Source organism: Melozone crissalis, unplaced genomic scaffold, assembly GCF_028551555.1.
Source record: "Melozone crissalis strain CALT ecotype California unplaced genomic scaffold, PUWL_Pcris_2 ptg000027l_1, whole genome shotgun sequence".
Taxonomy (NCBI): domain Eukaryota; kingdom Metazoa; phylum Chordata; class Aves; order Passeriformes; family Passerellidae; genus Melozone; species Melozone crissalis.
Genome location: NW_026535805.1, coordinates 50,709,818 through 50,847,791, shown reverse-complemented (window position 1 = coordinate 50,847,791; position 137,974 = coordinate 50,709,818). Strand labels below are relative to the sequence as shown.

Here is a 137,974-nt window from a genome sequence, read left to right as displayed (position 1 = left end):
GCCCTAGTTTGAGCCTCTTCTGCATGTGTGGAGAATGGCTGACTACAGCAGCTGGCAAATGGCTCTGGAGAGAGTAGTAAAAGGCATTGTTAAAATTAAAAAAAAAGAAAAAAAGTGAGATCAACAGATACATTTGACAGAAAAATCACATCAGAAGCAGGTTATGGGGAAATGCCTGTGGTGAAATTGCAGCTTTGGGCTAAAGAGGCACCTGCTGTGCCCACAGCTAATTAATTGCCAGGGCATCAGAGGCTGCCAGAAACTCCTCACGGTGGCTGTGGCACATGGCCATGTTATGAGATGGGTCTTGCCTGTGAGCAACCACCCCTCAGAGCATCCCTCCAAGCAGCTTGCTGGGGAACAAAACCCCTTTAAGCCATCTGGTGGGATAAACACTCCCTGTTAGCTTGGATCCTGCAGTTCTGGGACAGGTGGAGGTTCAACAGCCTGTGCTCAGGAGTCTTCAACCCTTCATGACCTTAAGCTGGTGGCCCTGAGTCAGCCACAGGAGGAGCTGCTCATAGGAGATGTTTTCCATGTAAAGGTTCCACAAGGTTTTCATATTTTCTGCACCCCTCCTTTACAAGATTTTGTTGTGGGTGGTAGAGCTGGGCCAGCCAGGAGCTGTGGCAGCATCTCCTCCCAGCTCTGTACAAGAGAGGAGGAGAAATGTGAGTCCCCAGACCAGGCACCCAGACCAGCAGCATCCACTTCCCTGGAGGCACAGAGAGGTTGCACCTGCCAGGCAACAGCTCCTGCCTTCCCTTCATGCTGCCTCCCAGCCTGCCATCAGTGGTGGCTCTATCCACCCTTTTTCCCATTGCCCAGGCCAGGTTCCATCCCCCCATCCCATGAGAGAGCTGCAGGGATTCCACTGCCCCCAGCTCCATCCTTGTTTATCCCACTCTGCATCCCACAGGCACCATGTCCTCACTGTCCCTGCCCAGATGGGACCAGCAGTGTGCAAGGGGTGGAAAGCCTGGGCCAGCACTGCTCAAGGATGCTCCGTCCCAGAGCAACATCAGAAGCAGCATCAGGCCTATGAATCCTTTGTCTTTCTCTCTCTCAGCACTAAAGTTTTTCCTTACTTCCATGCCACCCCTCTTATCCCTCAATTTTAGTCATGAGTCTCCTGTCCCCATTTGTAAAATATCCTCAGGAAACTATGTGCCACAAGAACAGCTTCCATTCTGAGCCCCTGCCACATTCCATGGATGCAGACAGCCCTAACTCCGTGGCATTTCAGCATCAGATTTATTATTAATTATTGGTGTCATTATTACACAGCACCTAGGAGCCCTGGCCGCCTAGCAAAACCCTGCACTGAATATTAAAATGCTAATTTCCCTCCGAGATGAGAACTTGCTGGTGTCTCTCTGCTCATTTGTTTGCAAATGCCGTTTTCCTGTCGAGGCTGTATTCCCAGCAGGCATGGCAAGGAAATGCTTGCATAAACAGCCCCTGCTTAAGAAACCTTGTATCTCACACATTCCTGCATTACAGCCCTAATCGGGATTACTATGACACCATAAGAAAAACGTTTCATTTTGTCTGATGCCTTTTAAAGATTTGATGGTGCCTTCAGAGTGCCTCCGTGCAGCAGTGGCATGAGGACAGATGGTGGGAGATGTGATTTCCTCCTGCGGAGCACGGTTTAGCAGGCTGTAAGGGGTTATATCAAGGCACAGCTCATTTTTGTGCCCCTCTGTGAGCCCCCAAATGGTGTGCTGGTGTGTGACTGCTGCAGCTGTCCTGGCTTTGCCCTGGTATCGGGTTCTGCTTGAGGAGCGGGTGGCAGCGCTGGCTCTTGGCAGTGCTGGCTGTCCTGGGCCAGGTGCCAGCACCCACCGAGCCCTCGGGAGCCCCTGCACTGCTGCCAAAGGGCTCAGGCTGACACCCTGCTGGCACAGCACAGAAACCCCCCTATTTTGGATTAGTAGGGTATGGCTAAAACACTAAGGACAGCTTGGTGGTGAGGGGCCTCAGGGAAAAGCAGAGTACAAGGCTGCGGCTCTGCAAGTGAAGCAAGAAATACTGCAACTTCCCCCTGCACTGAGTTTCCTCAGAGAGGTGCATGTGAGGGGCCAATCTCCTGAGCATCACCTTCCATTCTCACTGAGGAAGTATCTCTTGAAAGTGCCTGAATTCCCTTCTCCTCAGCTGTATGTTTTCCAGCAGTTGGTGCAGCATGGGAATTCATGCTACATTTTAAGGTAACTAAGTCAGCATTCAGTTAGATGGCAGAGGGAGCTACAGAATTTGGCAACACCAAATGCAAGTACAGCTGAGTACAGCTCAGCTTAAAACAAACAAACCAATGAAACTGGGATCTCTCCCTGCAGGTATTTTTTGTGAGAGCCTGCCACTATTATCCCTCTGCCATTGAGCAAGCCTGGCAGCCTTATCTCAGGTTGTGCAATACCCTGAAGATTTAGATCTCTTTCAACAGCTCCATACTGGGGGAATACAGACACACAGCCAGAAAGCAGCTTAGAGAGCAAGATGGACAGTTTGTATAGCCTTGCAGTGATAGTCACACACATGCACAGCACTTGCCATTTCATTAAACTTCTTTTTATAATCATGGTACCCATCCCATTTACAAATACCTGCCTTATATTTAGGGCCATGTGTCTGCCTTCAGGTGCTGATACAAAGTGACTGCAGTGGGGCTTGCTGGGAATTTCTACATAATCAGTAATAATCCCCTCCCCAGGTTAGGGATGCAATCATCTTTGCAAGTGTTTAAAGTTTATTACAAAAAAAAGGCATAGCTAGCACACCTGAGTGAGACAAGAGAGTGAAACAGAGTGGGAAAATTTTGTGGGTAAAAAAAAAATCAAAGCTAAGATGTAGCAAAAATCATTGCAGGTATTGGCTCCTGTAACTCTCAAGGCTAAAAGAAGTCACTGTCACAGGAGCCAGAGGTGATTCCTGAGGAGGCCTGTCTCTTGGTACCAGAACTGCTCCAGCTTCATTTCTGAACTGCCCACACATAGCTTTAATTCAGGAATGTTCAAAATGTACAAAAGGGTCTGAGCAGACTTACTGCCTGGTTTTGCACAGATGGATGTGCTGGAATGCCACAATTTCCCAGAAAAAAACCTGCCCAAAGTCTCTGTCTCACACAACTGCCACTGCTCACAACGAGGGTCTGACACTACTCCAGCCTGCCCAGCCAAAAAACTCAGCCCAATCTACTCCTAATGGATACAAAAAGAAAATGAGTAGGGAAATAAAAAAAAGAACCATGCCCACGATGGGCAATGCAGAGCAGTTTATTCCAGCCCAGCTATTCACAGAGGGGAAGGAAGGGCAGAGAGAAGGCAGGCTGAGCCATCAGCACAAAGAGCCCCCCTGGGCAGGTTCCTGCTCTCCTGCAGAAGCCCATCACGTGCTGCCTGGGCTGCCCGGTGTCCTCACTGCCCGTGGGATTCACTGTCTGCAGCCAAGGGGCAGGGAGCAGAGGAGCAAAGCTGGCAGGGAGCTCAGAGCAGGGATCAGCTGTAGCAGCCCTTGGCATGAGGGCCAATCTGCTGCTCCTGCTGATGGTGCTAATGGTGCTTGACCCAGCAGGCTGGGCCCTCACCGTGCCTCTGCTCTGCACACTAACTCAGCCTCCAGCATTATCTGACAGCTCAGACAGAAGAAGGCAAAATACCTGTAGAGTAATCTGGAAAACAGGTTCCCTGTGCAAACAGCAAGGCTCAGGCAAAACATTGCTTATCTCCATGGCAGAGATAGGGGAGGGGAGGCACTTGCTGTAAATCACAGCATTGCCCTTTCTGCCCCAGGAGCATGTACACATCCTCTTTGCCTGCTTGCCTGGGCCCCAGACCACAGGAGCATTCTGGTATGTGAATAGATCCAGGCACTGCTACTCAGAGGCACAAAACTCCCAGCTGGCCACTCTGAACTCACCAATGTCTGCCCCATTGTGTCACTGCAGTGCCCAGCTGCCTGCCCCCCCTTGCCCACACAGACCCCACTGCTCTGCCTGCCCCAGCCGGGCACTTCAGCAGCTCCTCCTTGCCTGCAGGGATCACCCTTGGCTGTGGTGCTGGTCCCAGCCTGGGCAGGTCCTGCTTCTCTGGTGGTCTTGCCCTGCTGACCCCACAGCCAACGCTCCCCTGTGCCATCACCCTCATCTCAGAGAGGCACTGGTGATGCCTGCTTTGGAAAGAGTGTGCCACAGCCCTGAATCCAGCACAGCTCAGGGCTACAAAACTGCAGAGAACAGGCTGAGTCTGGGGTGGGGGTCACTGCAGGCCCTGTGATGGTAGGCAGAAGCTGGCATCACACAGAGACAAGGTGCTGGCATCAGGATGTATGTGAATGCCAGGCAGGGGCAAATCAGGAATTTCAGGGCTCCTTTTTGAAGGTCTTACACCTCTGCAACCTGTCCAGAGCAATGGGGTTATGGAACTGTATTGAACTATAATGCAGTCTTCAGTCTCACCAGCTGGAACAACAGAGTGATGAACCCTCAGCCCCTGATCCTGTCAGAAATATTGTCTCTGGCCAGAGCAGTACTACCTAACACAGCAGCCTTCCCTTTGCAGCGCTCTCCTGGGCTCTGTCCATCCCATGGGATTTGCCAGCAGATGGCAGGCAACCCCTGGCAGAGGTCCTCAGCAGCCAGCCACAGAAGTCTTGGCCAGCTGCTCTTGGCTACTGAACTCCTTGGTCCCACCTGAACAGCAGAAAGGTTCCCAGCTCTCTGGCCCCTTCCCAAGTTCTATATTTAAGGAAGAAGAGACCCATTGTCAAACACTCCATGCCTACACCAAGGAGCAAACAGACACTGCATCACAGACTGCAGACTCGGGGCCCTGTACCTGCCCACCCTGGTCACTGCCCAGGACAAGGGCCAACACAAACCACTTTCACAAACCCCATCATAACACCTGGGAGGGTCTCTGCTGGCACAGACTCTTGCCAAGCACAGCAAGCTGAAAATGGCAACAGCTGGGACAGGCATTTCTTTTTCAAGCCTCAAGAAGCTGTTTGCAAAATCAAAGCCAGGATGCAACAGTTTTGCCCTGAAACCTCCTGGAGAAACCAGGGACAAGCCTGCTGTGAAAGGTTCTAGGAAAGGAGCTGGCTCAGAACTGTGTTCAAATTTTTTGTGGTTTATGTGTTAGAGAGTATTTAGCCAAAGTCTTGTAGAGAAATGTGAATTTCACATTTGACTGTGGGTGTCTTAAGAGGGGAAATCCCACCAAAAACCCCCTAACAAATACACAGCATCCTCTTCCTGACAAGCCACCCCTCCACTGGCAGGCCTGCAAGGCCCAGCTCCCCCAGGCTTATCAGAGCTGTGGCTCTGGTGGGACAGAGCTGGCCCTGCAACCATTCCAGCTCAGTGGAGCAGCCCCAGCTCTGTGGGCTGCTGGGCCGGGCAGCAGGGCCTCATGGCTCTTCTCCTTCCTCCAGCTTGCAGCACACTCTGACCAGCTGCCAAAGGCTGTCACACATTCCCTGTGCCTCATTCCTGCTCTGGCAGCCGGGATGGGCAAGGCCTGGGCACATCCTGAGGTGCTTCTCACTGCAGGTCCCCATTTGCAGGTGCACATGCAGCAGCTCAGAGGCCACATCTCTCAGTGGACACAGCAGACTGCTGGATTTTTGCCCTCCCATTGGCATCACCAGGAGCCCGAAGGAGTATGAGGGGACTGCAGGGCACAGTACCACCGGCCTGGCTGCCTCTGCCCTGTTCACACACACAGTTTGCAGCATGGTGTGCTCCCAGCATGGTTGAAAGGCTGCTCTCCTCTCCAAGAACATCAGGAGCTATGGCACAGCCCTCACAGGGCCAGCTCTGCCCTCACAGGGCCTGTGCTACCCCGTACCTCTCAACTTCCATACATGTTTTTCCGAGGACTGCACCAGCTGCTCCAAGCCAGGACAGCCATCACCCCTATGAGCAAAGCTAGGTTTGGGTTTTGAGACAGTGACAGATCTACTGCCCAGATGCCTGGTTGTTGTCAACTTATCTCAAAAGTTCCATACCTTCTCAGTGATTTCTCACAGTCATCTCCTCACAGCACTGACTCCACCATCTTAACAGCACAGCCAACAAACTCCAACTCCCTCCTCACCCAGCTGACCCACTCTTTTGTGGCACTCAGCTTCTAATTGGACACAGCTGGGGCCTATTAAGGGCAGGCCTTTTCTAATCTTTGGTGATTAGTACAGCTGCAGCTCCTCAGGGGTGAGACTACCTTCTGCACTATTTTCTTACATTCTGTCCCTCCACACCTGGTCCTGCTGCAGCCCCAGCACTGGATAGCCCTACACCTTGTCTGCCTGTGATGGTCCTGTGCCCTCAGGCCAGTGGCTCAGAGAGATATCAGGCCCTTTCAGGGCTCTTATTTTGGGACCAATGCTCTTCAAACTCTTCATCAAGAACATAGAAAATGGGGTGAAATTCATCCTGGGCAAATTTGCAGATGACACAATGTTGAGCACTGCAGTTGGCACAACAGAGGGAAGGGATGCCATCCAGAGGAACCTGGATAAACTGGAGATGTGGGAGCATGAGAACCTCATGAGGTTCAACAAGGCCAGGTGCAAGGCACTGTAGGGTCAGGATAATCCCAGAGGTGAGTACAGACTGGAAGAAGAACAGAGATAAGCCCTTGAAGAAGGATTTGGGGTTCTCATCGATGAAAAGCTGGACATAAGCCAGCTGAGCACTTGCAGCCCAGAAAGCCAAACACATCCTGGGCTGCATCACAAGGTGTTGTCAGCAGGTCAGGGGAGGTGATCCTGCCCCTTTCCTCTGCTTTCTCAGTCCCCACCTGGAGTGCTGCATCCAGCTTGGGTTTCCAGCACAAGATATGAACCTGTTAGAGGGAGCCCAGAGGAGGTCATGAAGATGATCAGAGGGATGGAGCACCTCTCCTGCCCAGACAGGCTGAGTGAGCTGGGATTGCTCAGCCTGGAGAAAAGAAGGCCACAGGGAGACCTCCTTGTGGCCTTCCAGTACTTTAAGAGGGCTTACAAAAAGAAGGCGGAGAGACCTTATGTGGGCAGATAGTGACAGAACAAGGGCCAATAGTTTTAAACTGAAAGAGGCCAGGTCTAGATTAGATATAAGGAAGAACTCTTCAGTGTGAGGGTAGTGAGGCACTGAAATGTTGCCCAGAGATTTGTGGCTGTCCCATCCCTGAAAGTGTTCAAGGTCAGCTTGGACAGGTACCTGAGCAACCTGATCTAGTGGAAGGTGTCCAGGGTGAACTGGATGATCTTTAAGGTCCCTTCCAAAACAAACCATTCTATGATTCTGCAGGTCAGTGGTGACAGTAGCACTACTGAGGTCCAACAGCAGTGACTGCTATAGGCTCATGCTGCCCAGCTACAAAGCAAAGAGAGAAAGCACACTGGTGTTCCAAGAATCCAGTAGAGGAGTCAAAAAAGGGGTCCTGACCCCTCACTGGAGAGCCTTGTGTAAAAAACAAGCAGTGAGAAACTCCTGTGGAATGGCATTTGCTCACACTTCATAATACCACAGTTCACATATCATAAAATCTTAGCTTCATTTAGGTTGAAAGAGACCTTCAAGATCAGCAAGTCCAACTGTAAGGCAAACACAGCCAAGTCCACCAAGCTGAGGCAAAGTCAGCTGAGCCCATTCCCAGCAGGTTGGCTGGGTCTGGCACACACCACAAATACCCACATGCACGTGGCTGTTAAAGCAAGTTCTGGTGACAGAGAAATGTGGGGTGATTCAAGAGAAAATAATGAAGCCACTCCCACCCTCCCGTGTGAATGTGACTCATATGGGCTCAAACCCCAGCCAGATACAAATCAAGGGTTCATAAATGAAATATAAAAGAGCACCCCCTGAGGCCTAGCAGCCTGCCCCACCTCTCTCCCCCTGCTGGGATGTCAGTCTCTCTGATGGATTCTGTCAGGGTTTGTTCAGATCCTCCCTAAATGACCCTGTCCTTGTTCCCTGCCAGCATCTCAAAGGGAAGCAAAACCGGACATTTTCAAGGGTTTTCTGGAAGAGGGTCTAGCTCTCACCCTCTTCTCCCCAAGTGGGAAAGTCATTTGAGTCATTAGCTGGGAAGTCATTAGCTGGGAATCTTGCTCCAAAGCAGCTGCCACCTCGGACCTTGGGGCAAGGTCAGGCTATGGAGGGGGAGAGCAGGATGATGATGCTGGTGGGTGCTCAGGGTCCCCCTCTGCAGAGCACAAGGGGCAGCCAGTCCCCTCCTTGATGTCTGAGGAAATTATCATCCTTAAGCCCTGCAAAAATATGCTGGAGACCTCCTTCTTGCTTCAGACCCTCTGCTACCTCCCTTCTCTCTGCAGAGGCTGACTGCCTGCCCACCAGATGATTTAAGGAGGCAGCAGTTTCCTGCTTGCACAGGGCTTGCACAAACCACACCTTGCCTAGTCCAGGTGGGCCATCTGGAGCCCCACACAAGCATAGTATCTGGAGAATTCCTTTTGCCTGCCATGGCCAAGGAATCCAGGTTTCCATCAGCCCTTGCTGTTTAACTTGCAGGTCAATGAGATGGATTTCCTCAACAAGACTTGTGTTCCCCAAGTACAGGATCCAGCTTCATGGCAGATGATGCCTGCCATACTGCTGAACTGCCTAACTCTGCCCAAGTAGGACTATTGTCTTCTTCACAGCTTCCTCAGTCGTCTCCAATGAGACACACCATGCTTTAATCCACAATGGTATATCATATGTAAGAAAATTTGAAGACTATAATCCCAAGAGGGCTCAGACTGTGCTCTGAAATACATGCTGTCATGTTAGATATCCTGACAGACAATATCCAAGCTGTCAGACAGTTCCCCAGGACAGCAGACAGCACTGACAGCAGATATCCTCCCTGGCAGTAAAGTGAAACAAACCACCCAAGGGCCCTCTGAATACACCTTTTTTTAAAAATTCATCTGCCATTAACCATAAAATGGTCACTTCAGGTACAGATTGCCATGTCTCTGGACAAGAGAGGCTTTGTGTAGCACTGGGCAAAGCTAAGCCATAATATGAAAAAGGGAACTTTTGCCAAAGCTTAGAGCAGCCCTAGCAGATGAGAACAGAGCAGGGAAAAAAGGGATTGGAAGGGATCAAACCTTCCTTAAGTCCACCCAAATCCAGTGAACTGTCAGTTACTGTGAGACCCTCCTGTGGGACAGCACAGCAAAACAAGACCTGTATCTGGGGTTCTGCAGAGTAGCAGAGCATGCTTCCCAAAACTTCCCAAAGTCCTACCCTTACCCACACGTGGGACTCATAAGACTATCCAAAAAATCTCAGGGCCAAAAACATGTTGGAAGATGGGTACCGCAGCCCCACTCCATGGAGGCACGCAACCACGGAGCTGGGCACCCCAGTGCGTCACCCTCCCAGGCAGGAGTGAGCTGCTCTGCACGTGGCACCTTCCCCTCTGTTCTCCCTGGAGGCCCTGGGGAGCGGCGTGCGTGGGGAGAAGCGATGCACAACATGCCCATGGCTGCTGTGCTGGCACCTTGCTGCTGGCACCAGCCTCCTTCACGCTTCCAGCTGCTCATGCCCCACTTTGCAAGGCTTGCATTTGCCATGGGGCTTCAGGAGGCCCAGCGAGTTTCTAGGAGGCACCATGGTGTTTGTAAAGTGTCCATAAGAGAGGAGCCTGGTGCCAGAGCCCCTCTGTCCCAGACAGGAGTGGCACACCAGCAGCACTACCCACTTCCAGGCCGCCCCAGGCGCTGTCAGCACCGTCCCAGGACGCCCACTGCTGCAACGTGTGTGGACAGCTTGCACAAGGTGGGGACTCAGGCTCCTGGGGGCCGGGCAACCTTCCTTCCCATCTCTGCACGTGGGCCCTGCTTTGGAGCCACTCCATGGTGGCACATTGCGTTCACCACCCCTTACATGCACCACCAAGAGGGGACCTCTGCGCCCAGGGCCCAGCGCATCAACCCAACAGCTCACATCCATCAACAGCACCAACCTCCACATGAGGTCTATGCAGGGGCTGAGGGACCTGCCCATGCCACAAACCACCTCCCCTTGCAGAAGGGATGGTTCCAGCTGGGAGGAGGTGGGTCTGGATCAGGGAACTGCACTCCCAGCCAGCAGCTGCCAGGCTGGGAGCTGGACTGGCACCCAAGGAAGCGCTCACGTTACACAGTGGGGACGTCTGGCCCTGAACATGTCAGGCTGCCATACGTGGGGTAAACCTGAACCCTGCTCTGTGAATGCTCAGCACTGTTATATTTAGGATGCATAGCTATGCTGGCTACACAGGGTATCCTGTTTTCTCAGGGCATTTTTGGGAAACCAGTTATTCCTTAGCTCCACATTTGGATATGTGCATGAGAGCAGCAAGGCATAGGAAACTTCCTTAGGCTTTTTGGTTTAAGAAATTATAGCAACTATCAATGTCAACATAGTTTCACTAATCACGCTGATCTAAACAAACTTAGGACATATCCCAATAATTTAAACCTGCATAATCCTGGAATTCACCTGTAGAGTAAGATCCTGAAATTCCAAAGCAAAAATGTGTTTTGTTTTCATATTCACACATAGCATATCCAGAAATCATCCCTAATCTCACAGAAACAGGGTAATTCCCACTCTCTTCCTGTGTCCCCTCTGTAAGCATGCCATATGCATGTACTGGAATTTCAGCCCACACAAGGACAAGACTGAATGCTGCTGTAGTGCTCCTTTGAGTTCATTTCCAAGGTAATGGATAGGCTATCCAGAGTCAGGGCCAGTGCATTGCTGGTCTCCCCACAGCCACACATGAAACATGCCAAAGGGGTGAGGCAGAACACAGATGGATTACCATATCTCTGATGCACGAGAAGCAGCAGTGATAATGCAGTCCTGGAATAGTACAACCACTGTGTATTAATAAAAGCATGACGCACTGCAACTGATTTATGAGCTTGGCACGTTAGGTGGGAAGAGAATATGCCTGGTTCTGATAGAGCTGGCAGGTTCTTCCTTACATCCTCCAGCACACACGATCCACTGACAAGTATTTCATAAGATTTAAGTTAGCAAGTCACAGCTGAGCATGTCTCCACAGACAATATATGTAAATGTTCTCATGCGAGACTGAGTTCTTGGAGTTGGAAGTGTATGGCCACTGTTCAAATGATACATGTCACAATCTCAGATGACTCAAATGCACTTAAAATACCTCTAATATTGCTCTGGATGATAAGAGAAGCTGCTTTCTTCCTACTTTCCAGAACCAACAGTTTCAAAGTCACAGGGGACTTCCAGCTTTCATCTAGCAGCAGCATGATGTAGTAGCAACTCTTGATAATCCCCATTGGGACATACCACCAGGGTGTGTTAGTAGATGTCCCCATTGTTTCTTAAATGAGTAGGGATTTATTTCTGTGCTTGTGGGATACTGCAAGCTACAAGAAAACTTTCAGATGCTTAAAGAAAAGCTCCATTATTACCATTACTCTGAAACCACAAACTATGCAGATTTTCATGCATTTATGGGTAGGTAAGACCAAAGTCTATAAAATTCTTCACATGATCAAGTCAGTCTGCTTGCTATGTGCAGGGAATTTCGTACAGGTGACTCACATCAACTTTGCTGAGTATACTTTCTACAGTTGCGATGCTGCAGTCATAAATATTTCTTTCAAAAGCAAGTGTTGCAGTTCCTACACAATGTCACGGTATGATCTGCCTCCTTGAATGTCCTCAGCTGCAGTGGAAGGACTGACACCAGCAAGGGACATGCCTGATCTCCTTTGGGTCCTCTTCCATAGCAAATTAATGTTCTGAGTTTTACTGCCAAAACCAAATTACTGGAAACTGTCCTTCTTTCTTCTGTACCACTGCAAAAACAAGTAATACAATTACAAAAGGTTGAAAACTGAAAATCATAATTACACTTTCACAAATTACTCATTCCATGTCATACTAGATAATGGCAAGATGTTTTAGAACAATAGATGTTTTAGAACTGCACAGCCTTGCAGCAATTATATGATCTGATAATTTACAATCATCTCATAATACTGTCTGTCAAACTGGGGGGGCCACAGGAGCCTTTTGCATAAGACTTTAAGCCTTTAATTTTGCGGTGCTCTGGCTCACCTTTCAGCCAAGGAAGTGTGTTTTCTGTAAAAGCTGATTGCTTTTCCACAAACCTGTGTTACCTGAACTTACACGTTAAAGTTCAGTGTCCACCTGTGTAAATTGTCTGCAAGACTGAATTGACAACCGTGCCCCTGACCAGGTCAAGAATGCAGAGCTGAGGTTATCTTTTCAGAGCAGGGCTGTGCCACATTGCCCAGACAAAGGCAGAAAACACTTTTAACAAATGTTAAAAATACATACTTAAAGGTATTTAGAATTTCATTATGAACTGGAGAACTTCAGATACCTAAATTTGATAGCATTAAAACTTTTTTATGAAATCTAAAGGCTGCATGCTTCCCACTCCTTTTCCCTCCACAACATCCCAGGGAATTCCTATTTGTGGATACAGGGAAGAATCTTACCAATGTAGGCTTACCTGCAGGACACAGAAAGGATGTCTGGGCCATATCTCACTTGGCATATTTGGTTCATAATTAAAACTTTGTCTGCTGCTGATAGATATGAAGAATTCCTTTCTTCAGTGCTTCACATATTAGGCTTTTTGGTATTTGAGACATTATATTTTGTGGGACGGAGATGGCATAAAATATATTATTGCTGGCTATCACATCATATCCAAGATTCAGTAGCAAAGAACTAATTTTTTAAAAGTAGTATATAAATATTTTCCTTTACTAATTTATTTGTTGTGTTTACTGACAGTGCAAGCAAAAATCCATTCTGGGAATGCACTGGGGCAAAGGTGTCCTTTCTGTAATGATTTCATATACCAGCTTTTTCAAACAACTTCTTACTGAACAACATCATAAGACATTTTAGCTAAGAGAATGTATTGCTGAATACTTCATCCAGCTACATTTTCTGTGCATGCAATGCACATGCAGAAGTTAAATACTCTCAGGCTGTCCTCTTCATAAGGCTTCAAAGAACACAAAATAATCATAGAAATGGCTTGTTACAGACCCTACAATACATATAGCAGTGTGCCAATACACCAAGCTGGAAAAATTGATCCTATTCCAAGGCAAGTATATTATATAAAAAAAATATTAGGTAGGTTAGTATTACTTTCTGACTTGCAATAATAATGATAGTAATACTAACAATAATAATTTTTTAAACACCTATTCTGGATTAACTTGGCAATCTGTTACATAACAGTTGTGGTACTCCCCCAGCAATTTCAGCAGCTCAGTTATGACTGTACACACATCTTTCACAACCTTGTTGGTGATTCTAATCTACCTCAACAACTGCTGTTCTAATAAATATTTCTTGCAAATGAAAAAAATCATTGTAGTAATTATACCATAATAATTTTCTAAATTACTATAAACCCACCAAAATAAGCCAAAGCTTCTGCTTTTTTCTGTGATCATAATCAAGGATATGAAGCTCCCTGGAAAGTAAAAAAATAAGAACCTACTTATTAAAACAACATTAGAAGAACACCATCATTAACTTTTGCTAGCTATTGGAATACTGCTTGCTCAGGTTCTGTGATTAGCCAAATTAAATTGGTGTTTGGCACTAACAGGATGCTTCTTGTGTTGAAAAAGCACATGGAAAGTGGCAACACTACTACTGTGTATTGTCCAGCAGTAAAACACCATGATATTACAGTGATTATTATTCATATTCCAGAGTGCTGCAAGCCCCAGTCATGAAACTACTGTATCAGAACAAAATGACTTTTCTTGTCACAGGGAGCTTGCAAGGGGCATGCAGGGAGGTGATGGATGCAGACAGACTGGAAGGCAGAATGAACACTGGAACAGTTTTCATTTACATAATAGATATGACTCCTTGCACACCAGTAGTGTAAAATACTAAACTTCTGTATACATCAACACCAGGGGGCTTTAATGAGGGATGCAGAAAACACCAAGGAGGGAATTTTTCAGGATTTTATGCAACATCTCTTCAGAAACAATGGGCAATTGGAAACAGAGACTTAAAATGCTTATTTAGAAGTCTGAAAATGAAGGGTGCAGAGGCTGACCTGGTGGGACAATAAGACCCAGAGATAACTTACATAACGTCTTGATTTGAGTAAGAGGGATGGTGCAACAGCAGGCTTTGGCAGTCATGAGCAAGTGAAGAGAGAAGCTTTACAGCTAATGCAACAGAGATGCCAGAGCCAAGGCAATAACACAAGGCAAGAAGCAACAAGTCAAAGCAAAAGACTAATAAACAACCCATTCTGCAACTTTCTCAGTGGCTGTGAAATCAAAGTTGTTTAGCTGTCAAGGACAAAAAAGGGACACCATTAATTCAGATCAGTATGATCAGGCTGGATTAGACTGTAAACCAAATGACCAGGCAGGAAAACCAGAGAGAGATGTGCTGTAAAAGAATGGAGATTGAGACAGAGCTGGCATAGGAAGTTTTAGAAACACACAAGTCAAAACTGTTTACTAAGCACAATCATATCAACAAAAGGACAACAGAAGCAGAAACCCTGAAGTTTACAGAGTTGGGAATATTCAGTTGCAGTGAGGCTGTCTTGAGGTGTCAGAGATGCAGACTGAGCTTTTTGTCAAAAGGCCACTCCTATTCCTACCCTTGTGCAAAAGACACATCAAAAAACAAAGCCTCTTTCTTAACGCAATGGGCAGTGCAAGTAAATCTCAACCGTTCTTACCCATACAACTGTTATCGAAAAGACAAGTAGAATTTTTGGTAGGAGTTCATCCATCCATCCATCCATCCATCCATCAACATGCAGACCAGCAAAGCACACAAAATCTCACTGCGAAAACCCACCAATAATGCTCTAGCTCATACTTTCCATGTTGCCACCTGAAATACTTGAAATGCTCTAAGATCCAGAAGAAGAGAAAGCAGGAAAGCCTTTATTTCCAGAACAGAGTAAACCAGCTTTCTTTTTCAGAAGACGCATCTACAGGATTGTCATGCAAGTAATAATGAATCTCAACGAGTACCATCAGTGTGGCATACCCGCACGCTCACAGGCAGAGAGCAAAACCTAAGAGAACACTATCCCATCCTGCTTTCCATAAGGCTTCATTCTATTTTGATAGACATAGCTGTGAATATCCTCGTGGGCTTTTTAAAAACTGTAATTTCAACTCTGAGGTTTTGCAAGCTTTGTTTTCTGTGGTGCATGATATCATAAACATCCTGAATATAATTACAATCGCAATTTTGTGGGCTGTATTTTCCCTACTGGTAGCCCGAAGTTGACGTTTACAAAAACTTTTCTGCACACTTACTTGATTTGAACTTTTTATTATTATTACAAATGTATATTATTTTATTAAAAAAATTCACACTGAAGCAAAGTCAATTCCATTTCATTACAACCAAGAATATAAAATAAATGCAATGAACTCATAGCTTAGTTTTAACAGTCATTTCAAGAGTGACATCAGGACAACTTAAAAGCAGTAAACTCTCAACTCTAGAATGAGAAACAAGTATTTTGCTTCGTGGTTTTGGTAGCCCATTGGCACGGGCACTACTGAATGCGGCCACCACAGATCTAGAGCGGGAAAGTTTTGTGGCAGCACCAGGCGCATACACAGTAATTTCTAATGGAAACTACAAAAATGAAAGATGCGTGCATGAAATTATTAGGAAAAAAAATAACTGAGTAGAGACAGGCACACTTCCACAAATAGTAAACATGGGAATATACAACAGGAACAATTTGAAAAGTTACTACCTTACATATATAAAAAGTTCTTTAAATTGCTGTTAAAAAGGACACGTTCTGTCCAGATTTTGTGTAATACTTTTTAGTGTCTACACAAGACAAATTTTTAAAAAAATTAAATAGCATTAATTTACTACTAAATATTTAGGAGATAACAGTGCATTAAGGACTTTTTTCATATTGTAATACACATCGCTCCTGTCTGGCGACATTTTTAGAAGATTACGTATGGCCTTATGTACAATACATTTATTTAATCCTAAAACAATTCTTTACTTAATGGTGTTAAAGTACCATTCCTGAAGATTATGAAGGGGAACTAAGCTTATTATGTTTATATAAAATATCATACATATTTGAACACTTCTAGCTTCCCGCCACCCCTCCCGCTACAAATGCACTTCCCTCCCCCTCCCCAGATACAGTGTCACAGATACAGTGCAGGAATCGCAGCTTTCCCTATATTTTTCCTTCATTGTGCAGTTTGTGCTACATAAACTTCACCAATGTGGACCAGGCTGCTCCTCCTATTAATTTCCCACGTGTTTGTTTCCTCTGAACCACAACATGAAAAGCTGTGCTCAGCAGCCTGTTCTCCCACCAGGATGGAGAAGACAGCTCTGTGCCTCTCAGTACAGGTGTGAAACACTTTGCTGAGGGTCTATAGGTTATGGGCAGAGACAGAGCTGAGTAATAAAGAAACTGCACAGGCAAAAAAAAAACCCATAAAAATGACATGGTCCTGGTTTCCCACGACAAACTGCACAATTCACTTCTGAAAGCGGAGAGATTTTACCTCATGGGATAACCCCTAGGCAGCAAGGCTTCTTCCAATATGACTGCTACCAACCCTGGCAGCATGCATCAAGCTCCCAAGAAAAGGCAAATTATTTCACCTCAGTGAAGAAACTACAAGAGTGTGCAGAGCCTACATTTTGCAGCCAGTGCTGTTGCTTTTATTCCCTCTCCTCCCGGCTGTGAATTTTGGAGGAACAGAGGAAGACAGCTCAGTTTCACCTGTGCGCATAAAAGCTAGAGAGAGGAGTGGCATGTGGTCATCTATCAACCCAACCAGGACAAGAAATGCAAGTGCAGCTGAGAGAGGTTGTGGCAGTCACTCTAGAAGCTGGAAGTTCACTCAATTAAAGCACCTTACATTGCTGTGAAGTTTCACACTCTACATACAGATTAATCTACACCATGATTTTGCCTTATTGGCACAAGAGCCCACCTTAATTAACCAATGGTCCCCTGCCACCTCCTGATCTTGTATGAATTTTCATGATTAGCTGCAGGTCACAGCAGGGAAAAGAAATGTTAGATAATTGTAGTAGAAAAGACAAAATAATTTTGAGAGAACAGAAGGATGAAAAGAACACGAGGGGACAAAAATCACTCTGCCATAAGTTAATTTCCAGAAATGTGACATTCAAATCTCAGAAGCATAAAAGAAGCATTGGCCAAATACCCATTTGATCAAAAGTACCTCATCTTAACATCAGTAAGGGGGGAGACAGAAAGAATGTCACCCCACAGTCACTGAAATAAAGGAACAATTAAAACCTGTCCTTTCAGAGCACTACAGTAGGTAAAAAATGTAGCATTTCAAGGGTTATACACTGAAAGTATCCTTTGGGAGATTATTTTTCCCCAGAAAGAATTTTTCCCTTCAATTGCTTCATTTAGTTTTTCACCACCTTCTTATCCATTCGATGACAAAAGCAGGTTTTAGCTGCTTTTCTGGAGCAGCTGGGTGTTGTCAAAATCACATGATGGTAGGTATAGCCAAAGCAAGCCAACTGCTCACACAAAGCAGGAAAAAAGCACGAGTTTGAAGAGGAAGGGGGCACTAAAGACGACTGGGAGATCAAACCAGTAGAACATATATGTGATAAAAGCATTCTCCTCAGAGCAAACAGATTTACTCATCTTGCTACATCTGATCACAACTTCAGCGTGAATGTGCACAGGTACACCTTTTTTGTGTGTGGGCAAAGGACAGGGAAGAGAACACTTTGCAGTGTAAAAACCTGTTACCACTGACCATTTACACCTGAACTCCTGTCACCTCTTCTCTGGACACCAGCTGCAGAAGCTCTCTGATGTTACACTGCCAGTAGCTCTCTAAATGCATTGCTCCAGGTTTTCTGCCACAAGAGCCAGCCTTATTTCTGAAGGCTGAAGCAAAAATGAAGCTGTCCCAAATTACATGTTGTGTCTCTCTGAATAACTGTGGTTCCAGAAGTTGGACAATAATCCTCTGATTATGCTTCTGAACTCTTGCTTAATTACTAGGGATTTTCTGCCAGCTACCCATCCACTTACAGTCCCTTAGGCACAATCAAAACATGTTTGCTCTAGGGAAAAAGAAACATTTCAGTGCAATCAAGCGCATCTGGTGTAACTAATCTGGTTAATCACAGCAATGAGAGGGACACAGAATATGCATTATAAACAAGAAAAAGGAACAATTTTCAACATGCTTTTCAAACTGCACAATAATTTCTCTTAATTATAAATTCCAACATAAAATGATTAAATGCATTTGTTTTTGCAAGTCTTAGTACTTCTGTCACCTTTAAATTTTGAGAACTGACTCAGGAATGTGAAAGAAAGCTAAATTTATAGAACTCTCACACACATTAATAAGATACTTTGCAGAAATACAGAAAAAGCCCATCATCCACATTCCTACTGAGGCTTGAGGGCAGTAAATACATTTTCCTGACTATTTTGGTGTCCAGCCTGGGAAGACATTCCATTCTTCTGTTCCAACAGATCCTGAAAGCATCTCCTTTTCATGTGACTGTCCTGGTTTCATTTAAAGTAATGCTTAATTTAAAACTAGTCAGAGCATGATCACTGCGATTTCAAGAATTCAATGTGAATGAGTTAAGAAATATCAGCAATCTTCTGTTTGGCGTTCAGTCCAGTAGCATGAAGCATATCTGTCGCTGCAGAGACTTGGGTGGGGTTTTTTTTTCTTTTTTCATTTTTCTTTTTACATTTTATTAATTTTAAAATTTTTTATTTTTAATACTTTGCCTGAAAACTAGACTAATAAAAACAGAATAGTAAAATACTCTGGAACAGTAAAATTTTGCTGTTCTTGACATCCATGAGCAAAACAGTAATATCCTGTGAAAATAACATAGTGCTTTAAAAAGGTGCAATATACCTGTATAGCTAAACTGGTTCGCCTAGTATAAAACTAACTATATACAAGCTTGAAAGCCTGGGAGTTCAAGATTTTAAAACTTTAAAATCCCATCAAAGAGATTGAAAAGACAGATTTATGGCAATCACTACAGCATAAGGAAGGTGCACCAGGAATCCTTCAAAATTCCAAAGGTTAAAGAAGTTAAGTGCTGGGTTCAGATCAGAAGGGTTCATTAGAGTAACCACAATGGAGCACATGCAAGGGCAGGAAGGAAGGAAAACTTCACAAGAATCTCCTTTATGGCAATAAAGGGATGGGGAAGGGATGGGGGAAGTCTTCAGTGAGTGAAGTTTTCCTTTTATCATCATGAATTTTAATTCTGCATCATAGTTTGTATTTTTGGTCTTCTCATCATTATGAACTTCATATTGCTGGAGTCTTCTGGCTTCTAGTCCATTCCTTTCTGAGTGCAGCCTGGCAGGCCCTCAGTACCTGTGAGACTGATGAGATTGGTGATACTGAGAGCTCTGCTGAGACGATGTGGAATAGCCCATTGTACTCTGGGACTGAGAAGATCCCTGAATGTTGCTTTGGTAACTCAGGCGCGAGCTGGAGTGCTGCAGGAAAAAAAGAGAGGGATCAAAGGAATGATCATCACAGGTCCAGTCTGCTAGGACCGTGCAGCTCAGGAAATTTTTAACCTCTCTGGTGCTCATTAAAATATGATTGTTGGGGAAACTGACTAAATAGTGCTATTTTTTAGGGTCCCATAAAAGCCTACTCATCATTCTGATCTGCAATCAGCTTTAACACAGGACACAAAATCTACAAGAACCCTTGGAGACACCTAAAAGTACAGCATGTACACACCCATTTTCTAAAGAAAAAATACACAAGAGACAAAGAGAGCAGACTCCCTTTCAAAATTAATCTGTTTCTTAAACCTATATCTATCATTATTGTAAATGCTATTAATTCAAATGCTGTTAATGCTAAGGCTACAAACATCCATCTCAAGATAGGCAATACTAAGTGTTATAAACATTTTATTCTTTTCTGAGAAAAAGGCAACCATGACTACTACTCAATTTATCTAAATTAAGAATTGTCCATTAAGATTAAATAATATAATATTAAGTGAGTCTTTTAACCTGTTACCTAACTACTGCAAACAAGGACAACTGCTTAAAAATGGGTATGGGTATGTACATAACCTAGCATTCAATTTTCTGAGTATTTTTTTTTCCCCTCCACAGTTTGGGACTGTCAGCTTAACAGACTCCAACCTCAGCAAGAAAAATTTGTGGATCTTGCAGTCTACAGCCTGCTGAATTTGCCCTTTCACTATCATAACCATTTCCCATCCAGAATTAATTGTGAGCTGCCCAATAATGTAAGATGCAAAATCACTTGGCATGAGAAGTACTGCTCAATGGACAGGAGACTGTCCAGCAAGGCAAACCCCACCACAATCCCATGATAAGGCTGGTTGTGTTACACAATGTCTGAAACATGCAATTTTTCTCAAAATTCTTGGAAGTTTTTCAAATTCTAATGGAAAAAAAAGAATTGTGATAAATTCTATGATTTTACAGGTGCTCTTTATGGATGAAAAGCACCAGCTCACCATGGCAAGCAAAATACCCAAGGTCACATAAGGAAGGCTCAGTAAAATTCAACAAAGAGCTTTGCACTGTCATTTGTGGAAGCAACAGATACTGAGGTTGGTGAATGACAAAAAAAACTTCAACAGAGACTTCAGACCACAAGCTAAATGAAACTCAAAGCAAAGAGAATCTTCCAAATAAGATAAAATGGAGTAAAATTACTGCCTTAAGACTAGAAGAATGCTTTAACTTGCCCATGCTTATTTTTGTTTCACATAGGAGAACTTGTTTTTAATAAAGTCAGACTTGGACAAATTGCAGACATTCCTTTCTGGAACAGAAGATAGTCAGCTAGAAGTTAAAGGCAGATAGCCAAACACAAGTGTAAAAATGGATAATCAGCCCATACAATTTAGTGCATGACATAAAAGAAACATACAGATGATGATTTTGAAGCCTGTGCTGTTAAAGTTTAGAAGGAAAGCATCACAGAGGGCAAAAAAAAAATCTGAAAAAAAGAATATTTAGACTACTAGCAACTTGTAAGAGGGAAGTTTGCCAACAATTCAGAGAACTGGATAAGAATTCTATGATGGATATCATCAAATGCAGCACACCAGTCCTCAAAGTATAGACCAAACCAGACCAGCCATAAATACTGTGCAGTCAGACAGATGTACTGACCTGTCCAGGCCTCAAGCGTGTCTGGAACTTTTCAAGAAAGAAACCTAGTTGTCTTTCCCCTTAAATTGCCCTCAATGCCTTCATGACAATTTGTAACTAAAGGAGTTAAACAAAAATGGGAGAAATATGTCTGGCACTGAGTAATCAATTGTCTGTGGAGAAGATCTGGAGGGCTAAGTCAAGACAACTGTAGAGCTGGTGTCTTAAACCCTACTTATTTTAACTTTAAAGCAGCCTGAAAAGACCATTCTCCAAAGCAGGACCCTCTTGAAGGCTAGGAGCCAACAGAATCCCCAGCATAATTTAAAATTTACCCTTAATATATAACTTTTTTTTTTTTTCTTTACACTAATTACTGCTCCAGCAAGTATAAACCTTGAAATACTGAAGATCCTGGAAAGTTCAATGCTTTCTATATTTAATGTAAGTAACTTTTTCAGTGGAAAATATAATTCTAGTAATCAAAGACAAGTATGCTAATTCAAAAATATTCAGTGACAGTGCTTTTCCTAATTAATGCTACTGTACCAGAAAACATGAAATCTGTTCTACTTTGGTCACATTATAAACAGTGCATGTCTTTGTGCCCTAGTCTGGCATGAATCAAATGGATGAACTGAACCAAATTGTCATTCCTGTGCTTACATGCATTTTTTTTCTATTTTTTTTTCTTTAACATTAGAAGTAGTCTTAGAAAGATACCAGAATAAACTACAGAACCACTTCATACATGTGACAATAGGAGGAATGAAATGGGAGAGCCTGGTTCAAACTTTGTTCCTTCTTCTCAGGATTGCCTCACATCTGTGCCTCACATGGGATTTAATATTGCCAAGACTCAAGTATACTGAACTTGATGCAATGCAGCATTTACATCCACCGGCTTCAGCAAGATTACTCTAAAATATAAAGTTAAGCAAATGTTTAGGTGATTCCTGGAATGGAGTAGTCCTCAACACTTTACAGGGTGCAGTACAACTCAAACTGGTATTCTATTGAAAATTACTAATCACAGAACAAAACCTCAGCATGCCTCAGGTTACATAAAAAATTCATTAAAACGCGATCTGTTCTTGCAGCAGGGAAGGGGGAAAAATGACATTTTGGCCCTCAGCCCTATAGCATGAGAAGCAGCAACATTTCCAGAGGTACCTGATAATCTGAAGGCATGACAGGCCCGCCTGAGTTAGCGCCTGAAGGCCCTATGCGTGGTTTCTTGTTGGGAGGCACCTGGCTGAGGCCGGAGTCCTGGCTGTGCTGGAGCCCCGCGCCCGCGCCCCCCGCGGCCGCGCCGGCGCCCGCCGCCGTCCCGTTGGTCTGGCTGCTGCTCTGCTGCTGCGGCTGCGGCTGCTGCGGCGCCGCCTGCGCCTGCTGCTGAGGTGCTGCTTGCTGCTGATGCTGATTCTGCTGCTGCTGATTCTGAGGGAAGAAGCCACACAACACGGTCACTTGCTGTGAGCTGGGTTGGTGAGCTTCATGGAGCTGCCAACCCCCTGCCACCGAGGGGGAGGCAGACCCTCATGTGATGGGAAAACACAGCAAGGCTGAGTGCTGGGAGAAGTTCACCCCCAGTACAGACCTGCACACCTGTGTGGTGTCCCACTTGTGATCATTTTGCTTTTTTAATGAAACAAGCTGGACTTAAACTGGAAAGACAGTTGAGTGCCTCCTACAGGTACCCAGGTGTCCTGGGTTGCAAGATGTGGGTGGGGTTGTATATTCTGTTATCTTCTGTTAATTGTGCAGTTTTTCTTTATCTCTTTCTCAACCAATCTTCCCTCTGGGGAGACATCTGCTGTCAATGGGCCATTGAGCCTCACTGATGAAATTACATCATCCCATTGTGTGATGCTCCACACAGGAGGAGGAGCCAAGCATTCCTACCCGGATAGAATCTGTGGTTTGGAACACCACAGGCAGCCTTTTCCACTGGATTCCAAGAGGAGCAACTTTCTTCTCCACTAGATTCCCAGAGGAAGATCAGGCCCATCTACACTACCACTGAATGTTCAGAGGAAAACTACACCCTTCTACAGGATCACTGTTTCAGCAGAGCCACACCTGTCACTGCAAGAGAGCTGCAGCCACCATTTAGTAAGACTGCTACCAACACCCTGACCAACAGGGTGTCAGGTCATATTCTAACTCTGTCAGTGTTGGGGTTTTTTTGTTTGTACTATTGCATTTGTACTTTCATTTTTTCTAGTAAAGAACTGTTATTCCTATTCCCATATCTTTGCCTGAGAGCCTCTTAATTTCAAAAATTTCAATTATAATAATTCAGAGGGAGGGAGTTTACATTTTCCATTTCAAGGAAGGCCCCTGCCTCCATTAGTGGACATCTGTCTTTTTCAAACCAAGACATCAAGTGCTCAAAGAGGATAAAAGGAACCTTTTATAAAGCAGTAATCACCTAATGAAATAAATCAAAGCACCCAGAATTTCACTAGTGCTCAGTGGCAGACATGGGGAACCCAGAATAAGTTGTTCTAAGTGGTTCAATGGCCTTGTTCACACAGAATCAAAACCACATTTCAAACTTTCACTTTTCACCTGAAGAAGGCTGACAGCATTACTGCCAGAAAGGTAAGCACATTGAGACCGAAGGAATTTTATCATATCTTCCTGGTTGCAAGGAAATTCTGTGGCAAAACCAGAAATAGGTTTCATTACCATTTTGGTTTCCCATGCTTTTAAGCACCTTGTAAAGAGTGCTGTACTGGGAAGAGAGCCCAGCACAGTGCACAACATATAGGGTCAGAAAATCTTACTGAAATAGCAGAAAAGTGAAAATAAACAAGAAATTTTGAAGACAAAAGAGGAGGAAACCACTGAAAGAAGAATCTGGCAAGGGAAGGAGGAGACTAGCAAAGGAAGTGAAGCCAGATAATTAAGATGACACTGGTTCCTAGAAGGAAAATAAACAGAGAAAAGTGTCACAGAAGGGAAAAAAAGGTTGAGAGGAAAAAACACAAGAACAAAAGATATTGAGAGCTCTTCTGGCTTCAGAAAGCTACAGACTAAAAGGAGTATTTGAGGAAGTGGAGGGAAGGTCAGAAAATGAACTGAGTGCAACTCTGTCCTCCATGGTTGCCGTTCTGGGAAAGATGTCACTTGCTCATAATGACAAAAACCTTCAACTGACATGGATTGAATTAAAAAACCTTGCTATCTTTCCCCAAACATACTGTAGGGAACATTCCAGGATAGGTTTGGGTTTTTTTTTTTCTGTAGAATATCTGCTTATATAATGACCAAAGTTTTAGTATGGCAGCCTTTTAATTAAAACCTTACTTTATTAGTTTCTCAGAAATTATGACAGCCAGTTGCCACTAGCAGAAAATTCTTAATGTCCCCTTCACCTTGAGGCTTTTAGTTACCTCAGATAAATGACATAAAAGATCTGCATCTATGCCATTCATCACAATAGTCTCCCAAGATACATTCCAACAAAATTTGCAGTGACATGTTCATTTAAGACTATAAAGAAGACTTGCATCTTCAAGGACTTAAGAGATGGCCTGAAATTCCATTTCACATTTAGCAGAACCTATAATGTATCCTCCTGAATGTAGTCTTCAAATCCCACCTCACTCCTATTCTACTTCCTGGGAGATTTAGACCTCAGTAATCTAAAAAGTTAATGAAACTAGCTTGTAAAAAAAAAGCAATTCAAGAAGCAATTTATTTTTAATAATGGTTTTAGCTTCACTTACGCAAACAAAACACCAATAACTAAGGTATATTTGTGTTACAATTCTGAAATTTGTGTATTCATAGGAGTGTTTGGATGCAAGTAAGTTAATTACTATTGGGTGTGGCATTCACATTCTCTGAACAGAGAGAGACAATTTTCCCTCTCAGGGCTTTTTCCTGGAGAAGCACAGAGAGAAGAAGAGAAACAATTCTTATCTCTACTTGCTGCTCCTGTTGTTTTGCACATGTGGAATGTTTTGGGAAGATTGTTTACCTGAAGTGATTTGTCAATTGGATTCTGCTGAGGATTGTTTTGTTTCCTTGGCCAATTGGCTCAAAGCTGCATCCTGGCTGTCCCAAGACAGTCACAAGTTTTCTTTAGTATTCTTTAGTATTCTGTGTAGTATAGTTATAGTATAGTATAATGTAATATAATATAGTTTAATAAAGCAGTTGTTCAGCCTTCTGAATCAATGGAGTCAGATGCCAATAATTCCCTGAGTCAGGGGTGCCCTGTTTTTGATAATTGTATGAGCTAAAAAACTTCAATTTTTTAATGTGTAAACAGATATTGAAGGGACTCTCACAATTAAAGGCAAGAGCTTGTTGTAGGTCCCAGGTTTTGTGCTTCAGATTTTAGCACAAAATTTAGTTGACTAGCTGGAGTTTGCTCTTGTGTGGAACTACTACTGCTACTGCCTGGCTAGAGACTGACCTGCCCTGTCAGTCTCCAGCTGAGGCCTGGCTGCACCACCTAACTGCACAAAAAATGGTTTTTTTGACAAGCAACAACCTCATCCTCAGGTCATTCTGGTTCATGGCAGTTCCTAAATGACTAAACTCATTAAAGGTCTACACTTAGCAACTCATTGCCATATGTCACCTCTCAGGCATAAATTACCAAAATGAAATTTCAGTCCTACCTAGAAACAAACCTAGCAGAAACTTGCCTAACAGAATTTAAATGATAAAAAAAAAATTCACTTTGTTTTACAAACCCTCATTTTAGTCTTGCTAACTAACAATTAACCATTTTGAAGAACGGATGCTTATGCTAAATGTTATTTAATTCAGATGTAAGTTCCAAATAAACAGAGACAACTTCTCCAGATTTCCAAATGGTTGTACAGATATTTTCAGTTTTAAAAACAAACCAGTAACAAACCAGTCTAAAAAACCAAAACCTTTCATTTACAATAACACCATAAAGCAACAAAACATGGAACAGATTCAACTTTCAGAATAGCCTTTACCTCCACATTTTCTACACTGAGTAATCTACATTTCTACATTCAATGAGTAATGTGGGACTTGTATTACCTAAATGGTTTAAGAAAAAGTTTGATTTGGAGTGCATATAAATACCTGACTGTCCTCAACAATCTCAAAGATCATTTATATATTGGCTGTTTTAAATATAAACATGCCATTGTCATCACCCCTGCAACATTCCCAGGGAAAAGACAGATATTTCCTTTCAAGTACACTGACTTAAATATAAAAAAGCCAGAGTAATTTTAATTAATAAGCTTTCTTTTGTTTTTTGAGGCTGTGAGAGTTGAAGCAAAACTAGTAACTAAATTACAATAAAATTAGTATCATGAATTTAATTTCATTTTTGTTCAGGGATCTGTTTCCTCCTCTGGAAAAAACCATCTGGACACAAAAATCATGGATACTAACACTTGTTCCCAGTAAAGAAGAATCTGCAATATCGGTTTTGAAAACAAAATACAGGTTTAAACTCAGCTAGTCACGCTACGCAGAAAATTGAAAACAGAATATTCATGTCCTTAAATGGTTTCTCTGAAAGACAACAGCCCTTCTCACATAGTTCTCAGATAACTACAGTTCAAGACTGTTCTCTTCACATTTGGTTAGCTATACATCACTGTTGGTGCCTCACTGTACCCTGTTCCCTGAAAATAACACGCTGTTTCCTACACTGTGGCACCATTGTCCGGCCTTCCCAGCACTATGGGACAATGGCTGTGGTCACACAGCACAGCTGAGCTACACGCACCAAGCAGAGCAGATAATGTTGCAAACACCCCAGAATTTATTATGCACACAAACAAGTTCTCGCTCATGTCTATGGGGTTATGGAAAAGAGAATATTCAGAGCAGATTGTTGCTACCAGAACAGTTCAGAATCCTTATTACTTCTTTGTGTGAGGGCCCTTAGAACACGATCAGGAAACTGCATGCAGATGGATGAAATGTTCTGATGTAGTGCCAGAAGCAGGCTGCCACTATTTATTTGAGACCCCGACAGCCATCTACATTCAAATGGCTGGATGGATGCCAGTCATACAATGAAAATGCCATTCTTTTCATGTGCTCACAACGTATTTTCTTCATGTGATGCTGCAGGAGGCAGCAAGGTCTTCTTGGAACACAGCAGCTGAGAGCAGGCTGCAGCTGACCAACAGCCCATCCAGCTCATTCCCCACAGGTCAGGGCAAACCGTGCTGGTGATACTACCTGAGACACCCCGAGGCATCTGATACTCTTCAACTGTCTGAGAAGCAGTTTTAATAGAGCTTTTCCTGGGAAACACATTTTTGTTAATTCTTCATGTTTCATTTTTGGTTAACTCTTCATGTTTCATTAGTTTTCATTTGGAACCATGATGCTTTCTTATTGCATACTTGAAAGTAAAAAAGCCCCAACCAAACAAGAAGTTTACTATACCTTATCCCCTTTCTCTTCAGGCTCATCTTCATTGAGGAATTCTCTTTTTGGATATGGAATCTGGCAGCCAGCAAACACACTGAAACACAGTAAACAGTAAACACTCCACAAATATGTACACATGGCATACATTTACTTAATACTGTGTTAAGAACAAGTGCGTACAACACAACTTCATTTCTTGTATTTGACAAATCTTGTTTCCACAAGTGAGTGGCACTGTGAGCACCCAAAATAGGTGTTGATTGTAATGTCAGATCTCTTTGCTGTTGGCACAAGGCTGTCATTTAGAAATCATGGCATGGTTGAACATGTCCAAATGCCAGAACGACCACTTGTTGATCCAGATGGTAAAATGAACAAACACAGGTTTGAACACAGAGGTTCCACAACACCCAGTTGGAACATGCATGGCTCACTGAATGAAGGGACTGATCCAAAGAGTATTAGTGTCTTATGAGCCTGCCTTGGCTTACAACAGGCTTCAATATATTTGCCAATCACAACTGCAGTTACTTTCCCTAAGCTTCTCAGTCTTGTTTAGGAAAAAAAGATCACTTTAAAATTCATCTGACCAATGGAATTTGGAACATTCCTTAATGTTTATGGCAGAGACCTTACCATAATGTTATCCTGTAATCCACGGGGAGCTACAGCTCTCCACAGGATAGCATCAGATAAACACTAAGCAGAAAATTACTAGTTGAGGAAACAGTGAAAGCAAAGGTAGAAGTCTACCTGCATCAAGTTCATACAGATCATAACACCATGCACCACCATGCTTCTGAAAACTGGGAAGAGAAACTGACAAAGTCTGTCAGCTGGAACTGAGTATGTCATCTGAACTTTTCATGACAACAAAATCTCCTCTCAAGCCTTCTGAACAAGGGATTTGTGGGATTTTAGGCAGTCATTTATCTCTTCACTTTTCTCATACTGTTACCCTGTGAAAAGAGGGCATGGGAATGGGCTGTAGGTGAGAGAACTGTCCCACTCCTAGGGAGAGGCACAGTCAACCAGGCAATGGAGACCAGTGCTCTGTGAGGCTGTGTGAGGCAGAGATTGATTCACTGAATGCTGCAGTAATGTTGTAACTCTGGCTTTGGTAGTGTGTTCAGAATTACAACACTACTGTGGTACTGGGTTATTTTTCATGACCACTCAGTTCTGACGTACATACAGACACTTCTGTACTACACTTGTAGTTTTTACTGAGCATGGCTTAGCTGTTACTTCTTGTGTACATAGGTAGGTATATGTGAATTTTTCAGCTGTCATGTCATTCCAGAGATTAGCATATAGCAGAAAGAAGTTACCCTAGATGTTCCCAGAAAAAGGAATACATACTCTGATGTAGGCAGAGGATCCTCTTGAAAGTAGGGGTCCTGCAAAGCCTGCTCTGAGGTAATTCTCTTTGTAGGGTCCATAGTAAGAAGCTTCTGAAGCTGCAAAGCATAACAATAAAAATAGCAAAAAGCTTATCAAACTATCATTTTTCAAACTATGACTTGTATGTCTTGGATTGTGGATTACTAAACTATTTCTGGCTTGTCCAGACAAGCCTAAGTTAGCATTGCTTGTTCAGTGAAGTTCCCAAGAACTGCAATGCACATCCATCAAAGTACTGTGGTTGTGAAGTACTTCTCACATAATAAACAGTTAAGTGTAGCAGTATTAATTGCTCAGGCTGAGCCACTGCACTAAAGCAATGCTAAATTCAGCTATTACAGGTTGATAAAACATTATTTCTAAATAATAGCTTTTTGTTGTGGTACATGTATAGCTTTTATACTGTTCTACACTGCTGACACAAAAGGAAAAAAGTGTTAGAATGGACTGAACACGACTGATAGGTTTAGGGAGGGAAACAATAAATCTTCATTTCTTGCACTGGCAATATTCCAGAATCAGAGCACTCTGCTACTCATGCAGCTCCCAAACCCACTCTAATCGGTACAAAAATGAGAAGGAACAGACCCTTCCTAGTAACCTTTCTTCCTTGCTAGGAGGAAAACAAGCACAAATTTATTAGCTAGAATTCGTTTGACTGCAGCAAGCTATGAAAGAAGATTACAATATATTAGTAGTATAAATAGGAATTATAGACATATCACATAATTTAAAATAGTTACTTATTTATCACATTCTGATAAACTTACAGCAGGAAATTTGGGTGCTCACATTATTCAGCATCCTGCTCTCACACAATACTCTTTCAATTCAAGCCAGTAGTGAAAATAAATTTCCTTCTGTAAAGGACATCTCAGCTCAAACTCTCTTTCAGGTCTCCAACAAAAACTGCCTGGATATTCAACAAAAGAATGTGATTTTGGCATGGGTATTTGGGGCTTTTTATTCCAATAAATTAAAAACCTGACATACAATTCTATATTCTATATATATATATGCAACAGTAAACAGCCTCAGTAAAAGCACTCATCCTCCTCAAGAAAGGAAACACAAGGAATTTTTCAATAGTTGCAGTTAACCCTACTTGATAGATAAGGTCTCAAAACTCTCTGTACTTTTGCCATTTCCTTCCCAACACTTATTCACATACTTCATGGGCCACAAACCTCAAAAGATTCACAGCAAAACACAGCCATTTGGGCTGTCTCTCCACCCACCAGTTCATTTGCAACTAGCTCCTAAATGGGTTTCTGCTGCTTGCCTAGAGATACAGCTCAAGCCATTCCTGCATTGTATACACCTGGAGGGTTTGAATGGGCACTTATTTACTGTATTTTTGTGTGGTCAGATAAATCTTAACCCTACATTTTCTGTGCATCTAATGACACGTTGGCTCTCTACATAGTGACCTCACACAATACAATACAGACAAGAGTTTGGTACTCAGTATCTTTACTTCAAATCACCTTCCCCTACATGAAAAGTTTTTGTCAGCTAGAGCAGCTTCTGGCCCCATTACAGGTTATACAAATTTCCCAGTTCCTCCACAGTGAGTTGTAGAGACAAAAATGCATAATCTGTACAAGGCCACTCCTGGTACCAGATGTCATCGTTGACAGAAGAGCACAGGGCATCAACCTCTGCCCCCTGGAGTCCTTCCCTTAGTATTCCTGCTTCACTCCAGAGGATACAATCAGCTAGCCCATTCCAAGTAATACCACACACAATATCACTCCCAGCAAGATAATCTGCCTATTGCTGATGCTACTGTGAACCAACTTTGAGAAAATCTGATTATCTATAGCTTCTGGGAAAACGAATAAAAAAAAAGTCTGGAGACAATTTGTTTTTAGGGCAGCAGCTGCTAAGACAACACAGGAAACAAAACCAATGAGACTAGATTTCATCAAAATCTCATACTTCCCAGTAGGTCTCAAGCTCTTAGGCTCCACTGGCCTGACATGACAGCTATGAATACTATGCTTGTAACTTTTCCAGGACAGCAAGAACAGATGCATCTTCTTGAATGGAAAACATTCTGCCCTTCATGTAAACATTATCATTCAATGTCAATCAGCAGAATGGCATAATATCATTCTCTTTGTCAAGAGTCACTTGCTATCCTGCACTGATCTACTTGATGCCATCTGTTCCCCATGAACCACACTTCCTGTACTCATTAGCACAGTCACAATCAATGACTGCTACAAAGCAAACATCTTCAGAGGTCACCCTGCAAGATGGAGATCATCTCATAAAAATAACTACCTTGGATATGAACAAGAAGTTTTAAGGAGTCTGCTTCACAATATATGTACCTCCGATGTCCAGCAATGAGATATCAGGAAGGTATCCCATACTAGTGGGCATTCTTATTCAGAGCTTTGGGAGACTAATCTATTTGAGAACAGCTTCTGCCTCTGTAGCTGATCATTAAGCCACCTTTATTCACTCCTTGAGCTGTGAGAAAAATCTAACAAACTACCATACTTAGAGAACTAAGTCTTTGTCATGATGTTCAGAAAGAAGGGCAAAGTATGGTTGGTTTTGTTGTTCTTCAGAGATCTGCTTAATATTTCCCCTGGGAAAAGCAACCAACCCACCCAAGATGATTCTCAACTCAGTGTTCAGCCTTGGAGAATTAGTAAGAGCAAGCAGGTTTTCTGGTGGATTCCACTTTTGGTAGGAAAACATGGAAACTCATGTGCTAACTAATGATGTCTCCTACAATTGTTATTTTTTCAGTTAGACTTTCCTTCCAGGTGATTCCAGTGTGTGCCCAGGAAGTTGAGTTTAAGAAATTTTAATTCATTTTTCTTCAAGTCTCACTCTTCTTATGGAAATTCTTCCCCTCCACCCACTTGGGACCAACCTATTCTGTTTCCACAGCTATTGGTGTCATCATCCAGCAGCAACTAATGAGTCAAAGAGCAAATCTTTGCCAGGATGTAGAGAGATGACTGCTATGCTGAATTTGTAACTGAAAACAGACCACTGAAAGTCAAGCTGCACCAAGAGCCTTATTACAGAGCTCCCTGTACACAGCATTAGCAAAGTCACTTTGAACTTCATTCCTAAATTTAGACAGCACTAAGTCATCACAGAGACATCCAGAAATTGTGCTGTATTAGACAGAGCAACCCTGTGTTGGCCTACAATGCATGACTCAACTAGGCAACCAGCAAATATATGTTTAGGGATTTTGTTTGGAATCATCCCCAGAACAGTGGTGGACTACTGTTAGAAGGAAGAAAAAGAAAACCAAATTACTACAGGAAATAAATTTCTCATTTCCTCTTCCCTTTCTTCACAAAACTCTTTAGATTTTGGGGACTCTTTAGGTCCCTGAAGCCACACAGAATCAAGACACATGTTATACTCACTCTCTTATTTGCGCAGCAGACCTAAAGGTAAGGCTGGGTATACAAGTGTCTTGCAGATCTTAACTAGAGAAGACTCTCAGATCTTCAATTCCAGCAGTTTAAGCAATTTGTGTATGAAGAAAACACATTTCAAAAATGGCCAGATAGTGATAAATAGCTTTCTTTAACATTGGTGTTCATTAGAATGAGATGGGAAAACAGACACAGATATTACCCTCAGGAATGCAATTTCATTCCTGTCATCACAGCAATTTTCAAGTTGCACCTACCAAAAGAAAAACTTTGCTGTCAGGCTTGACTTTGTGTTTCTCCATGTATTTTATGAGGCTACTATTGGCATATCTGAAAAATAGGTTAAAGAAAAACATGTCTGAAATAATAGTGCATCAAAAACATGGAACTCTATCAAGTGACCACAGAAACATCTCCCAACCCTCAGGAAGTAAACTGTAAAAAGAATTGCTATCAGAAGACATGTCAGATATTCATCTAGCAGTTGCACACATAAAGTGTGCTTTTCACCAGCAAGAGTGCTATCAACTGTGTAAACATTATCTCCATGAAACATGCAACTTTTATGTTATATGGATAAGCTGTTGATAAGGACAATGACAGAGATACAACTTGAAGCTCATACTATATTTTTCCTAAGCAAGTCTGCCACAGAAAGCAGTCAGCAGCTCATCACAGCTCAACATTTAAGCCATTGTTTCTGGTTAGAACTTGGCAGAGCAGTTAGATTACCATTCTGTCTCCCCCAGCCTCCAGAAAACCATATAGTCCTTACAGCTCCCAAGCTCAAAACTGCCCTAAATACCTATGACATGTGCCTTGCCTTTAATTCACAGCTCCAGAGCTGTGAATTTTCAAAAAAAAGAAGCTTCATATTTTGTGTAAAGCCAGTGTAATGAATCCATGTCTGAGCTGGAAACAGAATCCAAAACTCCCAAATCTATGTCCTCTACCTTACTTTAAGGAGTCCATGTGACTCATTACCAGCTCTGATCTATTATCACCACTTGACTAACTTAGCCAAAGCACCAGGAAACAGTGAAAGTGGAAAATTCTCAGATCCTGGACAGGCTTTGAATCGCAATCTATCGAACATGTTACCTTCAATAGAAATTTCTGTCCAATACATTGCTGCCCCCACATATCACTTGTCAAAAATACCAGTGCTTCCCTATTATTCTTCACGCAAAATGAACAACATTATCTTTAATATGTAATAGAAATGGGTTAAGGAAGCTCATTTGTCTGTGCCTGCCATAGATTAAATCACACTTATGGCAACCCCTTCTAGAGAAATGAGGAGGCCACTCAGTTCATGTTTTTAACAAGCAGCTGAGGGAGAGAACACCATTCATGTAAACCAGCTAATTCAAACAGGACAGCTGCCACAGTGTTAGAACCCAAATACTTCAAAATCCCCAAGAAGTCAGAGCATAGGAGCTGATCTCTGCCTCCCCCACATTCAATGAACTGTTGTTACATGATCATCACTTACGTTGTTCTTCTAAAATCCTTCTGAAGAGTTGGATATTCTGGCATCTTCCTTATGTCTTCCCAGTCTTTATCTTCGGTAGTGTGGAAAAAAGAGAAATCATTTACAATTCTGAATGTGTTGGTTAAGTAATACTCAGGAAGAAATAACTACAGGAGTTGTTTGTCTTTCTGTTTGTTGGCCAGTGCTATTGTTCTTTAATTGCCAGCATTTCCAAATCCATCAAACTGACAGTTTCTTCATACCTATACAAACAACTAGTAATTTCCTTTAGGAAAAAAAACAACAAACAACTCACTAGCATTATGCCTGCTGCTTTAATGAAAATAAATTACCTGCAGGGAATCCCATTACACTGAAAATGCGGTCTAGCTGATCGTGATGAAAAGGATTACTTGTTTTGATATCCTCCTGGCGACAGTGAAATATAGGTTCTGAAGTCAATAGTTCAGCAAATATGCAGCCAATAGCCCAAATATCTACAAAAGAAGGAGGATAACTAGTGAAAATGTGCTGTACTCAATTGTTCTGTTTTTTGTTTCTGCACGATTTCTCAACCTGTATAACCACATTAAGACAAAATACTTCACATTTAAAAACAATGCATTAACATAACACATTAAAAAGGGTAAAATCTGGAGATATGCTTTCTATAAACCAAAATTAAACTCTCAAAATCCAATTTGCACCCTGGCAGCCCAGCACTTAAAATATTCACGGTTATGTCAGAAACCTACACAATATTTGCTTACAACATAGCTTAAAGGGCATTCAGCTGATCAAAGATACATTGCAATAATACTGCTACCACATATTTCAGAACAATTCCAAACAGATAATTGAGAACCAAATAAATACTAAGGAAAAGACTAATGGCTCATATGTTTAACCAAAAGGTGCAAGCTAGTTAAAATGAGGGGAAAAAGATCCTAATTTTAATCAAGTGTAGAAGAGTGAGTACAAAACTTTGAAATAATTAAAATCCTACTCGACAACTGACTCCCACAGCAACGATACTTTAACTGTATCATCTACATCTCATGTACATAAAGAAAACAACAGCATGATATCTGACAGTTGGACTTGATGATCTTTGAGATCTTTTCTACCATAATGATTCTATATACTGAAAGAAAAAAACCCAAAACTTCTATTTAATAAAACTCTCATTAATATACTTTTTTAGATTAAACCTATCGTGGACCAAAACATTAATTTACCAGAGAATAGTTTTTCAGATTACATGCATGCATCCCAGTTACTGCTCATTACCATTCATCCTAGTGTTCTGTATGACCCAAATATGGATTTACTATGCATCTTAAAATGAAAGTGTGAATTTGACAGTGAGAAGAAGGTTTTTTGTCAAAAAAACAAAGCAAAACAAACAAGCAAACAAAAAAAAAAAGAAAAAAAAAGGATTTAAGGATTTTCTGCACTGATAAATACGTGTCTGGGATACTGGGGGATACAACTTTGGAGAACGTGTTGGGAACAGATTAATAACAAGCATAGTCTGCTGAATACAAGAGTGTGGAGACTTGTGTAGTAAGTGAAATTAGATGACCCTTTTTTATTTTTTATAATTTAATAGAACAAATGCAAAAAGCAATTTAATTTTAATTTATAAGTCTAAGAGATACAAAATTCTTTAAACAGAGTTTAGTTTACTGAATTCAGACTAAAGAAAACACCAAGAAAAGCCTCTTGGTTGTTGCAATAATCTGAGACTCCAAACCCCACTTGCTGTCAATGGTGATGTCTAGCCCACGCTGCCTATGAGACACAGGGTCTCCTTAAGAAAAAGCACTGCTCTCCTTATGTAGGAAATAAAGAAATGAGCCATCGCACTCTATTTGCCAAAATTGGTCAGCTCCATTTCCATGCTGTTACAGGTGTGGAGCTTGAGGTGTCCCAATATATAAACCTTTCTTCCAAGCTCCCTTACAGGAAAAACTGATAACAATTCATTCAGGCTTTATAGTTTTGACAGGGTGTAACTTGCTCTGTGCATTACATCACATTCTCGAGGTTTTATCTTCCTTTGATTTCCCTATTAGCCTTATCTGCATGAAAACAAGATCTTCAGCTGTTGAGATTTTATCTACTCAGGCAACTAATGCAGCATATTAATCACAATTGCTGCCTAGGTAGTAGGCATAAATTATCTACTCCAAAATGGAAATTACTTATTAATTGAAGAATGAAATCTTCATTTAACAGTATCTCTTCACTCATTTTCATATGATAGCAAATCCTTTTGGAGATGGCTTCTCTAGAGCCCAAAAGAATTGCAGCTCTCTTAGTTTTCATGGCTTTCTATAGTGCTCACTGTCCATCACATTGTGAGGGAGAGGCTGGGCCACTGCTCATTATGACATTATTAACTGCTCTATCCAGACTGACCTCTTCCTTTTAATGAAAAAAAAAGGTAAAATCTAGTAATCTAGTATTCTCCCTGACAGCAAAACAGAACTAGGAAATCTCCCTGATGTGACACAGCAAACTTCAAAACAGTTTTTCCTTCATCACGCGCACCGTATGAGAGAAGAGCCACTACAGAGTGTATAGAGAGTGCATTTTAAACCCTCTGAGAATTCAGAAAGACAAACATTGTACCAACTGGATGTTACATCTGTATAAACACTGGAAACTCCTAAGATGGTGTTATAATTTTCTGTGGGATGGCATTACAGGGCAAGTCAAACATGAGACTACTTTAACTTTGACCAATTGTTACATTCTCTAGCAGTTCATATGGTGGGGTTCAACCCTTTATGTTTCCCGCCAGATATTCTTAATCTCTAAAGAATTAATATAAAGTAATCCAAAAGACTTGGTACAGAAAACCTGAAGCTTTAATTTATGCAAGAAAACATTAAATATATGGAAAAGGCCTTACAACCATGCAGCTCAAGCAGGTCAGGGTCTTCTCTTCATGAACCTTTTATGTAACCTGATCTGGAACACATCCTTGGCATATATTGATACCATTCACAGTTAATGATTTTCTGCCAAGATTAGCTAGTCCTTTTGTTTGTTTCTTCTAAAAAACACTCATAATTTGCAACAATAATGTACCACATGTGACACTTTTCCTAGCAGGAATGCTTCAATAATTCTACTAAGTTTAAACACTTCATAGATACAAGCAATCTTAATAGGTATTTATATCCTACATTGTTCACAGTAGTCAACCAAATACAACTTTTAGGTCTGACTACGGGAAAAAAGTCCTTGCCTAGTGCCATCTAAGGTTTTCCATTTATGACTCTTAAAAATTATTGATTATTACATCTACTTCAAATATATTCCAAGTAGCATCCACTACTCCTCAGTAGTGGACACTGACAGAGCAAACCTTAAAGTACACAAGTAATATTTTTCAAGTACGGTGTATTATTATTCTAATGCACATCATCTGTCTCTAGCACTAAAGGAGCTTCTTATAATGTTATATTAAAAAATTAATTATAAATAAAACTTTCTTAAAAAAGCAAGCACCAATATAAGTGGCAAAAATTATCCAACAATTAATTCTCTCCTTTCCCCTCTACTAATGATCAAGATGGTGAGTGGCCTCACTGCTCCTGAGCCAAAGCTAAAACCACTGAAGGTGTCTATTTGTAATGTCCCAGACCCAATGAAAACTGGGACACAAAAGTCCTACAGAATTGCACTGGGTACTGTTTTCTCATCTTGGGAGGAAATGTTTTCCCATCCTGATGTCTTGGGGGGGATGCTAATAAGTTTACCAGAGTAACACAACCATTCCTGTAAAGATGGTTCTGTTTCCTACAGTCTCTTCCATTGTCAATAGGCTTCAGGACTGATCCATGGTAGCAGGTTTTTACTGTCTGTTGGGCTGTGTTGTTTTGCTGATGTTCTCCTCCACCCCCAAGACTTACAAAGTCCTCACTTTCCTCAAGTTTACACTGGAGCCCAGTGCAAGCCAATTTTGTTCTCTTGCTCTGGAAAGAGGGGTAGGAGTGACTCTTAACCACACAACTTCCTCAGGTTTCATTCAAACCTGTTCTCCACTGAAATATCCTTCACTATGACAATACTTCTCAAGTACCATATAATTTTATGAAAAGAAATAAACCGCAGCATTTTATGGATGGACACTTGTGATTGGTTAACAAACTTCCTGTATAAATGGCTGTGTGCACAGATTATTAAAATATTTGTATGGCTGTCTATGTGCCAGTTTTAAAATCTGGGACTCTGACAGCTTTATAGGTCAGCTGAGAAAATCCTGCATGTCCTGCTCTACTTTAGCACTGTAGCCAAGAAGCAAGAACAAAGCGATGCTATTTCAATGATAGGGCTGATTAAGCAGACAAATGCTCGTGTATTCTTTCATTTCTATGGAACAATAATCTCATTTCTGTATTTGTTCCAGTATCTTGGAAACATTCTTTGAGAATAGGATGACCACTTAAAACAATAAGACAATTTATTAAGCAATAGCCTTGACTCATAAAAGGAAACATCTTTTCCCATGCATATTAAGCAAAACTTTTCAGTGAACACAGGACAGAATCCAAGATTAAATACATCATAATTCTTAACTATAACCAAGAAAAGAAATAAACAAATGGTCTCTTAGTCTCATAGAACTTTAATAAAATTCTCTTTTAAAAAAGCAAGTAAAGACTTGGAAAACATCTATTTAGGTGCAATCAATCAGAGGAATTCATCATTAGGTAGGTTTAGCATAATAGCATCAGTACTCAACCAAAGTGCTTTTTTCCTGTTGTTGTTTTGAACGTTTTGAACACAAAGTCTACACTCTTGGCCACAAGTGAATGCTGGTAAAGGCAGTGAAGAGCAGAAGGACAGACAGCAGAATAGAGCTTCCCTGCACCTGCCAAGGGCTAATGCAACAACCAGGCTCCCCAAGAGCTAGGTAGCAAGACCTTAGCCCAAACAGGGCTTTTCAGGCCACCTGTAAGAGCCACAGCATTTACTTAAGACCCACCAAAACTTTCCATTCAAGGCAAGGACATCAAACACACCAACAGACTGGAAACCTAAAATGAGGCTGTACAGGCAAATGTGTCTAAGTTTTTCAAATAGCCATCAATTGGTCTAATGAAAAGATAAAACCTCTTATTAAAAAAAACTCCATCTCATGCTGAGCACAACAGCACATTCTAGACTTACCTGGAATCTTTATACACAAGAGTCTAGGAGCACAGAGACAGTATAAAAAATAGTTTATTAATTTTTATGCTGGTTTTAGCATTAGAAATTAGATTTAAGAAAATAATACACCCTTAAACAGGGATTTCTTTGGTCTGGTAAGGTGTACAGAACATGCCTGTTACATATGTTCTGTTATCATACATATACACAAGGGAAAGACCTTCCCATTCATACATTAAGGTCCCAATTTTGATGTGCTTCATTTAAACTTTAGTCAGCAAAACAGAAGGTTGAGGAAGTAGTTACTAGCTTTTTACACTTGATACCTTCTCTGAAGAACTGAAAATGGGGTCAAACATTTTCATGTGACAGGCTTTTCAAGGGGAAGCAAAAATGTGCCAGTGGTTAAAGGTCAGAAATTTGCTTTCACTCATTGATGTTAGGAAATGTTGACCAATTTTTAACAAACAGCATCTCAACAGACGCTGACTGAAGAATAACTTACACTGTAAAGCCACAAAGATGACTGTGCTGCAGACAGAAGCAACACCTCTCACTAATCCGAGGGATGTTCACAGCCAGCCAACCATGTATCTAAGAACAATGTTTTATTTCAAAAGTGCACCATCTGTGCCATGATGTAATGTCAAGATAATTCAAAACTTTAAACTGCAAAACCATACTAACTTGAATTAATAATGAAATGCACCATCCTTACTTTTCTTTTTACCTCTATGCCTCGATCCTAGCATTTTAAACTAAGCTGCCTTCTCATGTTTGCACTAACAACTTCATTAATTTCAATTAATACAAAAAAAAAATTAAAGCATCTTGACTGAAATTCTGAGTTCACTTAAATCAATTGTTATTTTCTGCAGTGCTTTAATGGGCCAGGCTTCCAACATTCTCTCTTAACAAAAGTAATCAAGGTTATCAAAATACCTTATTTTCCCACTTAAATTTCTACTCCTCAGTATATTATTAAATGAAGATCCTGGATTATATGATTTCAGACTTCTTCTATGCATTAGATACATTATCTAGCTTGGAACATTATACTAAAATTACTGTGCTAAGCTTGACAACACAGGTACAATAGATTTAATACAGGGAGCGGCAACAAATCCAGAGGCCCTAAGTAGTCCTTTCATGCAGCAAAAATATGATTTCAAACAGCAAAATCCTGTAAAAGAACTTAATATTTAGTTTACAGAATTTCATATCCAATAATTTGGAAATTTCGGGTTTACGGTTCTATATGAAACCTTGTATTTAAAATGTGTAGATTCCTGAAGACAGAAATCATCAAGGCTGAAATCTTACCAACAACTGTAACTCCAGAGCCTAAGAATTTGACTTCTGCTACCATCAGTACCTTGAGAACTAAACCCCAACATCATATTGCATTTGCAAGGATTTTCAATAACTGTCTTCTCAAAGACTCCTCTCTCGCCAACTCATGAATCCTCTACACCACATTGTCATCAGCAATTCTTTAATTCCTCACTCGTGTCTCCAAGACTACTACTGCATAAACCAGATGAGCCACTACATTAGGTAAGAGCAGAGCAGCTAACTTCCCCAGGAGCACAGAGTGATGGCTGCATGAATGCAGAATAGAGTGACAGTTCCATCTTCTTTCCCCCCTCAGTTCTTCCAGAACCTGGGGTTGCTCCAGCCTCAGGTGGTGTCATTTCAGGGCAAGGAATTGGGTCAATGGGACAAGCCCTTAGTACTGGCATGGAAAGGGTGTTACAGTCTTGCTTTTTTCCCCCAATCCTAAATCTTTAGATGGTTGGAGATGGCAGAGGAACATTATGACAACTCCATCACCTCCAAGATTTAGTGAAGAACATACTGCTACTTTTGTTTCAGCAACAGCCGTGCTAATACCTCCGAGGGTCCAAGATGTACCCTGACAAGCTTCATGGAAACAAGGGAAAAAAGAAAAATGGCCTTTCAGTGACAACTCTTCAAAAGCCTGAGGAATGTCATGGATGACAAAAGGCAGCTTTGTAGCTTCAGGTCTACTTCCCACTACCAAGTATCAAACTGCAGCAAGTAAAGGAAGTATGAAAACTCATTGCAAAGGTCATGAATCTCTCTTATATTGCAAAGTATTAGGCAGGTCTAATACAGAAACTTTTTACTATTTCCTCCTATAATGATGACAGAATAAAGAACAGGCAAGATTAGCCACTGTTAGGTAAAATAGTATTTACAAAAATTTTCAGGAAATATTCACAGCTCTGTATTTCATAAAATAATGTGAAAAAATTACTGACAATAACAAATAAGAAAGCAGTACATATTCTTTGAAAGGCAAATATACTTTTTTCTAATTAAATGCAAAATATTTTAATAAACCAGCTTTTTTGTAGACAGTGGAACTCTTTGCAGGTAACTCCATGCTAACTAAAGAGGAACAGTGAGTTTGTTATCTGTTGTGTGCTCTCACTTGGCTTGAGTCTTTAACTATTACAACTTTTTAACAGATCCAATGTGTCAGCACCTTCAGAGCTAACATGAGGTGAGCAAAATCCCTGCTATCTGGTAGATGGAGTTATAACAAGGAACAGCTCTGAAGAATACTTTATTTAAAGCCATGACAGTCTTTTCTAGAAGTTATCAAAGCTTTTGATGCCAACTTTATTTCAGTTAATGGTGAGGAATGCGCATGAAGAAACCTTGCTTCCCAGACAGTACCACTGGAGCAGCTTCTTTGTCCTTCCAAACAGTGTGTTTTACTTTACAATATCTTAACATGTCTGTTACTAAGGTTTTCAGCCTTACAACTATTTCTAGTAAGGCACTGCCAGTAACTCCAAAGCATAATAAGCAACTCCATTGGATAATATATGAAACAAACTGGTGTGAAGAGTTATTCTGCTGTCAATCCCAGTTATTGACAAGAAGTCAACATGTGAAGCAATCACACCTGTCCTGAAAACCAGTCATTCCACTCCATCAGTGCTGTAATGTTGAAAGTTTCAGTTGATATTGCTGAAGTAATTATGCTTGATGATCAAACTGAAGGATCAGCTAAAACAACTCCTCTGCACCAGAAGTATGCATCTTGTTAGGATAGCAGGCATTTGGTTTTCAGCCAAAATCAACTTGTAGGAGCCAGCTTTTCAGATTTGGTAGCAAAAAGTGCACATTAAAAGCTACTCATTACTGCATAGTATAGTGAAGGTAACATGTTTATGAAACCAACTTTCAGGAGAAAAACTGTCTTCCTTCCCTAAATAATCTTTCTTTTAAAAAAAATCTAATTTTTTTTTAAACTGAGTTCATGTTGCTCAGGAAGATTAGAGAATCAACATGCAGCTGCAAAGCTCATCTGTCTGGTAAAGGGCAAAGCCAGTGAGATCCTAGGGAAGAAAAAGCTTACCCATGTGAGTTCCCATGGTTATTAACAGTTTGGAAGAACACAAAGCTGATACTTGGAGGGAAAACCAGTTAGAAGGAAAAAAGACATGGAACTAAAACTATGACCAGTATGGGGGATTTTTGGCCTACAAATCATTGATGATTCTTGATGTACATGGGACTAAGTGTAGACAGATTTTTAAAGGCACCTCTTGGTCAAAAGAGAGTTTTAACTCAAAGCTATAGAGGACTAAAGCTATTGCTATAGACAATATTCTGCCTTCTGAGTATTCTTATATGATTTTTCCTGCTCTAAAATAAGCCATATACAGTTAAGTAATCATCATGCAGCAGCAAATGTGTCAAAATAGTAAAAAAAATGGCAAAAGCATCCTGTATGTCCCTTCATAAGTGTTGCAAGGGAAGAAAGTCATAGCAATAGAAAAAGTAGTGGGTGACCACATGTGGAAGTTTACAGGTTAATTTACCAAGCAATCCAAATCAGGACAATTAGCAGATTGTAGCTGTGTTGAAGATTTAGTGGTTTTGTTTTCCTTTTCTTTCCTTTTTGTTTTTAATGTCCAGAATGTCTAAACTTCTCAAGTTAATTGCAGATGCCAAGTGACATCCCAGGTTCTCAGACAAACAATCCATTCATTGAGTTAACAAAAACAATTTACAGCATACTTGTACTGGAGTTCCCTATTATCCTTAACTGACTTTATCTTCAGGACAATACAATACCATGAAGTAGTGTCCTCATTTTATAGATAATGAAACAACACTAGGGATGGAATAAATTAAATGTGGCCAACTACACAGAACCCTTGGGACTGAATCAGTATTTAAAGCCAAGTGTTTTGAGACCCAGCTTACTGTCCTAAGAAATGAAACAGTCTGGCTCACATTACAGTACACGCATTGGTTTTACACCAGCAGAGACAGGTCAGAGCCACAGCACCATTCTCATTCTTTTGACTGTTAAACTACTACACACCTCTCAGACTCTTCAGAGTTGACAATGACCACCAACTAATTTCCAGACTTAACATATAACATATTTGAGAAGCAAGATTAATAGAGGAGTAAGAAGAAGGAAGAACTAAAGCACAAAACAGTTAATGTGTTAAAGTGTGCAACAATCCTGCAGACAGTATTCCTTGAGTTGCTGTCAGCATCCCAAGCTTCCCAAAATACTAATATAGCTTTAAAATGTTCTATTAGGTGATCTAATAATCCTTTACATAACTTCATATTTCTTGGATTATTGTACTAGAAAATGCTGTCAATTCTTTAATAAAAGAAGAAACTTTTAGATTATTTTAGAGCAAGAAGAAAAAACAGCAGTAAATCACCCAGTACCTGCAATAACTAGATAAGAGAGCAACAATTAATCCTTGGTATTGAAATATTTTGCCTCTCAGAAAAAGCATAAGAACAACTTTGATAATCAAAATTAAGAAAGTTTACCACATGCCAAAACAAGTTTACCACAAAACATCATCTGAATCCAATTACCCCTCATGTTGTATAAAAGTTCCCAGGGCATGAACAAGGGTTCCTTCTTGGTGCAGCCTGAGATTTTGTTTTCAGTGCGCATACATGAATATTTTCTCAATCTCTCTAAATTACTTTATTTTTCTAGTTTTTCCACAACTCCTTCCTCAAATCACAACCTCTCACAAACAAGAATGTAGATTCCTATGCAGCAATCAAATGCCGACTGACTATGGATTTCTTCTTCTTAATATTTCTCATGGATGCTTAAAAGCAGTCCCCTGCTCCTGTGGCTCCACAGACGACAGGTGGGAATCTCCCCTTTCCCTTTTTCTGAAGAGTTTTCAGTCTTCCGGCTGATCCCACGTGTAATTTCTGGTTTATCAGATTTTCCAGATAGGTCTTATTTTTTTTCCTTCCAACCCTCCCAGAACATGAGACCAAAAGAGCTTCAGGCATCAGTCCAAGATTTCCAGAGGCCCCACAGGCTGGCCAGCATGCCAACAATCTGTGCATGCACAGCAGGGACATCTGATGCACTCGGAATGTGTGGGACTCACTGCATAGGCAATATGGAACACATATGCACATACTTCCATCCTAAATCCTACATAATACACCCCAGATATTTCCCTCTCTTTTATTCCTGCATGAGATCAAATGGTATTGTTGAAACTCTGACGGATCCCAGCATACATTATAAATTCATTCCTTCTGATACACCAAATATTTTCCTGTGACATTTGCTTCCAAAGGCATTTTGGTATCTGCTTATACCTTTCACACATTTCCAGCTTCCATAACTGTATGGTACTCTGGAAATAGAATGAGGTGACCGTGCACTACCCAGGATTTGAATTACAGTTTCTCTACACCTAAGTCTCATCTGGGCTGGTAAATGCAGTTATCACAGAGCCATTACTGACATTTCTGATGGCCTATAATTTAGACAAGGGCAAAGAGGTACCTAAGAAATGGAGATTTCTCAGGTTTCCAGGTTTATTTTTTCACTATAAACAAGCTCATCCTTTTTTTTTTTTTTTTTTTGGTTCAGGACAGTGTTTTAGCTTTGCTTAATGGGTGGCTGAATGATCACTTTAAAGAATTCTTTTGTCAACAAAATCCAAACCATCTAAAATACTATAAGTCATCTGATGACATTTATCAAACATGCTATTGCTTTAATTAAGGCAAGTGGTAAAGAGAGGTAAGATAACAGGCTTGTTTGATAGCACTGATAACTAAACAAGCTGCAGCTTGATAAAAACAAGTCATAATTATGTTATTACCTTGATATGCTACAAGATGCCCCAGAATGAATCATATTGGAGACTGCCACATGTTTTCCTAAAAACCTATGATGAAAGAGTTCTTACTATTTGCTTTACCTACTAAAACATTCTTTTCTAATCTGATGTTCCCAGAGTGAAAAAATCCACTCTGATTAATGTCTCCTTTCAAGCTCAAAGTCAGCTTAACTTTTCCTTCATTTTACCACAGTCATTTCCTTTAGTTTCCTTAAAATTAAACTGCAGAAGTCTTTGCCCAAACATGAAAGGAGCACTGTATCTTGCCACTTACTTGAACCTTGTTTTTTAAGTATTTTAAAGTATTTTCTGTTGTGCTGGACTTTCTAGTTGTTCAGTAATTTTATTAAAGTTTCCATGTTCGCAAGGAATTACATTTTTGCAGCTACTTGGTTTCACCTGAAGCTTGTTCAAGTTACTTTTGTTTGCAGGTTTTACATTTTTGCTAAAGTATGAAGACCTGATGAACACAGAGAAACATATTCTGGTTTTGAATTTTAATGCAGAAAATGCAGGAAAACTTCACAGGCTATAGTGATTTTAGTACAAATTCATATTGCAGTAATGGAATAAAGAATGAACTTTGGCTTCTACAACACCATTTTCCCAATTTGCATTCATCTGGTAAGTTACTTGTAACTATGGTACCAGGTATTACATGTGTAATATAACTTATTAATATTAATTTTAATACATTTAATTTTAACATTTCAATACATTTACTTTTTAATATTGATATTGCTTTTATTAATAAGTGGGGCTTACATTACAAACATTCACAATTCAGGAAATGAAATATTCCTCTCCATGAAACCCTAACATGGGTTTTTTATTATCCTTTTAACATGCAGAAAGCAAAAGCTTTTTCTGTTGTTCAACAACAATATTTTCCTGATTCCTATATCTCTTTAAAAGATGATGTTATATATAGGATGAACAACTATCTGTTCTGCAAGGAAATAAATTAAAAGTAGAATATTTAATTAGTAGGAAGAGACAAACCGAATAAAGGACAAATATCACTGACAAGTCACCCCCAAAATAATAAAATATGCTTATGTATGGTTTTGTGTAATATATAGCACTTTCTAAACAGATTTATTTAATTTCCCCTCAAAGTTAAAGTATTTACTTTAATTTTCCCTCAAAGTTAAACCCATAAAATGTAACTAAGATCAGGTCCAAAAATCAAAGACAAAAATCCTGAAGAAGTCAAAAGTCAAATTCCAATTTCAGTCCTTGATCTTGTATGAGAATTATTCACATGCAAAGAAGCACACCTAAAGACTTTATTACAAGAATAAAACCAAACTAGACACTATAGTAGACAGTACCCAGGATATTTTGAATACACTGCTAATAATTAAATATATGTGAAACCAAAATAAGGAAGAGAGTATTACATGCAGAATACAAAAAATACATTTAAAATAAAGTAAAATCAAGACAAAGTCAGTAAAAACCTAAGCAAACATCTGAATCACTCTTGGATAATGTTGCAGAAGAGAACTGATGACAATGATTTCCTAGTAAATTCAAACAAAAATATTTCTCACTATGACAAAACTGAAAGAGAAAATTCTACTTTCAGCCTTATGTTATTTGTATTTATTAATCAATAAAAGTTATGTATTAGACACGGGAGAACAGCTATGGAAAACAAGTAGCTATACTAAATAATCTTTTTTTCCCATAATTTGCTATATCTAATCACCTTCCTTCTAAATTATTGTTTCCAACTCCAGAGCAGTTAAATCTTACTTAATTTCTAAGTTATTACTAAAAGCAACACATTAGACTTCCTGAGAATTGCATAATATTAAGAGATCTAAAAATTGTATTTCTTCCACAGAGATTTAAGAGAAAGTTTTAAGAGTTGCATCTTTTGCCAAAAAACATTAGCATTTGAATTAAATTCTCACTAGCATGCTTAGCTCATGAAAATAGCCTTATTTTAAGTGCACATAGTGCTGGAAGCAAAACACAAGTCTGGACTCAATGAACTGCATGAATATCATCACTACTGTCATTTTCTTACTCACTTCTTTGCCTTAAAGCTGCACATAGATCAGCCCCATGTGCCTTTTTGCTTTTCTCTTCTCTTCAATCACACGCTCCTCTAATCCTTCAGTCAGCCTACAAATCTCAACTTGCAACTCTCCTTGTTTTCATTTCCTTATTTTTATTTTACTGCCCAAATAGTTTTGAGTCCCCTCAGCACTCACCTGCACGCCAGGTACTATGTAACCATTCCCACCCCTCCTGGGTGACTCACTGGTGTGATACAAGAAATAAAAGCCTCAGAAATAATAAACTACTAGCAAAACCAGATCTCTCCAAAGTACCATCATCCCCTGAAGTTTCGTAGGAACTTCTTGCCTGTGTTTTAGTATAGGCTAGAGATCCCTCAGGGCAAGAACCAAGTTATTTATGACATAATTAAACAAACAACAGCATTATACTAATTCACCCTTCAAAGAGATACCCTGAGATAGTGGTACATATCACTCACCCAAATCTCCAAACAATATGCCATCTATCAAAAGCAGGTAGCTGTCAGCAGAGGTAACTTCCCTGTACCACACACGCAGGTCACTCAGTAATCTGGTCCCTTCACATCAGTGTTTTCCACTATGAACATAGGGCAATTTAAGCACCTAATTTGCAGGTGTTGGAGGCAATCCTCTTGATATTTTCTTTAAAACACTCCAGCAAACACAGACTTAGTAGTTAGCAGCCCAGTCTGCATAGTGGGAGGTGCAAAGCAGGCCCTAAGAGTTTGCTCCTGTCACCATGGGACTGTGCTGTCTCAGGGTCTCTCGCTGGTCAGAGTGATCCCGAGAAATGTTAGAAAGTCTCTTTTCCCAGCCCAGTGCTTGAAGAAGGAATCAGAGCTCTTCAGTTCTTGGTCTCAAGGTTGTTTATTGTTCCTTATCTATAAAATACTTTCTCCTGTCCAGCTGAGGTACGCTCAGCGGGACAGTCCAGGCACACTGCCTGCCCCCGGGGCGGTGTTATGTCTTTATACTAAAAATCACATATACAATGTTTACAATTACTTTCCAATACCTATCACCTATGTTAGACAGTGAGCTTCTACTCTAAACCAATCACAGTAGAAGATGGAGGCCAACAAGAAGAAGGAGAAAAGCAGGACACACCCAGATCCCTCCATCTTGTCCCCCTGAACCCCCATTCTAAAAAACCCCAAAATCTACTTTTTCACCTCATGATAAATTCACTATTCTACTTAATTTGTCATGGATTGCAGATCTTCATCTAAGGTTGGTAACTTGGGTCATAATCAAAACCACAGGTGTTTTGGACTCTGTGCCAGGGTCTCTGAGCCCCCTGGCAGGGGTCTTGGCTGCTCAGGACATCCAGAGGGATGTCCTGCATTCTGACATTGTGCCAGAGGCATGCAGGGGACAGGGGCATTACAAGGCTCCATCCCCAGCGCCCACTGGAGCAGATGCCCTGGGATGCCTCTGTCTCAGGTGAGGTAGAGCTCCAGAGGGAGTGTGCTGCCATGCAGGAGTCAGTCTGCAAGGTGACACTGGCCTCACACTGGGAGAGACACTCTGGTTGGGGCACTGGGACACCAGCAAAAGGAGCTGTGGGAGGACGTGAAGAGACCATGAGGCATCATGGAGAACAAACAGAACATAAACAGGGTCACTTCAGGGATGCTGAAAAGATTTGTAGTGGACTTGGGGGTAAACTGTATGTGTCATCCCTCAGACCTGCTGCTGAGGAAGAAGAAGAACCTGGTTGGGGATATGATAATCAATGGCAGCCTTGGCTGTAACAACCATAAAACAGTGGAGTAACAAAGGCAAGAAGCAGAGGTACCCAGCATGGTTAGAAGCTGGAAAACCTGCTCCAGGAGAGGATAATGAGGGACATCGCTTGTTCAGACTGAAGAGGAATCTAAGAGCAGCCCCACCAGAACCTACACAAAGGTGACCATGATGATGAAGCTAGACTCTGACAACGCCATTCAACAGGAGAGTGAGAGATTATCAGCATAAACCAAAACAAAAAGTTGTAACTAAGTATAAAGAAAATTTCTTTGCTATGAGGATGATTTTGCAATGGAACAGGTTAACCAGAGAGGGTGTGAAATCTTTGTTGTTAGAGGTTTTCAAGATGTAGCTGGACAAACCCGCCAACAGACCAGGCAGAATTCATAGTGGGCATTTTTTGAACAGGAGGATGAACAAGAAACCTCCCAAGGTCCCTTTTGACTTGACTGAATCTGTCTGCAGTTATTACTTCTCTTTGGACCAGGTTTTTTGTTTTGAAATGGATCAGATTTTCCTCACTTCTGATACTTCAGCTTTTGCTGCAGAGTTCTCCTAGAGTTCACAAATAAATTCCTGCACTGGAGAATTCCAAATGGAAGTTGAAAACCAATAAAGAAATGGCAAATGCAAGTCTAAATCAAAAAGTCAGGTGTCAGTTCATTAATTCTCCAAACCTTTTGCTGTATATGGTAGCTGAATAAACAGGAGTTTAAAAAAAACCACATTGTGAGCCTTAAAAGTGCTGGTCCACCCAAGAGAACACTCAAACTGAGCTGCCAGTACAGCACACTATTTTGTAACTCTCTGAACAAAGGCCCACAAAGCATCTCCAAAAACTTCTGCAACAGAAAAATGCCTGCCAAGAAAGCCACCTGTGTACTCACAGGAATGATTTAACACTATTAACAAAGGGTCATGTTTTCTTTGCAGTTCAATATATAATCCAAGCATGCCTCTCATGCACCTCAATGCTTTAATTCTCCAAACAGCTGGGCACCGAGGCTGATTGTGCTCCTGAAACTTACTAGAGCGGAAAAGAACCTGGCTACCAGCATTTCCTGAACATGGAGCTTTTTAAGTCATCAGGAGGAAATGATTTGCAGATTATGCACAGCACAGGAGTCCAGCCTTCTGCTTATCAAGACATACATTTCATAGAAGCATCTGGACATGAAACACTCTACAAGAATGCCACAGCTCTTTCCCTTTCGAAGTTTTACAACATTACAAGATTTCTAAGTCAATATTAGAAAACATATAAACCAATTCAAAGGATATTTTTGTTTTAAAAACAAAACAAACTAGCTATTTTAAATGCCTAGTTTATATTGAAATATAAAAGCACAGCCCTCAAAAAGTTTTCATCTTGATTAATCCTTTATGAATGGGATCATCAGTGACAAAACCCCACAACTATCTGGTCAGCCGATCATCCCATATATTGTAAGGCTACTTGTCCTTACAGAACTGGCAGGCAAATGTCTTTCTTCAGGACAACTCACCAATGGCCTTTGTGTAATGTCTGGCCCCAAGTAACAGCTCTGGAGCTCTGTACCAGAATGTCACCACAACAGGATCCAAGTCTGCCAATGGCTTCAAAGGTGAGTTAAACAATCTTGCAAAACCCATATCAGCTGGGGAATGGGGAGAAAAAATGAGAAGATTATTTAAATTCTAATACAAATAAATCAAAATTCAATAGTATTGTCAAAAACAATTACAACAACAGCTCAAAATCATTAAAAATTACAAATCAAAGTTTCTAACAAAACAAAAACTACTTACAACAATACTGGACCAAATTTTTCTAAGGCTAAATTCAATTTAGTTCATTCCTAAAATGATGAAGGATAACATCTGATGTGTTTTGATCATGGTATTGTAAAACTTTACATAACACAGATGCCTGTTCATTTTTTTGAACTCTAACAGAAACTTGGTTAACCAAAGTCAACAGGTTAGTAGGGCTCTAATGTACATTTTCTCCTTTATTTTTACATATGCTTACAAAACCGTGAGTCCTTGTGACAGCTATATATTTACCCAAAGTGCAAAATTAAAATGACTGCAGTGTAAATTGTTTTTGCACTATTTTTCAAGGCATGCCTCCTACATGTTTTGGAGGAATGAGCTCCAGAGTCAGTCAGCGTGCACTGCTACAGAGGTGTATTTTAAAACTAAGCATTCATTCTATGGAACTCAAAAATTCTCCTCAGAATGAGCCTGGTAAGTAATAGTAAGAAATGCTAGATGGGAAAGCACAAAATTTGGTATATTGTCAAACCCACACATTTTAAATCCAATTCAAATCTGAAACTTTTGTTTCACACAAACTTCAGTATTGCCACATGATTTATTTAAAAAAGGTAATAGCCACATCACACATCACTGAGAAGGAAATTAGATTTTGGATAAAGACCATCTTTATCCATGTTATGTTACTACATATGTTACTCACCTTGACACCAAATAACTTTTGCATAACAAACCTTTGGATCTCTACAAACATGTGCAGTAATGTTATTTATATAAAAAATAAAAAACCAAACACCATTTATAAGTAACAATGCTAACTTATGCTAACTAATCATAGTAGAAGTCTAAAGAACCCTGGTCATCACCACTGTTCTCTGTGCTTACTACTTTTTTGTTTCATACAGAAAATGCTTTTACGTTTCATGTTATACCCTTGGCAAGTTTAGAAAAAGCCTAACAATATATCTGGAATTTCCTAAGTCTGCAAAGTCAGTGAATGAGATTTAAAACTGAACTAAAAGTTGTAGATACATACACTCAAAGAATACTGAAGATCTGTTTCTATCTTACACAGAAGATGCATTTTTTCTATTATAGTAATGTCTTAGCTGCACAATTAAATTTTCTCAAAAAGTTTACCTATTTTGACTCTTCCTCTTTCAGGACCTTCACCCATTACCAGAATGTTTGCTGGTTTCTGGAAAACAAAAGCAGAATTTTTAGCTGATCAGCCTTTGATGATTATTTTTGAGAATAATATAATTACATACATTTATTTTATAAAGAAAGCATCTCTAGAAACACCCTTAGAAGTCTAAAAGTACTATACCTTTATCTTGCTGACATTTAGTTTTTATCTCTAGTTACCAATTTCACAATTAGAAAACAAAAATATACTTTGACATTTCACAGTAAGAAATGCCATCTTTAAGTAAATGTGCATTTCTATTGTTACTAGAATAATTCTATTCACTGGAGAGATTTTCTTCTGAGGGAAAGTTTTATATTAACCTAACTTTTATGCTACACATCAATAATCTGCCAAGAGTCACTTTTGCTGGTATAACTTATTTAAAGTGATGCCAAATCTTGGTATACAAATGCATAGTTGAGAGCCACTTTTGTTTTCATCCTATATAACTACATTTTAGAGCTGTACTTGTTTTTAGTGTATGAATGATAAAAATCACATGGGTAAAAACACTTTTTTCCCCACAAAGTTGATTTCACGCTATGAGAATTCTCTTGAAACAGGAGTATTCATGCACAGCTACATCCCAAAAGCTTTCATAGTGCAGACAGCAGCTTTACAAGTAGAACAAAACCTTTATAGGCATTTTTTGCAATCTATTTGTTTGCAACCAGCTGTTTGTGAACACCACAGAAAATCTGCACATGACATCACAGCAATTGTTCTGCAATTAGGATCTAGGTTCCCTCAAACATCAACAGTCATTCCTTGGAAGCTTTTGTCCTATTGTGTTAACAGCTGTAAAAAGTAAACAAGATTGAAAACATTAAGTGATTTGAATGAAGAGATGCATAACAAAGCTTCAAAGCAGGATTTTTGGAATATTATTCAAACAATAATTATATCTAAATCCTTAATGCCTGCAGAGGCGTCTGCTCAAGCAGGATTTGTTCAAGAATCTGAAAGAGATGTCCAGAAAATGTTGGAATCTCACTTAAATTCTCAGTTCCTTGCCACTATTTACCTGAAACGAGACACTCAAACTAGGGTTTCTAATTTGACTCAAAATTACACACCTTTAGCTTTTTTGAAAAAGGAAACAAACAAAAAAAGCACTCTACTTCACCTATTCTTTTTCCTTCCCCCAGGAAGCTGTTCTTCCCATCCTACACCCAGTGCTAACTTTGTTTCTTCCCTGGCTCCAACCATTGCCTCTCTTTCCAGATGCCTCTTTTATTCTTCCTTTTTTAATCTGTAATTCTCAACACCATCACTGACTTTTAATTCCCCAACATATACTGGAACCATTCAAGAGGCAAAATGCACTCCCTTCTTGGAAAACACAAGTCATTCCAATTGACCTTGAGCACTCACCAGCAAATCTAGGAAAGAGAAAGATGATGCTCACTCTTAGATAACGTTTAATGACAATAAAATCAACACCTCAAGGCAATTGCTGAACTCTGGTTGTACATTTATGTATTACCCTGAACTGAATATTCCAGAGAACAGAATAATCACTTTCTGCATATTCAGTAACCAGGCAGCAAGAGATGCATGCAAGTTCACACTACATTTTACCTCTGTTTACCCTAGAAATCACATGGATACAATTGTCCTAACCAAGTGAGCAAAACTCGAGTTTTCTTGATTAAATTCTTCCTAAACTTTTGCCTAGCAACTGATTCAGAGTTGAGTATGATGAGTTTGCCGGATTGATGTGCCAAAGCCAAATGTATGAGGTTCAACAAGTCAAAGTGCTGATTCCTGCCTTTGGGTGACAACAATCCCGTGTAGTGCTGCAGGCTGGGGAAAAGTGGCTGGGAAGCTGCAGCTGCAGGCACTAGAACAGGCTGCCCAAGAAACTGGTAGAATCACCATCCCCAGAAGTGTTCAAAAAAATGAGGATTTGCACTTGCAGGCATGGTTTAGTTCTACACATGGTGGTGGTGTGAGGTTAACGTTGGACTCAATCTTAGTGGGATTTTCCAATCTTAATGATTCTATGAATCAAAAATACTTCAACAGACCTTTACACTCAGGATTGGATTTTAAGCACTATAAAAATGCATTTACTTGTCAAGTGAAGCAAGCTGATAAAAATGATTTTACTGCACTGATTTATAGGTGAGGTTGTTTCTAATAAAAGAATTAGGTTGTAAGAAATAAACATTCTAACTTCAGCAGAAAGGACTTTCAGAACAACTCACAAGAGCCATATTTTATCTTTGGCAATATAATAGTCTCCAAATAGCAATTTATTCACAGAAAAAATCTCCTAACTCTTTAATCTGCTGACCTTATCCACAATATTCACAGAACATTTCAGGTTGGAAAGGACCTCTGGAAATAACAAGTCTAAAGCAGGGTTACAAATTACAGCAGATTGCTCAGGCCTGATCCAAGCTGGGTTTTAAACTTCTCCACAGATGGAGACTCTCTCTGAAACTTCCAGTGTCTGACCCCTCTGACAGTAAAAAAGGTTTATCAGTAGAGTATATTTACATCTTCTGCCTCCTGTTCTATCACTGGATAGCACTGCAAGGAGTCTGGCTTAGCTTTCTTTATTCACACTTATCAGGCACATATACACATTGATAAGATTCCACATGAGCCTTCTCTTCAGAGATAGAATAGCATCCTCAGCAAGATTCCCCAAAGCCCTAAGAGACTTAGTGGTCCCATGAGTACAGGAGATACACTAGGTCAGAGTCTATGGAAGCAGAAGACTTGTCCATTTATATATTTTTAAAGCCAGAATGCTTAGAAGAGATGTTGTTCTGATTAAAATTTAAATCTGTTCCAATATATAATCCACTGAGGATCAGAACTCTGCTTAGGCAGTCAGCAGAGAAACAAACTGATTTATGAACTTAGCAGATGTCACGTTCATTAGCTCTTGTGAACCCCTCTGAGAGAGTCAAGGGCAGGGGAAACAGGGAAGGAATAAAATGGGAAACAATTAAAAACTTTAATTGAGCAAAAGAGCAAGTACTTCTCCTGAGGCACCACCCCCAGTGTGAAGACAGCAGGGATTTCATGGATGGCAACCTGATGCCTGCAGGATCCCCGCTGTGTCAGCAACACTTTGCATCGTGGCACCTTCCTGAGAGGTGAGAAGTCTTGGTTCCAGCCTGTTTCTTAAGTAACAAGAAGCCTACATCCCAACTTCTTATTTCCCACATGAGCAAATTAACCACTTGATAATCTACAAATCAGCACTTTCTAAGTTGCTCTTGCTAATCAGAGCTGTTCTGGCTAGGAAGGGCTTTTCAATGTACATATGCTAAACCAGATGGGACCCATCTTCTTGAGATGCAATGTATAATATCCAGTTCCTGTGCCCATGAATTTTTATTTAATAAAAATAAACAGCTTCAGAGGAGCTTAAAATATAGGTCAAATATTTTGTGGTTGTTTTATATAATAATGGCTTGAATATCGTAAAACTCTTCCCAGAGCCTTCACATTGCACATACCATGGTGAGAGAAACACAACCCTTTGGCTAAAAAAGAGGCACCAAGGCAGAGCAGCAGAATTTCAGGTACTCAGGTATGGAAGAAAGATTTTGGTTTACTTCAGAGGGAATAATTTGGCACCAGAGATCCTCAGGAAACTATGTTAGGAAGGTTTCCATCATGAGGTAAGAGAAAGGACTACTGAAGGAGAATTCAAATGACCTCTGCTTCTTGGAGAAGGTAGAACATGTTAGCTCTACCGTAGTTCTTAGTAATCTCTGAAAATGGAAAATGTAGCATTTAAATTATCAAAACATTTTACTCCAAGATCATCACTTAGATGACAATAAAACTACAGCCTAGTATACTATAGTTACTGGACAGCTGCAAAAATCAGACTAAAAAGCAGGAATGAAAAAGCCCCACATTTCATTTATGTTCAGGCTATTTATGAGTCATAAGCACCAGTCTGGTTCCTGACACAAATCCTACTGTCAGCCATTTGATGAAGAAAACAGCGTTTTAGCTGGAAGGAACCATCAAGAACCAAGCAGCAGCTAAAAGACCAAAAGCTGGCACATATTTAAGAGTAAATTGTGTCTGTATACAAGAGGACAAAATTTTAATAAAGAAAGTTTGAGAAGCCCTGCTTAAAATCATTATCTAATTCCTCTAGAGTAATAGCTGGGTGAGACAACCCAATGAGGAGTACATTTTTCAAGCAGTTACATTCTAATTGATCCTCTATTTTCCTCATACTCTTCCCCCCTCACTGAGAACACAAACACCAGCTGGGAAGCAAAGTGATGCTGCTGCATCTCCCCCTATCTAGTTGCTATAGGAACAACAGAAACAGTAAGAATTAGGAGTCTCACATTTAATATAAGCTATAAAAATGAACAAGCAAATCCCTGCTGAGAAATTCAGTTGAGGTTTGACTGTCTAAAAAAACATTTGCAAAAAGAGCAAGGTTAACAGTAACAAACAACTGAAGCAAAAATCTGAAATATTTGCAAAAAGGGATGAAGATGACGATTCTTTACAAGTCTTTACAATAGGTTCAATAAGCATTGATAATAACATTTACTTTTCTACATTAGTGGGGGAGAGGGAATAAAGGAATTTTTAAAATCTTGATGGGAGAGAAATTAAAATGTTGGATTAACAAGTGTGTTTTCACAAATACAAGAAGAGTCACAACTGGGACTCATACAGACATTTATGTGAAGATACACTTCTAATTTTAATATTTAGACAGTAAAACAGAAGAAAGGTTGAAAGAAAAGAAACCATCTATGTTATTAAAAGATTATAATAGTTCAAAACAGGAACAACAACCTAACAATAGATGGCAATACTTCAGTTTTAATGGTTGTTGTGATCTCCTTAAGTACAGCAGTGACACAATTCATAAGAGATTTGGTGCAGAATTACAGTCCTATGAAAAAATGTCCATAGGGATACACCAGTTTCCATACACAATTCTTTATTGTTTATATCCAAACAAATGTGTTTCCCTTTTGGAATGTGCCACTGGAAAAAGAATAATATCAAATTAGGAGGCTTCTATTGTAAAAGACTGCAAGCCTTACAGATAAAGGCTCTCCCCACAGTTACTGACACTGCCTTGCAATGAGGTCTTTTCAAGTCTCCATTATTTAAAAAAACAATTGTAAACATCCCAGTGTTGATACATAAAGACACTTTCATTTCACAAGCAAGAGGAGAGCAATAATATTTTTGTCTCAGCTTTCAGCATGCTGCTCCCCAAATAACAAAGGTCCTGAGCGAGATGGCCGTGTTCCACTCTGCAGGCACTACTCCAAATACAACTGAGCCTCTCAGTTCAAGAGTAAGAGGGAGACGCTGATTGTTCACTGAAATTTGCAAACAAAGCTTTTGATCTTCTCATCTGTAAGGAAATGTAGGCATTTCCCTGCCTTAAACCAACACTGTTCAAAATCAGACTTTGCTCAGATCAATAAATTCCCACATAGGTACTAACATTGCTGCTAACAATTGAGCTAATTAAATTTAATTTTAAAAATGAAAGGTTCTTAAAATATTTTGTTATGCACTGCAAACCTCCAAATCATTACCACTTCCATTTAAAATATTTCCATATATTGAAATGCAGGTAGGAAAATTGTTATCCCCACTTCTCTTTTTTCAGAAAGCTGTTTGATGAACATTTTTCTGATACTGAAGCACTAGACAGAAGTATACCATGTAGAGTAAAATATCTTCACGTCTGTTTCTCTTTAACCTGCAAACTCATATGAGAGCCACTACTCTGATTACATAACATCACTTTCAACTTGGTTTTTAGCAGTTGTTATCCTTAATGTTACAAAAACCCAACCATATTTCATTACATCTTTGGCCTAGGTTTGTAATCCATACAATTTTCTTCCACTATTTCTCTATTCTGTTGAAAGACTGACTTTGCAAAGTAGTATCTTTAGCAAATTACTTTAACAAAATAATATCTTTAACATCAAGATAATTATAATTTCGTTTGAATCAATAATGTAATAACACATATTATCAAATTACCAAAAGGCCAAACATAAAGCTGATTACAACAGCACATGATCTAAAGAGTTAGAAAAATCTCAAGGCATACAAAATGCTTTGAAATGGTAGATTATTCAACTGAACTCAAAACTTATTTAAATCTGAAAAGGAGGAAAAAAAAAATAAGAGGTAAATACATTAAGTAAATAAAAAGAACACAGGAAACAAAGAGTACTACAGAATGCTTTCATCCCATCAAGCAGAGGGCTTGTGCCTCTGGGATAACAGATTTTAAAAGGAAAAAAAATGTTACTGCAGAGAAGTAATTGAGGTCGGTCTAGAGAAGAGTGGGAATATATGAGAGAAATTCTGCAGACACCAAGATCAGTGAAGAAGGAGGAGCAGGAGGTGATCCAGTCTCTGGAGCCAAAATTCTCCTGCAGCCTGTGGTGCAGACCATGAGATCCATCTGTAGCCTGTGGAGAAGCCCACACTGGAGCAGGTGGATGCCCAAAAGACAATTGTGACCCAGGACTTGTGATCCCATGGGGCACCCATGCTGGAGCAGCCTGTTCCTGGAGTGCTGCACTTCATGGAAAGAAAAAAAGGAAGGACTCATGCTGGAGCAGGCTGTGAAGAACTGAAATCTGTGGGAAAGACTCCTCAGAGAAGTTCATGGAAGAGTGCCTCCCATGGGAGGGACACGGCAGTGGAGCAGGGGAAGGACTCCTGCCCTGAGGAGGAAGCAGTGGCAGAACCAACATGGGATTTAACTCGCTGCTAACCCCATTCCCTAGCTCCCTGTGCCACTGAGTGTGGGGAGGAGGTAGAGAACCGGGAACAAAGTTAATCCCAAGCAGGAGTGCAGGGGATGTGCTTTTAGGATTTGTTTTACTTCTCATCATCCAGCTCTGATTTTGATTGGGAATGAATTCAACTAATTTCCTTAAGTCTGGTTTGCCTGTGATGGCAACTGGTGAGTGATCTCTCCCTGTCCTTCTCTCACCCCATCAGCCTTTTTTTTCCTCTTTTCTCTCTCCTGTCCAGTTGAGAGGGCTTTGGTGGGTACCAGGCATCCAACCCAGGTCCAATCACCATAAAATGGTACACAAAATTTTACAGCTAAGTGTCATCAGACTGTGTCTTTAAAAAGTTCCCAAAATTAATTTTATTGCCATTAGAGAAATATTAGTGACAACAGATACAGATTTAAAAATGCATGGTAACTTTTTATCTCCACTCTTAGTCCTTCTAAAATAATTTTAAAATTAAATGTGTTCAGAACTGATAAGGAAAAAATGCTCTTGTGGGATTCTGAGATACAAAACTGCATATTCAGGCACAAACCATTCTGTCAGATTATGGTAGTAACTTATATATTTCATAGCAGCTGAACAGATGCGGTCAAAATAGTCATTTAACTCCAGATACCATGAATTCTATAGCAACTACATTTGCAGAATTTACCTGAGACTGATGGCAAAACATATTACTAACTAGGAGTAGGAACAAAATGTACAGACGATACCTGAAATATTTCTTTGGAATACCTTAGGTAAAGATTTTGGTTAAACATATTCCTTGCTTGTACTCATTATATGTTGAAAGGGGAAATGTGCTGTTTTCATATAGAAGCTAGTTATCAAAGAAACCTTTTCATGTTTATATACTCTTATAAAACCTGGCATAAAAAACAAATATAAAGGAAAGCAGAAAAAAGCAAACTTTGGCCACAGTGCAACCATAGATCTGCATTTTATTTTTTTTTCCGAAGTCCATGAATTAAGCTTAAGGTGATGTATCCTTCAACAAAAGCAAAGATGTCACTACACAGGCTTCATTACAGACTGATTTCAACAGCCCAAGAATTTGGATATTCATCTGGAGGATCAGCCAAAATCATAGAATGCTTTGAGCTGGATAGGACCTCTAGAGATCATCTGGACATTTTGCAATTCAAAACTAATCCAAATTTGAAGCTGCATCAGATTGCTCAGTATCATGACCAAGGGAGCTGCAAGTCTCCAACTGTGGAGGTTACCAAGCCCTTCTTGTGGGGAACACATGGCACTGTCTGACAAAAAAAAATTGTTTCCCATCACCTAATCAAAATGTCTTGTTAAAACATGGATCTGTTCCCTCTCCTCCTTCTGCATATTCCCCTTAAGAAAGCTTCACCATTTCTACAGCCCTCACAGCTCAAGTCTCCTCAAACCACTCATGCTGCCGAGCTGCATGGTAGGACAGCTGAGACTCAGAGAGCCATCTCTGTTACCCTGCTGTAACCAAGCCTACTGCACCTTTGGCTGAACAGCTCCAGAACCACACGTTTAGCCACAGAAAAACATATCTGAGATGACAGTGTCAGCCTGGAAGTCCAGTCTCTAGAACACACTCACTGCTGAAGTATCTCACCAAAGGGAAAGACAGACTTTTCCACTCTGCCTGCATTTTAACCAAATCACACACAGACATACATTCTAATTAAGTTGCTGCTTCTTCAGTTACTCTCATATATACACAATTAAATCAGTGGTCAGGTAGAATATTCATGTCTCTGTTTGACTTGATTTTTTGTAGGTCAGATGTTCTCTTGAGATGCAACTAAGCATATACCTGAAGGGACATTAATTCTTTAAATTTACTCCCCTCATTTCTATCTAGGCCTTCCCCAGAAATGGCCAAAATGTCCATGCTCTTTATAAGAATACTCTGGTTCAAAATCCATTTGGAACAATGGTTTCTTAGGCAATTTCCAGAAAAAATATTTGATTTATAAACTCAACATGCTTTGCTGAAGCAGGAAAAGACTACTCACCAACTCTATTCCCTGGTTAACCAATGGATAATATAGTTGCACTTATGTCATTGGAAAATTGACTGTACACACAAGGGGAATATGAAATAAGAGTAATCACAAGAAGAGAATATAATTTTGGGCTGCATAAAAGTTCAGAAATGAAACAATCTTCCTTTCATACACCATTTCAGGTTTCTTATGGCTGACAGGGCGTTAAACTAATGCACGACAAAAATGAAAACTCCAGACAATTTTGGATGCTGGGCATTGCTTTGATTAAAACAATCTTCACAATGTTCCAGTATACCAAGTTTCACCCCAATCGATGGCAATGCAGTTTAAGTGAAAAAGAAAAGGATGAAAAAAGTCACATTTGGAGAATGCCAAAACATTTGACACAAATTAAATTTTATGTTGCTATGCAACATTATCCAAAGCATTTTGCTGTTACCAGCGCTGCAATAGCATACTTGAACTTAAAATGTTACATGTAACCTTGAGAAGGACAAAGAAGGGGGAAGTCAGAAACAAAGAGACAAATATGATCATAAATTTTCAATGAAAAATAAAAGGTCATAAAGCAAATGTTCAAATAATATGCTGAATTCACATTGTCCCTGGGATTTTCAACACATTGCAGTACACACTCCAGCAAAATTCCCATGAAGATACCCAGCAACCATCTAGGCCTTGTTTTTAGACCTTGCCTGGGCTCTTTGGGAGCACCAAGCATAGCACAGGACAAGACAGATTGTCCAACCTCTGCTACCCCATTTCTGAACAGGAAGACATGCAGGCCCAGCATGCCTGAGAACAGAAGAAAGACTCACCTCAGGAATACTTTGGAAGAATGTTCTGCTTTTAATGCATTACAAAAAAAACCCCAAAAAACAGAGGGGATAAATTTTGTTCTATAAAAGCACAGTCAAACTCTTCCTCTGCTGGGCCTTTAAAATACATCCTAAACGCCCCAAGATACTGTGGTCAAGCCAAGTCTTTGCATCTCTGCTATCAAGTTCTCATAACACATTCTTCACACATAATCTTTACTCAGAATAATCACCCAAAGGCAAATAAACTGAGAAGATACGCGCACACGTGAAACATTACCAACACTACTATTTTCTTCACCTTTTAAAAGGCAAAAGCCAGGAGATGGTAAGTCTGACAGAACACTAACATAAGAAAGCCTATGCCTGTATTGAGATTAGGACTAGAATTTAAGAGAAGAGGGAAATGACATGATGCAATTCTCATCTTGCATTACTTTGTTTCTGTTACAGCAGCATGAAAATTAGATACCATAACTGCTAATTCTTTCAGTTCAGGCACTAAATTTCACCACAGCCAAAATCTGATATTTGTTTTTTATTCTGACAACTCCTCTTAATTTAGTAGGGTTATTAAGACAGGAGCATGAAGCCTCTATCCAATCAAACAATAAATGACTGAAAGTGAGACTGGTGACACCATCATAAAACATTTTCTTAATTGCCTCTCACAAAGTATTTTTGGCAGTAAAACTCCAATACTTCCATTCCCCCAAGAGTGCGGTAGAGTCAAATACTTAACAAAGCCTTTCTGACTGCAATAAATAATATAGTACCAAATGAATAGATATAAATGCAATCCATTTTCATTACAAACAAGCTTCTGCTTGGATAGCTTAGATTGACTGAATTAGGTTGAAATATTAAAAGCCCTTTAATGGAAATTTCAAAAGAGGAAAAGAATAGGGTAGCATGATTACCTGAAGTGGTTACTTCCATGCTGAGTGGGTCTTAACAAGTCCCTTTTTGTCTGCATTTGGACATGAAAATTTAGCTGAAGGGACTCAGAACTATGGAATACTTTTTTATTATTATTAGAGTATAAACTTGGCAAGATTTAGAAAAGCAATAAAAACATTTTACAGAACTTTAACAATCAAAGGTTTAGGTCTAATAATATTTAATATATTTTCATTAGCTCTTGTCAGTTTCTTACGTGTGAAATTTTGCAGCATCAAGCTACCTTTTAAAATCCATTTTCACATATGCTGTTTTTCTATACTCATTATCTCAAGAATAAAAAAGTGAAATGCCATCTCTTCTCTCCTCCTTCCTTGATGCTGAGTCTAAAGACTAAAACTAACCCTTACCTACATGAGCAATTCAAATGCCTGTTATACTGTAGCATCAACCTTCTTCTCTGTGTGAAAACAATCTAGATCAGTGATTCATAATGTAAGCCAAATCCTTACACATAGTCTTTATTACAGCATCTTAAAGCAAGTTCCCAGATTCCACTATTTGCAGGGCTAGGTTAAGTGTCCCTTTTTCCTCATGATTTGTCCAGCAGATCAGTTTTCCGGTTTCAAGAAGAAATTTTGTCACCTAAATACAAGCCTTGTTCCTACAGCAATACTGACTGGGACTTAACAGTCCTCTGGACCTTAAGGTCTCAAACTCACCACCCAGTTACCATGTTTAGGCAATTAATTCATGTATCACTTGAGGCAGCACAACCCCAGCTGTCTGGCAGTAGAATAAAAGCAAATGCAGACCCCAAAGCAAGCAGATAGTACCACTGTTCAGCTGACACGTGCATTACAAACAAAGCTAAATAAAACATAACCTTTGAAACCCATCCTAACAGAAACTTTTTTGCTATTTTATCACCATCAGCCTGTTCACCTCAGGACTCGGATTAAATCTCTCTTTATATCTCAGTCAGTTCTCAGCTTCCTGACTTCTGGGAGACCTTCAGGCTCATGAAGACTGATTTTTAAGAAGACAAGCATCAATGGCCAGCTTCTTCAACAAAAGTTCAGACCTAGTCTTGCAACATTAAGTTAGAGAAGTTTTGTGCTCCTAGTTTTCTCTTGGAGGTTTTCCAAAAGTGTCTCCACATGAACAAGCAGCTATGAAGTCTTTTAAGTAACCAGTAAATGCAGCCAGCCAATGGCATGCTAAAACAAGGTCACAGATAGTCATTTCCACTGTTCTTCAAAAGAGCACTTGTTTCACAGCATTAACCAGATTACAGGAGAGCAGAATCCCCATTCCATCTCAAGAGTTGTTCTGACTCTGCAGCCCACATCTCCATTACTGTACTCCTCAAGGCAGGGTCCCTGGGTAGCTGCAGTGCTCACCCCTGAGCCAACAACCTGCTCATGTGCTCAAGGTGCTCTGTCATGGACGGGTCTGCAACAATTTCCTTGGATGAAATGACACTGATGAGATTTTATGAGGCAGTGAACCTCACAGGAGACACAGGAAAACATCTCTGGATATACTGCTATAGCAGCATTCAGTATTAGACTTCAATTTTACAAAGTTAGTAAACAAGATAGGATGATTATCTGAAATCTTTTTAGGGTCTTTTCTTGTAGAAGAAAAAGTCAGAAAGAGGTAACAGGCTATGTTTGCAGATAGATTCATAAGTTATAGTATTGTTTTTTCTGAAGTCTGGGATGGATTCATTACCTGCCATTACTCCCACACACAGACGAGACTAAGAGATACTAAGTAGCACATCGGCATGTGTTTACACTCACGATATCTTGGTAATGTTTCTCAATACAAATGCACCCTAAACTTTGGAATAATACTGCATTCCCCTTTTTCTCATTTTATCAGGAAATGGTAGGGAAAGGAGCTTAATGTTCAGCTGGAATTCAAATTTGTATGGTGTTCCTTTTGTGGCATAAGCTTCAATCATTATAAATTCAGTGTAACAATAAAGGTCTAGATGGTCTAGATGTGAGCAACTGAAGACCTAACCCTTAAATCAGCACTAATTCAGAACTATCAGCATCTCAAAACAATTTAAAAGAATCTCATCACAACAATTATTCACATAAATTAAAGGTCATCTGTGTTTGGAAGGTTTTCCACCGATTAAAATAATTTTCTAACAGGCCAGGCAGGAACAAGCACGAACCTTTTCAATACAGAATGTACTTCCCAAAATTACCATAAACAACTGAAAGGCATAGATCTGGAATACTGCTATTCCAAACATGAGTGAACACTGCCTACACAACAACCCAATTCAAGTGTTTGTTTGTTTGTTAATGCAGCCTTTCTTGCACAAAGGGCACAATATCTAAAGTACTGAAAAACAGCTCCTGCTTTGGAAAGCTCGAGGCTGGGAAAGGCCGGCACTGGAGTGAACAGAGAGCAGCGCACGCTGTGTAAGGAAGACACAGCTGCACCTACACAGCTCAGGGCTTCGGCTTCAGGGAGGGACAGAACTTGAACAGCAACCAGAGAGGTGCTTTCAAGCAAAGACTAACACATAAAACATTGAAACTGGGAGGAGCAAGGGACAGAGACCAAGGGAGGCTTCTCCAGCCACAGGCATAGCTGGTGAAGGCTGTGAAAGGTGTATAAGAACAAAGGAGAAAAAAGGCTCTGAATACAGAGACTGAAAACCTGAAATTGGTTGAAGAAAAGGAAAACTATTTAAAGTTAAGATTTAATATGCCAATTAAAAAATTATGGAGACCACAAATTATCTTTTAAGACTCTTGAGCACTTATCCCAGCTATTTAGCTACTGTAGGTATAGTCCAAGATTGATAAGTTTTCTTGCTTTGGAAAAGAAAAATATATTCCTTTCCCAAATACCATATTATTTACGCAGCTTGATAAACATTTATATTTTAAAAGCTATTCTTGAAAATCACACAATTTCACTTTAAAGAATGACATTTGTAATTTGTGGTTTTGTATCAACTAAACAGTCACAGCCTCAAAGCAAAGGCTTTAAGTAGTTATGTACCCTGCCACCTTGGGCATTTTTGCCTGTTAATCCAGTTTCCAGGTTTTCACACAGAAAAACATCACTAATTCAGAAGAGTCTTTCCACAGAATACTTGCAGCCATTCATTTCAAACCAGCACCTCCAAAATTTCAAAATAAAGATGCTGCAGATGCTGAGGCAAAGTATGGTGGACACATGCAAGGAAGGTTCCTAACTCCACACCACCATGACTTCAGAGCTGGTATCACTGCTCCCTCCTTTCAGTCTATGCATCTCTTACTAGCAATGAGATGGCATTTGAGGGCCAAAAAACTTGACAAGAGCTTAGAACACCTGTTTTTGAACCTAAAAACTCTGGCCACAAAGAGCTCACACTGCACTTCTGTGCTAGTAGAAAGCTGCCAGGACCCCTCATATATTTGCGTGAATAACAAAAAGCAGTAGGTTGGCAAACTTCTCCATAGCATAAATGAGTGAGATCCCACTTAAAAATTGTTCATAGACACATTGATTAAACATATAAATACAATACATTAAACAGTTTTGTTACATTCTTTGTATTTGTAATAGGCATTTTCACGTGCAGAGTAACACATTTGGAGTAGCCTTAGATATTCATGCAGCTGGATGAACAAATCAGGCTAAATGAAAGCAGGAGCTGTCAGCAGCTCCACCAACATGCAGGTAACTGCCATGGGCATGCTATTATCATGTGGCATCTTGCATTAAGCACTAAGCAACCTACTCCTTTTCATGGAGGCATAAACATTTCTTGTATTTACCACACAATACCACTGGTAAAAAAACTGTGCTCACAGGCAAGTAGAGCAACTGAAGGGCTTTGAGTTCATATTCCCCATCTCACATAATAACATCTCCTTCAAGAAAACATGCTTATACTCTAAACTGCAAGTCTCAGAGAAAGATGTTCCTCAGGTTAGAGACTACATTAATAGCTGAAATGAAAACTGAAGTGCAGCAGATCAGTGATGAAATCTTTCCAGATTAATAATGAGTTTATCCACCTGACCCAATATCTTACAGTGTTTATGAAGCCAACACAGGATTGAGGTGATGACACTGTCAGATGCATGAGTATTCCATTTAGGCTTCCATAATACATATGGAAGCTTTTCAGCCCTTAAATTTAAAATAACCTAGGTAAATAAAGAAGAATGTTTGTATTGAACATACCTGATACAGTGACTTGAAGTGTTAATGGAAATTACTACCGTTTATTAAAAGCTGCACAGTATCTAAAGCAAAATGCTAATCTTCTGTCCTAAAAACATCTTGATTTATGAATGCAAACAGAAGAACAAAAAAAATATATTTGAGGAAGCAGTGATGGCAACTAAGCTGGAATAAGTTATACAAGAAGCAAGTTGTTTCTTTATCTCCTTTCTTCAGAAGTGTAGAAGAGCTTTTTTGGGGAAAAGAAAATACAATAAATATATTTACATAGGGTAACATACAAATGCTACAACACGGCATTTCAGATTCTTAAAATTTTGTTTCTGTAGTATATTGCCAGAATCTTCATTTTTTATTTTACTACCTAACAAAAATGCATCAGAAGACAATTATGTTAAGAGATGCTTTCATGAACAAATGCATCAGATGTTAGTATTACTTGTCCTCATTAATGCAAACCAAAAAGCATTTCTTGGCAGGATATTAATGCGTGATGCCTAAATATTTTAGATGAACCAGCTTAAGACAAGACGTGAGAGTCTGTTAACCACTTTTGAAGATTAGGCTCTTTCCAAATGACACATATAGCACAAAACAAAGAAATCATTAAGTCACCTCAGAAAAATTTAACCTAGCACATTATCATTTAAATAAAGCCTCTTTAATGTCTCTGGAGTTATTTGCAGCAGTTTTACAATAGTTTTGTAGTGAGCATCAAGACGCCTTTTACACACTGAAGTAGCTGTGCTGTATCTAACACCACGTGGAATGGCTGATTAATTATTGACTTGGAATGCCTGCAGACAGGTTTACAGCACCAACTACTAAAAGTTTTTTCAATCAATTGTCAATCAAGGCTGATTCTAGATTGAAGTCTGTGGTTGAAGATTCTCAACTTTCATGCAAAAACCCTGCAGTCAGTAATACATATACTTTTGATAACATAAATATCACAAACATTTCTGGGAAGTTTGATTTTTTTTTTTAAGTGTACTGACAAGAAAGTTATTTGCTGTTTAAAAAAATAAAGTCTGCCAAATCCAAAATGGATAAACCCCCTTTTATTTTGTATACTATTTTCCCAATGATTTCCAAATGTTTTAGTTTAGAAGAATTGCATAAAGACTAAGACATATCAGAACTATAGATTGTAGCAGTTTAAACATACATGACTATTTTCACACATAATGGAAGCTAAAAGCTAGAAGAGATAGGGATAGAAGATTTAGTACATATAATTTTGAGTGGGGAAACACAGAAAGCTGTTTTGGGAAACAAAAGCCTTAGAAAAGTCAGTCTCAACATCTTTTCTGAGACAGAACCACCAGAGGAAGAAGTGTCATCAGAATCTAGAGGCTAAGTTTTAATGAGTGGGTAAAGTTTTTGTATGAGCATGGTACTTTTAATGAGAGCCTAAAACAAAGGAGAGTCACTCCACCTGGAATGTGTGAGCTTTTCCTGCCTGGGGGTCAAGTTATGAAACACAGCATTCTACCTGTACCAGCCACAGGACTCAAAGTTACAGAGGCCAAAGGGAAGAGCGATAATTAAGATTGCGAAGGTGAGATAGAGGAGTATTTCAGGAAAGTCAAAGCTGAGTCAAGGTTATATGAGTAATGTTAAAGAAGTGGCAAAAGGCAGATCAACAGATATGGAACGTGGGCAGAGGAGAAGGAAGTTGGAAGCAAATGAAAGATTTTTGTCAAGAAAAAAAAACAGAAGAATAGTTGTGAAGGTTCTACGTGCCGAAAACAAAATCTGAAGTAGTTCAGAACTAATTATAATATTTTTCCATTCAATAATTATGCCCTTTTAAAAAAATGAAAAACAACCTGCATAGACATGCAATGGCTGTGAGATTCCTGAGAAACATTGTGATTCATGTCAAAAACACGAGCATGTTAAAGAGTGGCAGGTCAAGCTGCCCTAATTTTTTTAATTTAAATTTTTTTAAAATTAAACAACTCCAAACACATACCACACTTTTAAAGTAAGACACAACTGTACTTGCTACAGCAAATTTGCCTCAGCTTACTAGATAAAATATCTATGTTTTCAGTGCTCAAGTCTTAAGATTTACCTCACTGTTGATGTTGCCAATAAGACTTTAGATATTCTCACAAAAATCAAGTGCTTAGAACGCAAACAAACTCCCTGTGGAAATTTTTATTTTCTTTTTTCAAACTGCATAAGCAGGCTAGATACTCAAGTCCTGTAACTCAAAACCAGATTATGACTTTTCAAAAGTTTACTGTGTAACAAAATGCCTTTGAGAAAATCCCTGGCTTCCAGAACACAACATCAGAGCACTTTCTACTTCCTGTTACTCTTTCCCATGTTTCGTATTGTCTATGGTCATCAACTGAAATTCTTCTCTATAAATTGCAACATCAATTTTGAGAAGAGACACAAACTTAGGACCAGGATTAAAGTTTATGGAAGCTTTATTGGAGGCAATAATAATTTTGATAAAGATTTAATGGCTGCAATGTTCCTACAATTAAAAATCCCAAAGCTATCAATACATTTAACAACTTGAAATCTAACATTAATAAGATGAAAAGAGACACTCACACCTTCAATTCTGAACAAAATTTTTTCTGAGTTGCTTCTTGCACACTGAAGCCTAAACTAGACACACACTGTAGGAGAACTGTGCCCAAAAGGCGGCATTGTTCTACAAGCTCAGCATATGGGTACCAGTCAGAAAAACTCAATATCATACTGTCATTATTACTGCACTGACATTTGAGTCACTTGCATTTAATAAAATCACTCTCAGAAACAATGTAAAGCACTTGGAAATTAATGAAATAGCTGTCCAGTTTTAATGACAGTAAATAGGACAATTTTATCTCACCCTATAAAGGAGTGAAATATCAAAGAACTATGCACCTTCTGCAGAATAAAAACATGCAGGTGAGCAGATACTACAGAGCACTTAATGCAGAGTAAATCCACACCCTAGACTACCTTGCTGTAACTTGTTCATGTAGTCATACCCTCTGCATTAGTTTCAGGTTTTCAACTACATTAAAACTACAAAAATCCTAAAAACGGTTCCACATCATGTGCACCAAGAAAAACAGCTGTATAGTTTAAAATGTTGCTGCCTCTAACAGCCCGTGCTGTCTTGCTGGAAATAATCACCCAGGCAGCAGATGGCTGGAGTGGATGAGCTCCTCTGCTGCAGCACTCCAGTCCACTTTTAGCACCTCAAAGGCAGCACTGGGACCATGGGCTGGGTCACACACAGTGGAGAAGCACCCTCACCTCACTGAGCACCCAGCATTGCCCCCAGTGCCACAGAGAGCTGGGCAGGGACACTGCTGCCATGCACTGGTACAGCTGGACTGGGCACAGACCCCTTTCCGAACAGCCAAACGGGTACTTTCCACACCACTCAGAAGAGCCACACGACAAGTTTAATTAGTTTGGCTGATCTAGTTCAAGACTTTATGCAGACTTTCTTGAGTGTCCCCATGAACACCACCCATGAGAGTGAAGGAGCAAGATTAGCATCTAGTATTTTTCCAATGAAGCAAAAAGAGAAGTCCTGAAGTGAGCAGAACTGTGGGGAACAGCACTTCAGTAAGCTACAAGTTATAAAGGAATTTAAAAAGGAGTGTAAAGGAATAGGAACACATATCCCTATAGAGAGGGGAAAAAATAAGAATCAAAACTTCACATTGCAGAAGGAAAAAAAGATCTTTAAATGAGATAAACAAGAAAACAGCTTGACCTCACATTTTTTCAAACATATCAAACCACTTGCAATATACACTCAGGCACTCTTCTGGTAGATAGAAGAGATTACTTTTAGGTCCCCTAAAAGGCTTACTGTTACTGCAAGCTCTTCCCAATGCACTACGGAAACTGGCACCAAAGAAGAGCTCCCCACCAGAGCAAGGAGATGTGCACAGAGAAAAAAACTTCAAGTAAATCCTGCATCCTAGAAAAGAGCAGCAGCCAAACAGCAAATACATTTGCTGACTGCAAAATTACTAAGAAGCTACTGAAAATGTATTATATTATCCAGCTATAACCAGAATTTCAAGCACATGCCTTACCCAAAACCTAAATAGGTCTGCAATTCTATTTGGTTTCACTATCAAGAATTCAAATGAATATTTACTTGATAAACAGTTTTAGGGCTGAGACTATGATTCACACTCAATGTCAAGAAACAAACCAAACTTTAAACATCTTATTTAAGAAATTGTATTTCATCTGAGCTGGCAAATAGCTAATCATTAACTCACAGTTAAACAGCCAAAAAAACCCAGTTTTTACAGCATTAAAAATCAGCATCAGTTCATTAAAATGTGTCCTACTGGAGTTGCATTTATTTAATAATTCTAACAGTCATCATCCACAACTCTTACCTCAAAAGTAACTACTTGAAAAGTAAATCAAAGTAAAAATGTACAAGTGCATTTCACGGATTAGAGAAGAATGCAGAACAGAAGACACACTTCTGAAAAATCTTCTCTTTGGCAACAACTACAGTGTAAGACAAAATGGCTTGAGTAGCTGAAATGCCTCATTCCTAGAGGATTTTCAGGAATGCAAAATATTGGCTATGGAATTTTATTTTTCATTAGTTATGTTTGAGAACACCAGCTACACAGAATATCACCATGCTAAATTTTGGGATTTGGGCTCAATATTTAAACTAGCAAAACAAGCAGGCATAAAATCCTAGTACAATCTGACTTCATTTTTATGACTTTTTTATTTGGTTAGGTAAAATACTTCAACCAAAAAAACCCCACAAACACTACCCTCAACACACCAGAATTGGTTAAGTAGAAATAAACTAATAGAAAAATAACCTCAACTTATGTTCAAAATTATTACAGCAGTAGAAGCCCAAATGTCACAGATGGAGGGCTAGCTTAGGGGTGGGAGGTAGGGGTTGCAGGAAAATGCAATTAAGTCCATTATAAAGAACATTTTTCAGATGCCACCAGCTAACTTAGATAGAATAAAACAATTTCCACACAGTTTTCAAGTACTTTACATAGTAGCACAGAAAGGTTACTGAACTGCTTGGAAGTGTTTCTACAAGCCACTCGGAGGAAACCAGAAGGTGACCTGTGCTCTAACACCACTGAGATGCTGAACAAAGTGGAATGGGGTCTGTCAAAACAACTGTCATATTCACATGGGCTTTAGCTTCCAGAGGGAAGGAAGACAACAGAGATTAGCAGTTTAAAAAGTTCTGTTAGTACTGAGGTTTGGTATTCAGAAAATTGTGTGTGTTTGACTACTTGCCCTATGAGAAGCCTTTTTTGTCTTGAAAGCTTTGCTGCTTCACTGTTAAAAGAAGTGACAGAATAATATAAGTAGTTTACCAGTGGTCCAGATATCTTGAAGGAACTGTTCCTGTATTAAATAAAATGTCTTGAAATTTTAATTCTGAGATGGCTTTATGTGAAATTCAGAATCCTCCCTAAAGATGAATCTGAAGGCCTAATGCCCAGTTTCTGAGAGGATCACTTCACACAGTAGGGTCACTTGACAGATTATGCAAAGTATTTCCTTTGTTTTAAGTGACATAACTGCGGTATTCGGTCTTAAGAGCTACTATAAAGTCAGTGATTTCTGAAGCATTTCCAGGCAGCATGGAGGCTGGAGAAGACAGAGGTCCTGAGAGAAGCCATCTGGGAAACACCAGCTGATCAGTCATTTTCTGCAGCAGAGCCAGTTTCTTTGACAAAGTTCACACGTAGTAATATAAGAAATAAGCTAACATCCTTTGCTAGTCACTGCAGCTTCCTGGATCACTAATCAAAGATGCTTAATTTAAATGCAAGACAATCTGCAATGGTACTGCAACTGCTTAGTAGAGTAGCAGTAACTACAGCATATTCGCAAATGAAGAGAAATGCACATGAGAAAGCACAAGATGGCAAGCAACATGGAGAAAAAAAAATGCCTTTTTTTTCTTTTTTTCTTGATTATAAGTTGCTACATGAGTTGTATTCACTGATTGTAACATACTTTTCTTAAGTGTCACTAATTTCTATTACTATAAAACAACATGATGCCAACCTCTGTAGCCTTATTCAGAACAGGTAATGAGTCCAAACAGAAATAATTCCATAAATGCACTTGCAGCCAATCCCATTATCCCAAGGGTACTTTCTTCAACAGAGAAAAAAAAAAGTAGTAATTCTTTTATAAAAGAAAAACTTCTAAAAGCAGCTTCTAACATTTGCGTTTTTATTTAGAAGGCAAAACTCACTTTGCTCACTCTAAACAGTCTGCTGCAACAGTAAGCTAAAATACATCACGTATTTACTAGAAACCTCCTTATGGCAGATGGTAAGCTAAACTGGGACTATTAGAAAAGATGATGTTTTCAATCTGTTTATTCTGTATCAGGAAAAGAAAACCAAATAAATTCTAAAATTATTTTAATACTTTCACTTCCTTGTCACCCTTTTTCCATCTCAGGAAAAGAGATAAGTTCACAGGCCATATGTCATCGGTTGACTTTAGCAGCAAAACGCAGCCAAAAGAACATTAAATCAGTCCCTTTGTCTCTTCTGACTCATCTGAATTTATACCCAGTCAGAGTTTTATGAGCATAAGCTTGTTTCAGAACCTGAGGTAAAGCATTTCTCTTCAACCATAATTATTTTTATTAGTAAAAATTAATCTACAAACATCTTAATACTCTTGCCACAAACCAAAAGGTATGCATTAGTCAGCCATGGAAAAATTGCTGTTTCCATGTACACAACACAGGTAACGATCTGCACATCTTCACATACTCTTTTTAATCATGTAAAGATTAGTTTTTATGACTGAAGGACAACAGCAAAGTTCCAAGTAATGAGAAATGCACCATTTTTAAAAGGTGCCCTCAATATACGCTTAAGATTAAAAAAAAGATAAAAGGATATGCTGATAAAACTCAGTTTGTTAATCAGCATGTAAAATTTCTGGTTGATTTACCTATCTAGAAGCATGTAGAGATACATGTATAGGCACCTACATACCGCCTTTCCTCACTAATAAATAAAAGAGTTTATCTTCTCTGTAACCAGATATGAAAGAAGAAAAATGTGTTGACCTTTCAGTTAGTAAATTCAAGTCACTTTCTAAAGACATCAATGGAGTCTTATTTCTTGAAATATGTGGGTTTAGCCTGCATTTTCTTTCTTTTGGAAACCTGCAAGTTGAGTATGATCATTCATATGGTTCTCTGATACTGTTGAAAGTGTCCTCCATCCCAAAGAGATCATGCAGATGGAAAAATAAATGATTAGGAGTCCTGAACCCAAACACAGCTTGGGAAGGATACGAGTCAGGAGTGCATGTCTGGACATATTCCTGCACCCTTCCCATGCATGCACACACACGATGACACAGAATGGTGGGATTACAATTACAGTGGGTTTGAAAAGTTTAAAGAAGCTGGTAGACAGGTTGACTCGATATTTATTTATAGGAGTCATGTGCATGCTCAAATGGGTGCAACAGGGCCAAGAAGCTTTTCAAGCCAGTACAAAATTACAGGCAGAAGGCAGGACCCAGCAGTTCTACATTCCAACACAGCAGCTGCCTGTCAAGAGAGGGATGCATGAACCTGGACCTAAATTTACTTTTGATATCAGCACATAAAAATCCCATTTTGAATTGCTAGTAAAAGGGGAGTTTCCCACACTCATCCATTTACATTTTATTTTTCAAACCCACAGTTTGCTTGCATAGCAAAATGCAAGTGAGAAATTTAAAAGCCACTTCAGTGCTGCTTTTTGCATAACTTTTCTAATCATTTACTGGAAAATCTTGGGAGCGCACAGGGAGGAAGTGGGGGAAATATTTAGGTGACATTAACTAGTAATAATGAGCATTTATTTATCAAAGGCTTTGTAAAGAAAGCATAAAAGCAGAAGCAAAAAGCAAATATCTATATAACAGTTTTAAGTCTTATGGTGCCTTCAAACAACATGCAATTATTTTTATTTTTAGAAGAAGAGCAACACACAGCAAAAATAAGTCACCTATATAAGCCATACCATACTAAATCAATTCCATAACACATTAAGCAGTGAGCTATGAAATAGACCCATAAATAGGTAACAGATTGGGAAACAGAGGCAAAGACAGGTCAAGTGAGTTGTGTAATGTGGGAGCAAAGTTTTAGAGCAGAGTCCAGGTATAGGTCCATGGTAAGAGACTCCATATGTGCATGCTGACTAGAAAAGGAGTACTATGAGAAAATGACATGGGTTTTTTCCTAAACTAAAAGTCAATCAACTAAAAACCTGAAAACTGTTAGAGCTTTATTGAACTTAATATAATTGAATTACTGAAAATATACTAAAATGTTGCTATTCTATAGAAACATTGTGATGGGTCATTTAAAATACTTACTTCGAATAAACAAAAATATTTTTTTAAAATCCCATAAATTATCAGTGTTAGAGGATGAAAACCCATTTAGTTCAATAATTTCTGAATAAGCTGTGCTTGTATGGAGACAGAAGCTGCAGATTGCTACAGAAAATTATTTGTTTGACCACTTCATTTTGGGCTTTCCCTTTGTGCTTTACTTCTGACAGAGAAAACCCAGGTTCCAGATGGCTACAGTTTCCAGAAAACCCAGAGAGACAGTAAGACTGCACTGTCCACTCTGCACAGTTCCACAAGAGATGTGGAGCAGGACCATGGAGAAGACAGCCTGCCCTAAGTGCAATCACAGCCAGCTGGAGCCACATCACCACACTGGCATCTCTTGGCTCTGCTCAAAATTCACCCTTGGAAAGATACCCTTGGCTTCCTGTTCCTACACCAGCTGGGTATCCAGGGTATTGTTAAGATGCCAGAATCCAAGAGCTCACATATCTGAGCACCCTAAAGGCTGCATATAGATATTTACTATACAGACAGACATGCAGAGTCAAAATTACGTCAGCCTCAATTTTCTGCTATGTCCTTTCACCAAAACTGCCCAGATTAGCTCTCCATAAATTCGGAAGGTGGGAGAAGCACACAGATCCTTCTTAATCCACTCCATAAAGAAACAGAAACCACTTAGCTTAAGCACACAATGAAAATAACTTCTCCCAATACAGATGACATAGTGAAACAAACTACAGAACACAGATATTATTTCATCCTTCTTTAAGAGACAAGGAGATGGTAATAAAAAAGCTGAATATAGGAAATCAGTAGCAAAGTCTTTACCATAACTTGATTCCTCCTCCCTCTCCTTAGTGAATTAGTGAAATTAGAGTGAAAAGATTGGAGAGAATGGGTTACACTGAGAAAACCCCACACAGGCATAGATGTGCCCAGATTAATGTTTATATTATATAAATACTTAAACAACTGCTCATTTTACAAAGTTACTTTATATGACCATCACAAGCAAGTTTTCTATTTCAGAATCCTTAGAGCAACCACTTAACTCCCTGGGGAGGGGAAGAAGAAATCTGCATTTCTCTGCTGAGTTTGATTTCCAACATTCATTTTTTAACCAGTCATTTTAATATTAAGCAACAGTCTAAAGACATGCCCAAGGTATGTAACTTTAATCTTAAATTAATTTCTCCATTTGGATTCTGTGCACTTCAAACATCCCATAGATAACACCTCCCTTCAGGAAAATACATTCTGTTACAAATAGAAATTGCTTTTATCAGGTTATAAAGGATATGGTCTCTATCTGCTTTTGACCTTAAGCAACTAATCTACAGAAGAATTGCTAGAACAAGAAAGTGCTCAAATCCTTTCGGTTGCTAACATGAACAGACATTGCAAACACTATATGGAAGATCTCCATTTTTTGACATCTTGGCAAGCTAAGACCTTTGCTGAAAATCCTGTATAATCTAAATATTTCCCTTCTAGGAGAGGAGGGGACAAAGACCTCAGAACACTCTGAAATAGTGTACTTCAAGTGCTTGCTCTTACCTCAAGGTATGGAGGAGCACTGGTTAGACCCCCTTTAAGCAGACAGCCCACAGTGTATATAGAGTATTTTAAAAAGCCAAAAGCATAATACTCAAAGGTTTTTTTTCTCCAATATCTATCTCTATTAACCTCTTGTTCATAATGAAACACTCCAGCAGCTAGCAAAGCCAGCAAATCCTCCCTCCTCTTGCACACAGCTATCAGGAGCACTGCTATGCTGAAAAGGTAAAATTATCATTGCCCAATGACATGCAATTCAACAGCAAAATCCCACTCAAATGGGCTCACAGGAAAACAAATGTATGGATTTTCACAGATTTAAGGCAATTCCAAGGCGTATAAACTGACACAAGGCTATTCAAAGAAATCAGTAACCCAGTGTTTCTGTCCCATAGTCTATACTTGTTTGAATCTTGCCAAAAAGGCTGAATGGTTTTTAACTGAAATTAAGAGCTTAGCTTAAAAAAAATACCTAGAAAGTAACTTAGCACCTTACAGCTACTCTCAGGATACAAAAGCCAGAGTCAAAATAACCCAAATACTACAAACAATTGAAAGATAAACACCAAATTAGTTTCCAATTTCTTGAAGCATGAGTACAAGTCTATTTGGTGTTTGCCTTAATTTGAGCACTTTCCTTAAACTGAACTTGCATTGGCTGTCTTAAACTGCTGTCTTGCATTACAAAGTTTCACCAATTTAATCTTATAAGAACACTTGTACTCCCTCCTAAGAATCAAAATAGTGCATTTTAACAATAAAATAACCAGATCTAATGACAGGTGATGCTGAATGGCCTCTGTTGAGCTTTCTGCCACCACCTCCTGCCTCACGCTGCCTCTGCACCAGCTCCTGCACACCCCGCTAAGCGCCCAGTGTGGTTCCTCTGCGACCTAACCCTGCAGAAAACAAGCTCTGCAGGTGAAAAGCTTTCTGTGACACTTGGTGTGGGTTTAACTCCCTGAATGAGCTCACTAGGAGCCAGGTGAGTGTCCCCTGCCAGGCAGAGAAGAGGGGAAGGAGACTCTGTCCTTGCAGTAACAGCCATCCATGAGCTCAGCCCAAGGAAAGGACACATGGCAAGTTCACATTGTTCACCACTTTTATCACCCTGTCATGCACTTGCTGGCTACAGCTGAGCTTAAAAATGATTTAACTAAAAAATATCTTAGTAATTCTAAGGTTTTTAAGCAATGAATTTGGTATTACAGCTTCTTCAAAAATCTCTTTGATTTAAGGCAGTAGTAAATTAAGATTTAAACAATGTTCTTCAAATACCTCTAAGCAAATACTTAACCTCCCAGGTTTCTGATTTTTCACAACAACATTTGTTAAGTAAATTACAGAGGTAATTTCCATGGCTCAGGAGAATTTGACTAATATTATGATAAATTTTCTCGGAGAATCTAATTTTATTGAGCAATGAAATAAACATAACATGACTTTTATGGATGTCACCACTTTTGGTCTTCATCCAAATAGGGGTTAAAAATAGTAAGAACAGAGTTATATTAAACCAAGAAAGTACAAGGTGTTTTGATGCAAAACTTGGTTTCCATAACATACAAAAATATTTTTTCCAGCAGCTGTAAATTCAAACAGCTAAGAGAAAACCACCAGAAAAGCTGTTCCATATCTTAAGAAGACACTGAGGACCTGGTATTTATGTATTATGCAAGGAACTGATGCCAGTGAAACTGTATCTGAGTATCATTCTTAGTAGCAAAAATTACAAGCACGAGCATACAAATAAAAATTAAAGATAAAAAAAAAAAATCTTGGTTAATCCAGGATTTAAACTGGTTGCTAGTTATATTAACCTCTAATTTCAAGTGCAGACACAAGGACACATCCAGAATAACGTTTTTTTCTTACCATGGTCAAGATATAACTATTTGATGTACCTGAATTCTTCAGAAATCCAGAAAAAAAATTTAAAAGGCAAAGGATTCTGATTATACTTTTAAATCATTAACTTATCAAAGCAATTTTTGAAATGGTTTCCTTTGTCTTACTGAGGCATACTAGAATCCATCAGCTTACATTTATTTGCAGACCAAGAACACACTAAGACTTCACAAATTAGTATTCTTCTCCCTTCTCAATAATGCTAACATCATTCAAGCACTATCATTTCAGAACAAAAAAACATAGTCTTTTTCACAGTGGAAACCATCATCTCCCAACATTCCAAAAGAAAAGACATTAGACAACAGCTTTGCTGCAAGTCATCAGCAACAGGTAAGAACTGCAAAGCAGCAGCACCAGTCACACAAAACACCTGGTGCTGCAGGCTGAAAATAACAACACCAGCAAGAAAGTTCTCAAGGCTATTTGTTGTTATTAGCTTAAATACCGTCTCGTATTTCCTATCAAAATAACGAGTTCATGTATGGCATTTAAGTGTATATGTAATTAACAGTTCCACGAAGAGGTGTGTCGCCCTTAGAGCTGGATATAGACTTCCCAGGTGTTACTTCTCAAGCTGGAGCTAATCACAGCTGAGCACTCTGCCAAAGCAGCACCTGACTCTTTAGCAAAGTAGTAATTGTAACATGAAAATCAGAGTTGTACATGCTTCCTGTTTTTTGGTCCTGGCTACTATTCCAAAGGCAAACCACACTCCCTATCCCTCCCCAAATATACTAACATCTGGAATTTAACAGAAAAACCAACGATAAACAACCAAGGAACAGAGTAAAAAAAAATTCCATAATGAAAACTGAAACCCACTCGGGCCACTGTTGTTAGGTATTACAAAAAAATTAAATAAAATTCAGTTCAGAAAATATTTGTGACTTGTATTGCAGGCCTGCCTTACTTTTTACTTATTATTAAAAAAAAATTTGGTCTACAACCAAAGATTAATCAAAGTCCCTACTTACTATCAAAAACTCAAGAACAATTAGTGACTAAGTTTCTGGACACACAGCCCTATTTTGACATGCTGGGGCAATTATGAAAAACCAAAAATAACCAAAATAAAAGCAGTGACTTTATAGACAGGTTACCATACCTAACAGCGTTGTTTGGCATATTAACCATCACATTGCTTTATGCCAAACATTCTAGTTAGAATGCAAGTGGAAGCACACCTGTACTAGTATTCTTTTCATAAACCACGGTAGCACTTCACGTAATTATGACGAGCAATGGAAAACTTTTAAGGGGAAAAGGGGAACTAAGACAAGGCAACTGGCTGCCCTTGTAATCTGTAATCAACTTCAAGAGCTACTCCAGGTCATGAGAAACTTCAAGATGATAACTCTTTTATAGTTCTCTTCCCACGGTCAGAAAAAATACCACATGGAAAAGAAATACTCCATGAAAAAACTACTCTTTCACTAGCTTTTATGCTAAGTTGCACGTAAGCCAAACAATGTAAAAGGGTATCAGTCACTCTCCTATTTAGATGCCTTTTCAAAGTCATGTGAAAAGTTGTAAGAATGTTCACCCAACATGTATCAGCTGTCTCACATACTGGTTTTGGATATTGATATCTGCAATCCCTTTACCGGATCTGGCATCATTGTCTGAGCTCAGATGACTCAGATAAAAACAATGTGAAAGTATAGTTTGTTTTCATGTTTAAAGTCACAACTGAGCTCCTGCAACAATAACAGGAAGAGCTGTAGGGATCGATACGCCAGATTACGAACAGGGTTTTTCTTGTCCTCCCCAACGACACACACGTGGAGCGCTCTGGGACAGGTGTCACATGCCACACTTACCAGGTCTCTGTGAAGCACCCAGTTTGCATGGAGGTAATGGATTCCATCGAGGATCTGGTAGAGGAGGGATTTAACCATAGATCTTGGCAACTGCATGGGCTTTTTATTTGCTTTTGAGGCACGGTGAAACTTGATAATATGCTAGAAATAAAACAAGTAGAAACATGAAGAAAGTTAGGTGATAGGTGAGAAGATTGGGTGTTTTGGGATATTTTAACTACTAACACTAAATAATGGAATGAGATACAAAGTTGAACTTTGGAATTAAAGTAATAGTGATGCACTCACAATTCTCTTAAAATTGTTTTTATTCTCCGAGTTGCTTCAAAGAACAGCCGTGAAGTTTTTGTGAATATCTAAATACTGGCTACTTACCTCCAGTAAAGGGTCTTAGACATTATCCTTCCTCCCTTCTCCCTATATGGCATCCTCTTACCCTTGGCAGCTAGACCAGAACCTTTCAAACCAGAAGGACCATATTCTTTGCTTTCATAGACTTCCCCTCCTCCTCTTCAAAAACACCCAGGCTAGCATAGTTGCAACTACTATTCCTCCCAAAATCAGGATCCCAGTAGACAGATTAAATAAATATCTTAATAAATATTTCAAGGGGGAGAGTATAACTTCAAAAACCCCATATCACGACATTTGAGTGAAATCATGTTCAAACATCTAAAAATGGTCATCTTCTTGCTCCCAATTTATGGTTGCATACTTCACTGATGATAACAAGCTGGTGGCTCTTGCATTACAGAAGTCAGTCTGCCCACTAGAGGACAAACACCACTTGAAAACAGAGAATGCAGTAAACGACCCCAGCATTAGTTGAAGGAATGAAAAAAAAAATTTGAAAGATTGCTGAGAGATCATTAAATAGTCATAAACTATTAATTCTAAGATCAATGTGGAGATGATGGGTTAGGTCTGGTTTTGCTACAAGAAATAAACTAGAGTCAAGCCATTCTGCCTTTTCAATCCTTGGAAAGATAGGACTATGCAGGGCACAAATCCAATCTTAATATATGGTCATTCAGCAAACAACTATGTTCGTTCAGATGGGGGGGAAAAAAAAAAATCTCCTTTTTGAAGGCAATTCAATGAAGCACCTCAAGTAACAAAATAGTTCTCAATTATGTGTCTTTTGAAAGGTGGAAATGATAAAGGCACTTTGCATTTTTACTGAAAACAATACAAAATGCTAGAGTAGGACTATTAATTACCCAATTTTTAAAATAGGATTTGTCTAGTTGAAGATCTTCTCCCTTCCCAGGTTAAAAAGGTAACCAAAGGCTGGGTTTTAATTAGACCACTGCTCCCTCCTCCACCATCCCCACTCCCCACCCAGTTTGTCACTACTGCCCCCAATGACAATGATAATGAGTTAATGTTTACCCATGGTAAATGCTAACTCTGGCTGTCACCAGTATTTTAGCCACTGTCAAACTGTACTTAGCAAAAGTGTAAACAGTAGTGTTTAAAGAGAAGTAAGAAAGGCAGAAAACACCAAATGAATCAAAACAGCCTGCTTACTCCCGACCAACAATGTTCCCACAGAGCCTTCCACTAGTAAATGTACAGTATTTATGGCTTTGTACTAAAAAGCAGTAGAAATTTACAGGATTGTCAGTTTTTAATATACTCATGAGGATCAATAAACAAGATAAGCTCTTAGTACCTGATCCTTAGTTGTGCAATCACTCTGGAAACTACATTGAAATGCTTTAAGGGATTATTTCCTTAGAAAATTTTTTCTTGTGATGTCACAAGAAGATACAGTCTCTTAGCTTCAACTAGGAGTCCCTAGTACTACAAAATGCTCACCAGATAGCAACCTTCATGTGTAATTACAATATGATTTATAAAGCAGTAATGATAAACTCACAAATTAGTACATTTATTCATGCAGGAAATGAAAAAGGAAAAATACAGAGGAACCAACAGGCAAAGGTCATACTCAGAGGCCTATAAATCCAGTCCTGCCCTTTTTCAAGGTGCATGTAATCACTAGAAGGGATTTCTACACCCATCTAAAAATCATCTACTACCCACATAAAACATTAGTCCTTAGGCACAGAGAAAATGAAGGAGTCTCATGAGACAGAATAGGACACAATTAGCCCCAGATATGTTGCCAAGGAACAACACAACTGCCTCTGGCTCTGCCTCAGATGCTAGGGTAAGTGGGGAGTGAGACAGTACCAGGTTGATGCCATTGGATTTCTGTCCCTGCCCCTCCCATATGGCTCCCAGTTAGAAAGGCTAAGGAAACAAGCTCCTTTCTTGAAAGGGTTATTGAATTGCAGAAGTGAATAAAAATGGATAGTTTTGCTCGAAGCAAGCAATATCATCACTAGGTGAAATCCAATTTCCAGCAAAAGCAAATAAAACCTGTTGTTGCCAGCTTACTCTATGGAAGTTTATATCCAAAAGACCACAACCATCACAGTTTAGAGAACTGAACAAAAGCTAAAAATATACTGCAGGACCAAGTAGTGTAGGGAACTGAAAAGCTAGATTTGCCCCATGACATTGGAATGAGTCCACAGCATTTGTGACCAAGCCCTACACTGAAAAAATGCCTAAAAATAGTTCATCCAATTTCTTGTAAGCAACTAGCCATACGAAGAAAGAACAATGCACCTAAAAAACACTAAACAGCAATTTTAATGGCAGTGTCCATCTAAGAAATAGAAGAGCAAACAGATGCTGCTTCAAGTACAGCACGTAACAGCCAGAACCTGAGACCTAATAAAGGCAAGGAATAATTTACAGGAATTACAGCCTGCATTTCCCATTTCCCAGAAAAATGGATTAACTACTAGACTTCAAAACTACACTTCTCTCATTCAATAAATCTTTTTGCTGAATAGCACAAAATTAAGACTGTCCTGTGAGTTGAGTATAAATCTGAACCACCACAGGTATGAAGCACGTTTTGCCTCTCTCTCTAGGAAGCATGAGACACACTTGGACACTGCAGTTTGTAACCTTTAGGTATGCTCAAGTTCTTTGGCCATTAAGGACAAAACATGAGGACTTCCACAATCCAGGCAAGTCAGAGACATGTTTGTAACAAGACAATAAGCAGAGCTTCAAAAAGCTTCAGTATTCCCCGTGTCTTTTTTCAGTGCACCTCCTTAAAGATAACTCACATATCCTGACAGATCACCTGGCCAAAAAAGCTGGAAAACATCCAGCAACATTCGGCAAAATTAATGAGGAAAGTTATTGTCAGTCCACACTATACCAGTTGCACGCTACAGAACAGAAACCCATCCATAATGCCATGCAGACATAAATTCATTTTAATTACTTCATTAGAACACTGCAAGTGCTCTTCTAATATACTAAAAATCTTTCAAAACAAAAGAAAAACATAAGTCATAAGAGATAAACATAATTCCAAGCAATATTGAAATCTATTCAGCAAAAGCAGCAATTTTCCCTTTCTGTGCATCCATATTTCTGATTCCTAAATCTTAAAAACATGCTGCCACTGACTGGATTCCAAAAATGGTGCGAGCCAATTAGGTATTCACTATTAAATATAATGTAAAAAATTTTCTATTGCTTGTACAAATTTTGGTTTTAATTTAAACAAGACAGCAACTTTGTAGAAGTGATTTTAAGTCTTTATTCTAAATTAAATTAATACTTCACTGACCAACATTAAAGTACACATTCAACAGAAGCCCAGGAAAGCAAGGAAGGTATAATTTGCTGCTTGCAATATCTGGGACTATTCGTTTTACTTACTAACTGCTTATTCCCAATATTCAGCTTTAAAAAATGTAATAAAATTGCAAGGAAAACTGGATGAATCACATTATTTCATTAAGATGATTTTAGTTCTTGCAAAAGCAAGACCATGTAAGTGGTAAAAAATGAAGAGGAGAAACAGAGCTAGACATTTGGAAATAAACAATATTCAACCTAGGAGTTTGACTGCCTTCTTCTATGTTACCTAGTGCATTGAAATTGCTTTGAAAGCTGGCTGGTGAAGAACTATGTGCATTTTCTAAATTCTCCATCACAAACAAAGCAAACATAATGCATAACAAGACAGAGGAAATTAAAATCCCTAGGATTTACCCAACAGTTAAGTGAGCATTCAATAAGATCCTAATTTTAGTCTGCTTCCAAGTCTGTCTTTGTGTCATCCCATTTCCAATTCCAAGAACTGCTGTTCAGTGTGACAGAGGTTAAAACAAGCAAACAAACAAGCTGGACCTAGAAACTTTTCCCAAAACTAGGAAGCCAGCTAACAGAGGGATTTCATGCATGTCTGACTAAATGAAGTTACAGTGAATTCCCACCTCAACACACATGAGATAATCAACAGACACAAGCCTCTAGAAAACCTGACTGCTTGAGTTCTACTGCTTAAGGCAAAGCTTGCTGAAAATTACATGCATCTCCTTCAAACTGAAAAGCAATCATGCCAATGCAGATGCCTCTCCCTGCTGAAGCAAACTGCTTGTGCTCCCACGCTTCAGCAAAAACTCTGCATTCTATCCAATCCCTAATCCAGCCTTTGAGAGCAAAACAGAATTATGTCAATATGCCAATAAAAAGTAAAGTTACATTTTAATATTGAGGAGAGGGAAGCTTGGATACATGTAAAATCTGTACTAAGGCCAAGAGGATTTATTTTATACTGCTTCCAGTCTCATTTTTAACACAAAACCACCTCAAAATACTACACTTACTGTAAATGTAAAGCATTCAAAAAGGGTATGAAAGAACAAATCAAAATCTTAAGGTGGCATAAAAACTAACCATGCATTGTTTCCATGATTTTCAAAAAGAGAAAGCAAACACCCAATGTTCCAAAAATAAATCATAGTTTGAGATGCCTACACTTACGATTCATTTCAGATATCATAGTTTTAGAAACTAAAAAAATTTTGTCAGTGTACTTATCACAAGTGAAATAAAATAAAATCAAAACAGAAGTGGATAGAACTACCTCTAGAGCTACCACTTTAGTTTCCAATTTTGGAAACATTACAGCAATTAACATAAACTGTCCTTCAAAAGAGAAGGGGAAAAAAGCATGCTTGTTCCCTCTAAATGCTGCCAGTGCATGGCCATCATCAGGATCTCCTTTAAAATGTCATTAATCAAACTGCCTAATGAAAGACCCTATTCCAAGTGACAAGAGGTGAACATTTTTAGTAACAGGGAAAGGAACTTTAATACATCAACTTTTGCTAATGCCAGCTTGCTTTAAATATCTAAACTTTGAAACACAGATCAAACACATCCCATATAGCACATCTCCTCAAACAGATCCCAAATAGTTTTTCTAGGTTCTGCCTGCATCCTTCTAGGTCTTATAGTATCTTTCAGCCCAAATTATTGCAAAATAACTTTATACAATGTAAACAAAAATCATCAGAATTCAGCTACCCTTTCAGTACACATAAAAGCGAAATACACCACTCTGTTCACTTTAGTTTTTCACACACTTCTGCTTTTGAACCTTGCCTTTGTTTTGAGGCCTGCTCCTACCTGTAGTTTCCTCCACTTCTCACGCTTTGTGGTGCAGAAAATGAGTCCATATAAACTACCCTCAAATTCATACATGTCTGGCAGAAAAAGCAAGTGTATGTTTTGAGAATATGACAAAGATCTGCGGTCAAGGAATGGCACTGCCCTCTGTAAGAAATCCAACCATGACTTTGACGGTCATAAAACCCCATCCATTTCACTTGGAAGGAATCAATCATGACATAAAGACCTATGCCAGCCCATTCCCTTGGGTCTCCACAAACCTTATATTCTTCTTCCAGCTCTACTCATACATACATATACAAGAGAGAAGACTGCATGAAAAACCACCTGGCAAAATCACCTGAATTACACCAGAAGTGTATACATGGCTTAGAAAATCAAAATGTTAAAAAACACATTACACTGAGAAAAGTATTTTTATGTATATAAAGATATTTGTCATCAACTAGCATCTGAATTATACTTATGATTAAGAGCTAAACTGAAGCCTGTTGAAGAAAGAATTCTAACTGATTATACCATATTTAAGGAATATGTTAAAACTCAGCTGTTAGACAAAATTCATGTGATTAAACAAATGTGCAAGTTTATTGTACGCATCGGTATGCAACACTCTCCCAATTTCATTTATAATGAAAGATGATTCAAAATGTTGTTAGCTGAAATTAGGTATATTTATTTGTAGATTGAGAGCATCAAGTTGTACTATGAAATTCACACATAGGAAGAATAGTTTCTCCTTTCCATTATCTGATGATTATTTTTAGGTACTCATGACTGTATTAATAATCTCTACCCTACGTTTTTTAAAAGCAGAACATATACATAACAAGTAATTCATATAAAACAAAGCCAGTCTTGCTTATATGTTTTTATTATTATCAACAAGAAATCCAAGATTAATTTTACTCCATTTCTCAGTAGCATTTACTCATTTACTCAGTTTCTCAGTAGCATTTGTTGCCAAGGATTTAGTTGTTAGAGATCACTGGAATATAATAGTAATAGAGAAACAACCAAACCTAAAAAATTCAAAGATCATGGTTTAACTGGTCTTGGATACTGAATGTATCATCACATACAATATTACCAAATCATAGTTAATTATTTATGTACCTATTAAGAACCAGAAGTGGTTTTTGTTGCTATAAAACACATTTAACACATTTTTACTATGATAAAAATGTCACCCTTTTTCAGAATGAGATCAAACCCATCCAGAAGCTTCTCATTTAAATTACAACATATATTTCCAGAAAAGGGGATTGTAAAAATTTGACTTTATACAGACATACAAAATGAGTCTGGGAATTAACTCTGTACCATAACTAGGAAAAGGTATATAGATAACCTGTGAATGCAAAAAGATTTTTTAAAATTATAATAAAAATGTTGGTTATAATCAAAATCCTGCTTATAGAGACTATGAAATTGAAGTCATCAAATGTGTGTTTATCTGTGGTACTAAAAACATGTGCTTTAGGAAATACTTTCAATATTACAAATCTGCTTTTAAAGGGAACAAAAGAAAAGTTTAAATATTGTAACCTCTACAGTGGCTAAAAGCAAATAGATTGACAAAAAAACTTCATCTCCAGGACATTAGTATCAAACTTTTCCTGAAGTCCATTTTAGTAATCATCATGCATTTAAAACATTTTATATAAATTTGAATAATGTCTTAAATGCACTAGTTTTATGCAGAAAGTTCTGGACAGCAGTATACTGTCTAGAAGTATAAAACTATAGCGATAAAGAATATTCATGAAAGTTCAATTAAAAAAGAAGTTATTCTTTTGCTGATAAGACAGCAGGAACTCTGGCATCGAAAACAAATTTCTGACCTTTAAAAATAAAAAGTTAACATCCTACAGCCTGAGACCTTTACCAGTTCTCTTTGGCAGAGACAAATAGCCAAGAAAAATCATAACACTGTGTATGACACTAAGAATTCTGGTAATCAAAGGAAACTAGCTATAAATCAATTTGTCAAAAGAATTCCTATATTCTTAGATATTCTCCATGGTAATCTCATGGTTTTGTGTTGTTTTGTATAATGTAACTTGAGAGATAAGAAAAGAAAGTATCTTTGATAGGATTAGTTATTAAAACTGATTACTATCTTTGTAGTTAAGAACAGCATAATCAGTGTTCACCAATACTTGCCTAAAGCAGTTCAAATTAGCAAAGTGTCTACATTCCTTGGTAATGGTATCAGCAGAAGTTACAGACCATTATTAATATAAAATTTCAGATCTGAGCAGTTTCATTCTTGGGACTTAAATGAGAAGTAGAAAAAAATGTTCTTGCTCACCATGGAAGAACTTATTAAAAAGTTTAATTAGCACCAACCCTTTAGAACAGGACTTTTTTTTCAGTACTAGAAAATTAACAGAATAGCATAGCATCTGATATAGTTGATTCATCTCTTGCCAAATGTTTCCAGTACAGAAGCTGAAAAATATAATGATTTTAATTAATCTAATGATGGAATGTGATGAGCATTTATTCTTCTTACTGAAGCCAATAGGTGTTACTAAAACCTGGACAGCTTTGAACAGAAACAGTTTCCATACTTACTGATTTTGGTAAGTAAATCTAAGCTACCTACATTTGAAAACATTTGTCTCTGGAAATCTACATGTCTCTAGTGACAGCACACCTTCCATTCCAAAACTTAAGTCTTCATATATCCATGATAAATAGGCTTACTTTGTCTTTATGTAGTGCTGGCAAAGCACATGGTGCTAAGCAATTAAAAAAAAAAAGTGCTAAACCCCTACTAAAATTTCTACCCCAGAGAGTTGAAAGGGCACAAGCTGTAAAGCACAGGAAATGCAAAACACAACACAACACAGACAGAATGACAAGTGGTTGGTATCACTGAAATGCTTTACAAAATAAGTGGATTTTCAGGAGGTTTTTGAAGGAGGATAGTGAAGGATCTTTACGTACGTTAATTGGGAGGCTGTTCCATGTGTAGGAGGCAGCGTGGAAAAAGACACAAAGTTGGGAGTGAGCAAAACAGACAAAAGGGGAATTAAGAGCGATGCTTGGGAAGTGCTGACAGTAAAGGAAATGAGGACCAAGGTTAAGCCAGAACCAAGAGTGCCTTGAACATGGCAAACTTTATGCAAGGGAGGAAAAAATTCCTGGCAAAGGCTTAAGAAGCGAGGAAATATGGGCAATTATACAGGAAAGGAGAAATGACTTGTGCAGCATGTCCCATAGAAAAAAAATAAAAACAGAAGAGAGTTAGAAAGTGGGAGACCAGTTCACATCAAGTACCTCATTGTAACAAACATTTCAGTCTTTAATAATAGAAAATAATTAACTTCACTGAGATTATATCCAATACCCAGCCATATGGGAGGGGTGGCAAGAACATCAAACTGCAATGGTTCTTCTTCTAAAGCTGTTAAATCATGTGAAAAATGACTATGTAGTGTAAAAACCACACAACTAAAGTAAAATCAAATGGAAAAGGTTAGGAAAAAAGATGTTTAAAACACATGGCAATAAATGCAGCAGTAAAATGTGTTTGTTATGACTGTTCCATAAAATGAGTAAACTCATTTAATGCAGAAATCAAGTCTGTCATACAGAGATTTAGCTGATGCACTTCTCTTCATCATCACTACCACCAGTTATGTGAAATACACAAACTCAAAATGTCCACTGAACTTTGATGAACGAAACTTGCAAAATACAAACCTGCTAGCCCATAAGAGAAATAAATTAAATACTTTTCAAACTTTTGAAGGGGAACAAATTACCATGATTTTACACATTCTGAGACAGAAGTGTCTTTTTGAAAGGTCTAAGTTTACTATCTGTCCAATTAAAATCTTGGGTCATTTACAAGCTCAAGAGCCAAGAATGAAGAAATTGAGCAATTTGTCACTAACATTTGTAATAGCAACACCTGTATTACTGAAGCCTTCAAAAGTAATACTGGAATTCATATTACCACTTCCTATCCTTGCCAATATTTCAAAGGAATCATAAACATATTGGTTACACTTCATGTTTGATATCTTTCAGATTTAAACATAAATCCAGGTTCAAGTAACTCACATGTTATCAACAGACGTGGAGCTTGAATATTTTGCAGTTCAAGTCACAATATCATTGATGTCCACCTCTAAAACAGACTAAGCCAAATCCTATCATACTTTGCTAGAAACTTAAAAACAAACATCTAAGTCTCCACTCCTCTTCCATGTAATGAGTGTCCATCAGTAAGCCCAATTAGCTCACTTGTTATTTTATTTCCACTCATACTGTCACAAATTATCTGTTTAAAATATAGATGATGGAATGTTAGTTGCTTGCAGTCACTCTCAGTGAGAGGACTCAAAGCAGTCCTTTTTTTCTTGTGTGTGTACGTGCAAAATGCCAGGGAAAAAAGTATTAAATACATTTCCAAACACAGTTTTAGAAGATCTCAATTTAGGAATGCTTCCTTTAACTCCAATTAAAGCTTGCAGAAGAATCCTTTTCACTTCAAAACCCAATCTGACTCAAAAAAAAAAAATCTATGTGGTCTTTGGCAAGCTTTAAAGTGTAAAAGTAACAGGATTATCAGTTAGACCCTTAATTAGAGAGTAAGAAATTAATGCATCTCTGCCTATATGAAGGCACATCACATATACATCAGTTTGAACAAATTCTTATTACACAATCTCAAATACTCAGGGAAATCTGTACTTACCCACAAATCATGCTCAGCATAATCAAACAGCAGCCAAACCTTTCTGTCACTGTGAGAAAGGAAAACCTTCTGCAATGCAATCACATTTGGGTGCTTCAACTCTCGTAAAAGCTGCAGAGAAACAGAGAAGCTCTTGTTACTTCTGTGCTTGTTAAGAAAAGCAAACACAGCAACAAAATCACCAAACAGGTCAAATAACAAACAAGTAACCCTAAAACAGGCCCTAGAAGGAAAGACACCACAGATTCACCACATTATCTTCCAAACATCAAAATCAGGATATACACAGCCTCTGTGGCATGGGCTGCTGTTCTAACAGCACAGCTGCCCATCACTATCTACCCTTCTCTGTCCCACAACCAGCACAAAGCTGCCCATCCCACCTATTCATCCTGCTTGCCATCAGTACCCTTCTTTAAAGAAGTTATTACACACAAGTATAACTGTTTTCTTATCAAAGGTGAACATCAGTATTTGAGGATGCCAGAATGAAGCTTGGTCCAGTTCTTTGTCAGGACAACACAGGTCTTGATCACCACATAGTTATTTTATAATCAATAATTTTCTTTTGCTTTGGATCCCTACCTCACTTGCCCTAAGGTTCATAGGTTGTTGCTCTCAGAAAACAGGGTGTTTTCAAAGAAAAGTCTGCCAAAATGGGTTTACTACTGGCTGTTTAAACTATTATTCTGTAATCTGGAAATAATCTCATATTTATTTATTGCGTGAAAGAAATTATTGATAGTTATTGAACTTATTGATAGTTATTGCTTGAAAGAAATTATTAATAGTTTTCTTATTGAAAGAAAACTAGGTCTCATCACTAATTAGCATACTAAAGCAGGCACTGCTGCTGAAGTCATCATCCTCTGCCAGATTAAACCAGGTTCAGGAGGAGTTGTGAAGCTGTACTCCCAAAAACAATTTCTATGGAATCACTTTCCCCCTCTCCACACTGTAGTCACCAGAATGATTGATCATTCCTATTTTATCTGGAAATTGCTCACATCTGCAACACTAGTATATACATTGCCAAGAATCAATTCCTAATGGTAAATTGTAAATGGAATATGTTCCAAGGCACATTTGGGAGAAATGAGTCTTCTATCATTTCACCCTACAGAAAAAGTCTCAAGATTATTTTATTTCCCCTAAAATCAATATTTTTAGGAGAAATAAAATACTGATTTAAAATTATATTATCTTTTGACTACACAGATATCTGTCAAGACAAGAAATCTAAAGAATATCATAGCTTAAATGTATTCCAATTTCCCAGCAAATGAAATAATTTTTTTACCATGCAGGAAGTGTTTTCTTATTTTTCTTTCTTTCCCTAACCCTGAGCCTCCTTTTCTGCATGCCAAACAAGCCCAGTTCCCTCAGCAGCTTCTTGTGAGACTTGCTCTTTGTTAATTCTGGCTGTCAAGGCTGCATGCCACAGCAGTCAATGCTTCAGCAGCACAAGAGAAACCAAGGAAATGTTGGCTCTAGGAGTCCAACACACCACATCAAGAATGAGAGCTCTATTCTAGCTATGCTAGAGTTGCAGTGGTGCTCCACCACAACTACAGCAGGCCAAAAATGATAACATAAGGTACAAGGGATGGGCATGAGCCACAAACACAAGCCGTTGGTCAGATTTATGTTAAAAATCATCTCGTCTAGAAATATGCTACTGCAGGAGAGAGGGTGACCACAGGGACTGAAGAGATGAAACTCTTAGGGACATAAAGAGTGGAGATAAGGGAAGTCATTCTAAAAGCGCTGGAAAGATGTGATGAGAAAGGAATATTGGGCAGAACCAAATCCACAGCTGTGGAAATCAAAAGACAGCAAGTTTGAGACAAGTGTTTCAAAGACAAGCATCGATCTAAGGCTGAGACAAAAAGAAACAAGGTACCTCAGAAACTGTATTTTCATTACTGCGGACAGGTGGAAGACAACAATGTGAAAATTTGGGTGACACAGTGAAGCTACTTCTTGGCATCTACCACCTACCCTAACAACTTCTATTAGTGATGCACCTTTATGTGATATGATTGCTATGTCCATGCATCACCATAAACACCTTTGACAAACTTGCATTTCAGCCCTACCTAGAACCACATGGACAACTTCAGGGATGTGGTAAATCATTGTCTGCAGTTTTCCTGCTTTATAAACTTTAAACAAACAGAACAGATCAATGAAACAATACCAATATTACTTTCTTAGGTCTTCTGCAGAAGTAAATCGGTTTGAAGATTTGGCTGGCTAAGTTTGAATTTAGAAGGAAGAAATTACTATATTGTCCTAGTACTTGAAAGACTCCAGTGTACTTGACATCTTCTATTACAAGATAGCAACCGGAACATAAAAGGGCTCTGCAACTACTATAATTTCTTAGTAAATGAACAAAGCATTGTATTGAATAGTACTTTAACCTAATGTTCCTCCAAAATTTAAGTTCCATCATACACAACTTGAGGTAAAATGCTACTAAAAACCTGTGTCTCAGTTATGATACATTCCCTTCTTGTAACAGCGCACAATGCAGTTTAGACAGAAAGACACTCAGAAGGACTTCATAATGAATTATCAACATCTGTGCAACTTTGACTGGCCTGTACAATGGCTTTAATCTAAACAGATTATGATGATTATTATTGAAAGTGTTAACAAGAGAATTGTACATTGTTTATCACCATTCTTAGCTGATTGCACAGCTTAAAGTTTAAAATTATGCTTTTGGATAGCCCAAATAGCATGGAACAGCTTCTAGGATTTCCAAATGGTATCTGCTATATGCAGAATTGCTAGTAACTTCTTCAACTGTCTGATGAATAATAAGTTCTCCATGAGAGAATTTCTGTGAGAACTTCCCTCACAAGTCAATGTCTCTTATAGCAGGGGAAGGTCATAATGTGAAAGTCTCTGATGACTGAAAAAAAGTTAAGTTGGCAACAGTATTGGTATAGAAGCTTGAAGCCTTGGAAATGTAAAATGTCAGTAGTCATGCTGAGGTAGACTTTGCATAGAAAATCCAAGTAAAGAGTAAAGGCTGTCTGGCCAGAGAAGGAGCACAAGAGAGTATACAAGATTAAGCAAGTAAAAGTGGGATATCATAAAACAAACAAAAAAATCTGTTATTTTAACCTACATTTTCAATAATAGTTATGATAACTGACCATGGAATGAACACACTGATAAAAGAAATGCCTTACCCATAAGAAAGTAAAAACTAGCACAAGTCATTTACAAGCAAAACTCAGAGGTGGTATCAGATGATTAGCAAATAGATCACATACATCCAAAAAAGGGGCACAAAGGAGACATTTGGAGACTTGCGAATCCAAAGCATGCCAAAAAAACAATTTTCAAACAATGAACATAAAGAAAAATGTGTGAAAAACAAACTATCCTTTCTTCTCTGATAATTGATTTTCTACTCAAGCAGAAGATCTGAGTTCAAATTTCAACCTTATAATAGTTTCAAGCACTTCATCAGATGGGAAAGATGACAACTGGAATACATCCAAGGTGAGAAAAAAAATACCCTAAAGGGGCAGATCTCAAGGTAAAGTAGCTCTGTGTATTAACTATTTGAAGAGTTACCAAAGAACAAGTATTGTGTTTATTAATAAAACCCATCTCAATATCAACATCATGAGTGTGAATGATCTGAATAAATAAAGGCAGCATTTCCAAGGAAGAAAAGGAATGTGATAATGCATCATCTTTTATGCTACTTTATTCTGTGACTGAGTAAACAAAGAGTAACAGAAACAAGATTAAATCAAAAGCACAAAATCTGAATTCACACACTTAAAAACCAGACTGAAAAGTCATCAGGTGCAAGTAATAAATTGTAGAACTGGATTGCCATAAAACAATGAAGAAAATTGAGATGGCAAATCTGATATTAGATATCCTAGTTGAGGTCCTTACAGGAGAGAATGGAATGTATTTATATCAATACATAAAAGGCTTCTGTGATTTTTTTAAATACTATATGCGGTTTTCTCTGCTCAAACACCTCTCCCTCCACACCCACACAAAAGATGAACTCTCCCAGAAAGAGATAAGGGGGGTCAAAGGAGCAAAACAATCCATCTCTCAATGGGTAATTCTCAATTACTCCAACTTTCTCAACTACTGTAACTGATCAAATATTGAACGAAATAAGATGGATACCCACTAAAACACAAAGATATGAGCATCAATGGTGAAAGAAATCATTACACTAATAAATATGGCTGAAGAACAGAAAGACAGCTAATAAGAGCTAAAATCATCCTGCAAGTTAGCATGTCATTAAGAGGAAGTTTCAGGAATAGCTTCTCAATAGCAGGGAAAACCATATTTCATTTACTTCTTTAGCAACATTGGACAACAAATTTAGTTGATGAATTTGATATAACTCACCAGTAAGATTTCCTAGACAGCATGTGCTCTTGTAGAAGCCTTCATGAAAAATGGGTTTACTGAGGTTTTACTGATCATCTCCAGCACATGGAAAAGATGATTGACAGACAGCAAGCCCTACAGCAATTTGGTTTAAATGCTTGAACTGTGCCTGAAAATCGTCTATCACCATAAAATGCAAATTCCTTTTACAAGAAGTAGACAAGCAACTAGAAAGTCTCTTGATCTTTTGAGCGAGGTAAAATTCTCCCTTTTTCCTCCCAAAGAGACAGACAACTTCTGTGAATGGGAGAAGAGCTGCAGTGTAACCAATATAAACAAAGTGATCAATTTTGAGAGCACTTAGCACATTTAAACACAAGTCAAAAAGTATATTCCTCAAGGAAATCTTGCCCAGAAAAACTTTTATGCCACTGGATGAATAATGCTTTCTAGCTACCACTTGAAAAACGCAGGGTGAGGACAGACACTTCCATCTTGCTGTGAAGGAAACCTAAGAAAAATTAGAGAAAACACAAAGACAAACCAGTGCTGTCACAACTGACACCAGTAAATCTTGCAGCAAACATGCATTTCTGTGTCAGTGATGACAAAACCCATAACCTTAAAAAATTTACTCAGGGGGCAATCTCATCTAAGAGGCGTACCCACCTCTCACATCGTTTACTTCAGTCTTTTGATCTATGTACTTCAACTGATCTGGAACAGCACTGGTAGTTTCTGTGATGGAAATGCACACTGTACTGCACTGAACCATTTTCAAGGTTAGAACAAAAACATCTAACAGGCAGAAATGTGGATCATAAGAAATCACAGGAAAGGCCAAAGCATGAGGCTGATTGCTCATAAAAGCATTTGCACATTACAGAATTTTAAAGCTGCCTCCTCTGTGATGAATCTATTTGAAGCCCCTAGGGTCACTGAAGGGTTTTTTTTTAATTGAAGCTGGGCTTTTCAAAGGAACATAAAGATCATAATTTTATTTCTTTTAAAATTCCAACTGGTTTTGAGGCTATTAATCAATACTAGATCCTGTCCTCAGTGTTGTCAATATTACCCTTTCTATAGACCCTCTACTGCCTTTTATCATATCAAGCTCATGCTGCAGCTTTTCTCTCAGGGAGGTATATATGGGCCTCTCTCAAAAAAAAAAAAAAAAAAAAACCAAAAAAAAACCCCAAAACAAAACAGAACAAACAAACAAAAAAAAAAAAACCCACACAAAAATAAATAGGCAGCTATTTATTTTATCTAACATGTAAGAACAAACCTTTGCTAACTGTGCTACAGATCTTGAAGTTATCAAGAAAAGAGAAGGGAATTGAAATTCAAACAGGGTAGCACATTAGAAAACTACTCAAAATTCAGCTTTTTCTAGTGGTGCAGTTGATTCTGAAGTTAGGGATTTTCCAGTTTGGATTCCCATTTCTCCTTGGCGAAATTACAATTACAGAGTTACTGCATAACTGAAGAACCAAAAGACTTTATATTAATACCTTCAAACTGAGCAGGTATAGAGGGTTTGTTTCCAGCTTTAAGTTCTCCATGGCTGACCCTTTTATAAGAGGTCTCAGGAAGATGCAGGCAACATAAAAACAGACATGGAGAAATATAGACATATACACACACACAAAAAAACCAAACAAACAAAACAAAAAAAAAAACCAACACACCAAAAATCCCAAAATCGAAAACAAAACAAAAAAAACCACCCAAACAAACAATAAAAACAACCTAAAAAAATACATCCAAACAATCTAAAGAGAAAGGTAAAAGTTTAAGCATTAGCTTAGGCCTCTACCTACTTTAGAAAGGACATATTCCTCATACTCTGGTCTGGTAAGTCCTTGGACTGCCTTTGGCATGCAAAACCAAGTAGGGGAGGTAGAGTAAAATGCCAAAAATTAACAACTGCCATTCTTACACAAACTGCTAGGAGAGCTGCCTGAGTTTACTCCAGGGCACACTGCAAATTAAAATTAACAAGCTAAAGTAATTCAAAACAGACTCTAAGTAGAGCCCATGCAGATTCTCTTCTTCCCTCTAATTCTTCCTATACATGTATCTGATTTTGACCAGTTTGATCCCAAGCAGTCCTTTAAATTAAAAGCTCCCTCCAAGTATGCCTTACATATTCTTCAACCTTTTTTCACATTTGCATCTCTTCAAAGCATACAGTCTCCAAGCTGTGAGGGCTTCAGACTACCAGAAGTGAAAGATCAAGTATTTAAAAAAAAAAAAAAAAAGATGACAATGAACAGAATCTAACCAGTCGACTGCCAAATGTCAGGACAGGAAAAAGGCAAAAATGTGCCCCACCCTCCTCCTATGAGAAGGATTAAGAAAGTATTTATTCTATAAATATTTTCATTTCAGGAGCTGAAAATGATCTGGCATTGCTAAATAACATTTTTATTCTGAAACAAAAGCTTGGCAAAAGACATCTTGAAAGTATTACATTTTAACTCCACTAAAGAAATAGAAACTAGGATAGCTGCATTTTTAATTCTTAAGGTCTCCAGCAAAAAAAAATTATCTTTGGCATTTATCTTGAAACACACAAGCAGAAATACAAGTATAAAAATTCTTTCAATTACTTACTTACCAATATCATAGACCAGAGCACAGACTTCTTAATAATAGAGACAAAGGACAACTGTAAAATTACTTCCAGTGCAAGAAATGTCTCAATTTTTAATACACCTATATAAGGAAATGCTGACATTAAAAACACACAATTTGCTCCAGTGCATATATTATATATCTAATTTATTTTCATATTTTTCAACAAAATAAATCTGAATTAAAATTGAACTTGCACATCTCCCTAAAGGAAACTTAGGAAGCTGTGTATTTAATTTTGGTCAGTCTGGCTCAGATTTAGCAATAACCATTTTCCTCCCAACTGAAAGGCATAGATAAGTTAAAGCTCTGTCTCTCTCTACAGAGATTTTTCTCCTTATTTGGCCTACAATAAAAGAACATCCAACCACTCAGATAACACCAACAACTAAACTGAAAGTAACTTGCTGAAAAAGTAATAGTGAATTTTGGTCCTTTCTGAAGGTTTTAAGACACCCTGAATTTGCTTTTAGGCTGAACAGAAATTTTTTCTGTTACTGAAAGGATAAAGGAATTTCCCATCAAACTAACAAAGACTCTTAAACCTAAAGCTATATTAAAATGTGAAAATTGGAGAGAGGGAATACAACACATTACAAGTAGCATCACATAATTCCTAAACCCACACATTCACTCTGGAGTTTTAAACTGCAACTAGTTTTCTCTTACAGGTTTTATTCTAACATTTCCACACTTCTGAATTCCTGACAACTAGTTATCACCTTGCTCTAGCACTGTATCTCATAGTGAATAAACAGTGATGGCAACTGAGGTGCTCTAAAACTCTTGCAGAAGGGCAAATAGGATGAGGAGACATCAATGCTGATAATCCATTTCTCAAAGGTTTTCCACTCAAGAAGATTTCAGAAAGTTAAATGGTATACGAAGCAGAGCAAGACAAACAATTCTATAGCAAAGAACAGCCAAAAAGCATGTTTTTCCAACCTCAATTAACTATGGCACCATATTGATGCATCTCTCAAAAGGTAATAAATTTCTAATCTATACAAAATATTGGGCAGGGATTGCAATACTATCCTGCAAAGATAATATTTTTACAGTCCATTTCCCCCCTAAAGTTTACTTATCTCCTCTACTTAACTGATTCTTTGATTAATTGACTTGATTAATTGACTTGATTGACTACTTCCATTATTAAAGCAATTTTTTCATTTTTGTGATTATTTGCCATTTTCCACATTTTATACAATATAAACACAAATTGTGAAACAAGTTATTTGAAATTACCACTAAAAAAAACCCAAAAACCACAGATCTTGAAAAAACATCCACATGGTGGTGTTCACAGGGATGCTAGGATGAGGGAAGAGACAAGAATCTTGACTCTTATGTTTCAGAAGGCTGATTTATTTTTTTATGAGATATATATATATATATATATAAAAATACACTAAAATAATTTTAAAAAGGATTTCATCAGAAGGCTTGAAAGGAAAGAAGTGGAATGATAACATAAGCTCGTGACTGTCAGAGAGTCCAAGCCAGCTGACTGTGATTGGCCATTAATTAGAAACAACCAACATGGACCAACCAAAGATGCACCTGTTGCATTCCACAGCAACAGATGATTATTGTTTTTCTTTTCCTCTGAGGCTTCTCAGGAGAAAAATCCTAGCAAAGGGATTTTTCAGAAAATATCATATCTGCACTTCCACCTAACAACTTCTTGCATCTGAACAGTGATAATAACCAGCCTCTCAACTTAGCGAATGTGTTTGTTGGGCTCAGAGAAAAGTGCAATTCTGAGCCTCTACTTCTTATCCTGAAGTTCTCTATCCTATGGCATGAAAATTGCCCACATTTGCTAGAACCAGTGTGCATCAAGTGTGACAATGCTGAGCTGATCCAGCATCTATATCCAAGACCCAAAGTTTCTGCCAAAACCACCTGTAAAATTCAGTGTGTGAGGGGCTTTCTCAGATGATGCTTAACAGATTTGGCTCCATAATAAATTGGTTGTGAGACTGCCAGCATCTCCTCTTTCAACAACCACCAAGTGGCAAACATGGCTTCAGTCCTCTCCACTGCCCTGACCTGCTGAACACAAGGGGTTCAGTGCCTGGAGAGACACCTCAGGACAATATTCCAGGTAAAAAATGTTCCAGAGAGGTGACTCTCTGCAGCCTAAAGGAAGGAAGGAAAGGGCCAAAAAATGCAGCTTCTCAAGTATGCAAGCTGCAAGTTACAAATCCAACTTTACAATTTAAATCTACCCCTGCTTTGTAAAAGGACTTGGTGTATTATTCAAGGTCAGGTGTGCTGCTACTCAGTACTCTCACATCCACGTTCTCAACTTGCAGACAATTATTTCTCCAATACAGAAGTATACAGGAATATAAATCAACAGTTATAATGACACAACAGTCTAACAATAATTTATCATGTCCAATAGCATTTTAATAAGGCACTCTTCTGATAAGACAAAGCACTAACAAAACACACTTTTGGAATTCAAAAACTGTTGGGGAAAAAATAACTAGCTTAGCTTAATTTTGTATCCAGGGGCTGTATGCCAGATCAGGTATCTTGTGTCATGGTTAAGGAATGGTATTCTCCAATGTAGTGTTCCCACCAAAACCACTTCAAACCATGTCAGTTGCTCATTCCTCGCTCTTCCCCAACCCATCTGGAAGGCTGGAGAGAACTGATGGCACAAAAGGCAAAGTTCAGGCTTGAGACAAGAACAATTTACTGGAAATAGCAACAATATTAATAACAAAAGTGCATACAAGAGAGGTGAATTATTCATATGCAAATGCTCACCACCACATCACAGGGGATCTGATAAGACAGACCCAAAAGGGAGCCCTTCCTCCATTCCTGGAAAATGGCATGAGGTGGTCCTTGTGCAAAAATTAACCCCATCATGGCCAGAATGAGGACACCTGTCTGCCTATAGCCAGCATAAAGTCTGTGCTCTGAGATACTCAGAAGAAACTCAATTAAGTGCCTATGCCCCAATCTGGACCAAAGAAGAAGGTTGATCCACCAACAAACAGCAACCTCCAGCTGGGATACAATTCTGTTATATACCATTTCCATGATGCTGAATCACAGAAAGCAGATTTTTCATGGAGGAATAACACAGCCTTGTAAATCCCATTAAGTTCCCCATGACACTGTTATGTGACAACTCATATGTACTTTAGCATTTAGGGTTTAAAAGAAAATAGTACTTTTTTATAATTAATGTGGGAAAAGAAAAAAAAAAAAAGGGGGGAAAACCCAGCTAAGTAACCAACTAAACACAACCCTAATGGTTATGCTCATATCCTTCATATGCTTCATTCTACTCACTCAAGACTGGGATACAGGCTTTTAGATACATGATTTATACTTATGCTCTTCTTTAAATAGAAAATTAAATCAAATCAGAGGTATGAATTCAAAACATATTAAGCATATTAAATCTCTGCTCCTTACGGGAATCAAGTTAAAACTGCTTTAGTTCTGAATGACAGCATCCATTAAACTTTGATGTACTTCAACTGATGTGCTTTAATGTCTTAGATGTCTTACCTCTACTTAAACAAGCTAATACACAAGCCTGCAGTTGCAAGTGTAAATTGAGTCTAATAGTACACTCCAAACAAGAAACGTGCCTGCAGACAGCAGGAGATAATGTATTATTTAGGGGTTTTAACTTCCTTTTATTAACTTGGGTTTGTTTAAAATAGTAAAAGTTGTGCACATAGATCAGGTTTCTTATATATTGTTTCCAAATAAGATTAATTTAGAAATATTACTCTTTCAGAGTTTTTACTCAAAAATTCTTTCTATAATTACTCTGTTGACAGTTATTTACAATAAATTCAGCATTTCACTCTGGAAGCACAACACTAGAACGTTCTTAGAGTTCATTAACACAATCACCCGTTAAATTTGTTCTGCTTTTGCTCACAGGTTTCTACTTTTTTACCCAAATCTTCTGCAATCTTCAGCCACACATTAGACAAATCTAATGTGTGAAGCAAGCTAAAACAAGATGTTCACTGGCAGTCTCCCAAGTCATTAAACGCCTACCACAAGATTCTTCTCATACTCTCAGGATCAGACTGCAACTGGATAAAAAATTCAGTCTGTAATCTATAGCCTGCTATTTCCTCATTCTTCTATTAAATATAAAGAAATCCTTTAATGAGACAACGAATGCAGCAAAATCACATTTTCCTCAGTAAGTACCAATACAGGTCAGAAAGGCTCAAAAGGGTGACTTAAAGCAAGTTACAGAATTTGGTAAGAGGGACAGAAATATAAACAAGGTATGGTAAATATGCTCTTACAGCAACCCCTAAGAGACCAGATCAATTTTGTAAGAAAACTTTGGAAACAACATTAGGTTGTTATCAGATGAAGAAATTAGTAACTGGTTAATATTTACCAACATAGGAAGTTAAGCATGTGGCACTATGCATTTATCCTCCAATGAATATAATCCTTCTCTAAACAGACTTTGACTCCAAGCAAATGCATAGTGAGCTGACTTTTTGCCCAAAGCAGCAAAAGCCATGTGGCCCTGAAAACAACCTTCTACAAACACTCACATTAGACTTTCTTCCTGAGAACTGACTGCTGACACTGCCCCAGATGTTATGAAGAAAGGACTAATTGGAAGTCTCTTAAGACCTCCAACAGAACTCTTCCAGTATCTCATTAAGCATGCAATTAGCAGCAGCAAATAACATTTTCCTAATCCCAGCAAAAACTACAGCACTCGTTTACATGCATCCTCCTTCTGAAACAACAACTTCGGACTGCCTGAAGAAAAAGAACTTCATCTTTTAGAAGTAAATTTCTTACACAATGATGCCATGACCCACTAAGAACACAGCAAGCCTCCTGCATGTTTACTGCTTCTAATTTTCTGGTCTGGGCACTAGTGGACACCTGATTATTCACATAAACCATTTAGCCATTTTATAAGAACACCACTGCAATAAAACCACAAAATACATGTGTGTCCCTAGTCAAAGAAGTAAGAGCTGCTGTATGTGATTCAGACTCAAGACTCATTTAAAGTCTGCTTATTATCCTATCCCAACATAGCTGAGGCAAACACCAAGGAAAAGAACAGGTTGAGCAGTACACAGACAGTACAAGCCTCTTATGATATGAGCAGTCAGCTTCCAGCAACCCACCAGATCAGGGATTTAAGAACCAGAGACTGCTATCTTCCTTCAGTTGCCTTAATTCTTCTGTTCTGATAAACACTGAATAACAATCCCATAATTAACTTTCCTATCTAAGTCTGTGAATTTAGACTTCCCACATCTTCCTTCAGCTTCCCTCCCTTCCACCCCACAGCCTCCCAGTCTACTTTGCTTCTGCTCATACAGAAATAATTTTCTGTTGTTACCTTATTGCAAAAGTTCCATACCTTCTTGGTGATTTCTCATAGGCACTGACTCCTCCTTCTTCTTCACATCACAACCAAAAAACTCCAACCCCTCCTCACCCAGCTGACCCTCTTCTTTATAGCACTCATTCTCACTGGACACAGCTGTGGCCAGTTAAGGGCAGGCCTTCTCCTAATCTCTGGTAATTAGCACAGCTGCAACTCCTCAGAGGCGAGATTACCTGCTAGGCTTATTTTCTCACATTCTCTCCCCCCCTTCCCTCTACCTTTACTAGTGCTATTGAATCCTTTCTAAAGTGGAAAGAGACTGAGATAGCACAAAGACACTCATCATCTGAACATAGGGATTTATGGAGCTGACCAAGTGTGATTTGCTCTCAGGTCTTGACTTAAGAAACTCACTGGAAAATCATTTTAGTGACTTTGAATTTGCTTTTTTGACTGCTCGTAATCTTGGAGCTCTTTACAGAAGATGAGTGACAAAGATTCTCCCCCTACCCTCAACTTGCACTGAAATAATGGTCATTCAAGAAGCCACTGCTGTCTGTAAATAGGTAGGATAGTTTCTCTCCCATTTCCACTACATTAAAATTCAAAGATGACAGACATAAATGTAATTTTATTTCACAAGCTGCACAGTATTATGAGATCTTTTGCACTTCTGCACAGGTTAGCAAAGAAATAAAATCAGGCTAAGCAAATTTTGACCATCAAACTGCCACCTGGTGCTTCTTTTTCCCTTGGGAAAAAAAAAAAAGCTATTTGAGCACACTCTGTAGAAAAACCTCTAGAGCTATTAAATGATGCAGGTCAGAGACAGCTCTGGCACTAAAGCAAAGGAGAAAGCATCCCTCATTTTTTCCCTGCTTAATTCAGTCCCTGAGAAGAAGGCTGACTTCTTATGGGGCAGTGGACATGAAACTCACTCCAGAAAGAGAGGCAGGAAGAAGGTGAAGGAAAAGCTTGTCAGGAGACCCATTCCAGGGAGAAGGAAATCAGCATGGCAGCCACAGGAGGAGAGGAACACAGGTGCATGTTACCAGCTGCTCTGCTCAGCAACACTGAGCAGGAGAAATGGCAGAGCTGGAACGAGAGTGAGTTATCCTCAGTGAGTTATCCTCACTGCAAGACCTTGGAGAAAGATGCTAGACCATGTGAAAAGGATTCATGGACTACAGTGGTATATCAGTGGCGAGGAATTCAACTGGCTGCGGAAACAGAAGGGAAGGAGGGGAGGAGAGAAAAAAAGCAGGGGACACTAGCAAAGCTGAAGACAGAAAAAAATATGTTAGTGAGGTGAGGAGTGGGATATGGAAGTGTAAAAAGGAATGAACTGTGTGGGAGGAACATAGAGAAAGAGTAGTGGAGGGGAAAGCAAAGGGCAAATATAAAAATGTCAAGGAAGGAGAGATGCACAGAAATGTGCCCAACATAACAAATGCTCCTCCTAACCTGGGCACAAAGTCCAGAGGCACACCAACCCTCTGGCAAAACTGTCCTCTTGCTCTCCTCTTTTAAGCATTAGCTCCCATGACAGTGAGGTTACTTATGATGGCAGGCTGTGCTGTGAGCGGAAGGTCAGAAAAAAGAAAAAACGAGGCATAAGGGAAATGAACCAGTGCTGGGAAAAGAAGGAGCATAAGGAAGAAACTTCTATTTCCAATGACAGAAAATGGAAAAATAAATATTCCTCGTCAAATTCTTTTATTCTTTGAGCACAACCTTCAGGAATAAAACCAGTTGAAATAATTTGTACAGAAAGGGGTGGCAGAAGAAGAGAAGGGCTCAAAGTTTATGTCAAGGGTGATGAGAAGAACCTGGCACTGGCAATATGTGATATAATTAAGCTGCAAAAATGGAGGAAATTGTCATAAAAGCAGGTGAAAAATCTGGAGAAGGTGATTAAGATTTATTATAAGTAGTCTAGAATACAAAAGAAGCAGCAAAAGTAGTAAATATTGCTGCTGACAGAGCCTGTGAGAAAATAAGGAAATGCAAGGAGAATCAAAAACTGTATCAACAGAAGAAAAGCAAGCAGGAATGAAGTCACAAATGAGAAGTTGTGAATACTTACACACCAGATATCATAAAGAGGTCTAAGCAACAGACTGTGAAGGATACTATTGAAAGAATAAACTGCACAATAAAGAAAAGGTTTGGAATAAAAATTAGAGATAACATTTGAAAAGCCAAGAGCCAGAGCTGGAGGAAGGACAAGTAAAAGATTACAAGTTACATGCAAGGAGTCTGGTAAAAAAGATTAAAAAACCCTAGAATTAATATTTTTTTCCTATTCAAGACTGCAAATATTTTACAATGGTTATTGAAATAACTGAATGTTGTAAGACGTTTTGTCCCAATCAACATGTCACTACTATAAAATAGGATAACTCAGCCAAATAATCTAAGAAGAGCAACATGCACTTTGTTTCCACCCATTATGACATTTTCCACCATTAGATAAAAATCAAAACAGCAAGTCCTTTATCAGAGGAAAAACAAAAGCGAGAGCAAGACAAGGATTCTTCCCTTATCCTATTACTGCCAAGACAAAAAACATGTTTTTGCAATGTCCTACCTAAAAAATAGAATATTTGCCCTTTTATTTGGCAAGAAGCATGGAAAATTCAGGCAATGGGCCAGATCTTTTGTCTAAAATGCATAACATTATAGCTTAGCTTTGCTAAGGACTCACAAACAGTGCCCTGAGAATCTGGTCCCAATGCCCTCTCTCCTTTTTTAATACCCAACATCAGATTTTTATCCCAAAGGTATAAAAGATTTACACACAAACCTCCCCCTAAATCTCTTATAAAAGACAGGAGCATATCTTATGCTGTGAGGACTACAATAACATCCCAGATTAACAAAGCCAGATCCATAAAGAAAACAAACACTTGAATCCATACAAGAAGTTTCTTTAGCACAACTTTTCACACAAACAAGGCACACTGCTGGGAAATGCTGTAGTGAAAGAGCTTGGGCACTCCTTGCTCCTCACTGTCACCTTTAGCTCTTCTCTTTCTTGCCACTGTCACCACCTGCTTATCTCAGCACACACAATCTGTGTCCCCATTTAAGGAGCCCATGGTGGGGTTTCATGTATACATCATTCTATATGGCTTCCTTTTGCCCCAGCTTTTAATAGCGCAGTCCCTAGCTGACTTGCTGTGCTTGGATTTTGCCACCAAAAAGAAAAAAAAATTAAATCTAAGAAAACACATCTCTTAGAAAAGTCCTTCCATCTCTAACTCCACTGCAAGCATCCTGCTACCCCACTGCCTTCAGATTTTTAGGTATTTTAAATAAACAAAATAAATTAATGTGATCTGACACAAATGTGATGGAGCAATGGGATTCAGTGGATCATGAAAGAGACACTACAAATATCAAATAGAAGAGACTGGATGATATAGAGAAAAAAGGAATGATAAACGGAAGTCTCAAAAGGCACATGGATGAGTGCAATTTTATAAACCGCAAAAATTTTTAAAACCCTCATTCAGGAAAATCCATGCAAGGAAGAGTCCTTCCTTTACATTTTCTTCACTATTCACAGCCTATGAATTGAACTGTATGTAACAACAAAGCAATTAGTTTAAATACTGCCAGTGCTCTCACTAGTGATAATTGGTTGCTTCTTGTAGGAACATCTGTTCCATCTTTCTTAAGAAATGAAGTACAGACCCTGTTACCTAGACAACAGAATCCTTCTGAGCATCATGCACTGTAAAAGGGCAATATCAGCCTAAGTCACTCTGCACACTCGCTCTCCCCACTGCTCCCTCATCGCCACTAATGCAGCCAAATGCTGTGACTTTTTAACATTAAGCCCATATTTATTAGACTGCATACACTCAAGCCCACTTTCACATGCACTAAAAGCAACAGCTGTGTCACTGTCCTTTGGCCAAGCAACAGTCACTTTGAGGCTCTGTATTCAGCCAGTTTCCACCACCGTGACTGCCAAGCTGTCAAGCTGAAAATGCTGCAGCTTATGAGTAGTCTGAGAGCAGGTCTTATCAAATCTAGAATTGTCAGCTCAGTCCCCCTGAATGTGGTGCAGAAACAGTCACTTTCACTGCTACCCCTCTGGGTTACTGGAGCTACTCTAGCACTAAAGGGACTCATCCCTTACAGACACTCACTAGTGTCCTCTAGCCAAATTCAGGAGAGAAGCAGCAGACTAAACTTTGAAGACGCCTTTTGTTGCCTTAAACTCACCACAATTCTACAAATATTGAAAAAATTTTAACAACAACAATGAAGTGCACTGGATGACCAAATTCCTTTGCTTTAGCAAGATGGATGGATTTCTTTTTTTCCCATCTGCACGTGATGGAAGACCAACAAACACAGAAACTTAAATTGCAGGATCATTAAGGTTGGAGAGGGGCTTTTCACAAGAGCATGTAGTGACAGGACAAGGGTCAATGGCTTTATACTGAAAAAGGGTGAGGTTAGATTAGATATTAGGAAGATAATCTCCATTGTGCGAGGAGTGAGACACTGGCACAAGTTGCCCAGAGAATCTGTGGATGCCCCAACCCTGGCAGTGTTCAAGGCCAGGCTGGATGGGGCTTGAAGCAACCCGATATAGTGGAAGGCGTCCCCACCCATGGCAGGGGGATTGGAACTGGATGATCCCTCCCAACCCAAACCATTCTATAATTTTATAAAAATTATCCCAGTGAGAAAGCACCATAGATCTGTTTTGCAGGCTCATCTCCGTTGGGGAAAAAAAAACCCCAAAAATGCATGAGCTCCAAAAGTACTGAGGATAAAAAAGAAAAGCTTGAAAATGGTCTGGATTTGAGATGCCCAGAAAAAGCAAAAATTAAATCATCCATCTGGCCTTAGACTGAAAATCTGAACAATGGAGATAGCTGAAAATTATTAAACATAAAATCACAGTAGAATTCCTTATTTTGACTGCACGGCTTTGAGCAAAGTTCAGAGAATTTAAAATGTGAAACAGTACAAAAGACAATTTCGCAACAGCAAAGTATTTTTTAGGCCACAAGTATAATATTTAGAGACAGAATGTAAAGCAGCAAGGATCACCCATGCTGAGAAAAATTAAACAGACTAGGTAAAACCTAGGCAAGCAGAAAATCACTAATATGCAACAAATACAACATGTCAAAAAAGAAGAAACAATTATAAGTCTGAAGTGCAAAGATATGAAGGCAAATGAGGATACTGAACAAACCTTGGAGTTTGGTCAGAAAGAGAGATCATTAATCACAGTAATAAGAAGCTTTTTTAGGGTAGGAGCTTAGAGAAACCAAACCCAAATGAATCCAAGATAGAACTAGCAGACACAAAACCACTATATTGCCTGTAAATATTAAAGACATCTGGAAATAAAGGAAAGCAAGGGAAATAGTACAAAAGGCAACTGAGGTAAAAATGAAACTGAAGTAATCTAATAAGCAAGTGAAAATATGGAAAGACAATGACAGTTGGGAAATAAACTTTGCAGGGGCCATGGGATGGACTAAGTTCAATAGCACAGAAAGAAAAGGCAGGGACTCAATGTCTTCAAGAACTGGCAGTAGATCTCCCATTTCATAACTGCCACCAATCAAAATCATTCTACTGATAGCTTTTTTCAATATTCCACATATTCAAAAACTAATAATTTTTTCCAGAAGTATAGCCTGCCTGGACTACATTAACTTCAGTATGCTCAAGTGGTGGCACATGAAAAAGCTCAAGACCAAGTACACTTGTGGTATAGTCACATACCCACAGCTTGGTACATCCACAATGTGCAGGCAACAGGCAGGCTCCAGGAAGCATCCTGACACTGCAGTGACAGAGGAAGCATGAGTGTGATGCTCTTTCTACAAGCCAGAAGCATTTTGCCAATTTGATGGCCAAATGGAGCAGAGAACAAGACTATGATGCTCATATAGTCTTTATCAAATTGCATGTATCAAAATGCAAATACTGTAAGATGCATCACAGAACTAAAGACACCAGGCTATCCACTTTGTGCTCTACTCTTAACTATAGTGTCAAGACACGAAAGGCTTCCTGTATCTTAAAACCCCCCAACATTTACATCTCAAGTCATCATAAAGACAAGAAAAATCTCAGTAGGATACAGTAGAAGCTGTATTTAAGAAGACCTACTGTTCAGTTTGCCACAGAAATAAGACATAGAGGTTCACAAGAAAACAAACACCACACTGAAACTGTTCACATAATGGAATTCAATTAAGTCAATAAAGTTTTAGTAGAAGGTGACATTTTGCCTTCAATAATAAAGCTGACTACAATTTGCACACAAAAACTTGCAGAGTAAAATATGACTGCAGACTAAAAACACTATTCACTTAGGCACACACAGGGCTGAAGACAATACCAGGTAATTTATTGGGGAAAAGAAGCAACATTTGATTAAATTCCTAGAATTTTTTTCTTCTAGTGATGATCCATTTGCAATCTAGCCATCTCTGTTCTGTATTAAATTTATCCAGTTTAAGCACTACCAATGGTATTTCATTTCTGCCTCACAGACTTCATGGGAAGCATCAAGTCTCAGGCAGTTTATGGATCTGGGACACTAGAGAGACCAGCAAGGAGGACATTGTGTTGGGAGTACATTACAGAACCATCTGATAAGATGGGGGAAAGAGTGAAGTCTCTGATCCACAAGCCATCATTCTTATGAGAAGACATCTACCTCCTTGACATCCACTGGAATTAACTCAGTTAATTTTGGCAAGCTATCAGGAACAGCTTCTTGATATACATTTTGGAAGGGCCAATAAAGGTAGCACACAGCTGTTCTCCAACAAGGAAGAACTGGTTGGAGATTTGACAAGGTAGCTTTGGCTGTTGCAAGCATCAACTACACCTGAGGTTATTCAGCACAGAGAAGAGAAGGCTGCAGGGAGATCATCTGCATCTTTCTAGTACTTTTTACAAGGGGGCTTATAAAAAGGAGAGGGACTGTTTACATGGGCAGACAGTGATAGGACAAGGGAGAAGAATTTTAAATTTAAAAAGAGAGGAAAGATTTTTTTAGAAGTTAGGAAGAAATTCTTTACTAAGAGTGTAGTGAGGAACTAGAACAGGATGCCCAGAGAAGCTGTGGATGCCCCATCTCTCCCAGTGTTCATGGTCAGGTTGGATGGAGCCATGAACAAACTGATCTAGTGGTGGCTGATCTCTGGCCCAAGGCAGGAAGGATGGAACTAGATGATCTTTAAGACCCCCTCCAACCCAAACCATTCCACTATCTTATGATTCTAAGACCCTGAGTGAAGAAGGCAGAGCACAGACCTGCAGCTTCAGAACAGCAGACTACAGCTTACGGAAGAAACTGGTAGGTAGCCACAGGAAGCAGTTCTGAAGAGCAAAATTGCTCAGGCAAACTGGCAGGTCTGTTAAGAAATACAAGTAGACCTGTCTGGCCTAGCAGACTGTCAGAGCTCAAATGCCAGTGTACAGAGAGGTGCAAACAGGGACAGGCTACATGGGAGGAGTTTACAGACCTTGCCCAGGCATGTAGGAATGGTGTCAGGAGAGCTGAAGCTCACCTTGATTTGACACTTACAAGGGACATCAAGTGCAACAAGAGCTTCTGCTACTACACTGATTATGAAAGGCTGAATAGGAAAATGTGAGCTTGTTTCTAAATGAAGTGGACGATTCAATAATAGGAGTTCCAAGTTAAATGTAATCCATCATCTGATAACCCATGCCATCACCTCTCAGCCTGAGGCATAAAAGTAGCTACATGTAATGTTAAATTAGAGACATTCTAGTTATGCAAAGTCAATATATTAATTCAAACAATTTTACAACTCCACGCAGAATAAACTGAAAACAGGTACAAACTAATTTTACTTTACTGGGAAAGCACAAATGGAGGAGCATAAGGAATGCAATGTGAAAGAAAGAATGAGAAACAGGAAACTGAAAGTTTATGGCAAATTCAGAAAAGAACATGATTTACAAAACATTCCAGCTGAAGCTTTAAAATGTGTAAGTATATATGTTGTGTAAATATATACGTTCACTTGCGAACACATACACAGTCTTGCAGGGCGCATCCAAGTTTGGCAAGTAAGTATTTAAAAATCTCTTCTTTGCATTATTGGCAACTCTGGTTTTCTTTATCTGAGTGATAAAGCAGCTATTTGCTTTCAGTGCATTGCTGCCTAAAGCTTAATCTGAAGCAATTTGGTTTTGGGTTTTTGTTCATTTACGCTGAAGGCACCATTTTTGTGTTCTGAGAATATTCAGAATCTGAACAAAACAGCAAATACAAAGTGAAAATAACTGAGCCTAAATAGCACTGAAGTCATTCACCCTAGTCAGCTGCACTGGGAATGTGGATTATATCCTAACTAATGGCAAGTTTCAAACTCAAAGATGTTTCCTTGGCTCATACCATGTTAGAATGGGGTAAAAGCTTTCTTTTTCTTCTTTTTAATGTACTTTCCATAGATGTACTGATATTGCTCACCTGTTTGAGCAGAAACACAACTTCAAGAAAAGAAAAGGAACTTATGCATGAAAATAAGTTGCAAATTTTGCATTTAGAAATCAAAAAGCAGCATCTTCCTTTTCCTCTCTCCTCTGCATACTCTTTGTTATTAAATTGCTGAAGGACATAGCTATAGTCAAGACAATGGAGCCGACTAGCTTCAGATGATGCTCTACTTTTGTCCAATTTCTTGATATAAAATTGTACTACAAGCTGTGAAACTTTATTTTCATAAACACTACAGTGTATTTATGGTCTGATAGAAACATCAACTTAATTGATTAAACAAAAATAGCTTTATTCCACATATTTACTACTTGTGCACTTTTTTATTTAATGAAGTTAATTGTTCTTTCAGAAGCAATAAAGAAGACAAAAAATATCCACAGAAACCTTTTGAAGAATAACTGAAGCAGCAATTTAAGTACTCCCTTACACAAAAAGCATTTAAATTACACAGATTATACAAGATTAGATCATTTAATACAGAGAGCTCTTATTCTTCCTATGGCATGCAAAACACGAGTTGTCACGTAGCTGAACCAAAAAAACTTTTTCCAGCTGATTCACAATGCATAGAAACTTCTAGCCAACACATGCCTTAGCTCTCTAATAAAAATCCCTTAAAAAAAAAAGTTTTTTCAGTTATTTCACTACCTCCAGCTATTGAAAGAGGGAGTGGAGTTTCAAAGTTTCCATAAACAATCTTTTCTAATTAGGTAGTAGAGAATTTATGGGGAGATTTTACATTGCCAAATGTTCTACTCATTTATTCTGTCTTGGCATGGGAAAAGAAATCCTGACATTCAAAAGGAATCTCCTACAGCAAATGTACTCAGGTACGCAGACTTTTTAAAAGCCTTTTTTTTACTCAACCTTGCCTCCAACAAAGCCAGGGACCAAAGTCTACATAAGTCTACACAGCAGCAAATACTATAAGCTGCTGTGATAGTCATGGACAAAGAAAGGGTCGACATAGCTGAAGCACAGAATTTGTACCTATTATGAAATTTTATGCAACTTCACCTGAAGAGAGCCAATGGCATTACAAATCTTCTAAGTGTTTTATAAAAGCTGAAAAGTTACCATTATTCCTGTACAGCTGACTTTTTCCATGTTACTAAGAGATGCAGAGATAGGTCAAAGAGGTTTAAGGCCAGCCTGGTCCACAGTCTCAAATTAAGTAACTTCATGTTGAGTTCATTTGACTAAGCAGTTTCCAACCAGGGAGGTGAGAGCAGCTTGTAAATGATGTGCAGCATCTGACAGAGGTAAAAGCAAGTAAGTTTTACCAGCTCTACCAGCAAAGCACAACATGTCCCCTTGAGTCCTGTGCCACGCTGCCAATGGCAGCAGAGGAAACGTGTCTCTTCAACATGGAGATGGTAAGTCTGGCTGATTTCCTTGGCTCAGCTTCAGCAGCACAACATCACAGCATAGCCAAACCCAAGAAGAGGAGGACACAACCCCAGAAGAACTGCCCACACAGAAAGGAAGGCTATGGACAGCAGGGAGGCAGAAAAGAATGTAAATATAGTGAGAAAGTGTCACCTTCAAGAGAGCTGACAAACACAAAAAGGTTACAAAGATATATTATTAAATGTAAGGCTTCTAAAACTTTGCCCACCCTCAGGAACCAAAATATTTGTATGCTGTACTACTTTGGAACATATACTGCATAAGTAGGTAAAAGGACTGAGAACGATTTGTGCATGCTAAATTGTTCAACTGAGCTTTCAGTAATTCATTTAACATTACAGTCTGAATTTATTTTAGCCTGAACCCATAAATGCAAGTTTGAACAACAAAGGCCAACTGATGCTCCCACTAGTGTGCCACAGCATACTGGCACCATATCAAGGCCTCCCAGAAGGAGTAGCCTCCCCTAAAAACCAGCACACACAGGCACAGGATGTGGCAACTAAAATGGTTACAGGACCCAGACCCAACATTCACACAGGGCAAAGCAGCACCAATTTAGGGCACTCAAAAAACACTAGGCTAGCAATGCTGGTTTGCGGCTCTGCTTCTCCCATTTAAATCATCTGCAACAGCCTGGTCTCTTTTTCCCCTACAGGAAAAAAAGAATGAGCTATAAAACCACCCTGATATAGAAAAATTGAATTAAGTTCAGAATTAAGGTCACTATTTACAGAGAAGAAGGCTAGAGTTCATAATTTATCCTCAGAAGAAGGGAAATTCTTACTGGTGAGGATGCAAAAAAAGCTAGAAAGGACCAGAAGTTGAACAAAGAACATCTAAGTCTTGACTCAAGTCTCTGGTTCATGTGAAACCTTTCATAAAGTCATTTTTGTCTGTAGACTGTGTTAGCTGTTCTGTGAGAATATTATGGAAGATACCATTAAAAACCTTACTAAAATCAAGATAAACAGAATTTACAGCATTCACCCCATTTACCAAGCCAGACATCTTATTATACAGGACAAATAGTTTGGTTAAGGATTATTTTCCCTTTGAAAATCCATGCTGACTACTTCCAATCACCATCTTGTCCTGCATGTGTTTGGAAATGGTTTCCATGAGGATGTGCTTCATCATCCTCCCAGAGACTAAAGTGGAGCTGACCAACTTGAAGGTCCCCTGATCCTCCTTGGAAACAGGAGTGACACTTGTTCTAAGAAGAGATAATTCATAATAATTATTCCATAATAAGAGATAAAGATAATTCACCATTATCATTCTAAGATAACTGAGAGTAGTCTCATAACAAAATCCAAGCAGCTCCCAGCACTTGTGGGTGCAACCCACCAGGTACCACAGACTTGGGAATGTCCAGTTTAAGTTTTCCCTAACCTGGACTTCCTCCAGCAAGGTAAAGCTTCCTTCCTCAGCTTCCTCTCTGGTCTCAAGAGCATGAGACTCCTGAAGGCTGGACTGACTGTTAAACACTAAGACAAAGAACAAATTGAGTACCTTGGCCTTTTTCATGCCATTTATTCCCATACAGCTGCAGGCTCATATTTTCTTTAGTCTTCTTTTTGACATTCATGTACTTGTAGAATCCTTTCTTGTTGCCCTTCTGGTCCCTTGCAAGATCCAACTCCATGTCAGCCTTGGCTTTTCTAAGCCCTGTTCTTGCAAGATCAAACAGCAACTCTATACTTCTCTTGTTCTGCCTATCCTTGCTTCCAATTCACATATAATTCCATTTCATGTCCAGGTTCAATAAGGAGCTCCTTTCTCATCCACACAGGCCTCCTGTTGCCCTCATTTGCTTTCTCCCTTGCTGGGGTGGAACTTCGTTAAGTTTGGATGGGCTGATCCTTGAACATCAACAAGTTTTTCTGAACCCCTCTTCTCTCCAGGGCTGTGTCTCACAGAATACTTCCAAGCAGATACCTGAAGAGGCTCAAGTCTGCTGTCCTAAATTCCAGGGTCATGATCCTGCTTTTTGACATGCTCCATTCACTTAGTGAATCCATCTTCAACCCCATCATATCAGCTAAATAAGCCAATAACAATTGCACTGAAGTTCTTCCATGCTCAGGGACAGGATACATATCCATATATTTACAATTTACATTATTGGTGAGTGACTAAGGAAAGGCGTATTAGTATTCTTTTTTTCTGAATTAAGTTTTCCCAAAATCCACAGTTAAAAGTTTATAGTCTCTTTACTGTGAAAAACAAAGTCCTTGAATTAACTTGAATGTATTCTCACAGGAAGTGCAGCCTTTGGGACAAGAACTCTGAGATAAAGCTGTATTACCCTCCTGCTTTTTGATACAGAAACATCAAATTCCATTACCACTACCTGTTTGCAGATTTTAAAAGTCTTAGCTTGTGGTTCTTAACAGATGACAGCCAAGACATTCAACAGGAAAACACAGCCTTAACAAATAATACTCCTCTGGTCTGTTTCTTGTGTCTCCACTTCTTGTTTTAAAGAACCTACTTAGATAAGGTAAGGAAAAATGTAAAACACAAAAGCAACAGAATTAAAGTTTTCATTTCAACCCACCTCAGGTTCCAAAATAAGCTAATGCAAGCCTGGAGCTGAAAGAAATGTCACATTCATTAACTAAATAATCATCTAAAAATAGAAACAGTCTATTTCATTACTCCCATTCACATTTTACAGCTCTGCTCTTCAGAAAATGCTGTTGCTTAAGCCAAGCAATAATCTGCCTCATAACAAGAACACAGAAATAGTTAGCATTTCAGTTGTCTTCAGACCACACTTGAGTTACAGGGAACTAATTCAATTTTTACACACTCACAGAATTCTTTGAGGTATAAAGAGTCCTTTCTAATATTTTGGTACTCAATACAGCAGAACTGGCTGAAATAAGGATTCTTTAAGCAGGAATCACCCTACAGCTGAAATAAAGCAACAATCACTTGCCACAGGAACCACTGACTATATGATGTTTCTACTGATATAAACTTTCTTCCAGAAAAAGCTCCTACAATTGAATACCAGTAAGAGAAACTTTATGGGTTTTGAAGTCCTAAGCAAAGACAGACCAACTTGATTTGTAATGTCAGAAGAGAAGTCATCTGCCTTTTCCTCTAGGGAAAGCCAGCCAGCAGATCCTATTATAGGTATCTATGCAATAAGACACACAAAATGGTCTTGGACTGTAAAACTGAATGTCTTTCAGTTCAGCAATATATTTCTTGAGTGCAATGTCAAGTGTCCAAAGTTTACAGAACCATTAAAATATTCTGAACATACACACACAGAACCAGGTACACTGGTGTCTCTGTCATTCTCTCATCTTTCAAAGCATGATTTGGGTTTGTTTTGCTGCTGGAGCAAAGGGGAAGGCTTAAGTGCCAAAAAAACTACTCATGACATTTTTTAAATGGCCTCTGTCCAGGCTGATCATCTTTATTTAATCAGTAAACATTACCCTCCTTGTCACCTATCTAAGCCTTTAAATATAAGATAAGCTATTGATGCATTATTTAAAGTCTGTTTCTTTTTATGGAAAATGCACTTGGTTTTGGCCATATGACAAAAACTTAGTAATTTTTTTTCAACTATTTCACAATTCTAATATTTGCCCTGAAATTTCACTGAGGCAAATGCTGATGTGCTGCATTAGCTCAGGTTACAGAGTTTTACAATAAGGTTTGAAGAAGAAATATTAAATCTAACTCATGGAAAAATTACCAGAAGAACCACTGAAAGCAGCCAAGTAACTTACACAGTAGATGCCAAAATTCATAAGCTGTACTGACCTTTGTATAAAGCTTTATTAATTTTTTTTTAAAGTGATGTATCATGGGAGTTAAAACATAATTTGACACTCTCTCCTTCCTTACATTGTTTTGTCCAGGTAGACAGAACCAGCTCCATATCACAGTGCTATCATGCCCACAAGAAAGTCTCCTTCAAACTAATCCACACATCTCCACAGAAGTAGAATTTAAAACAAAGAACAAGAATCCAAGAAACAAAAACCCCTCAATATTGTCCAAAATGACTTTGTAGTACCAAGAATATAACCTAGTACTGATGTTAAAAGGATTTCCTATTTCCTCCAAAGGCAGAAATATTAGCAAAAAAAGGTCACTGGGTAAATCCTGTGTAAAGTGACTGACAGCAATGCAACTACCTCTCAAATCCAGGAGTGACCTTGACTTCATAGCGATAAGCACTTTAAAAGGACAGCAGTTTCATCTGTTAAGTCTCTTCATACAGAATCACCATGGACACTACACTAAACACAACCCAGTGGTTTGTTCAGTTCATGGACACCATGAGTTTCTAATGCCTCACATTGCATTGCACATCTGAATGCTGTATTTCACTGCAACACTACCAGATTATAAAAAGCTTTAGGCACAATCCTAAGATACATTCAACAGCTGACTGCATACTGACAGCAGTAAGTCAAGGTAAACATTGAATCAAGCAAGTGGACTCCTTTTGCAATGCAAGAAATACTTGCATTACAAAATTCTACTCAGTATCCAGCATTTTGTCAGTAATGCACATTTTCAGACATAAAAAACATTTAAAGATCAAATTCTACCTTTATTTACAAACACTTAATTTTTACCCAATTTGAAGGAATAATAGGTATGTAATAAAAGACACATGTAAAAAAAAAATATAATTAGAGCTACTTTTCATTTTGTTATGAAATTTCCCTGTACTTGGCAAAACAAATTAAAAATGAGGAGAACAAAATGTTCTCAGATACCAAAGAACCACCAGTCACCATTAGTCTAAAATAAAATACATTATTAGTAAGTGGACTTCAGATGGTAGTTGTAATCCTTCAGAACCTTTTTCTTTCAAGTCATTTTAAAAACACTCCTTTTTAAAGTAAGTCTTCATTTAGAAGTTGGTATTTATTTCCCTCTCGACACATAAAAGAAGATGAAACAAAATTATATCAGAAAGAGGCATTACTATTACCTGAAAAGAACTAAAAGAAAACTATTATTTTAAAAGCTTCTTTTAAAGGCTCAGATCTGAATAAACTTCTATGCTTGCATACTTTAAAGAAAACATTTGGATAATCTCCACATTACTTAATTCTAGGAAAATAAAATACCTGTTGAGTAATAATGTCAGTAAAATGACTTTCATTTATGTACACTTACTGCAATCTCTCTACAGGCCGACATGGATATCCCTGTACCTTCAATTTGCTTCAGTGCATACTCCTTTTCATCTTTTCTGTACACACAAAAAAAAAAAAAGGAGAAAGAAAAATATATTTAGGTCTGACTTACATTACACCAATCAATATCAGTATAATGATGAAACACTAATTTGGTCTGGATCAAGAAGCTGAAAAGCCAATCTGCTTTTATGCATAAATTACATTTTGATATGGAAAGCAAGTTTTCTTTTAACAAAAACCTTACAGTTCCCAAACAAAAACTTCTTTATAAAAAAACTCGGTAATATACATTTCTCTCTGAAAACAGACATAATATCTGTAGATAAGTGCAAACACAGAATTTTAGAGGACACTTTCTCTGAAACTCCAAGATACTGTCTACTACTGTGAAAGCACCACAGTCGTATCCCATACCTGGAAAATTCTCCTAGAAATATCTGGGAATGGCAAGCTTTTTTCTTGATTTTATGAGCTACTCTCAATCCACTTTTATTTCTGAAATACTACTATTTTAAAATATTTATATAATAAGCACTGGCTACTGACAGATCCCTAAAAAACACGTGAAATGTTGTGCTCTGATGTACAAAGCCAGATTATGAAAAAAAGTTCAGCCCAAACACTGTACTATCCTTTTAAATAATCATAGCTTGAAATTATTTAGAGGGACCACCAAAAGAAGAAGAGGTAGAATCTTGAAGTTTTCATGACATAACAGAAGCAGCCTACAATATGGTTTTGCAGGATTCATCTGTCAGTGACAGATGTTGGTAGGCACCAATGCCCACAGTGTTGATGCCCCTTTGCAGACTCACCAGTCACAATTCAACAACCCACAAGCCCCTATCCAAATTCCCTGTGGCATTTCTGGTAGACCTCAGTTAGCCCTTCTTCCAGTCCCAAACCATTTTGTTTTGCCACACAGAAAGATTCTGAACTTGCACTTGATTCAGTCTCTCTGGCTTTGAACTCCAAGCCTGTGCCCTGCCAGTTTCAGCCTGTTTCCCACCTTCCACCAGACCCTCTCCCTCCAAAAATCATGGGATAAGAAGTGACTGAGTGGCAAAATGTGGGGACAAGACAAGATAACTTGAAAATAGCTGTCTACACATATTGTAAGTAACACAGGCAAGCATTATTCTCAGTAATTTTCAGTAGTGGCTAAACCCTCAATGCATGTCTATAATTAACACTGAGCTATACTTTTTGAAATAAAATTTTAACAAGAAAAATTCCAGATGCTTTCCAACTACACATGAAAACGTGTAATGACACAGGTAATAAGATCACACCTTATCTCTCAGGAATTGTTTCTGATTTCATTAATTAGTCCAAATTTTAAACAGTAAATAATAAATGCCCATCCTCTCTTATACATGGTCCTGCTGTCTATGCAGAGCATTTCCATACACTGCAAAGTATCAACTCCATCAACTCAGGTTGTTTACAGAGACTGTGAAGACAAAATTATATTGCCTGCAGAACCAAAACCAACTCTGGACATACAAAATTGATCATGGCATTCGAACTATGATCATGTTTAAACTATGCAGCACAAACAATCCTGTGCACAACTATCAGCTGGAATGCCAAAGCAATGTAGTCACTACAGCACTGCATCACATCCTTCTTTTGGCACATCTACTGAACCAGGCACAGGACCACAGCGATATGGCTGTCCTTGAACTAGTTCTACATGCAAAGCATTGCATGTAGTTACTCAGACGGTCGCAGAGTGAAGGTCACTGCAGAGACCAGGCGTGACACTTGGCACCCGCTGCCTTCAGCAGCACTGCTGAGCGCCACTGCCACAGCGAGGCTGTCAGCACTCAGCAGACACTGCATGCAGGACTTCAGCACACAAATGAGAAATTATGAAAGGTGCTTTAAAAGAAAAAACTAACCAATCCAACAACCTAAGGTATTACAGCATGTGGGAAAAGGAGGCAGTCTTACTGAGCTGCAACTCAGATAGTTCTAAAACACTAGGTTTTGTAAAAAATGAGCAAAAATAGGAATAATGAAATGCTTATTTATAATAAATGGGTGGCAAGGATAAAGAACTCCAAAGAGATCGTATTCTTGACCTGACGATTTTTTTTATGATTTTTTTTTTTTTTTTACCAACAGCTTTGGAATTATAAACACAGCCTCCTTTAGATACTATTTACTTGCTTTGGCAGAGATGCAAGTCTATACAAATACTTTTCCAAAGTTAGCTGTCCTTATTATGGAAATATAATAGCTAATTAAAGCACTTTTCAAAGATGTCCACCAAGTGGTATTTTAGTTAATAATATTTTCCATTCAAAATAATTTGAAAGAGAAAGAAGTATATTCAAAACTTCAAAAGCAAGTCAGCCAGTGCAATCTGATGAAACAAACAATTCTGGTTATTCAGTGAAGTGTCCAAAGAAAAGAACACATAGGTACTTTATTAGCTATTTCCCCACTTGTAAGAATTCAATAAATAATATCAAATGGTGTGTGTGATACGTGAGTACACTGTTCAACTCTCTAAAGACCAATGCTCTCACAAAACACTTGAGACAGGAGGAAGTACTTATATTTCATTTCAGAACAACTCTGCTGAACTCTAAACACATTTCAGTAAATTGTATGGAATTACATAGCAGGAAAATTTTTATAAATCCTTTTCTGACAGATCCTCCATCAGCACATTTTTTACTAGAGCGAAGCAAGCATGGTTAACACCAAATCCAAACAACAACCACAAACCACACAGCTCTGGTATGAGGCAAAAGACACCCATGCCAGGGATAGCCAAGCAGAAAGCAGGGTCTCTGCCCACAACCATTTTTATCTGGTCTGCAGAAACACTGTCCCAGGAACAGGTCAACTAACTTGAAGGTCTTAACCTGCAACTGTAAGGGAATTGGTCTGAGGGCAGGAAGCAAGTGGCACAGACCAAGGTTTAATCAAGCAGGTTGTATCAAAAAGCCACCCCAGGCTGATGGTGGTGATGTGTTCACTAATCTGAGCAAAAAACAGAGCAAAGCAGAACTCAAAGGGAAATCATACTTTAGGAAGGTGTGAGTTAACATTTCTATTAATGCTTTTCAAAATTGATGCAGAAGAATTTGCCTGATAAAATAAGCACCACATCACACACCTTACAAGGCTTCTCTATGCTTCAAGCTCCCTTACCCAAAACCAGGGGTTAAAGATTAAAATCAGCATTGCTTCCAGTTTCAGAAGTATTACAACTCATGCTATTCTAAGAGGGATTAATTTTTACCAAAATGACACTGCCAATATGAGATACTGCCCTCCTGAAAACTTTCCAACAGGTATTTCAGACTGCCATAGGCAGCACTCAAACACAAAGGTCCCCATGTTATCAGTACTTGCATGCCAGCATGTATTGAGAACATTCCTCCTCTATAAAAACCTGGTCTTCAAGTTTTTCTCCCTCACATTAAATATCCCATTCTGCAATCCTTGAGGTTACTGTCAACATTTTAATTGGCACTATGTAAAGGAACACTCTGTCCTTTTGCCCCAAAAAATTGTACTTGGTGGTTGATGTCCAGCTGTAGTACTTAATACAGAAAACAAAAATACGACTACTACTTCTTCTGGGTAACACTTTCAGTTTCCACTTTCCAAATGCTTTGGAAAGAACAAAGTACCAAATTCACTTTTTTTAAAAAATGTAGCTCAGAAGATTTAGAATAATTACAAGATTTCAAAGGAGCTAAGCTCTCTTAACTATTGCAACTTCAGAGACCTCCCATCATACGAGAAACTACTTTACAAACAAGTGAATGGAAAACTAGAAACAACTTGCCTAAGACCATAAAAAAACCAGGAGGATTTGAAAATAGTGCATGGTTCAAACAATTGTTTTATCCCAATTATTCAAATTTGAAGGCTTTCAATGAGAGTCTCTCTTGAATTCACAGATAATTTAACACACATCCCAACTTCAGAATTAATAATCCACATCAAGGAACTGGCTTGAAAGCCTGCAATCACTCTGAAGCAAGAACTTTGATCACATCAGTTAATACAGATATTATCCTTACTGTATATACTAATAATAGCTGCCTTAAATTAAGTGCACAATACCATAAATAAATAATAATTAAAGTGCACATTTTCTTAAGGAAAAAAAAGTGTACCATCAAACCATTTCAAGACTTAGCTAGAAAAAAAGGTAATAGAAAAGAACAACAATTCACCCCTGTAACAACACTAATGGAATTTAAATATTTGACACTCTGTAGGACAAAGCCTGGGAACACTATGGAGCTCAGTGTCCTTCACAGTACAGCCTGGAACACAATGTCCATAGGGGTATCTGGTTACATTCTGATCACTTTGTTTAATTGCTGCCAGACAGCAGTAAGTTAATCACTCAGCAGGAGATCACAAAGAGTTGCAAACCTTTTCCCCCCTGAGAAAAGGCAAACCATGACACTGAAGTGCAACTAGAAGCTATCTGAAAACCTCATCTGGAACACGGCAGCCAAGCCACTAAATAGATCATGCTCAGCACTGGTTACCCTAGGCAAGCTTCTCATGGATTTAATTCTGTACTCAGCACATGGCCCTAGCCCCTTACAAAGGTAACAGTACCAGAAAAGAAGGCTATGACTGACTGGAAAAAGGGACATAATCCTTTCCAAAAAGTAGTGAGTTCTTGTGTTTTAGTGTTTTTATGGATATAGAAGCAGTCACTAAGCCAAAAGAATTACTAGATGAAAAAATCTACACATGGTGTCTCTAGGGTGCATTTTCTATACCACACACAGGAAAATAATGTTCTTTTACTACTATCCTCCAAAGCTATCAAACCTTATCCAGTCAGCAGCTCAGCCAGCTCATTTTCATTCATGTGACAACCAGTCACAAATGACAGAGGCTGTGAATCTACAGATTGATCTTAATTTATTTCTAGCCAGCAGTATACACTGTATTTCAATGTACTTCATTAGTTCATTTTTTTGAGACCTATAAAAGAAACTCAAAATGTGAAACAGTAAGGATGGTAAGCAGAAATTTGAAAAGCCCTTTAAAAGGTTTGTCTTTCTTCACCTTCACAGGCAGCGGCTAAAACTTCATAGCAGCTACAGGCTGCTCCTCCAACCCATACAAGTTCACTTCGACCTGAACTACAACTGGCTGCTTTTGGCCACGAAAAGAATGGATGAAACCAGCAGGTGTGTACCTCATCCTGCTGCTGTGAAGAGTTTCAGTAATGTCTGTGGACTGCATAGCTGGCCTCTGTGCTGATGCATCCCCCAGAGGTTTGATGGGAACTTTCCTGGTGTTGCAAACAGAATATCACATGTGTCAGTCACAGAAAACGACTTCTCATACAGAAAGAGCAGACATGTATGTCACCTGGGCCTGGGCTTTCCTCTCTGTGGCAATGTTGCAAAATATGGAATATGTAAAATTTTCTTAAGACAGGATGCTCTTTAATGTTTGCTTTTTGTATACTTTCAAGCCTAATCAACAAGATGGGAGATTTAGTCTGTGAAACAGACAGCAGCCCACAAGCTCTAAGTGATGTGCAGGTGTTGGAAGGAAAAATCACTGGTTGGTAGAATTGTCTTGCTAAGCTTTAGGGCCTGGCAGGTTTCAGTGATCTCACACCCAGAGGGAGGTTAACAAAGCTGGGGAGAAGGATGTACCATTCACAGCAGACACAAAGAATGCAGAATTTATGGGCCACAAGGACATTGGGCAGAACTTCTTCCCAAGATAAGGAAGAAACAAATAAACCTTACCCAGCAACTGTGCTGAGTCAGCTGTGAGTGGGTAAAAGGGAATTCTGCAGGGGGAGATCCCAACCACCACTCACAGATCACTGACCCAAAAACCCATCAGCCCAAGAGAAAAGAAACACCATGGGACTGATTAGCATGAGAAGAGAGAGAATCATTAACCAATAGAAGATAGAACACTAATTAATACAAGGATTATGTATCATGTAGCCAATAAACATTAATTCCTTTGTTTGCTGACATGTCTAAATAGCAAAAAGGTTTTGATAGTTACTGTGCTTGATTTGTGGAATTCCACTGGGCACCCAGACTTGCAGAACTCTGGGGAAAAAAAAAAATCAATGTCTCTCTCAAGTGTGTAGTTATTGGCTTGTTGCCCACTGGGTTACAAAAACCAATTCTTGTGGACAACAGCAGGGTGGTAAACCAACCTCCCCATCAGGCAGTAAACATTCAATCTTTAAAAGCTGAGCTCGTATCTTATCTGAAACATCTACAAGTAAACTTGAGGAGTGGGAACAATGCAACAAACTTGTATCAAACAGGACAGTCTCTACTACACAATACTAAAAAGATCTAGAGTGAAAATAGAATGTCCAAGGCTGATCCAGGTAAACAAAAGGAAAAAGCTTTTTGGAATGGAGACAGTATGCTACAGCAAATACTGCATTTTGGTTTTTGGTTGGTTTTTTGGGGTTTTTTTTGGGTTTTTTTGTCTCAAGTACTTACAATCTCCATTTTCAAAAAGGTGCTTAAATGCTTCTCAGCTTCACTGGCATCACTGCCTGATGATACCTACTGAACTCCTCTAGGTCTCACTCCAAACATCAGATGACACCAGATAGCTCCGTATATACACAGAATAACACAAGGCAGCAGCACTTTTCTCTGTCTTCTGCTACCTCCCAGACCTAAAGTCTACCCATGAAACCCTTTAGAACAACCTAAGGATACATCCAAAAGGCAGAAGTCTGTGTGTCATTTTAGATGTTACTCTTCTCAAAATGCAATACCAAATTCCTGAATGCTGTATGGTTTACTACTCCATTTTTCAATAATTGCCAATGTCACTGACTTGCCAATATCAGGCATAAATGCATGCCAAAACACGGCTAACTCGGGAATCACAATGCAATCTGTGAATTTTTTGAATAATTAGCTTTTTTTCTTGGTTGGTTAAAGAAAAACCTTTCAAGAAAATAGATTCTTTTTGTTGAAATTAGCATTCTAAGCTTAAGTCTACTATATTTTGGCAGAGACATTCAAATACAGAGCAACTGATTACTACAATTAGGCTTTTTGAAAAGATACCTGACTTTCATCACATACACTAAGAGAAATAGGCAGAAGAACCATTACATGCAGCTTCACCTGCTGGAAAATCTGCCATGTTCCAGTCAGACTAAAAGAGCTCATATTAAAAGTACCAACTGCACCATATTATTAATAGACTCTGTGCTATCACAGCCCCCCCTGAGAAATTGAAATGGATTTTGTTTTATAATCTGTAGAACAGCCCCAAACATATCTCTAAATCATACTAGTAATATGGCTATCCTTCCCCTTCTTTACTTCTCTGTAAACCAGTCTATGAACTCAGGGGGAAATGTGCATGTTAAAGAACAAAGTTCTTAAAGTGATGCTAAGCTACTTGTCATTAAACACAATGCCCTTGACATTGCCTGCTTCCACAGAGCCTCACAAAAGATGCTGAATACCTATAAATCCCCACAAACATAAATGATGCATTCTTCATGCATGAGGAGACAGCTGATTAAAAGGAAAAAAAGTGAATCTGAGCACTGATAAGGTTTTCTGTCATTAAAAAAAATGCCTTTTCCCAGCTATGATTTCACTAGACTTGGAGGGAGGAGTAGAGGTCTCTCAGTATCAATGCGAGGAGAAAAAGTAATCCACTAGCACCATTACACATAGCTTAACCATATGCTCTTCTCTTTCTTCCAGTAGTTTCTAATTCAGAAATTTAAAAGCAAATCTTTGTAGCATAGATACCTTCTAACTGTTAATAACAATTTCAGATTAATTCACATCACAGTCAGTCTAAGGTCTGTGTAATACCAGACCACTGGAAATCTTACTAACCTAATCTATTAAAATTTATCCTTTACACTATAATAATAAAACTTTGTATTTGCAAGGAAAGAGAGCACAACTGCAGTCATTGCCACCCTCACTCCAATTTACTGATGAAAATTCAGAGACCTCAACCAGCTACAGTGTTGTTGCCATTGCTAAAATTAGACTGATTCCTAAGTATCTGGAGTGACTGAGAACTGTGAATTTCATACAAGTACATTCATAGCAGATTGGAGTAAGCAGACTTGACAGCCTGTTTGTAAGGGTAAAAACTAAAGTGTTCGCATTAAACCCTGAAAGCTGTAAAATTATTCTGCTGCTCCAGGTAGCTTCTTCCAGAATTTGCTATATTTAAGCAGAAGAGAGAGCTGCACCTGATTTTATTTCTTTACAGACAGGCTTGATTACAGATAATGAATAGATTTAGGAAATATCTCCCTGCCTGAAAAGATACTGCATGTGAGGATTTGCTACCTTAAAACAAGGAACAGCAGCAGCAAGGAGAAAAAAAACTCTGAAATAAAGAGGAAACAAATTTTTATTTGTCAGCAAATTATGTACCAAGATCATAGAAACAGAGTCCTAACACTATGCCAAAAAGAAGAATCTGCCACTTGCTTCATAAACTCACTTAAGAAAAATGCTTGCAACTAACTGTAAATGTAAAGAAATGAGCTGTCTGGTTTGGGAATTTTTTAAGTCCTAAAGTCATACTGTAACTACACTGTCCAGCTTAACGTGCATCACAGCTCTTCCTATGTAGGGCTAAATCTGGCTAAATACTGCAACTTTGATAGGTGGGAAATTACTATCAAATCACCAAACAGTAGGAAGCCTGTACTTTGGGGTCTTTTTTTAGCAAGAACATGTTTCAAATACCAGGTGCAGATTTTTTTCCTAAATCCCTATAATGCATTAGGTTAGCCTATAGGAGAATAAGCAGAATTATTGACTCAATGTAAAAGGGGGGAGGGCAATGGCCTAAAAACTGCAGTTACACAGTTTTTCTTTTCTGACTCATGTCATAATCAAATACTTCCCCTAAAGCACATGAAAGCATAGATTTATCAGAGATCTATCATAAATTTTCTGTTCTTTTCCTTCAGACTCCCTAACTCAAACCATCAACAATGAAATTATCAATTCTCCAAGCCAGACCTACACAAAAGCTTGCTAACACAATGTGGGTGTAATTCTTGGGTGGTAAATCAGCCTTTAGGTACTAAAGCTGCACCCAGATCATGAATAAGACGCAAGACCCAAATTCCATATGGGCAGAGTGAGACAGAGCACATTTATTACAGCTGAAAAGTTGCAAAGTTGAAACAACTCCCTCACAATAAAGTAGGACTGGAATGAATCGCCATAAAGTCACCCCAAGGTCTAATTTAATTCAGTCTGAAATGTAAATTTTTTTTAAATTTTTTTTTTAATGGAGCATCTCAAGTTTTTTTCCTCACTTCACTGTCAGGACATGAGGATTTCTCAAAGATAGAGGTCATAATTCCAGCCACTAAGACAACTTTGCTACGTCTCAAAAACAAAGTCTTTAGTCAGCTATCATATCTGTTCCTGGGGAAAGGGAGGGGCATTCTGCTTCCTCTGAATTTTAGAACTCCATGTCCCATAGTCAGAACAGGCTTCTGTCACAATCTGAGGTTTAAGAACGTCACTTGATGAAGTTTTATGCTGGTTTTTCCCCATCACTGAAGTGACACTAGAAGCAGAATAAATGACATTCTACTCAGAACAAGTCTTTCGGTTGTTCTGAAGGTCAAGCCAAATTCGGCAATTTGTCTACCTCTGTTTCTCATTTGAAGCATGACAGAATTGGGCAAAGGAACAAGTGGCTATCCAGTACAATAGCTGGTTTTAATCTAAAGATATGAACATAAGCTAACTTTTGAAGTCTACAACACCCTTGAGAACAAGGCAACAACTGATACAGAAACTCTGTTTTAGGAACAGACACATTCAAAGACATGAGCTGACACCCACTCTCAGCTGCACTGACGATAATTAACGCAAGCAACAAACACAGCATTTTTGAATGTGCAAGGTGTTAAATCTTAGCATGGCAATTCATTATTAACACAGGTGAGAATTTTCTCTAAACACCACTGAATTTGCAGAATTCATTATTTAGAAGTATCTCTCTCCAAACAACCAGCTTCAGAGCCAAACATGCTGCCAGAAATGTCACACCTGAGTGGTCCTTGTATCTCCTCAGGCTCTCAGGCCCCACAACATCACCAATGAGGTGGGAAAGTCACAATCAGAGGCAGAGCTGAATCCCAGCATAACCTGTGTGAATGCTTCCAAGGGCTCTAATAAAGACAGCAAAACAAAGGAGGGACAAAAAAGGAAGAAAACCTTCTGGCCACACAAAAAGGATTGATTCTGCCTTCAACTAATGCATGAGGAAAGCAGATATGCTGCTTCAAAATAGTGAAGCATACCTCCAGATGCAGTTTCCATTCCAGCAGATTTAGCTTCTGCCTCTAAGTCAATGGCCTATAACTCTTATTTTCACTTGACTGCAAAAAGAAATCAATAGCATTTTCTACTTAAGTCAGCACAGAGTGAACAAAAAAATAATCATACTGCACACAAGGCTCACTTCATGGGAACACATGTTTATAGTCACATTGCCCCAGCCTGCCCCTATGTTGTATCTGTGCTTTTATTCAGCCCAGAACCCTGATACTTAACTGAGCAACCTGACAATCCCAGCACACACAAAAGCTATGCCATTGCTCTGCCTACTGGAAAGACTATCTTCAGTGTGGTTTCACCTACAAAATAAACAACTGTAGAATATTTCAGGATCCTGAATTTTGTAGAAAACAGATAACAACTGAGGAGAAACAAGCAGTTATACAGTGGCCTCATTTGAAAATATTGTTTTAAAGATTGCTAAGCCCAGAAAAGACAGAAGCAAACATGGACATGAATGATGCCCTTCAGGGATCCACTTTTTCAGTAATCTCAGCTTCTTCAATCTTTCTCACAACCAGAAAAAAATCAGTTGTGCTTTCCAATAAGGTAAAATAAAATAATTAAATAATAAAGGATAAAAAAACCCAATCACAACACACCAACCAACAAACCCAACCCACACTTACAGATACCCATTTTGTAAAGGTCAGTTGACACTATCTCCACAGCATTGCTTCCCTCTGGTCTTATTAGACACAGTAGTATTCCATAAGCTCTCTCAAACAAACTCCCACCAATAAATGAAAGGATTGTACTCCCACAGAAAAGCCTAAAAACTGTTAATAAAAAATTCAGATATAGAAGTTAAGTTTCAATTGAGTTAAAGACTTTCCCTGGACTTTGTCAACAATAAATTTTGGTTTAAAATATCTCTGCACTTTTTTCTTCTTGAATCTGTTGAGATAATGAACTTCACAAGAGGTTTAATGATTTCTAATGTGCTCACAACTAGTGTTGTTATCTGTCAGTCATCTAACTTGCAGTCAAGCAAACCATGTAAACCAAGCTCCCAGAGCTGGGAGGTCTTTTCAAACCTATATTGTTTAGAAAACATGAAACTCAAGTCAAGTTAAAACAATAAACTTCTTGTGTTTGCTACACAAGTAGAAACTGTTCTTCATTTCCTGAAGTCGCATACTAAGTTAGCCAATTTATTCTAAATGCAGTTGTCCTGGACCAGTTTCAGCATTCCTTCAAGCAAATGCACTGTTATTGCAACAAATAAATCTTTTTTAAGTTCTAACACTTTGTTGCAGTAAAAAAACAATAAATAAGACAAAACTGCAGTGTATGTCAGTTCTCAAATGGCAGCAAAGGAGCTCAAAGAATGACACATCTTTGGAAGCAGAACGTTAGAGCTGCCTGTCCCTGCTGCTAACAATCCCTTCCCAATGACACACGTAGACCTCAGCTCCTCCTGGACCCAACACTGAGCAGCAGCAAGCACATGCAAACAGAGGCACTGCTCAACACACAACTCTGCTGCTACTACCAGAGGACAAAGGCACCTTCTGACCCAAGTCTATGCAAACCATGACCTGATTAGGGCTGCAGAAGAGGCAAACGGCATTTCAGAAGGTATTTTCAAAACAGGTGTAAATTTAATGTTACTGTAAATCTCTAGTGCAATTTGGTTAGGACATTCCACAGAAACTTTGGTTACTTGTACAAACACATCTGCAGCATTATGAACCACAGCAATTTCTGGGGCTTTGGGGGTTTTGCTGATTTTTTTTGGTTTCTTTTCAAATCATACATGATGTGAAAATACTCATGTTGAAAATAAATTTATGAAAAACACCTCTACATGCTTACTCACAATATAACACGTTAGACTGGACGACCCAGAAATACAACATATTAAATTGTTATATCAAGTAGTTCACACAAAGAAGCTTTCATTTTCTGACGTAGTCCAGGGTCTGTCTTGCTTTGCCCCCTGTTACTAGATGGGGGGCAGAAACGAAACTCTTCTTCCCCTTCAACCTCTCACTTCCTTTTCCTGCAGCTCTACTGGAAAACTCTTAACCCCCTCACTCAGAAACAGGAACCTTCTTGCCCTCTTCATTTCTTTAAAAAAAAAAAAAAAACAACACCACTAAACTTTGAAAGTTTTTCCTTCCCATCTTATGGGCTAATTTATGTACATTTCTTTCTTTACAGGCTTGGAAAAAACTCATCTGTTTCTCTCAAACACAACCCCTTCTACATCTTACTGACCCCCTTTCTTCCTCAAGCTCCTACCAACATCACACCACTGAAAGGTGATGATGCACTTTACAGCTCATTTCTGTACCTAGTTTCAGGGAGAGTAACAGAAGAAACAACAAAATAGCCATGAGAGAAACCAGATGCAAGAGTCTGTGGGAAGCACTAAAAATTACTCATCACCACTTGCACTATCCTCTTGAGCAGGAAGCAAAGCCATGGTGTAGTTGCAACAGCAGCTCTCATTAAGGCACAGATATGAAGTACTCATTATCTCTTCCTAGATGAGGACTTTTCTGCTAGAATGCATGGCAGGCAACTAGTTAGACAGGTTTGGTTTAGTTCTGCTGCTCCTTCTCACACATATTGGGAGTATTCAGTGGTTAAGTGGTATTTTCAGGATTTGCGGGTAAATCCAGTATTTAGGTTTTCTTTGCTTTTGAGAGATTTTGGCAAGGCACAAACACCTTCAACCATTCTACCTTCTTCAAGATAAGTTTCATCAGGAAAAGAAAAAATATGAAAGTGGAAAGCAAACCACAGGTTTTCAGATACTGATAAGAGATTTTCCTGCAGAGAGAAGTAATTGTTTAAGATCTAATACATTGCATTCTGACTTTGGTCAATAATTCTGTGATTTAGCCTGTCACAGGTTTATATTAGTACAAAGCAACTACAGCACAACACTAAACTTATGTTCAAGGCAATGTCAAATAGAGGAAGTAAGAAAATGTAAATATATAAATTATTATAGACTCTCGAATGTCTTACAAGTATCAACTTGCATTGGTAAATAATATTCCAGTTTCACATTCAAGAGAGTATAATCCTTGCCACATCAGTGAGTTGCCTCTCTTTTAAGAGCAAATGCAACTGCAGTACACATGTACTCATTCCCCAGGCATTTTGCCACCAACATTGCTCATTTGCAGCATTTAGCTAACTTGAGTGCAAGTTTCCTCTCCTGACAAACCCCTGCTATATAACTTGAGTAATTTAAGTTTTACTAAATAGGAATATGGGGAGAACAATACACAAATTAATTGCTATACAAATACTGATGTAAGAGATCAAGCAGATTACCTTTACCTCTTCCACACTTTCCGTTTTCTACTACCACAGTGACCTGAGCCACCACCTTGAGCCACCAGATGCAACCTCTGAAAATGTAATATTAGCAGAAATACCAAATACACTAAGCCGCTCCAGCAGAAATCCGGTTTTTCCCATGGAGCCATGCTTCATAGCAGATTATTGTTTTCTCTCTCTCAATCAGTATTTTTTTACTTCTGCTTCAAACAAAAAATATTCATCAAATAAAAAAACTAAAACAAAGGAAAGCTGACATGGCCACTATCACAAGCAGCATTCCTATGTTAAGGTTATATACTTGCCTTTGCTAGGTACTTCATCCTTTTTTCTCTCCCCATATCCTGCTTTTCATAGAACCATACAATGGTTTGGGTTGGAAGGAATTTTAAATATCACCTAGTTCCACCCTCCTGCCCTGTGCAAGGAAACCTTTCCTTAGACCAGGTTGCTCAGAGCACCATCCAACCTGGCCTTGAACACTGCCAGGAAAGGGGCACTGAACTCTTATGTGGGTTTGGAAGCTGTGAGTTAAGAACCTTACATTAATGATTCTGCACACCAGTGTAAGTCCAAGGAGGAAAACAGACTCCTCTTCAGTTACAAACTTATAGTACTGAAAAATAGGGGTAAGAAGGAGGAAAGAATATTTCATTTTTCTTCCCCTTCCTATGCCTGTGTTCCACAGTGATGTTTCTGGACTTGCATCGCTGTTGTCCAGTTTTCAAAAGGGAATTCCATATTTGGCGACTAAGACGAAACCTGGTTTATACCGAGTCTCTTTTGAAAAGTTACAGGTACAGTAACAACAAAGTAATCTGACAAGCTACAAAAGTATACTACTTCAGCAGCATATAAATCTACATCCTTGTTTTAGCTGATACATTGTAAGTACAGAGCCAAACCTTTTATGGCAGGAGGGTCCGCCAGGGCAGCGCCCGCTCCTGAGCTGGCAGGGAGCCTGGCAGCTGCCCAGGGTACAAATCCTGGCCCTTACTGCCACCCATTTGAAAGCTGATCACTTCATATCTCTGGCATTCCTTCAGTAACAAGATTAAAAAGCGCATACTTGCTTTTTGAAAGGTGTTCTAAAACATACAGATTAAACTAAAATTACAAACTTATTTTTTCTTTCCGAGTAGCTATATAGGTAATATTTATGAGAACCTTTGTTTCCCAAATGCAGAGAGTGAGTCAAATGAAAATTAAAATAGCCCCAGTTTGAGAAAAAGCAGCCACCTCGAGTGTTTGTTTACAGGTAAGCAGAAGCAGCAATAAATAGAAAGGTTGTATTTACATGAAGATACAGCTTTTGCAAGTGTTGCATCTGCTGTTGCTGCTACAGGGTGAAGAACAGAGTGGCCTATTTTCTACTTGACTCAAGCATCCCACTATTCCTTGCGCTCCTGACTAACCAGCAGTGGTGCCTTTTCAGCTGACTCATGCAAACCTCCACCTGCAGCTGGACTGACATCCTGGTGAAGAAATACTCTGTAGTGGCCTGGATTCAAAGATTGATTATTTCGAAAAAGTAAAGGAAAATAATTCAGGCATATACAACAAACAATTTCCAAACCTCACTCATCCTAAAATTTGCCTTTCATATGAGGAGGGGATACAAGAAGTGAAACAACTAAGCACAACATCGTAGCTTAAAATACCATCAAAGAGAACGTAAGGAACGTAATGAGGAGAGGTAAGGCATGAAACAAAACTATATTTTCCTAACCATGACTGGAAAAATTGCATTCTTTACTTACTAGACAGATGTGAATGTGCCAAAAAAAAAACACTTAGAAAAAGTCAACATGATGCTTTGAAGCAGTACACAAACAAAAAACCTGTAACAGATTTTCCAGCTACATAAAGAGCTAAAAACCTAATATTGGTGACTGAATTGCAATCATGATGCTTTTATCATGATTTCCTCCATCAAAGTCACTGGTCCAGTTTTACTGTACATGAAAATAACGGACTGGACAGCTTATATAAATACTTGTTTTCTACACCTACTGGACCACAGAGGTATTAATGAAAGTTCTGTAAACCCAGGTGCCTAATTTAGCTAAATATATAACACAAGTAGTACCTCCAAACCTCATCAGACCATACAAACACTACTGAATTAAATAGAAGCTGCAGCTGCTCAAAATCTCTAAAAACAACGATGCAGTGCATTCAAATGTAACACCAACATTGCTAAAATCTGACTATTTAAAAAAGAAAAAATTCTTTTAACTTTCATAGAAACCAGTCAGCTCACTAGAAACATGCCCAAATCTTATTCTACTCTAGGCTGAAAAAGCCAAACTAAGCTGTTACTTTGTCAAGAAACTGCTTTTATGCACAAGCCATTCACAGAGATCTAAGCAACAAAACCACTTTTTCTACAAGCATTTTATCGAACAGCTTGCCAAGCTCCATATAAACACATTTTACTATTTCAAAAAATTCATATGCCAACTTTTTGAAACATGAAGTGACAAGTTCTCAATGGAATTTCTGGAGAGCTACAAGATTCTTACTGCTCTCAGACTCCTGAGACTGTAAATTAACTATACGAAGCAAGAAGCCAGAAACTTTCTCTTTCACACAGGAATGCCTTGCAAAATACTGAAACAGTCTCTGCAGTCACCTAAAGAAGAATTCCTTTACATGAGGCTCAAAAGCCCCCAGTGATCAGCACACAATAAATATGCACCACTGCTAGATTTCTTTTACTAATTTCTTTCATTAGGGACCCCTTAAAGTTCATAACTAATGCTAAATATCCTCCAACCTGCAGCTATACTTTAGCTAGGTGTTTACATAAGGAAATCATCTCATATTAATGGTTTTAGTTGTTTTGTAATTTTTTCCTAAATTGTTCACATCTTCCTTTCACCCAAGGATCTAAAGTTACATAAAAGCAACTAACAGTGAACTTACCAATGCCATAAAATGCAGACCAAGAAAAAAAGAAAAAAACAGGCCACTTTCTAAGCTTCATGAAGTAAAGTCTCTGAGCATATAGCACGGTTGAATTTGTGCCATGTTATATTACATGTCAATCTATCTGACAGCACTGAAACTTTGCACTTCCTTTTACCAGTTACTTGTCTTACGGCTCAAGGTCTCCCTTTGATTATTCCCAGCTCTGACACATTAGCTATCTTGTTATCATATTTACTTTTGCTTTACTACCCATTGGCATTTGTCATATTATTGTAGGGATTTTGAAGACATGTTCTTTATGGGGCTTTGTAGCAGCAATGTAATTCCTGTGACAGATTTCCTTTGCAGATGATGGAAATTAAAAATGCCTGGTTTTTACTTACATCAAATTTCTTTCTTTCTTTCTTTCATAAAACAGTAAACCCAAAGCTCTGCCTTTTTTATGCTGTTCTTACAATCAACAGTTTTAGGTTTACTGTATCAAAGAACAGCAACAAACATTTAACTAGCATTTTGGTGGTTTTATTACCACTTCCTTTCCTTATTACTGCTTTCTTGCTATCCCATGTATGTTTTACTATATATATATATATATATATATATATATATTAACACTTAGGAAAAAGAAGCAACCATGATCACTTAACACAAAAATATTGGAAGAGCTCAGTGGCAGCTGTGATACCTGGAAAAGCTTTGATATTTCAAAGTTAGCTATGCTCTAGTATTCCTAAGGCTGCAGAGCAAGCTAGTCAGAATCAGAGCTCATTTCCTGGTATTTAATCCTTCACTGGAATTAGTGTCTACCTTTCAGTTATTAATCACTTTTATACTACAGCCTCCTAATTCAGAGTTCAAATTTTCAAGACACACATGAATGCCATTTATTCCTACAGCCTAAACTTCTCTACTAATCTAAAGCAGCAGCCTGTCATTAACCACTTCCGAAAATTTATTTAAGAGTTGTCATTTTTCCACATTCGGTCTCTTCTTTTCCAAAGTTTCAGTTGGCTATAATAGAAGGCTATTACAGAAAGGAATCACCTCCAATTCACAGGCATATTTTAGCCAACCTTACAGTATGTTTAGAACACTCTGCAAACACCGCCTGTGTTTGTGCACCAGGCACACACCACAGTGAAAAAGTGCTCAATGGCCCTTCTGAAAGCAAAGGATTCTATTTGGAACCCACACCTGCACAAGACCGTTCCTCAGGCCTCAGGACCGCTCCCCTTCAACAACTGCATGCCAGCCAAACAATCCCAAATTGCAATCCCAGCTCCTCACTGCTCTCTTAACTACAATACCGTGAAAACGGCATCCATGAAATAAATACCTATTCCATGGTACCGGATTTCCTCAGAGAAGAGAAGAAACCTTGCTTAGCCAACATACATGGGCTTAACGCCTAAAGGACCTCTCTGGATCAAGCCACCAGCCAAGCGTTCGGGGACAGTGACTTATATCCTGCTCTCTCACGGGACACTGATGGAGACACGCCTGTGCATAGGTACCAGACAGAAGCCACCAGCTCTGCCTACAAGGAGGGTCCCGGACAGGCCATGGAGCCGAGCGTGCCCGGCACTGGCATCAGCGGGTGCCTGGGGCTGGGACACACCAGGGACCACCGCACACCCCGGGAGCTGCTCGGGAGGGAGCAGCCGGGGAGGGGCCGTCGGGAGCCAGGTACTCCTCCCTTCTCAATCCCCTGCAAGTAATCGGAACAGAACGTCAAATTACGAACGCGGTCACACAAAAGACGAAAGCGGCGACCTGGAACACGGCGTGCAAAGCAAAGGCGACCCCAGGGCACAGCCTGCTAACACCGCACCACCAGGGATGGCGGGGGGGAGCGGGGCAGAGCGGGACGAGCTTTAGGCTGAACATTAGGCAGGACTGCTTGCATAAAGGGCGATTAGACATTAGAAAGGGCTGCTCAGGGAGGTGGTGGAGTCCCCGTCCCTGGAGGTGTTTAAGAAAAGACTGGAAGTGGCACTTAGTGCCACGGTCTAGTTGAACACGGTGATGTTCGGTCACAGGGTGAACTCGATGATCTCAGAGGCTTTTTCCACCCTAACTGGTTCCGTCGCTCCGAGCAGCCGGACAGCGATGCGCGGGGCCGGGGCACCGGGGCCCGCTCCCGGCGCGGGGCGGGGATCCCCGGGCGGGCTCCGCGCTCCGGCCCCCGCTGCCAGAAACTTTCCGAGGAGGGAGGGGAAGGAAGGAGGGGAGGGAAGGAGGGGAGGGCGCTGGTGCGGGGGGAGGGGGGGAGTTGGAAGGGGGTTCTCGGCGCGGCCCTTACCCGTCCTTGCGGCGGGCCTTGTAGACGTGCCCGTAGGTGCCTCTGCCCACCTTGCATCCCTCGTACTCGAACAGGTCCTCCACCCGCTCGCGCTCGGCCGCCAGCTTCGACTTGAACTCGTAGTCCATGTCTCGCCCATGGGCGGGGAGGGACGGGCGGGCAGGGGGACGCGGCGGCCGGATCAGCACCCGCAGCTGGCGGAGCCCCCTCCCGGCGCCGCCATGTCCGGGGCTCGGTGGGGGCGGCGGGCGAGGGGAACGGGGCGGGGGGGGCGGTTTGTTTTTGTTTTGGTTTGGGGCTTTTCGGCGGGGGGGAGGGGGCGCGCTCCGCCGCCGCCACCCGCTTCAACTGGGCTCCTCGCGGCGCGGCGCGCGAGGTGCCGGGAGTCGTAGTGCGGCTGCGGGAGCCGGCCCCGCCGCCGCAGGCGGGACGCCGTAGCGGCAGAACTACAACTCCCGGCATGCCCCGGGTCGCCCCGGCCGGGCGGCGTCGGCGCACTGCCCTCTCCGGAGACCGGAGCGTTTCAGCGGCCGCTGGGAACTTGCTGACTCTTCACATTGCGCGCACAGGCGGGAGCAACGAATGCGGCCGGACGCGGCGCCTCTGGTTGGCAGGGAGCGAGGGAGGGAGGACCAGAGGAATAGACTGTGGACACGCAAACCATGCTGTGGGGAGCCGAACAGTGCAGAGACTTGTTTATCTCGCTAGCCGCCATTCACGGTCCGGCCCCGCCCCCCTGCGGGATGCTGCCCCGTGATTGGTCAGTGCTGCCCCGCCGTGCGGCGGGCGGGGCAGGGCGGGGCCAGGCCGGCCCCGGCGCTGTGGCGCTGCGGGTCCATGTTGGAAGCGGGAGGTGTTGGAGGGTTCGTGCAGTGGTGTGCTGCTAAATAAACCGATCGCTTACAGAAACACAGGGGCTCATACTGTGCGCTCACATACAAACCAGGTGGATTGCTGCATCTTTAGGA

General features: G+C 39.2%; 1 protein-coding gene across 2 annotated transcripts; it reads right to left on the bottom strand.

The window, feature by feature from the left end:
* Positions 1-18,262: 18,262 nt before the first annotated feature.
* CDK19 (cyclin dependent kinase 19) lies at positions 18,263-137,236 on the bottom strand. 2 transcript variants are annotated; one of them, XM_054279991.1, is made up of 13 exons: positions 137,057-137,236; positions 118,099-118,174; positions 90,605-90,715; positions 80,374-80,514; positions 51,940-51,997; positions 50,547-50,678; positions 34,247-34,390; positions 33,915-33,984; positions 32,677-32,749; positions 28,962-29,059; positions 27,615-27,693; positions 22,377-22,643; positions 18,263-19,550 (listed from the first exon to the last, which is right to left on the bottom strand). In XM_054279991.1, exons 1-13 carry the CDS (start codon positions 137,143-137,145, stop codon positions 19,419-19,421), a joined length of 1,470 nt encoding a protein of 489 aa, XP_054135966.1. In that variant the 5' UTR covers positions 137,146-137,236; the 3' UTR covers positions 18,263-19,418. The 2 variants fall into 2 exon arrangements, with proteins under 2 accessions (XP_054135966.1, XP_054135965.1); XM_054279990.1 differs by having other exon boundaries at positions 137,007-137,210.
* Positions 137,237-137,974: the final 738 nt, after the last annotated feature.

Bases quoted from the DNA above. Each gene is read 5' to 3' on its own strand.
- CDK19 (XM_054279990.1), bottom strand. From the start codon at position 137,134: ATGGACTACGAGTTCAAGTCGAAGCTGGCGGCCGAGCGCGAGCGGGTG. The intron at 90,716-118,098 runs GTAAGTGTACAT...GTTTCTCTGCAG, and splicing joins CGGCCTGTAGAGAGATTGCA to CTTTTACGAGAGTTGAAGCA. The intron at 19,551-22,376 runs GTACCTCTGGAA...TTTTTCCTGCAG, and splicing joins TCATGCCTTCAGATTATCAG to CACTCCAGCTCGCGCCTGAG.